Genomic DNA, 144,179 nt, shown 5'->3' with positions numbered 1-144,179 from the left:
TTAGCTGACTAGATACATACTGATAAGCTGGACAAATGAGCAAAACATAGAAAGTGCTAAACAACAAAGTCCACAACAAGTGAACTGCAAAAAGACAAGCAAGGACTTAGCTTTGCTGAAATGGTCAGAGTGACAGGGAAATCCTCAGAGAGCCATGACTCCAAGCTCAACAATTGACAACTGGCATTGAATTAGGGAAAAGGCCAGACTAATATAGCAGAGCCAGAAAGACGATCAGTGAAAACAGCTGCTGATGCTAAATCCAAGAAGCAGCCATACCACTCAAAACCACAGGAGGGAGCCCAAGAGCGGAATTCACAACATAGGGACGATGTGGTGGCAACTCTGAGCAACCCTTTTCAGAGAACACATCCACAAAATCCAGAAGTGACTCCGGAACGCTTGAAGTCACCGCAGCCACACATGTAGCCAGGCAATTCTCCTGGCAGAACTCGCTCCACTGAATTATGTCCTGAATTTTCCAGTCAATTACCGGGTTGTGCATGGACAACCAAGGAAAACCCAAAACCACCTGAGCAGGAAGATTCCTGAGCACCTTACATGTAACCCGCTCGGAATGTAGAACCCCAATGTGGGGTTTCACCTCAGCCACAAATTCAGTAATCTCCCCCTGAGAGAGAGGAGCAGCATTGATGGTGACCACACGGATAGGATGAGACAGTTTTTCAATCCTAAAACCTGCTGTGCGCGCAAACTCCTCATCAATGAGATTTGTGGCTGAACCACTATCCACAAAAACAGTAATTGGCAGCTCACTGCCAGCAATAAAAACCTTAGCAGGGAGCATGCATTGAGAAACCACCATGGAGGATATACATAAGCTCAGATTGGTCTCCTCCACACCATCTGAGCTTAGAAGTTTTCCACCGTTGCATTTTTCTTAGACAGCAGAGGACAGATAAAATGACCAATTTTACCACAGTAAAAACAGGCTCCCTGCTTCCTGATCTCTGGGGCTCGACGCTTTACATGTGACACCCCTGCGATTTGCATAGGCTCCGTGGGCTCACCTGCAGCAACCTCACGTGAACCTAAACCTTCACCCACAGGCGGTGTCTCATGCTCCCCCTGACGCAGACGGTGATCAATGCAGACAACCAGACTCATAGCGGAATCTAGAGAAGCAGGAGTCTCGTACATCAGAAGGGCTTTTTTTACCCTTCCAGAAACCCCATGAATAAACTGACTCCGCAATGCTGGATCATTCCATTGGGTATCGATTGCCCAGCGGCGGAATTCAGAACAGTAATCCTCTGCTACTCGCTCCCCCTGGCGAATGGAGCGTATCTTAGATTCTGCCAGAGCCATTCTGTCAGGTTCATCATAGATTTTCTCAAGAGAAGAAAAAAAACTCTCCACAGAGTCAAATGCAGCAGAATCAGATGGCAAAGAAAACGCCCATGCTTGGGGATCCCCGCTTAACAATGACAACACCAGGCCCACACGCTGAGCCTCATTACCTGAGGAGATCGGGCGCATACGGAAATATAGTTTGCAAGCTTCACGAAAAGAAACAAATTTACTGCGTTCCCCAGCAAATTTTTCAGGCAAAGGAAATTTAGGCTCAGCACATTAGATACTGCTAGTCCCTGTTGCTGTACTGCCCCCCTCAACTCCGTGACCTGTAGGGACAGCGCCTCCAACTGGCGGGTTATGGAAGTCATGGGATCCATGACAAAACACACAAAAAAAAAACCCCTTTTTTTTTTGTTGTTGTTGGGCCGATTATAATGTCACGGGGAGACTAGGTGGGTGAGAGCTAATAACCCGGGCCCCTGCAATTTCCCTCAGACTAGGGAAATGCTGACTGACCCTCTACCTGAAGTTTACACTGATGGTGTGCATGTCCAGGCCTCGAACCTCACCCTGCCTCCTGTTACAGCCCTAAGCTGAACACCTCCGCCCTCCACCCAGTGAATGTAATAAACCAATACCCACAGTTAGCACAGACAAGGATAAAGGAAAATATACACCACGCCGCAGTCACTCAGGAATACACTATAAATGTGCAGGGCAAAATAAACACAAATATAGGAAGGAGTAAATAAGACAAAGGAAAATACACCACCAGCAACGAATCTCCAACAACCAGCTCTCCACTCCAGACCAAGATAACAACGCAAGACAGAAGCTATAATCGGCGACGCCCAATGATCCTGGAGAACTATTTAAAGGCCATGGGCATGGCCCAGCTTCCAATCCGAGGATCAGGTAAATTAACCCTGGAACAGCTGGACAAAACCTAGCTGACGCCAATGAGCAAATAGTGGTCAAAAGCGGAATTACCGCTGTCTGTCGAACGACCTGGTCTGAACTGCGTGCGACATGACATCCCTTTTCCTGCTTCCCATATATCTTTCCTGGACCCCCATATATCCTTCCTGGTCCCTTGTCCTGGCTCCCCCATATATGCAACCTGCCCTCATATATATCAATCCTGGCCCCTCCCCATATAAATCCATCCTGCCCCCCAGCTATACATACTGGCCCTTATATGTCCCTTTTCCTGCCCTCCATATCTTTCCTGGAACCCCCCATATATCCTTCCTGGTCTCTTGTCCTGGCTCCCCCATATATGCAACCTGCCCCCCCATATATATCCATCCTGGCCCCTCCCAATATAAATCCATCCTGCTTCCCCCCATATATTCATCCTGCCCCCCCATATATCCACCCTGGTCCCCATATATATGCTAACACAAGTGGACTTATTAAACCAGTAGTCAAAAGAAGCGAACCATAATATAAACAAAACAAGTTTTTATTATAAATCATAAAATATTCACAACAAAAAATAAAGAAACAGGATTGTCCAATAGGGGGGGCAGGCTCTAAAAAGGCATCAATGGCTATACATATCCAAGATAGTAAATATGTTATATATAGGGCTCTGCATGAGGACAAGCAGAAGTGAGTTAAACAGAAACCCAATTTCTGTTATGCTGTAATGTCTATTGTCTGTACAAGTCCCCTCTATAATTATGGAAAGTGCTGCGGAATATGTTGGCGCTATATAAATAAAATTATTATTATTATTATTATTATATATTCATCCTGACCCCCTATGTGTCTCCATCCTGGTCCTGCCCCATGTGTCTCTATCCTGGTTCCTCTTCCCATGTGTCTCCATCCTGGTCCCCCTCCCCATGTGTCTCCATCCTGGTCCCCCTCCCCATGTGTCTCCATCCTGGTCCCCCCCCCATTATGTGTCTCCATCCTGGTCCCCCCTCCCCATGTGTCTCCATCCATATTTTTTTCTTCTTTCCTTCTCCTCTTCTGCCCCCAGAGACAAGGGCCCACTGGGGATTTCCCCAATACCCCGCCAGGCCAGTCCGATCCTGGCTTCCAGTATGTCCTTCCTTCTTGTTTGTCTGGTGTCCTGCATAGCCTATTGTCTGGGCTCTTACTGTTCCATGTTCCTTCCAATTTGCTGTGCAAATACCTTGGGACTGTGTGACCATTCTGACCTGCAGCTTAATGAATCCACCTCACCAGGTGAGCCTAACAGTTTGGATAATAATAATTTTACTATAGTTCTTAAAGCCCACTACATACCCTACTTGTCTGATTCTAAATGACCCAATTACCAGAGTAGTCTGTCATTTTATGCATTCAACAGTTTATACAATCTAGAAAAGAGCAAATATAAGCCCAATAAATAGGCTCTCCATGCATGTTTTGTGACTGTGACACAGCCGCGACACGTAGCTGCGGCGCCAGACAGCTGATCAGCAGGAGCAATCCAGGAAGCCTTGTTCCCTCTGCAGCTTATTCGGCAAGCATTATAGCTTGCTGAATAATGAGGGACCCAAACATATTCGCTCATCTCTAGTCTTAAGCTCTTCCCGGCGCAGCTCCAGTCTTGAGGCGCCATCTTGTGACCGCAACATCTGATTTACCGAAAGTCAGTGGTAACAGTCACAATCTCTCAATGCAAGTCTATGAGAGCTAGAATGAGGCTCTCATAGATGTGCAATGAAAAGTGGCATCTGGCTCCCTCCAGTAAACACTTGAGCGATCAGGTAGGTCACAAACTGCTGGAGACTGACCAGAGTGGTGCAGATAAAAGATGAAGACAGCAGTTTAAGACTAAGTGCAGGGAGCTTACATTAAAAGTGTCATGATCCAGGCCGAGGTTTGTTTTATGTTATTTTCTCCCCGGTCTGGCCATGTGCGGGTTAACCTTCACTGCCTCTTTTTGGATTCTGTGTGGCTATTTCAGTCTACTGTGGCCTGCAAACCAATGTCAGTGATAGTTCATGCTCCCAGGTGAGAGCTGACCTCTTGATACCGTGTTTTGTCATTTGCCCATTTACTCTGTTCCTGTGACTTCCCTTTCCTGCATGTCTTAGAATTCACTCCCTGTACTTGGACCTCTTTGCATGTGACCTGGCTTGTCCTCTGACCTGTTTTACTGTCTCTCATCTCTGTTATCTGCTCTCATCTGGCTGTGACTTCTGGCTTGTATTTGACCACATGTATTGCTGTGACCTCTGGTGCTTCTTGTCTTGACTGTTTTTACTCAGCCCGACTGACCACTCTTTTGCCACTAGGCTTGTGCTGCTGCTCAGTGGCGTTGCGCTGTGTGTAAAAACTCTCCTCCCTCACCAGCATCCCCTGGTTCAGGTTACGCTATACTGCACTACAGCAGCATTACATTATCACTGACCCATACATTTAAAGGGGATTTTGCATTTTTTATTCTCTGGTCATGGATCCGCTTTTGTAACTTGGCAGATCAGGTGTCCAGTTTGACACAGATGATTTCGGGATTTATTAATGGAACATCGGGCCTTAGCAACGTCCCATACTCAATTACAAAAAGAGTTGACGGAGACTGTTAAAACCATGCAGGGAACAACCCTTCGTGCTGTTAGTTCACCTGGTGATTCTGTAGGTGTCGCTTTGCACTCTCCTGAACCCTTGGTTAGGCTTTTCTGGTGAGAAAGATAAATTTTGTATGTTCAGGGAGAGTTGTAAATCATTGCTTTCTCTTAGACCATTGATCATGAGACTCAGCGGGTGGGGATTATTATCTCCTTAATCTGGGAGGGTCCCCAATCTTGGGCTTTCTCGCTGCCTCTGAATGAATGTTGGTGGATGGTTCTTTGAGGCCCTAGGACTTATCTATGATAAACCAGACAGTGTCAGGGTGGCAGAGGACACTATCATGGGTCTGGTTCAGGGAAAGCGCTCAGCTAAGTGGTATTGCTCAGAGTTCAGGCGATGGTCCCCTGAGGTATCCTGGAATGACTCAGCGCTGTCAGATCATCTGAAGGATGCTCTGGCTCTCCATCCACCACCTAGTTCCTCGGAGGAGGCTATGACTCAGGCCATCCATATGGATCGTAGACTACAGCAGAGGGGTGTTATGCAGTGAGAAGTCCCTCTCCTTCCGAGTAATCCCAACGCCATACCTCATTCCGAGCCCATGGAAGTGGGGGCCACCACCATCAAGGAAAGGGAGAGGAGACGACGACAGGAAGGGAGACTTTGCTTCTACTGTGGCAATCCAGGACACTGAAGAAAGGTCTGTCCTTCCTGGCCTCCTATTCCCAAAGTGCCGGGAAATGCCCAAGTCTGGGTAACTATCGAGGAGGTTGCCGAGACTCTCAGGTACCATTTTCCTCACTACTTAAATTACAATTGGAAGTGGAACATTTGTTGAAAACTGTTGTACTCCCACTTCAGCTTTTGTGGACTGTGGGTTATCGCTGAACTTGATTGACTCTGATTTGGTGGCCAAATATAAGTTAGGGACAGTCAGATTGGAAACTCCCATTAATATCGTGGACATTGATAAAATTCCTCTTGCTAAGAATGTGGTTAAGTTTGCCAATGAGGAGTTTATCCTCAAGGTGCGGTCTTGTCATCAAGAACGTATTACATGTTTTGTTCTGGACAATTTGCCGGCAGTATTGGTGTTGCGGTTCCCCTGGTTAATAGTACATAACCCAGTCATTGACTGGGAAGCTCCATACATTCATACATTGTGAACCGGGGTCCCAATTGTTCTAAGAAATGTCTTGTTTCTGTATGTGTCATCCGTCAGTCTGGAGGGTGTTCCGGAGTACCTGAAGGACTTTGAGGATGTGTTCTCTGAAAAGGAGGCTGAGGTTCTACCACCACATCGCCCATTCAATTTTGCTGTTGATCTTGTTCCTGGTGCCAAATTACCCAAGGTCCATCTGTACAATCTCTCCAGTCCTGAGCGGGCTGCTATGAAAGAGTATATCTCTGATAGACTTCGTAAAGGGCACATTTGGCCATCTGTTTCTCCCGTGGCTGCGGGGTTCTTTTTTGTTAAGTAAAAATATGGTGGTTTACACCCAAGCCTTGATTTTCGAGAATTGAATAAAATCACTGTAAGGAACACTTATCCCCTCCCACTAACACCTGATTTGTACAATGAATTGTTGGAGGCTTTGGTGGTTCGCTAAGTTGGACCTCAGGTGAGCATATAATCTCATCCGTATGCGGGAGGGGGATGAGTGGAAAACCGCATTTCACACCTCTAAGGGTTTGTTTGAAAATTTTGTTATGCCCTTTGGCCTGACTAATGCGCCAGCAGTATTCCAGAATTTCAATAATCATGTTTTCTCAGATTTTATTGGGTGCTTCATGGTAGTTTATCTGGATGATATCCTCATATATTTTTTTGATAAACAGAGTCACATGGGTCACCTCCGTGCGGTTCTCCAGAGACTTATAGAGAACTCATTCTTTGCTAAACTGGAGAAGTATTCATTTTTTGCTCAAGAATTGTCCTTTCTAGGGGTCCTTTTGTTTGCTGAGGGGTTTCGTATGGACCCTAGAAAGGTACAGGCTATTGTGGATTGGGTGCAACCCAGAGATCTCAAGGGTCTTCAGCATTTTCTGGGTTTCGCTAATTACTACAGAATATTCATCAAGGGGTTTTCCCAAGTGGTGAAGCCTCTCACTGATTTAACTCATAAGGGGGTTGATCTCAAAAACTGGTCAGCTCCAGCTTTGGCGACATTTTCTTCTTTAAAAAACTGTTTCATGTCCGCCCCCTTGCTGATTCAACCTGATTTGTCTAAACCATTTATTGTGGAGGTGGACGCCTCGGAGGTGGAGTGGGAGCGGTGTTGTTTCAGGGGCCCACCATGTTAACTAATTTGAGACCCTGTGCCTTCTTTTCGAAAACATTTTCCTCTGCTGAAAGGAATTATGATGTGGGTAATCGGGAGTTATTGGCCATTAAATTGGCGTTTTAAGAATGGAGGTATTTTTTGGAGGGGGCTGTACATCGTATCACTGTAACTACAGATCACAAGAACCTGTCTTACATCGAGTCCGCCAAACGTTAAACCCCGAGACAGGCAAGGTGGTCACATTTTTTTTCTGAATTTCAGTTTTCAATCACTTTCAAGCCGGGGTCCAAGAATGTGAAGGCTGATGCCTTATCTGGCAACCTGGATCCAATATCACCTCCTGAACCTCCTTCTTCAATTCTTGAGTGCGGAGTGGTCATGGCTGCGGTTTCTTCGGCTTTGGAGTGGGAGATTCAGGAGGCCTAATCTCTTGCTCCTCTGTTCGTACCTAATAATAAATTCTTCATGCCTGTCCAGTATCAGTTAAGGGTGCTTTGGGAGTTCATGTCTTGGCTCTGAGTGGGCATCCTGGAATCTCGGCCATGCGTAAACCCATCGCTAGGCTGCTTTGGTGGCCCTCATTGGCTTCTGACGTCACTGGGTTTGTGTCCTCAGGTGAAACTTGTGCCCACGCAAAATCCTTCCATAACCACATTTTGTACCTTTGGCGGGTCTTCCTAATGCTAAGACTGTATTCATTGAGCATGTGGGGTCCAATTGCCTGGTGTGCCTGTCAGTGTGGTGTCTGATAGAGGGGTGCAATTTTAATCGAAATTCTGGGGAGCTTTTTGTAAAAGGCTGGGTATCAGTTTGACCTTTTTGTCGACCTATCATCCCGACACCAATGGGACCAATCAGTCTTTGGAGCAGATATTGCGGTGTCTTGCCACACCTAGACAGGATGATTGGTACTCTGCAGTACCCATGGCAGAATTCGCTTTCAATAATCGTGTCAATCAATCCTCTGGTAAATCCCCGTTCTTTTGCTACTATGGGTTTCACCCCCTCTTTGGTGAGTTTTCCCAGCTGGATTCAGGGTGTCCAGGGGCAGATTCGGCCTTTCAGCAGTTGAAGGAGGTCTGGAGGGAGGTTCAGAGAAACATTAGGGAGGCTCAGGTCAAGTACAAATTTCTTGCAGATAAACGGCATTCGGTGGGCCTGGCTTTCCAGGTGTGAGATAAAGTATGGTTATTCACCAAGAATATAAGGTTGAGGATTCCTTCGGCTAAGTTGGGTCCAAAGTTTATTGGTCCTTATAAAATTTTAGAGGTGGTTAATAGTGATGAGCGAATATACTCGTTACTCGAGATTTCCTAAGCACACTCGGGTGACCTCTGAGTATTTTTTAGTGTTCGGAGATTTAGTTTTCCTCACCTCAGCTGAATGATTTACATCTCTTAGCCAGCTTCATTATATGTGGGGATTCCCTAGCAACCAGGCAACCCCCACATGTACTTATGCTGGCTAACAGATGTAAATCATTCAGCTGCGGCGATGAAAACTAAATCTCTGAGCACTAAAAAATACTCGGAGGTTTCTCGAGCGTGCTCGGGAAATCTCGAGTAACGAGTATATTCGCTCATCACTAGTGGTTAATCCTGTAACTTTTCGCCTGCGCCTGCTTTTGTCATTGTGGATCCCCAGTGAGTTCCATAAGGTGCTTCTGAAGCCGTCAGTGTCTTCCTCATGGGAGTCTTCCCCACACCCGCCACCTGTTGTGGTAGATGGCCAGACCGAGTATGAGGTGGAGCAGGTTGTGGATTCTCGCTTGCTCCGCATGTTTGGTCCATGCAGATCAGTTGGTCCGGGCCTTTTTTATTATCCAGGTAAACCTGGGGGCCCCGTGGCCCCCAATTGAGAGAGAGATACTGTTATGATCCACGCCTGGGTTTGTTTTATGTTATTCTCTCCCCGGTCTGGTCATGTGGGGGTTAACCTTCTCTGCCTCATTTTGAAATCTGCTTGGCTATTTCAGTCTGCTGTGGCCTGCAAACCAATGTCAGTGACAATTCATGCTCCCAGGCTAGAGCAGCTGATCCCTTGATACCGTGTTTTGTCCATTGCCCCTTTACTCTGTTCCTGTGACTGACCTTTCCTGCCACCCTGCTTGTCCTCTGACCTGTTTTACTGTCTCTCATCTCTGTTATCTCTGCTCACATCAGGCTCTGACTTCTGGCTTGTATTTGACTATGTGTATTGCTGTGACCTCTGGTAATTCTTGTCTTGACTGTTTTTGACTCGGCCCGTCTGACCACTCTTTCGCCACCATGTGGCACTTGTGCTGCTGCTCAGTGGTGTTGCGCTGTGTGTGCAACCTCTCTTCCTTCACCAGCATCCCCTGGTGGAGGCTGCGCTATACTGCACTGCAGCAGCATTACAAAAAGCACCACTGCAGCGCTGGAATAAAGAAAAAAATGCTGGGGGGTGCTTTAATTAACAGTATAAGGGCTTGAGACCATAATATGCTGAAAATATTGTCACTTGTGACTATTATAAATTGAATGACCAGTCTATTATAATAAAAGAATTATCTTGACCATGAAATTTAGTTATAATATCCCTTCACTACATAGAATGCACTATTATGCCATACAGTATGTCACTCAGGGTTGTGAACTGTCCAGGAATTTCTGAACAGTCCGTAGAAATAGGGCACTTTTATCTCCTATCTGATACATTCATGATTTTTTTTAAGCCTGAGAAACTGGTACAGATTGTTAGAACTGTAGTTATCATCATTTTATATTTCACAATGAATGCAGCTAATGTTGTCATATCAAAATTATGGACTGAAGACATGTATCACTTATAATCTAATTGATTTATCATGATTTTACAATGCGCCCATAAAAAATATTGACTGTCCATGATTTTTTGATAAGCTGTCTAGCAACCCTGACGTCAATTAATGGTCTTTGATGGAAGCACAGAAATTGAGCTTATATTAATGCTGGCAGATAATTGCAGCTATCAAGTTTATGCAGTGCATTTAAAGCAGGTGAATTGGCAGAACGCACCATTCCCCAAGCTGTTTGCACCTCTCCCTCTCCCCTCCTGCAAGGCAATCACAGGGCACTGATGGGTTGCCATGATATGTCATTACGGTGCTCTGATGAAAAACAAGCCTGTGGCTGGCACTCATAGAAGACTGTGAATGTTATTATATACAGCAACACTATAATCAGTGGCAGACATACCGCATGGTCATCTGGTGCAGCTGCACCAGGGCCCAGAGGTGTAGGGGGGCCCCTGGAGGGGGGCTAATAATGAGGGCGATCTTGGCCATTTCTCTGGCCCCAAGGCTCTGGGAGGCCCCTGGCCACAATGCCCTTATGTGCAGGGAGTGATAGTGATCCTATAGGAGAAAGTGGCAGTGGAGCAGAGCTGCAAGGATCCATCCTGCTTCCTGCCCGCACTTCCTTTCACAGTTGAGCGGCTGGATAATGTCATCATTCAGTGCACGGCTGTGCCAGAGAGGGGAAGCTGCCAACGATGATGATGCTGGGGCTGCAGGAAATGTGCCGACAGGTGAGTGGTGCTGTGTGTGTGTGTGCACTGCGGCTACCGGGGAATGTGCATAGAGGAGTGATGCTCTGACTCTGTGTGTGTGTAAGTGGAGGAGAGGGCAATGATGGGGGTGGTGAGGGAGGAAGCAATGATGCAGATGGTTGAATGGCCAATGATGGGGTGGTCGGGGAGAAAGCAATTATGTAGGTGGTCCAAATGGAAAATGATGGGGTAGTGGGGGAGAACAATGATGGGGTGGAGGACAGCATGATGATGAGAGTGGTGGGGGAGATGTTATGACCCCAATGGCGAGGGTCTCAGAGGAACGTGGAAGTCTGCAGAATACAAAAATCCAGCTCATAGGGCAGTGGTAACTGGGTTGACCATATATCTACTCCTAACGCCAACACTAGAAGTAGCCGGGGATCATTCCTACGTTGATTCTAGATGACACGCGCCAGCCGGAGAATCTAGCTACCCCTAGTAGAGGAAAACAAAGACCTTTCTTGCCTCCAGAGAAGGGGACCCCAAAGCTGGATAGAAGCCCCCCACAAATAATGACGGTGAGGTAAGAGGAAATGACAAACACAGAAATGAACCAGGTTTAGCACAGAGAGGCCCGCTTACTGATAGCAGAATAAAGAAAGGTAACTTATATGGTCAACAAAAACCCTATCAAAATCCACACTGGAAATTCAAGAACCACCGAACCGTCTAACGGTCCGGAGGGAGAACACCAGCCCCCTAGAGCTTCCAGCAAAGGTCAGGATATAGATTTGGAACAAGCTGGACAAAAATACAAAACCAAAACAAATAGCAAAAAGCAAAAGGCAGACTTAGCTGATATAACTGGAACCAGGATCAGTAGACAAGAGCACAGCAGACTAGCTCTGATAACTACGTTGCCAGGCATTGAACTGAAGGTCCAGGGAGCTTATATAGCAACACCCCTAACTAACGACCCAGGTGCGGATAAAAGGAAAGACAGAAAAACCAGAGTCAAAAAACTAGTAACCACTAGAGGGAGCAAAAAGCAAATTCACAACAGTACCCCCCCTTAGTGAGGGGTCACCGAACCCTCACCACGACCACCAGGGCGATCAGGATGAGCGGCATGAAAGGCACGAACTAAATCGGCCGCATGAACATCAGAGGCGACCACCCAGGAATTATCCTCCTGACCATAGCCCTTCCACTTGACCAGGTACTGAAGCCTCCGCCTGGAGAGGCGAGAATCCAAGATCTTCTCCACCACGTACTCCAACTCGCCCTCAACCAACACCGGAGCAGGAGGCTCAGCAGAAGGAACTACAGGCACAATGTACCGCCGCAACAAGGACCTATGAAATACATTGTGAATAGCAAACGACACAGGAAGATCCAGACGAAAAGATACAGGATTAAGGATTTCCAATATCTTGTAAGGCCCAATAAAACGAGGTTTAAATTTGGGAGAGGAGACCTTCATAGGAACAAAGCGGGAAGAAAGCCATACCAAATCCCCAACGCGTAGTTGGGGACCCACACCGCGGCGGCGGTTGGCAAAGCGCTGAGCCTTCTCCTGTGACAACTTCAAGTTGTCCACCACATGATTCCAGATCTGCTGCAACCTATCCACCACAGAATCCACCCCAGGACAGTCAGAAGGCTCCACATGACCCGAAGAAAAGCGAGGATGGAAACCAGAGTTGCAGAAAAAAGGCGAAACCAAGGTGGCGGAACTAGCCCGATTATTAAGGGCAAACTCAGCCAACGGCAAGAATGTCACCCAATCGTCCTGATCAGCAGAGACAAAACACCTCAAATAAGCCTCCAAAGTCTGATTGGTTCGCTCCGTCTGTCCATTAGTCTGAGGATGGAAAGCAGACGAAAACGACAAATCAATGCCCATCCTACTACAAAAGGATCGCCAGAACCTGGAAACGAACTGGGATCCTCTGTCCGACACAATATTCTCAGGGATGCCGTGCAAACGAACCACGTTCTGGAAAAACACAGGAACCAGATCGGAAGAGGAAGGCAGCTTAGGCAAAGGAACCAAATGGACCATCTTGGAGAAGCGATCACATATCACCCAGATAACGGACATGCCCTGAGACAGCGGAAGATCAGAAATGAAATCCATGGAGATATGTGTCCAAGGTCTCTTCGGGACAGGCAAGGGCAAGAGCAAACCGCTGGCACGAGAACAGCAAGGCTTAGCTCGAGCACAAGTCCCACAGGACTGCACAAATGACCGCACATCCCTTGACAAGGAAGGCCACCAAAAGGACCTGGCCACCAGATCTCTGGTGCCAAAAATTCCCGGGTGACCTGCCAACACCGAGGAATGAACCTCGGAAATGACTCTGCTGGTCCACTTATCCGGGACAAACAGTCTGTCAGGTGGACAAGACTCAGGCCTATCAGCCTGAAATCTCTGCAACACACGTCGCAGATCCGGAGAAATAGCTGACAAGATAACTCCATCTTTAAGAATACCAACAGGATCCGCGACTCCAGGAGCATCAGGCACAAAGCTCCTAGAAAGAGCATCGGCCTTCACATTCTTTGAACCTGGTAAATACGAGACAACAAAATCAAAGCGGGAGAAAAACAATGACCAGCGGGCCTGTCTCGGATTAAGGCGTTTAGCAGACTCGAGATACATCAGATTTTTGTGATCAGTCAAGACCACCACACGATGCTTAGCACCCTCGAGCCAATGACGCCACTCCTCAAATGCCCATTTCATGGCCAACAACTCCCGATTGCCCACATCATAATTTCGCTCGGCAGGCGAAAACTTCCTAGAGAAAAAGGCACAAGGTTTCATAACAGAGCAACCAGGGCCTTTCTGCGACAAAACGGCCCCTGCCCCAATCTCCGAAGCATCCACCTCAACCTGAAAGGGAAGTGAGACGTCAGGCTGGCACAAAACAGGCGCCGAAGTAAACCGGCGTTTCAACTCCTGGAAAGCCTCCACGGCAGCAGGAGCCCAGTTAGCTACATCGGAGCCCTTCTTGGTCATATCCGTCAAAGGTTTCACAATGCTAGAAAAATTAGCGATAAAACGACGGTAGAAGTTAGCGAAGCCCAAGAACTTCTGAAGACTCTTAACTGACGAGGGCTGAGTCCAATCAAGAATAGCTCGGACCTTGACTGGGTCCATCTCCACAGCAGAAGGGGAAAAAATGAACCCCAAAAAGGGAACCTTCTGTACACCAAAGAGACACTTTGATCCCTTGACAAACAAAGAATTTTCACGCAAAATCTTAAAGACCAACCTGACCTGCTCCACATGCGAATCCCAATTATCAGAAAAAACCAAAATATCATCCAGATAAACAATCAAAAATTTATCCAGATACTTCCGGAAAATGTCATGCATAAAGGACTGAAAAACTGAAGGCGCATTGGAGAGCCCAAAAGGCATCACCAAGTACTCAAAATGACCTTCGGGCGTATTGAATGCGGTTTTCCATTCATCACCTTGCTTAATGCGCACAAGGTTGTACGCACCACGAAGGTCTATCTTGGTGAACCACTTGGCACCCTTAATCCGGGCAAACAAGTCAGACAACAGCGGTAAAGGATACTGAAATTTGACAGTGATCTTATTTAAAAGCCGATAATCAATACAAGGTCTCAAAGATCCGTCCTTTTTTGCCACAAAAAAGAATCCCGCACCAAGAGGGGAAGAAGACGGACGAATATGTCCTTTCTCCAGAGACTCCTTGATATATGAACGCATAGCGGTATGTTCAGGTACCGACAGATTAAACAGTCTTCCCTTAGGAAATTTACTGCCTGGGATCAAATCTATAGCACAGTCACAGTCCCTATGAGGAGGCAGTGCACTGGACTCAGACTCACTGAAGACATCCTGATAATCAGACAAATACTCCGGAACTTCCGAAGGCGTAGAAGAAGCAATAGACACAGGCAGGGAATCCCCATGAATACCACGACAGCCCCAACTTGAGACTGACATAGCCTTCCAGTCCAGGACTGGATTATGGGTCTGTAACCATGGCAGCCCTAAAACAACCAAATCATGCATCTTATGTAAAACCAGGAAACGTATCACCTCGCGGTGTTCAGGAGTCATGCACATGGTAACCTGTGTCCAATACTGCGGTTTATTTGCTGCCAATGGTGTAGCATCAATACCCCTAAGAGGAATAGGATTTTCTAATGGTTCAAGAGTAAAACCACAGCGCTTAGCAAATGAGAGATCCATGAGACTCAGGGCAGCACCTGAATCTACAAACGCCATGACAGGATAAGATGACAGTGAGCAAATCAAAGTTACAGACAGAATAAATTTAGGTTGCAAATTACCAACGGTGATAGGACTAACAACCTTAGCTATACGTTTAGAGCATGCTGAGATAACATGTGTAGAATCACCACAGTAGTAGCACAAGCCATTCCGGCGTCTATGAATTTTCCGCTCATTTCTAGTCAGGATTCTATCACATTGCATTAAATCAGGTGTCTGTTCAGACAACACCATGAGGGAATTTGCGGTTTTTCTATCACATTGCACCGAATTAGGTGTCTGTTCAGACAACACCATGAGGGAATTTGCGGTTTTGCGCTCCCGCAACCGCCGGTCAATTTGAATAGCCAGTGCCATAGTATCATTCAGACCTGTGGGAATGGGAAAACCCACCATAACATTCTTAATGGCTTCAGAAAGGCCATTTCTAAAATTAGCGGCCAGTGCACACTCGTTCCAATGTGTCAGCACGGACCATTTCCGAAATTTTTGGCAATACACTTCAGCCTCGTCCTGCCCCTGAGACATAGCCAGCAAGGCCTTTTCTGCCTGAATCTCAAGATTGGGTTCCTCATAAAGTAAACCGAGCGCCAGAAAAAACGCATCAAGATCAGCCAATGCCGGATCTCCTGGTGCCAGCGAAAAAGCCCAATCCTGAGGGTCGCCCCGTAAGAACGAAATAACAATTTTTACTTGCTGAGCAGAATCTCCAGATGAACAGGGTCTCAGGGACAAAAACAATTTACAATTATTCACGAAATTCCTAAACTTAAACCTGTCTCCGGAAAACAGTTCAGGAATCGGTATTTTAGGTTCTGACCTAGGATTTCTGATAACATAGTCTTGTATGCCCTGCACACGAGTAGCCAGCTGGTCCACACTTGTAATCAAGGTCTGGACATTCATGTCTGCAGCAAGCATAGCCACTCTGAGGTAAAGGGGAAGAAGAAAAAAAAAAAAAAAAACTCAGAATCTTCTTTCTTATAATCCCTCTTCTGCAATGCATTAAACATTTAATACTGGCCTGGCAAACTGTTATGACCCCAATGGCGAGGGTCTCAGAGGAACGTGGAAGTCTGCAGAATACAAAAATCCAGCTCATAGGGCAGTGGTAACTGGGTTGACCATATATCTACTCCTAACGCCAACACTAGAAGTAGCCGGGGATCATTCCTACGTTGATTCTAGATGACACGCGCCAGCCGGAGAATCTAGCTACCCCTAGTAGAGGAAAACAAAGACCTTTCTTGCCTCCAGAGAAGGGGACCCCAAAGCTGGATAGAAGCCCCCCACAAATAATGACGGTGAGGTAAGAGGAAATGACAAACACAGAAATGAACCAGGTTTAGCACAGAGAGGCCCGCTTACTGATAGCAGAATAAAGAAAGGTAACTTATATGGTCAACAAAAACCCTATCAAAATCCACACTGGAAATTCAAGAACCCCCGAACCGTCTAACGGTCCGGAGGGAGAACACCAGCCCCCTAGAGCTTCCAGCAAAGGTCAGGATATAGATTTGGAACAAGCTGGACAAAAATACAAAACCAAAACAAATAGCAAAAAGCAAAAGGCAGACTTAGCTGATATAACTGGAACCAGGATCAGTAGACAAGAGCACAGCAGACTAGCTCTGATAACTACGTTGCCAGGCATTGAACTGAAGGTCCAGGGAGCTTATATAGCAACACCCCTAACTAACGACCCAGGTGCGGATAAAAGGAAAGACAGAAAAACCAGAGTCAAAAAACTAGTAACCACTAGAGGGAGCAAAAAGCAAATTCACAACAGGGAGAACAATCATTGGGGTGTTGGAGAAGGCAATGTTGAGGTGGTGGGAGAGAACAAGGATTGGGTTGGTAAAGATGAAATGATGGAGGTGGTTGAATGGGCAATGATGGGGTGGTGGGGGAGAAGGCAATGATGGAGGTGGTGGAAAGGACAATGATGGGGTTAGTGGGGGAGAAAAATGATGGGGGTGGGGAAGAGGATGATGATGAGAGTGGCAAGGAGAACAATGACTGGGGTGTTGGAGAGGGCAATGATGTAGGTGGTGGGAGAGAACAATGTTTGGGGTGGTGGGGAGGAAATGATGGAGGTGGTGGAGAGGGCAATGATAAGGGTGGTGGGGGAGAAAGCAATGATGGGGTGGTGGGAGAAAAGGCAATGATGGAGGTGAAAAGGGCAATGATGGAGTGGTGGAAGAGAAGGCAATGATGGAGGTGGTGGAAAGGACAATGTTTGATGTAGTGAGAGAGAACAATGATGGGGTGGGGAGAGGATGATGATGAGAGTGGTGAGGGAAAACAATGATTGGGGTGTTGGAAAGGGCAATGATGGACGTGATGGGAATGAACAATGATTGGGGTGGTGGAGAGAAAATGATGGAAGTGGTGGGGGAGGAGGCAATGATAGAGGTAGTGGGGGAGAAAGCAATGACGGAAGTGGTGGAAATGGAAAATGATGGGGTAGTGGGGGAGAACAATGATGGCGTTGATGAGAGGATGATGATGAGAGTGGTGGGGAAGAACAATGATTGAGGTGTTGGAGAAGGCAATAATGGAGGTGATGGGAGAGAACAATGATTGGGGTGGTGGAGAGGAAATTATGGAGGTGGTGGAGAGGGCAATGATGAGGGTGGTGGGGGAGAAGGCAATGATGGGGTGGTGGGAGAAAAGGCAATGATGGAGGTGGTGGAAAGGACAATGATGGGGGTAGTGGGGGAGAAAAATGATGGGGGTGGTGGAGAGGACGATGATGAGAGTGGCGGGGAGAACAATGATTGGGGTGTTGGAGAGGGCAATGATGGAGGTGGTGGGAGAGAACAATGATTGGGGTGGTGGGGAGGAAATGATGGAGGTGGTGGAGAGGGCAATGATGGAGGTGGTGGGGGAGAAGGCAATGATGGGGGTGGTGGGAGAAAAGGCAATGATGGAGGTGAAAAGGGCAATGGTGGAGTGGTGGAGGAGAAGGCAATGATGGAGGTGGTGGAAAGGACAACGTTGAAGGTAGTGGGAGAGAATAATGATGGGGTGGGGAGAGGATGATGATGAGAGTGGTGGGGGAAAACAATAATTGGGGTGTTGGAGAGGGCAATGATGGACGTGATGGGAGAGAACAATGATTGGGGTGGTGGAGAGGAAATGATGGAAGTGGTGGGAGAGGAGGCAATGATGGAGGTGGTGGGGGAAAAAGCAATTACAGAAGTGGGGGAAATGGAAAATGATGGGGTAGTGGGAGAGGATGATGATGAGAGTGGCAAGGAGAACAATGATTGAGGTGTTGAAGAAGGCAATGATGGAGGTTGTGGGAGAGAACAATGATTGGGGTGGTGGAGAGGAAATGATGGAGATGGTGGAGAGGGCAATGATGAGGGTGGTGGGTGAGAAGGCAATGATGGAGGTGTAAAGAGCAATGATGGGGTGGTGGAGAAGGCAATGATGGAGGTGGTGGAAAAGACTATGATGGGTGTAGTGGGGGAGAACAATGATGGGGTGGGGGAGAGGATGATGATGAGAGTGGTTGGGGAGAACGATGATTGGGGTGTTGGAGAGGGCATTGATGCAGGTGGTGGTGGAAAGGGCATAGATGGAGGTGGTGGGGGAGAAGGCAATGATGGAGGTGGTGGAAAGAGCAATGATGGGGTGGTGGGGAGAAGACAATGATGGAAGTGATGGGGAGGGCAGTGATGGGGTGGTGGAAGGGGAAATGATGGGGGTCATCATAACAGCCTCAAGCTGTTAGTGTCCGCCCCTGAGCATAATATTGACCTTCCCTTCTTTGAACAGTATTCACATTAACTTTTTTGCGGTTCCATAGAGTTTATGAATGTTAATGTATTTGTTTACTGTTATTATACTGTGATGTACTTTACATGTATTGTGTATAGGATTAGGGATAGAATAGAAGGGCAGCAGTAGCATAGGACAGTAGTGGGGCACACTAGAGATAGAGAATGAGACTGTTAGAGTAAGCATAGTTAGGATAAGGGGTTTTCCAGACTGGGAGGAGACAGATGGGTGTAGTGCAGAGCAGTGGGGATATAGCGAAGACTCTTCCTGGTTGGGATTAGAAAGCCCAGGCAGCCATGCCCTGGGCATGGAGAAGTTATGCAGCAGTGAGCGAGGCAGAGATTGCCAGGAGGGGGCAGGGATTGTCCAGCGAGGCAGAGATTGCCAGGATCAGGCAAAGATTGCCAGGAAGAGGCAGAGGTTGCAACAACAAGTTTGAGATTGCCACAACGGGACAGGGATTGTCCAGCAAGGCAGAGATTGCCAAGATCAGGCAGAGATTGACAGGAAGAGGCAGAGGTTGCCAGGACAAGGCAGAGATTGCAGGATGAGGCAGAGATTGAAGAGAGCGACAGAGATTGTCAGGACAGGCAGAGATTGCCAGGAGCGACAGAGATTGTTGGGACAGGCAGAGATTGCCGGGAGTGACAGAGATTGTTGGGACAGGCAGAGATTGCTGTAAGCAACAGAGATTGTCAGGGCAGGCAAAGGTTGCCAGGAGAGACGGGGATTGTCGGAACAGGCAGAGATTGCTGGAGGAGACGGAAGTTGTCAGGGAAGGAAGGGAAAGCTCCAAGAATGTCTTTGCATGAGAACTGTGCTGCATCTGTAATAAGAACCATGTTGCTAAGGAAAGTTAAGCTGTTAAGCTTGGACATAGATTCTGGAGTCGTTTGTGAGAATCTGGAACCAAGATGGCTGAGGCAGAAGGAACCCCAGAAACTAAAGTGAGTGTTCTACTTTATGTTTCCATTGTGAGGCGCCAGGTTGCGGAAATGTAACAGCACCTCACCACAACTACCACCCTGGCCGCCTTACATATATAGGAGGCTATGTGGATCTCACACTGTATATAGGGAGGCAATGTAGAGTTCACAGTGTATATATGGAATCTAAGTGGGGCTCATATTGTATATAAGGAGGCTATGTGGGGCTCACACTGTATATATGGAGGCTATGTGGGGGCTCACACTCTATATCAGAGGCTATGTGGGGCACATGCTTTATATCAGAGCCTATGTGGGGCACATGCTGTATATTGGAAGCTATGTGGGGGCTCATACTATGTATATGAGGCTACGTGGTGGCTTCTATTGTATATAGGAGGCTGTGAGATTCCAGGGCCATCTTACATGCACTGCTATTTTGAGATCTAGCCACAGATTTTAAATGATGTTCAGAGCAGGAGACTATGAGACTCATTGAAAATGTTTAACTAGCTAGCGCTTTTTGAGGTAGTCTATTGTGGATTTTGAAGTGCGTTTAGGATCATTATCCATTTGTGGAAGACTATCATCTTTTCAAGTTCAGCTTTTTTACAGATGGAGCTATGTTTGCATCAAGAATTTATTGAAATTTCATTTAATTCATTCTTTCCTCTACCCGTGAAATGTTACCCATGTCATTGACTGCAACACAACCCCAAAGCATGACTGATCCACCCCTTGCTTAATTGTTGGCGAGATGTTCTTTTTCTGAAATTCTGTGCCCTTTTTACTCCACACATACGTTTGATCATTGTGGCCAAAGAGTTCTATTTTAATCTCATCAATCTACAAAACTTGTTTCCAAAATGCATCAGGCTTGTTTAGATTTTTTTTGCATACTTCTGATGCTGAATTTTATGGTGAGGATGCAGGAGAGGTTTTCTTCTGACTACACTTCCAAGAAGGCCATATTTGTGCAGGTGGCTCTGAATAGTAGAATAATGTACCACAGCTCCAGAGTCTGCTTAATCTTTCTGAAGGTCTTTTGCAGTCAAGTGGGAGTTCTGATTTGCTTCACTAGCATTCCTAGGAACAGCTCTCACTGAAATTTAGCTTGGTCTTCCAGACCTTATCTTGACCTCCACTGTTCCTGTTACCTGCCATTTCTTAATAACATTTCGAACTGAGGAAAGGGCAACTTGAAAATGCTTTGCTATCTTTTTATAGCCTTCTCCTGCTTTGTGGGCCTCCATCATTTTCATTTTCAGAGAGCTAGGCAGCTTCTTACAAGAACCCGTGGCTGCTGTATTTTGGAAGTGGTTAAAGGAGGCTAGGATTTTATAAAGCTGGAAAATGTGCATCACCTGGCCTTCCCTAACGATAGTGAACAAGCCAAAACCCTAACAGGCTAATTAAGGTCTAAAACCTTGATCAAAGCTATCTGGGCACACAAATCTCCAAAGGTTCCCAAACTTTTGAATAGGCTAATTTTCCTTTTTGTAATTTTTAAAATGTAAAAAATTGCTACATATAATATATTTTTTTTTAAATAAAATACAAAGGAAACATGTCATCTTTAATTTTAGACCTTTCAGAGAGGAATTAATCTTCAACTTGCTTAACTGTTCACAGTAAGGTCGGGGTCACACTCAGCGTAGGGAAATACGGTCCGTATTTTACATGCGTAATACGCAGAAATGTTCCCAAAATAGTGATCCGTATGTCATCCGTAGGCAGGGTGTGGCAGCATATTTTGGGCATATAAACCTCCGTATGTAATCCGTATGGCATCCGTACAGCGAGATTTTCTCGCTGGCTTGCAAAACGGACATACAATGGATCCATGGGCTCAAATATTCATAAAAACATATATACAGTCTATATATATATATATATATATATATATATATATCAGTGAGACACATATATATATTTATATTTCATACAGCGCTAGGTAGCTTAAAAGCCGGTAATTCAATTGCCGGCTTTTGCTATCTCCTTCCCAAACCCAACAGGATATGAGACATGGTTTACATACAGTAAACCAATTCATATCCCTTTTTTTGCATATTCCTCACTACTAATGTTAATAGTGTGTGTGTGTGCAAACTTTGGGGGCTCTAGCTGTTAAAATAAAGATACCTACAAACAGGCACCACACATTGATAATATAGAAAAAAACTCTTTATTAAACATTATTAAAACACCAAGTATAATAAAAATAGCCCACAATGGGCAGCAGGTAAGAGACAACAGGTACAGAAAAAGAAGAAGGGTAGACACCTGGCGACAAAATCATGAGCAAATGCTCTAAATTACTGACGTGAAATACTAACTTAAAGGTTCTTTGTATGTAGATAAGGGTACTAAGGTTGTATAATCCTACATAGTTTTTGCAGCATAGTATATTGCTAATACCGCAGTATATTGCTATAATCTATGCAAAATTAATCGCAATGCAGTGTTGCATAACAAAAAGCACATATGCTGCTTATACAAAGGAAGGCTAGTACCTTTTGTACAATAGAAAATGCACAAAGGCTATTTATGACCCAGCACATAAGAAAAACAACATCAGTAAATATTTACCAACCCAAGTAGATAGCCAGGCGTCCACCACACCCGACGCGCGTTTCGCATGGAGTTGCTTCGTCCAGGGGTGGTGAGACGCTGGTGAGGTACCTTTTTAAATGAAATGAAGACACACATAACGACATACAGCTGTGGAAAGAAAACCGGAAGTAACGCCGGATAAACCGGAAGTGACGAAGGAATGATGACGAACCCTGCTCCCATGGCGACGCTTCGCCACAAAAATCAGATCAGTCGCCACAAGCTAAAAACAGCTCCTGGACCTGGAGAATTGTAAGCCTGTCAGCTCTAAGTGCCATGCTCAGTGCAAAGAGCGGAAACAAATCCGCATTAAATTGGCGCTCCAGTCTTTAAGTACTTCCGGGTCACTGGCCGCACAGGGAGAGTGACGTGGGGGTGAATGTGCCAAAAACAGGAAGTGCCGGGAGTGCAGTGTAAGTGCGCCGCGCTGTTTACAAACAGTAACCCAGCAACGGACGCACAGTGTGAGTGAACGAGGGATGGTGATGGGGAAGCCTGTGAGGAGAAATATTATTATACATAAATACATATAGCATGCCAAAGCAGTATTAAAAAACAGTGAGAATTGGACAATAGCCATATTCAAATAAATAAAGAATACATATATATAATATATACATACTTGCAAAACAATAACCCTACAAAATTGATAGTAAGTTAATGAAATGTGAAAATTAGGTGATAACCCTACACACATAAAACCAAACATATATGAAATATATATAAAATATATATATGCAACACTGCAGTACAATCATATGATTACATAGACACAATTTTTATACAACAACCCTATGCACATAGAAAGGCATTCACAATAAATAACACCGTACAATAATAAAATGACGACTAAAACAACCTTTATTGGTGAAACACTCAATAGAACTATAATAGAAACCAAGTGTGAGGCTCCATAAAAATGACAAGGGGAAAACTTTTGATCCACAGTCACAAAAACTCCATATGGCGAGCAGGAAGAAACACATTAATCCACAGCCTGAATATGAGAAAAGAAAAAGACAACAATACATATTAATTCTAAAACCAACGACACACGACAGCTCAAACAACCGTTTATTATAATAAATAACTTGATTAAAAGAGATAAAACAACATAAAAAGATAATAAATACCAAGACTAATGGAGAAAAGAGAAGGGGATACAGTAGCCGAATATCACAAATGGAATATATATAATTAAATGACTATAAGAAAGGTTGGAAGCTATTGTATTCATTTAATCCTAATGGAGAGATGGTATTTAGTTTGAAAATCCATTTTGCTTCTTTCTGTGCCAACAATCGCTTCCAGTTTCCCCCACGTGGGCCTATAAATACCCTATCAATACCTTTGAATTTCAGACCTGAGGGGTCACAATTATGTACCGCCTTGAAATGGCGTGGAATGGGTTTTAATGTTAATATATCTTCCACACTTGCGGCTTCTTCAATGTCCAGGATATGTTCCCGGATACGTCTTCGAAACTCACGTGTTGTCATACCCACATATATCAGGCCACATAAACAGGTGGCATGATATATGACAGCTTTAGTGGTGCAGTTGATATTGTGAGTAATCACATACTTCTTCGTTGAATCTGAGTTGGCAAATTCTTTAGATTTCTCAACATTTTTACATGCAACACACTTACTGCAAGGATAGCACCCCCATGCCGGGCCTTTTGAACCAAAGATAAATTTGGGTGTATCCCCCCTATGGTAGCTATGTACCAGATGATCACGGAGATTGCGGGCTCTTCTATAGGTTACCGAGGGGGCTTCCCCAATAAATTGGGAGAGGGTACTATCCAATGACAAGATTGACCAATGCCTCTGTAAAATCTCAAACACCTCATGGCTGCGAGAATTGTAGTCAAAAATACATCGTACCTTCGTATCAGCTGTTCTAGTTTCCGATGGTTTATTCCGTAACAAGTCATTCCGATTGCTCAGCCGAGCTCGTGTATACGCTTGGCAAATTGGTTTCCTGCCATAGCCTCGTTCGCGGAATCTGCTGCACAGATCTTCAGCCTGTCTTTCAAAGAGACTATTGTTAGAACAAATTCGTCTTGCGCGCAGAAATTGACCTGTTGGAATGTTATTTAATAGATGCCTGGGATGTTGAGAAGTGGCATGGAGTAGCGTGTTGGCTGCTGTCTTTTTCCGAAAGAGATCAGTCTGAATGTCACCTGAATCATCAACTTTGATGAGGACATCCAAGAATTCAATTTCTTGTCTGCTACTCTTGTATGTCAACTTAATGTTTTTATTATTTTTGTTGAGATGATCAAAAAAAGAATGTAGATCTCTTTCGGACCCTTGCCAAACCATAAGCACGTCATCGATGAAGCGCCACCATGCTATAACACCTGAACAAAGGGCATTAGGGTTAGACTGGAAAATGTCCCTCTCCCACAGCCCCAGGAAGAGATTTGCATACGAGGGCGCACAGGACGCCCCCATAGCAGTCCCCTGGAGCTGCAGGAAGAGGGACTCTTTGAAATAGAAAAAATTGTGTGTTAATATAAAGTGCAAAGCATTGATAAGAAAGTCACATAAAGCTGGATCACATCCACTGGTTTCCAGAAAAAATTGAGTGGCTTGTATACCATCCTGGTGCCTGATTGACGTGTAGAGTGACTCCACATCGCACGTCACCAGGTACATATCTTCCTCAAGGTGGATGCCCTCAAGTTTTCTGAGAGCATCGGTGGTATCCTTGAGGTAGGATGGAAGGGTCTCAACCAGGGGTTTCAAGTGAAAATCAATAAATTTACAGAGGGGGTCACAGATACTGTTTATCCCTGATACAATCGGTCTACCAGGGGGAATATTTGGATCCTTGTGTATCTTAGGTAATAAATATATTACCGCCACAGTTGGATGTTCAATCAGAAGTCCCTCCATCTGTTTCCTGGTGATCACTTCTTGTTCCAATGCTTGCATTAATAGTTCCGTTAGTTCAGATCTAAATTTTTGGAGAGGATTAAACGTCAGACGTTTATAACATTTACCATTGTTGAGTTGTTTTAACATTTCCCTTTCATACAGCCCAATTGGCCATAGAACCACATTGCCACCTTTGTCCGAAGGTTTAATTGTTACTGATTTTAGATTCTGTAATTCCTTCAGAGCAACCCTTTCACGTTTAGTGAGGTTGTCCCTGAGGATAGACTCTGGGACGTTGTACATGTCCCTGGTTACTGATCGGACAAAGAGGTCAATTTCCGGGTACATTGTTATCTGTGGAAATTTGGTGGATTTGGGAAGAAGATGGTTTGGAAATTTACCTTTTGGTGGATCCTCCGACTCCTCTGCCAGATCTTCCAATATTCTGACGACTTGTGAGTCGGTAAAAACAGTTGGCGTTGATGTCTCCTCCGACTTAGAAAACATTTTTTTATAGGTCAATCTCCTGGCAAACAGGTGAAGATCTTTGACCGCCGCAAACCTATCAAAACTTGAAGCAGGGGAGAAAGACAAGCCACGACTCAATACAGAAATATGATCAATCGATAGAGGTACTTCTGATAGGTTAATTACCTTAAGAGACGAGTTGGAATTGAAGTTTCCCGGATCCCGGGTCATTTCCTTTTGTTTTCTATTCCTTGGTCTTTGGCCCTGGTCAAAACGTCTTCGGTTGAACCTCAACGGATATCTTCTGCTACCAGTGGAAGATGCGGACGATACTCCAGTTTCGGAGACGTCAGTTGATTCCATCACAGATGCATCAGTTTTAGTAAATTTCTTAGTGTTCCACTTGAAAACCCGATTGGAGTTCTTATCTTCCAAATCTCTCTGGAATTTTTTAGTTTTAGTTCCAGATATCTGATTTTCCCATTCTAGCATATTTTTCTCCATTTCTTTCTTATAAATCTCTATTTCCTCTTTAGAACATTCTAGAATCAACTTCTTCTGTATTTCACCAATCTCCACTTCCAATTCTTCCAGTGTCTTGGAATTTATCTCAATTAAAATTCCCATAAATGTAACTGAGCATGTGTTACATGCGGTCTCCCATCGAGTGCGGAGACCGTCATCATTAACCGGGAAAGAGGGAAATACTTGTACCCTCAACCCACGAGGAGTAAGGCCCTTTTGAATGTAATTTTCGAGTGATACCTTATTCCACCAAGTCCGTGTACGCCGGTTTAGAAGGTGGGATAAGGTTTTCTTCAGGGCCGCCTTCTGAGCTGTATCCTGCATCTGTGGGGTCTCACCTGCAAAAATGTTTTGGGCACGTATAGTCCAGGACGCCTCTCTGCTCCTGAAATCCATGTTGGATAAGGGAAAAAACTAGAAAACAGAACACAACGCCAATAATGAAACCCACGGTGGTTAGCCGTACATGAATTATATATACCTACAAACAGGCACCACACATTGATAATATAGAAAAAAACTCTTTATTAAACATTATTAAAACACCAAGTATAATAAAAATAGCCCACAATGGGCAGCAGGTAAGAGACAACAGGTACAGAAAAAGAAGAAGGGTAGACACCTGGCGACAAAATCATGAGCAAATGCTCTAAATTACTGACGTGAAATACTAACTTAAAGGTTCTTTGTATGTAGATAAGGGTACTAAGGTTGTATAATCCTACATAGTTTTTGCAGCATAGTATATTGCTAATACCGCAGTATATTGCTATAATCTATGCAAAATTAATCGCAATGCAGTGTTGCATAACAAAAAGCACATATGCTGCTTATACAAAGGAAGGCTAGTACCTTTTGTACAATAGAAAATGCACAAAGGCTATTTATGACCCAGCACATAAGAAAAACAACATCAGTAAATATTTACCAACCCAAGTAGATAGCCAGGCGTCCACCACACCCGACGCGCGTTTCGCATGGAGTTGCTTCGTCCAGGGGTGGTGAGACGCTGGTGAGGTACCTTTTTAAATGAAATGAAGACACACATAACGACATACAGCTGTGGAAAGAAAACCGGAAGTAACGCCGGATAAACCGGAAGTGACGAAGGAATGATGACGAACCCTGCTCCCATGGCGACGCTTCGCCACAAAAATCAGATCAGTCGCCACAAGCTAAAAACAGCTCCTGGACCTGGAGAATTGTAAGCCTGTCAGCTCTAAGTGCCATGCTCAGTGCAAAGAGCGGAAACAAATCCGCATTAAATTGGCGCTCCAGTCTTTAAGTACTTCCGGGTCACTGGCCGCACAGGGAGAGTGACGTGGGGGTGAATGTGCCAAAAACAGGAAGTGCCGGGAGTCTATGTGTCTATGTAATCATATGATTGTACTGCAGTGTTGCATATATATATTTTATATATATTTCATATATGTTTGGTTTTATGTGTGTAGGGTTATCACCTAATTTTCACATTTCATTAACTTACTATCAATTTTGTAGGGTTATTGTTTTGCAAGTATGTATATATTATATATATGTATTCTTTATTTATTTGAATATGGCTATTGTCCAATTCTCACTGTTTTTTAATACTGCTTTGGCATGCTATATGTATTTATGTATAATAATATTTCTCCTCACAGGCTTCCCCATCACCATCCCTCGTTCACTCACACTGTGCGTCCGTTGCTGGGTTACTGTTTGTAAACAGCGCGGCGCACTTACACTGCACTCCCGGCACTTCCTGTTTTTGGCACATTCACCCCCACGTCACTCTCCCTGTGCGGCCAGTGACCCGGAAGTACTTAAAGACTGGAGCGCCAATTTAATGCGGATTTGTTTCCGCTCTTTGCACTGAGCATGGCACTTAGAGCTGACAGGCTTACAATTCTCCAGGTCCAGGAGCTGTTTTTAGCTTGTGGCGACTGATCTGATTTTTGTGGCGAAGCGTCGCCATGGGAGCAGGGTTCGTCATCATTCCTTCGTCACTTCCGGTTTATCCGGCGTTACTTCCGGTTTTCTTTCCACAGCTGTATGTCGTTATGTGTGTCTTCATTTCATTTAAAAAGGTACCTCACCAGCGTCTCACCACCCCTTGACGAAGCAACTCCATGCGAAACGCGCGTCGGGTGTGGTGGACGCCTGGCTATCTACTTGGGTTGGTAAATATTTACTGATGTTGTTTTTCTTATGTGCTGGGTCATAAATAGCCTTTGTGCATTTTCTATTGTACAAAAGGTACTAGCCTTCCTTTGTATAAGCAGCATATGTGCTTTTTGTTATGCAACACTGCATTGCGATTAATTTTGCATAGATTATAGCAATATACTGCGGTATTAGCAATATACTATGCTGCAAAAACTATGTAGGATTATACAACCTTAGTACCCTTATCTACATACAAAGAACCTTTAAGTTAGTATTTCACGTCAGTAATTTAGAGCATTTGCTCATGATTTTGTCGCCAGGTGTCTACCCTTCTTCTTTTTCTGTACCTGTTGTCTCTTACCTGCTGCCCATTGTGGGCTATTTTTATTATACTTGGTGTTTTAATAATGTTTAATAAAGAGTTTTTTTCTATATTATCAATGTGTGGTGCCTGTTTGTAGGTATATATAATTCATGTACGGCTAACCACCGTGGGTTTCATTATTGGCGTTGTGTTCTGTTTTCTAGTTTTTTCCCTTATCCAACATGGATTTCAGGAGCAGAGAGGCGTCCTGGACTATACGTGCCCAAAACATTTTTGCAGGTGAGACCCCACAGATGCAGGATACAGCTCAGAAGGCGGCCCTGAAGAAAACCTTATCCCACCTTCTAAACCGGCGTACACGGACTTGGTGGAATAAGGTATCACTCGAAAATTACATTCAAAAGGGCCTTACTCCTCGTGGGTTGAGGGTACAAGTATTTCCCTCTTTCCCGGTTAATGATGACGGTCTCCGCACTCGATGGGAGACCGCATGTAACACATGCTCAGTTACATTTATGGGAATTTTAATTGAGATAAATTCCAAGACACTGGAAGAATTGGAAGTGGAGATTGGTGAAATACAGAAGAAGTTGATTCTAGAATGTTCTAAAGAGGAAATAGAGATTTATAAGAAAGAAATGGAGAAAAATATGCTAGAATGGGAAAATCAGATATCTGGAACTAAAACTAAAAAATTCCAGAGAGATTTGGAAGATAAGAACTCCAATCGGGTTTTCAAGTGGAACACTAAGAAATTTACTAAAACTGATGCATCTGTGATGGAATCAACTGACGTCTCCGAAACTGGAGTATCGTCCGCATCTTCCACTGGTAGCAGAAGATATCCGTTGAGGTTCAACCGAAGACGTTTTGACCAGGGCCAAAGACCAAGGAATAGAAAACAAAAGGAAATGACCCGGGATCCGGGAAACTTCAATTCCAACTCGTCTCTTAAGGTAATTAACCTATCAGAAGTACCTCTATCGATTGATCATATTTCTGTATTGAGTCGTGGCTTGTCTTTCTCCCCTGCTTCAAGTTTTGATAGGTTTGCGGCGGTCAAAGATCTTCACCTGTTTGCCAGGAGATTGACCTATAAAAAAATGTTTTCTAAGTCGGAGGAGACATCAACGCCAACTGTTTTTACCGACTCACAAGTCGTCAGAATATTGGAAGATCTGGCAGAGGAGTCGGAGGATCCACCAAAAGGTAAATTTCCAAACCATCTTCTTCCCAAATCCACCAAATTTCCACAGATAACAATGTACCCGGAAATTGACCTCTTTGTCCGATCAGTAACCAGGGACATGTACAACGTCCCAGAGTCTATCCTCAGGGACAACCTCACTAAACGTGAAAGGGTTGCTCTGAAGGAATTACAGAATCTAAAATCAGTAACAATTAAACCTTCGGACAAAGGTGGCAATGTGGTTCTATGGCCAATTGGGCTGTATGAAAGGGAAATGTTAAAACAACTCAACAATGGTAAATGTTATAAACGTCTGACGTTTAATCCTCTCCAAAAATTTAGATCTGAACTAACGGAACTATTAATGCAAGCATTGGAACAAGAAGTGATCACCAGGAAACAGATGGAGGGACTTCTGATTGAACATCCAACTGTGGCGGTAATATATTTATTACCTAAGATACACAAGGATCCAAATATTCCCCCTGGTAGACCGATTGTATCAGGGATAAACAGTATCTGTGACCCCCTCTGTAAATTTATTGATTTTCACTTGAAACCCCTGGTTGAGACCCTTCCATCCTACCTCAAGGATACCACCGATGCTCTCAGAAAACTTGAGGGCATCCACCTTGAGGAAGATATGTACCTGGTGACGTGCGATGTGGAGTCACTCTACACGTCAATCAGGCACCAGGATGGTATACAAGCCACTCAATTTTTTCTGGAAACCAGTGGATGTGATCCAGCTTTATGTGACTTTCTTATCAATGCTTTGCACTTTATATTAACACACAATTTTTTCTATTTCAAAGAGTCCCTCTTCCTGCAGCTCCAGGGGACTGCTATGGGGGCGTCCTGTGCGCCCTCGTATGCAAATCTCTTCCTGGGGCTGTGGGAGAGGGACATTTTCCAGTCTAACCCTAATGCCCTTTGTTCAGGTGTTATAGCATGGTGGCGCTTCATCGATGACGTGCTTATGGTTTGGCAAGGGTCCGAAAGAGATCTACATTCTTTTTTTGATCATCTCAACAAAAATAATAAAAACATTAAGTTGACATACAAGAGTAGCAGACAAGAAATTGAATTCTTGGATGTCCTCATCAAAGTTGATGATTCAGGTGACATTCAGACTGATCTCTTTCGGAAAAAGACAGCAGCCAACACGCTACTCCATGCCACTTCTCAACATCCCAGGCATCTATTAAATAACATTCCAACAGGTCAATTTCTGCGCGCAAGACGAATTTGTTCTAACAATAGTCTCTTTGAAAGACAGGCTGAAGATCTGTGCAGCAGATTCCGCGAACGAGGCTATGGCAGGAAACCAATTTGCCAAGCGTATACACGAGCTCGGCTGAGCAATCGGAATGACTTGTTACGGAATAAACCATCGGAAACTAGAACAGCTGATACGAAGGTACGATGTATTTTTGACTACAATTCTCGCAGCCATGAGGTGTTTGAGATTTTACAGAGGCATTGGTCAATCTTGTCATTGGATAGTACCCTCTCCCAATTTATTGGGGAAGCCCCCTCGGTAACCTATAGAAGAGCCCGCAATCTCCGTGATCATCTGGTACATAGCTACCATAGGGGGGATACACCCAAATTTATCTTTGGTTCAAAAGGCCCGGCATGGGGGTGCTATCCTTGCAGTAAGTGTGTTGCATGTAAAAATGTTGAGAAATCTAAAGAATTTGCCAACTCAGATTCAACGAAGAAGTATGTGATTACTCACAATATCAACTGCACCACTAAAGCTGTCATATATCATGCCACCTGTTTATGTGGCCTGATATATGTGGGTATGACAACACGTGAGTTTCGAAGACGTATCCGGGAACATATCCTGGACATTGAAGAAGCCGCAAGTGTGGAAGATATATTAACATTAAAACCCATTCCACGCCATTTCAAGGCGGTACATAATTGTGACCCCTCAGGTCTGAAATTCAAAGGTATTGATAGGGTATTTATAGGCCCACGTGGGGGAAACTGGAAGCGATTGTTGGCACAGAAAGAAGCAAAATGGATTTTCAAACTAAATACCATCTCTCCATTAGGATTAAATGAATACAATAGCTTCCAACCTTTCTTATAGTCATTTAATTATATATATTCCATTTGTGATATTCGGCTACTGTATCCCCTTCTCTTTTCTCCATTAGTCTTGGTATTTATTATCTTTTTATGTTGTTTTATCTCTTTTAATCAAGTTATTTATTATAATAAACGGTTGTTTGAGCTGTCGTGTGTCGTTGGTTTTAGAATTAATATGTATTGTTGTCTTTTTCTTTTCTCATATTCAGGCTGTGGATTAATGTGTTTCTTCCTGCTCGCCATATGGAGTTTTTGTGACTGTGGATCAAAAGTTTTCCCCTTGTCATTTTTATGGAGCCTCACACTTGGTTTCTATTATAGTTCTATTGAGTGTTTCACCAATAAAGGTTGTTTTAGTCGTCATTTTATTATTGTACGGTGTTATTTATTGTGAATGCCTTTCTATGTGCATAGGGTTGTTGTATAAAAATTGTGTCTATGTAATCATATGATTGTACTGCAGTGTTGCATATATATATTTTATATATATTTCATATATGTTTGGTTTTATGTGTGTAGGGTTATCACCTAATTTTCACATTTCATTAACTTACTATCAATTTTGTAGGGTTATTGTTTTGCAAGTATGTATATATTATATATATGTATTCTTTATTTATTTGAATATGGCTATTGTCCAATTCTCACTGTTTTTTAATACTGCTTTGGCATGCTATATGTATTTATGTATAATAATATTTCTCCTCACAGGCTTCCCCATCACCATCCCTCGTTCACTCACACTGTGCGTCCGTTGCTGGGTTACTGTTTGTAAACAGCGCGGCGCACTTACACTGCACTCCCGGCACTTCCTGTTTTTGGCACATTCACCCCCACGTCACTCTCCCTGTGCGGCCAGTGACCCGGAAGTACTTAAAGACTGGAGCGCCAATTTAATGCGGATTTGTTTCCGCTCTTTGCACTGAGCATGGCACTTAGAGCTGACAGGCTTACAATTCTCCAGGTCCAGGAGCTGTTTTTAGCTTGTGGCGACTGATCTGATTTTTGTGGCGAAGCGTCGCCATGGGAGCAGGGTTCGTCATCATTCCTTCGTCACTTCCGGTTTATCCGGCGTTACTTCCGGTTTTCTTTCCACAGCTGTATGTCGTTATGTGTGTCTTCATTTCATTTAAAAAGGTACCTCACCAGCGTCTCACCACCCCTGGACGAAGCAACTCCATGCGAAACGCGCGTCGGGTGTGGTGGACGCCTGGCTATCTACTTGGGTTGGTAAATATTTACTGATGTTGTTTTTCTTATGTGCTGGGTCATAAATAGCCTTTGTGCATTTTCTATTGTACAAAAGGTACTAGCCTTCCTTTGTATAAGCAGCATATGTGCTTTTTGTTATGCAACACTGCATTGCGATTAATTTTGCATAGATTATAGCAATATACTGCGGTATTAGCAATATACTATGCTGCAAAAACTATGTAGGATTATACAACCTTAGTACCCTTATCTACATACAAAGAACCTTTAAGTTAGTATTTCACGTCAGTAATTTAGAGCATTTGCTCATGATTTTGTCGCCAGGTGTCTACCCTTCTTCTTTTTCTGTACCTGTTGTCTCTTACCTGCTGCCCATTGTGGGCTATTTTTATTATACTTGGTGTTTTAATAATGTTTAATAAAGAGTTTTTTTCTATATTATCAATGTGTGGTGCCTGTTTGTAGGTATATATAATTCATGTACGGCTAACCACCGTGGGTTTCATTATTGGCGTTGTGTTAAAATAAAGAGTTAAATCGCAGAAAAAACTGGCGTGGGCTCCCGCACAATTTTCTCCACCAGAGTGGGAAAGCCAGTGACTGAGGGCAGATATTAATAGCCTAGAGAGGGACCATGGTTATTGGCCCCTCCCTGGCTAAAAACATCTGTCCCCAGCCACCCCAGAAAAGGCACATCTGTAAGATTGGCCTATTCTGGCACTTAGCCTCTCTCTTCCCACTCCCCTGTAGCGGTGGGATATGGGGTAATAAAGGGTTAATGCCACCTTGCTATTGTAAGGTGACATTAAGCCAGGTTAATAATGGAAAGGTGTCAAAAAGACACCTATCCATTATTAATCCAATAGTAGTAAATGGTTAATAAAACACACACATTAGGATAAAAGTATTTTATTGAAATAAAGACACATGGTGTTTTAATAGTTTATTATACTCTTAATCCAAATGACGACTTGTTTATACCTCTACCCACCGTTGACATGTGGCTTGAAATTGCGGAAAAATTTTGGAGTGTGTGTGATTTCCCCAACTGTTTAGGAGCAGTGGATGGAAAGCACATCCGCATTATCAAACCTGCCAGAACAAGATCGGAGTATTTCAACTATAAAAAATATTTTTCTGTTGTGCTCATGGCAATAGCTCATGCGAACTGTCGCTTCATCGCCGTGGACATTGGAGCTTTTGGCCGTGGCAACGATTCCCAGACTTTCAAGAACTCGGAGATGGGCCGCCGTGTGTATGGCAAAAATTTCAATTTTCCCCCGCAACAACCTCTCCCCAACACTCAAGGTCCACCGATGCCATTTGTTATGGTTGGGGATGAGGCCTTTCAGATGTGTGAAAACCAACTGAAGCCCTATTCCAGTCGGGACTTGAACCACACTAGAAGGATCTTTAACTACAGACTGACCAGGGCCCGAAGAACAGTAGAGTGTTCCTTTGGCATTCTGGTCTCTAAATGGCGCATTCTTGCATCAGCCATAAATCTAAAAGTGGAAACAGTCAATGAGGTGGTCAAAGCCTGTGTGGTTCTGCACAATTATAAAATGGCTAAGGAGCAACCCAACAACCCAATTTCCAGCATCACCCGCTGCGGTCAACTGCAGCAGTTGGTCACATGCGGGACCAATTTGCTGCCTTTTTTGATTCAGATATTGAACGTGTGTCATGGCAGGACAATGTTGGGTAAATGTCCTGTTGTAATTCGATCTGTACCAGTAATTTTCTGCAATGATAATAATATTTATCATTAGTAAACTTTAGTTTTGGTTGTGTTGACCGTGTCTCCTATGTTTTTCCTCTACAAACCAAGGCTGTCCTAAAATTAGCAGTATTTGGTCTGTATTTAATATCAGTATTTGTAATCCCAAACCAGGAGTGGGTGATAAAGGCAGAGGTGCTAGTTATTATGTTAATATCATAATTTACCTCTAATTGTTCCACTCCTTGTTTTGGCTTACAAATACTGATATAAAACACTGGCCACATACTGCTAGTGTTTTGGCAGCCATGTTGCTTTATTGGTAAGCTTGTTGACGTCATTGCGTCCTGATTCTGTTCTGCTGTATCCATTGGACACAGACTGAAGAGACAATGACTGTCACACTAAAGAGATCTATACTCATCAAGTCAGGTGTCAGAAATAATGAATTCATGATGCACATATAACAGCTTCATGAATTCACTATTTCTGACACCTGTGCAGGTGAGCATAGATATGCCGTGTGTGATCACCATCGTCCCTTCAATTTGTGTGTAATAGATTATGTACAGAGAAGAGAAAATGGAGGTTATACAAGGCAGTTCTCTACTCACCAGGCCAGGTGTCCTAACTAATGAGTTTTTTGACACCTGACCTGTTCAGTAGATTTCTGCACTGTATGTCCGCCATTTTCTCTTCTGACTGCAACACTAGTCACAGACAAAGCAGAAAGAAGAGATTATGGAGATAATACAAGTATACATTTTTTGGCCCACCTCATATCTCTATACTAAAGACACACAAAACTGCAGTCTTTTTTTTATAACTACTGGAGACATGATGTGGCCAAAAAATAAAGTGTGTGGCAAAGTTTCTTATTTGGCGCACGGTGTGTGTTGCCGGCGGCGGAAGACAATAAACCAAACATAATTGGGGCAAATCAAGTTTTTTTTTTTTTTAACAACCCAAAAATGTACTTAACTGCGCCGGCTTGGGGTAGAGTGATGTAAACGGGGGGTGTGAAGCACTGAGGCCTGGCTAACCGTGGACGATGCAGAGGTGACAGGAGAAGGGGCAATGAAACTAGTAGGGTCTGGAAGTTCGGGGATGGGGCTTGACACATGAGAGGCTTGAGACTCACTGTAAGGGTGAGACAAACCTGACATTACAGACACATTGCGAGGTGAAGGGGGAGGAATACTAAGAGTTCTCTGGGTTTTTTTTTGTTTTTTTGGGGTTTGCCGGGTTCTGGGAAGCCTTGGTGGGCTCATATGGCGTGGCATAGTGGTGAGTGACCAGTCAGGGTCCGGCTGCACCATGACAGAGTCCATAGTGCTCGTAGAGCATGCAGCCATGCCAGAGTCCAAAGTGCTTATAGAGCGTGCAGCCATGCCAGAGTCCATAGTGCTCATAGAGCATGCAACCATGCCAGAGTCCATAGTGCTCGTAGAGTGTGCAGCCATGCCAGAGTCCATAGTGCTCGTAGAACTTGCAGCCATGCCAAAGTCCATAGTGCTTGTAGAGCGTAAGGCCATGCCAGGGTCCTGCTGCATCGCGGTGGTAGTGGTACGCAAGGCCTGCCAGGGTCCTGCTGCATCGTGGTGGTGATGGTACGGAAGGCCATGCCAGGGTCCTGCTGCATCGTGGTGGTGGCGGTATGGAAGGCCATGCCAGGGTCCTGCTGCATCGTGGTGGTGGCAGTACGGAAGGCCATGCCAGGGTCCTGTTGCATCGTGGTGGTGGTGGTACAGAAGGCCATGCCAGGGTCCTGCTGCATCGTGGTGGTGGCGGTATGGAAACCATGCCAGGGTCCTGCTGCATCGTGGTGGTGGCGGTACGGAAGGCCATGCCAGGGTCCTGCTGCATCGTGGTGTCAGTGGAGGAGGTCCAAGCAGGAGCAGTGGTTGTCATGGTGGTGGCGGTGGGATGTCGAACTGCACTCTGCATGGTGGTGGTGCTGTAGTGGTGTCCGGCAGTGCTAGGAATTGAGGTGGCCGTGTAGTGGTATGCAGCAGAGGTCGGCATTGAGGTTAATCGTGACAGTGAAGGCACAGGTGGATATGCCGACACTGTCTGCTGGAAATACCGACTCTGCTGCATAGCCTGCACGTAAGCAGCATTGCAGGCCTGCATGAGACTCAGCTGGAGATCAGGAGTAAGGTGTTCCAACATGCCCTGCTCAACTTGGTTAAAAAAATGATGTGCTGGCCTCTGCAGGTCGGCTTTCACTTGGTCAAGGCTTTTGGTGACCTCCTGGATACGTGTATTCAAGAGGTTATGTGAAATATCCAGTCGGTCACCCAAAGCCCTGATTGCTTCGAGTAAAACCGAGCTCAAGTGCAAAAACTCGGGCATGAGTGTCCTGTCCGATGCCCTCTGCTGCTGCTGGGAGGAGCCCAAAAAAAAGGGGCAGTGGAAGAGGACTGCGAAAGGGGAAGACCTGATGGACCAGCTCCCTGGTCTCCAGTTAGTGTGGAAGGCCCACTTGCTGCAGCACTGCTGGATGGCTGGGATGGGTCCATGGCTGTCGGATGAAGGACCGCTCCAGAACCTGGGCCAACAGTTGTGCTCCATGTGCTGTGAAAAAAGGAAAAAGAAAATTAATACCAAAAAATAACCAGACGCAAAATCCTGTGGAATAGAAAAATGCAGATTATGGCATTACAATACAACCTAATGCACGTGATTAATACTTACGTTCTCTGGGCAAGGACCGGTCTTAAAAATGCCAGAACTCGATAGTATTTGTATCTTCTGATCCTTGCTCCTGAACCACTGGGAACACGGCTCTCTTGACGCAGGTCCTTGTTGAAGCGGTCCTTCATCGAATGCCAACGTGTTTTGACCTTGGCCACTGTTAAAAAAAAATTTATGGTCAGAAAAAGGACTTTTGGCCGTGCTCACACAACTGAGTGTGATGACAGAAACTCCTGAGAGTTTCTTTCATCACACACAGTCGAGTGAGCACTGCCAAGGTCTCTGCTGCTTCACACTGCAGTGCAATACTTACCAAATGCATTTCGGACCCGAGCCGGGGCATTGTCCCAGCCATCCCACATCTCTTTGGCCACCTCATTCCATAGGCGCCGGATAATGACGTTGTTTGAGTGCAGTGGATCCCGGATGTCCCACAGCGGGACTCGCTCCTGGACCAGGGAGATGAGGAGGTCATTTTCAATTAGGTCATCCTCCCGTTGTGGAACCTAAAAATTAAATAAAGTCATTAAAGTTTAGTGAATTAACATAAGGAAAAAAAAGAAAAAAGATGCTGAGAAATGGCATGAATAGGAAAGTCAACATACAAAAGGATTCCAGAAGAAAAAAGTTAAGAAATAGGAATGGAAAGAAAAGAAGATTCAAGAATATTACACTGAGGATACAGTAAACAGTCAGCCTTGTATAAGTACCCGCTGCCGTCTTTCCACCCGACCTTGAGTGTGCTGCTCCAGCCCAGTCTGTGCCGCAGTTGAAGAAGAGCTCTAAAAAAATGAAAAATTCAAATTGTCACATGTGTAGATGTGACAGTGAATACTTACCAATCTGACGAGGCAAGTACTCACCTCACTGACATGCTCGACTTCCGACGGCCCAGGACGAAACTCCTCATCAGAAGAAGATGACATTCTGATGCATGTAGAAAGAAAGAAATGCAAGAAATTAGGACATGTAGAGACAGAAAATAGAAAATAAAGGCATGGGCTAGGATATACTCACATTGTTCAGTGTCTTGTTTTCCTCCAAGAGGTAGCCTGTGTCTCGTCTGCTTCAGTGTCTGCTGAGAAGTGACCTGCAAATGTCCACTCCCTCCCTTTATCACCTTGTATGTGGGGGGTAGCTTATCAGTGTCTAGACATGTTTTTCTCTTTTGAAACGCATGCGTTCACGAACGCAAGCAGACGCATGTGCTTGTGAACGCATGCGTTCATATAGACAGCAATGCTTTTTTTGCCGCAATCCTTGAGCAATCGACCGCATGCATTTCCAGGTGGCAAATTGACGCCTCTAAAAATTACTACGTGCTGCATTTCCGCACCAAGCCGCAAACGACGAAACGACGCATGCGTCGTCAAACGCGGCAAAACGCGAACAATCAAAAACGCATGCGTCCCTAATGTTAAATATAGGAATACACAACGCATGCGGATATTTGGGAAGAAACGCTGCGGACACAACCACAAATGTGAAACCAGCCTAAAAGAGGGGTTTCCTAGCCCATTTAAAGTACCGTATATACTCGAGTATAAGCCGAGATTTTCAGCCCAAATTTTTGGGTTGAAAGTGCCCCTCTCGGCTTATACTCGAGTCATGATCGGTGGTGGGGTCGGCGGGTGAGCACTGTCATATACTTACCTAGTCCCGGCGATCCTGGCGCTCCCCCTGCCTGTCACACTGTCTTTGGTGCCGCAGCCTCTTCCCCTGAGCGGTCACGTGGGACCGCTCATTAGAGAAATGAATAGGCGGCTCCACCTCCCATAGGGGCGGAGCCGCCTATTCATTTCTCTAATGAAGCGATGCCGGTGACCGCTGATAGAGGAAGAGGCTGCGGCACCGAAGACCAGCTGTCCGGTGGAAGGAGCGGGACGCCGGGAGCAGGTAAGTATGACATATTCACCTGTCCTCGTTCCACACGCCGGGCGCTGTCTCCATCTTCCCGGCGTCTCTCCGCTCTGACTGTTCAGGCAGAGGGCGCGATGACGCATATAGTGTGCGCGCCACCCTCTGCCTGATCAGTCAGTGCGGAGAGACGCCGGGACCGGACGCTGAGGAGCTGCAAGCAAGAGGTGAGTATGTTTTTTTTTTTTTTTTTTTTAATTGCAGCAGCAGCAACAGCTATGGGGCAATAATGGACGGTGCAGAGCACTATATGGCACAGCTATGGGGCAACGGTGCAGAGCACTATATGGCACAGCTATGGGGCAACGGTGCAGAGCACTATATGGCACAGCTATGGGGCAACGGTGCAGAGCACTATATGGCACAGCTATGGGGCAACGGTGCAGAGCACTATATGGCACAGCTATGGGGCAACAGTGCAGAGCATTGTATATATGGCACAGCTTTATGTGGAGTATCTATGGGGCAATGGTGCAGAGCACTATATATATGGCACAGCTATGGGGCAACGGTGCAGAGCACTATATGGCACAGCTATGGGGCAACGGTGCAGAGCACTATATGGCACAGCTATGGGGCAACGGTGCAGAGCACTATATGGCACAGCTATGGGGCAATGGTGCAGAGCACTATATGGCACAGCTATGGGGCAACGGTGCAGAGCACTATATGGCACAGCTATGGGGCAACAGTGCAGAGCATTGTATATATGGCACAGCTTTATGTGGAGTATCTATGGGGCAATGGTGCAGAGCATTGTATATATGGCACAGCTTTATGTGGAGCATCTATGGGGCCATAATGAACGGTGCAGAGCATTATATGTGGCACAGCTTTATGTGGAGCATCTATGGGGCCATAATGAATGGTATGGAGTATCTATTTTTAATTTTGAAATTCACCGGTACCTGCTGCATTTTCCACCCTAGGCTTATACTCGAGTCAATAAGTTTTCCCAGTTTTTTGTGGCAAAATTAGGGGGGTCGGCTTATACTCGGGTCGGCTTATACTCGAGTATATACGGTATATCAATGGTATAAGTATAAATAATGGGAATCTGAAGATGATATTCTGATGGATGTAGAAAGAAAGAAATGCAAGAAATTAGGACATGTAGAGACAGAAAATAGAAAATAAAGGCATTGGCTAGGATATACTCACATTGTTCAGTGTCTTGTTTTCCTCCAAGAGGTAGCCTGTGTCTCGTCTGCTTCAGTGTCTGCTGAGTAGTGACCTGCAAATGTCCACTCCCTCCCTTTATCACCTTGTATGTGGGGGGTAGCTTATCAGTGTCTAGACATGTTTTTCTCTTTTGAAACGCATGCGTTCACGAACGCAAGCAGACGCATGTGCTTGTGAACGCATGCGTTCATATAGACAGCAATGCGTTTTTTTGCCGCAATCCTTGCGCAATCGACCGCATGCGTTTCCAGGCGGCAAATTGACGCCTCTAAAAATTACTACATGTTGCATTTCCGCACCAAGCCGCAAACGACGAAACGACGCATGCGTCGTCAAACGCGGCAACACGCGAACAATCAAAAACGCATGCGTCCCTAATGTTAAATATAGGAATACACAACGCATGCGGATATTTGGGAAGAAACGCTGCGGACACAACCACAAATGTGAAACCAGCCTAAAAGAGGGGTTTCCTAGCCCATTTAAAGTATATCAATGGTATAAGTATAAATAATGGGAATCTTACTGCTGGGACATTCATTGATCCCAAAATTCGAAGAAGGTGGGTGGCTGTCTAGGATTAATTGGATTCCATTTTATAGAACATCGAATTATAGGAAAAGTCATTACAGATTCTCATAGTTGGAACACCCACTGATGTCTAAGGGTATGTGCACACAGCATCGTTATCAGGCGTGAACAGTCTGTAACTGCCACGGGCCCGAAATGTCAATCTTCAGGAAAGGACCAACCCTCTGCAAGCAGGAAGCCAGGAGAGAGAGGAACGATGAGCTCCTGAAGATAGGAACGTGAGACAAATCCTTTAATTTATAGATTAAGCTGCTAAGATTGTAAAAAAGGCAGCAAGCTATGCTATAGTGGTTATCAATAAGAAATCACAACCTGTTTGGCCAGTTTGAACAGATCCTTATTGTGATGGATCGTACAGGGGAAGGGGTGTGTCGACTACACTCACCTCTGGGGAGGGGAGAGAATAAATTAGCTCTCTGGCGCCACAACTTACCCCAGGTCAGTCAGGGAGCTGCACTGAGGGCAAATAATCACCTGAGAGGCTTCCCTTTTGCATTCTTTTATTATAGGTCATTTTCCAGATTCAATATCTCAGAGCCTTGGGCTGGGAACCTGGGATCTGTGGTGCCATAATGTCTGCATGGCAGCCTGAGTCAAACAAAGGAAGCCAGGTGGCTGGTAACTGCACAAGAGTTCACACCCCTGTGATAATTGCTGGGAATACAGGGTTTATGCCGTTTAGCCCCCTCCTGGGAAGAGTTTCAAAGGCCTAGTTGCTTGAGCTAGTTAAAAGAAAACATTGGTCTGGGGGAATGCTAAAGGTGGGGGCTAAGTTTAGAGCAAGTGTTTTGGGGCCAAACTGTATCTGATAGAGAATTCCATCACATGTAAAAATGATATTAATTAGATACCATTGTCCTATATCTCACACTTATATTTATAGATTTAGCATCTTAGGGAATGTTTCCATGGTCAGTAAACGCTGCAGGTTGGAAACTGCTTACATCCGCAGCATCAAACCCGCAGCGTCCAGATTTTGCAGCATAGTGGATGGGATTTCAAGGAATCCCATCTCCACTATGCGCTCAGAGATGCCCCCAGCATCGCTGCGTAAATGGACATTTTCCCATATCTCACACCTCCCCCCCCTTTAGAGGGCCCTACGGGGCATCATATTCTTGTGTTCCTCCGAGCGCACTCCCACAATCTCTCCTTGTTGGGATAGCCCATCAGCGCTGCCATGGTCACGGCCCTTTTTGTGGCAAATGGAGAAGTGATACTGCTGGAGTGCCAGGCTCCAATGCAGCAACACTCAGTCCCGGTCCCGGAGACCGTGTGTAACCAGCTGATGGGGTTGTGGTCCATCTCCACGATGAAGGGAGGCCCGTACAAGTATAGCTGCAGATGCTGCAGGAGGCCCACACAATTGGCAGGTACTCCTTTTCCATCGTGGAGTAGGCCACCTCTCTCAGCAATAGCTTCCTGCTCAGGTACAGGATGGGATGCTCCTGGCCCGCTGTGTTGACCTGGCTGAGCATGACACCAAGGCCATAGTCACTGGCATTGGTCTGTACTACAAACGGCCACGCAAAGTCAGCAGCTTGTAGTACTGGGGAGCTGGAGAGAGCGGTCTTGAGCGCCTGAAAAGCGGTCTCGCGGGCGACTGACCAGTCTACCGTGAGAGGCAGCTTTTTCTTGGTGAGGTCCGTCAGGGGCTTGGCCAGGGTACTATAGTGTGGAACAAACCTATAGTACCCAGCGGTCCCCAGGAAGGACATCACCTGTTTTTTTGTCCTGGGGTGGGCCAGGATGTGATGGCATCCACTTTTCCGGGTTCTGGCTTCAGAATCCCCCCACCTACCCGGTGACCCAGGTAGAGGACCTCGCTCATGCCCAGCTGGCACTTTTCCGGTTTGATGGTCAAACCTGCCCGGTGGATCCACCTAAGAACCTCCATCAGATAATCTAGTTGATCCTCCCATGTGGGACTGAAGTTAGCAATATCATCCAGGTACGCAGCTGCATACCCTTCAAAACCCTGAAGCAGCGTGTTGACCATCCGCTGAAAAGTTGCAGGGGCATTCTTCATGCCAAATGGCATCACAGTGGACTCGTACAGTCCAAACGGGGTGATGAAGGCAGAGCACTCCCGGGCCTCATGGGTCAGAGGAATCTGCCAATATTCCTAGATTAGATCCATGATGGTCAGGTACTTAGCCCTGGCTAACTGATCAAGCAGGTCATCGATGCGTGCCATCGGGAATGTATTGGTGACCGTGACAGCAATGAGCCCCCGGTAGTCCAGGCAGCACTGGGTTGTTCAGTCCTTTTTGGGAACGAGGCCTACGGACTAAGCCCATGCGCTATTGGTTGCCCGGATCACCCCCAGGTACAGCATCTCGTCTATCTCCTGGTACATATCCTGATGCAACTCAAGAGAGACCCGATATGCTGACTGCTGGATCGGGGGGTTATCCCCAGTGTCCACGTGATGGACAGCCAATTCAGTTCTTCTGGGAAGGCTGCTGAACAGCTCCTGGAAGGGGTGTAGAGTAAATGCCAGCTGGGACCGTTGGTCATCAGAGAGCTGGTGGCCAACCTCTTCATCCTCAATGGATCTGCCTGCCTTGGCCTAGGTGAGCAAATGAAGGAGGGTTTCCGCCTCCCCCTCCTTGGGAAGGTTGCACACGGGATGGGCACAGACCTCCTGTTCATGATGCACCTTCATCATGTTCATGTGGAAGGTCTTCCTTTTTCCACGAGCGTGGTCTAGGGTGACCAGGTACGTGACGTCAATGAGCTGCTGGTGAACGAGGTATGGGCCCTCCCAGGCTGCCTGAAGCTTGTCCTGTGGTACAGGGACCAGTACTCACACTTTCTGACCCACCTGGTAGGTCCTTTCACAAGCATTCTGGTTGTACCACCATTTCTGTTGAGCCAGGGCTTGGACCTTATTGTCCTGCACCAGCCACGACAAGGCTGTCATTTTGTCACGGAAGCACATGACATAAACAATGACCAACACTCCAGGGTTGGCCAAGTCTCTTCCCCATGCCTCTTTCACCAGAGCAAAGGGACCTCATACATGCCGCCCATTCAGGAGCTTGAAGGGGGTGAACCCCATTGAGGCCTGCGGAGCCTCCTGGTAGGCAAACAGTAGGTGTAGGAGGTACCGCTCCCAGTCGCTCCCGTGTGTGTCAACGAACATCTTAAGCATCTGCTTGATGGTGCCATTGAACCGATCGCACAGACCATTAGTATGCGGATGGTATGGGCTGGCCACCAGATGTTGCACTTGTATTTGCTTACAAATGGACTCCATCAGCTGTGACATGAACTAAGTCACTGGGTCGGTGAGCATTTCCTGGGGAAATCCCACTCGGAAGAAAATCTCCAGTAAAGCGATGTCCACCTTGTCGGCCCGAATGGACGACAAGGCTACCGCTTCCAGGTACCGGGTGGCATAATCTACTACCTTCAGTTTGAAGTGTTTCCCGGAGCAGCTGGGAACAGACAGCGGTCCGATGAGATCCACAGCCACCCTCCTGAAAAGCTCTTCAATGATGGGCAATGGCACCAGTGGGGCTTTGGGGTGCTGCCCTGCCTTCCCCACTCTCTGACAGGTGTCACATGAACGTTAGTAGGTAGCCACCACATCAGCCCCCATTTTAGGCCAGTAGGAATGCTGGGCTAGCCTGGACTTGGTCTTAGCAATCCCTCTGTATCCGGCCATCGGAACCTCATGTGTGATTCGCAACAACTCCACCCGGAATGGAAAGGGTACCACTAACTGTCGGTCCCTAGGCCACGCCTCCAGTGACTCATGCTGAACCGACACCTGGCACAGCCGACCCTGGTTCCAGACCTCCCGCTTGAAGTCTGAGGCCATGAAAAGCTGTGCCGCCTAATCCTTAAGGGTATGTGTCCACTTTCAGGATGGCCGGCGGTTTGGACGGAGCGGCAAACCCGCTCCGCCCTAAGCCCCACCCCCTTCTGTGACGTGATGATGCCGGATGTGTTCATTGTACACATCCGGCATCATTGCACCCCACACATAGGGCCCTGTGATATACCCTGCGGCGGCGCAGCATCGCGGCAAGGTACACGGACATGCTGCGATCTTAAAAGGTGCGCAGCATCTCTGGAATCGCAGGGCCGCCGGGTGCGTGTTACCACGCATAGTGGAGACAGGATTTGATAAAATCCCCTCCACTATGCTGTAACATCTGGACGCTGCGTGTTTGACGCTGCGGCTCTGCGCAGCATCAAACACGCAGCGTTTCCTGCACGTGGACACATACCCTAAGAGTTTTCAGGCTGTCCTCAGCTTCCAACGCCGCCTGAAACCCCTGACTAAACGTTGCCAGAATGCACTAAACTGCCAATTCTATCAGTTCCCTGGGAGCCGTCTCCAGGTCTCCCTCTGGGTCAGCCACCACTTGGTCTCAAGGGTGAAGGCCGTCAGACCTCCATGAGGCTGCCTGGGCTCCAGCACTCCCACTCCTGGTGACAGCGGCCATGACCGCTGTAACCCTGGGTAGTGCCTGCCTCCCCTCAGCTTCCACACAAGTCGCTGAGTCAAGTGGACCAACCTGGTCCCCTGGCATCCCGGGGGTGGGAACCTACTGCTCTGGGGACTTACCTGGAAGCTCCACCTCTCCTGTGGCAGCCACAACCCCATTGGCACATTCCCCTTCCTGCAGCTGCACAGAACCCCGCAGTCTGGACTCATCTAGGGGCCCTACAATCTCTGCGGCTGCCCCTCCCACCAACTCTGGTTCTGGCCTTGCAACTACCTGCCCCCTAACTCTCCCTCCAGATCATACTGTCTCATCACACCTGGGGGCATTCTCACACCTTCCTGTGTCCTCTGGCTTTGTCTCATCTGCTCCTGGTGTGGCAGGTGTCCTGTCAGCACAGGAGTGACTCTCAGATCCCACCTCCCCCTTAACGCAGGAGGCGCAGGCGACACATTTACAACATTACTAGCAGTAGACAAATCAGGATACAGTGGGGGATCAAAACTTGGGGTCTCAGTAGCCATATACTGTGACACTAGCTGCCCCAAATCTGTCCCAAGTAAAACATTTGTGGGAATATTCACCAACACTCCCACCTCCCTCATTCCCTTCTTGGCACCCCAGTCCAAATAGACCTTGGCGATGGGCAACGCCGGTTCGATGCCTCCAATCCCAGAGACGGTGAGGGTTTTCCTGGGTGTCAAATCATGGGGGGACACCATCTCAGGCCGCACGAGGGTCACCTTGGTGCCGGTGTCATGCAGTCCCATAGCAGTGGCATGGTTTATGGTGATGGGCTGGAAATTGCCACTGGACCTGGTTTTGGGATTGAGGGCGGGGCCTTTGGGCACTGGGGACACATGACCCTGAAGTGTCCTGGTTGGTTGCAGAGGTGACACCTTCTGGGTTCTACCCCAGGCTTGGAGAGGGGGGCAGTGGGGGGTGCCCCTTACATTCTAGGGGCTGGGGAAATGGGCAGGATGAGTCTTGCCTCCTCTCCATGTGCTGTGGGAGGCCAGCTTGGCTTCATGGGCCCAGTTATTGGCATCTGCCAGGGCGGCTGTAGCAGCGGCCCCCTTTGGCTTCCGGTCACGGAGGTACTGCTGGAGGTCCTATAGGCAATTCCACAAGAATTGAACAGTGACAATTGCCTCCTGGATCTCCTGGCTGTTGGTGAGCTCCAGACCCTTGGTACATTTCTCTGCAGTTCGCAGGAGGGCCCGCATGTGGTCGGCCCAGGTGTTCTAGGGGCCTTTTTGCAGGCTCCGGAACTTCCTGCAGGAAGACTCCAGAGTGAGGTTGAACTGCTGGATCAGGGCCTGTTTGATACTCTCAGAGTCCTGCTCTGCCCTGGCAGGTAAGTCCCCCAGGATGCCCCCTCCCCTCAAACAGGGGGTCAGGTACTTGGCCCACTGATCTGATGCCAGTTGGTGCTGTCTGCAGGTCCGTAGAAAGGAGTCCTGGTCTCCATCCTTCTCCGCCAGGGGAAGTCCTCAGCTCGGACCTTTGCAGTCTTGGGCTCCAGAGGTGCTGGGGTGGGTTGTAGGAAACCCTGCTGAGCTAACTCCAGCTGATGCTGTTGCTCTGCAGCTTTATGGCATTCCACCGCCTCGTGCTCCCGCTCTGCTTGTGCCACCTCTCGCTCTGAAGCCGCACGGCATTCTAACGCTCCTCACTCTGCAGCCACAAGGCATTCTGCTGCCTCTCGCTCTGCCTGGCATTCTGCCACCTCCTGATCTGCTTCCCCTCGCCCGCCTCAAGACTGGCCAGGGCCTCCGACCTGAGCTGTCCTGGGAGAAGGGCAGTAGGGGGACGTTCTCCTGCAGCAGGGTAGTGCACTGAGGAGGGGAGAGAATGAGTAAGCAGGGATTGGCTCTCTGGTGCCACCACTTACCACAGGTCAGTCAGGGAACTGCACCGAGGGCAAATATTCACCGGAGAGGCTTCCCTTATAGATACAAGTTATTGTTATATATATATGTAAACCTCCCAGCCATCACTGTCAGAGTTCTTCACAAACACAGTACGACGGTATGCTGCCACCAGTTCTTTGTTAGATATAAGCCCCATCCGACAACAGGCTTATATCAGGTCAGAAACCAACCCGGGTAGCATATAATAACCAGCTGATCATGAGGACATGGGGATTTGTGAATCGAGATAAAAGAGCAGCCCAAGCGCACTAGACAGATACAGGGATATATATATATAGGAACAAATATACAAGAATACAGTCAAGAGTGTAGTACAAGGGTAGGGTACAGATAGATTACAATTACCGTGTAATGTAGTATGTGATCACAGGAAGGCGCTGATGGATCACAGGTATAATTCTTTGTTACATGATTCCCTGGCTGCGTCAGCTAATGAGCCTCCTGCCAGTAGAGAAGCTGAGTCTAAAATGAGTACCTGCCTATTATCACCAAGGCTGCTCCCTCCCACACGCTGCGCCCACCCCTGCGCTGTGCAGCCTCCCTCCTCCCATATCTGAGAGCATGGTTTTCCAGCCAGACTCATGGATGTCCATAACTTTCCTCCTGATGCTCTAAATGGGACGACGGCAGTGCTACCGGGTTCTGCTGGATTTTATCTGTGCAGGGACACAAAATACGTCTACTGCTTTAAATTTCTGATAGTTATGCTTTATAAATCAATAAAACAGAGTTCCTGCTGTGGCTGCATGGTATGGGCTTGTGGGGAATGGAATGCAGATTATGTGCTCGGCTAGGTTCAGAGATATTGCATTCTTTTATTATAGGTTGTTTTCCATATTCAATATCTCAGAGCCTTGTGCAGGGAACCTGAGACCTCTAGTGCCACAATGTCTGCATGGCAGTCTGAGCCAAACAAGGGAAGCCAGTTGGCTGGTAACTGTAAAAGAGTTCACACCCCTGTGATAATTGCTGGGTACACAGGGTCTATGCCTTTTGCCCCCTACCCCCCGGGGAGAGTTTCAAAGGCCTAGTTGCTTGAGCTAATTAAAAGAAAACATTGATCAGCGGAATGCCAAAGGTGGGGGCTGAGTTTGGAGCAAGTATTTTGGGCCAAACTGTAACTGATAGAGAATTCCATCAGATATCAAAATGATATTTATTAGATACCATTTTCCCATATCTCACACTTGACATCCACAGCGTCAAACCTGCAGTGTTCAGATGTTACATCATGCCTCAAAAAGGACAAGAAACAAAAAGCATATGCATAAAAAAGTACAATACAAAAATCTTTTTATTGGAAACCGACTACATACAAATCAATTAAAAACATTTAAAAGTCCCATTTTGGACAGCAATAAATAAGTATGGGTCATACAATAATGAGTAAAATACTCAAAACCCTACATGTCACAGTGTTTCATGCAACAAATGCACTCTGTGTCTTTTGTAATCGCTTAATATATGTTGCGTAACTACCAATGAAAATATAACCTAATACACATAATAGAATATATGCATACTGTTATCATCACAAAAGAATATATGTAACATAATATCTATACAGTCAGTCCAAATAGAAAAAAGTTTTTACACAACATCAGAAAAACCTGGAAGAAACCATCAGGCTAAAGGGAGACACTAGAACAGTTACCTCAGAGGGGCCATGATGCTAGTGAAATAATAACGTCACCCTAACCTGAAATGGCAGTCACCCCCAATAAAACAGGTAATCAGGCTAAGTAGGTGATAGGCCTACGCGTATCGACACATAAGAATGTCTTTCTCAAGGTCAGTGATTAAAGATTTTTGTACTTTATTTCGTAGTGATCCCATTTTTTTGATGCATATGCTTTTTGTTTCTTCTCCTTTTTGTGACTATATGCTTTATATTCAGTAGGTGATCCCAGAGTAATTGTATTAGTTGATGGTTCCCATTTATATATACAGTATTATTCAGATGTTACATCATAGTGGATGGGATTTCAAGAAATCCCATCTCCACTACGCGCTCAGAGACACCCCCAGCATGGCTGCGCAAACGGACATGCGGCGCTTCTTTCCAGACTGCAGCATGTCTATTTACGATGCGGAAACACTCAGTCTCCGCAGCGTAAATTTCCCATTCACTATCATTAGATGCGGTAAAACCGCATTATCTTTATAGTCACATGCGTATTAAGTGCATAAACGCAGCTTACTATGCTTGTGAACTAATTTAAATGTCTGACCTTGTGACTGCAGGGGTTATCTCCAGTCACTTGCCAAGTTCTCATGGTCAGCTGATCGTGAGAACTGCAGTGCAGGTGACCGCTGGAGACCAAGTTATCTCCATGGTCATCTACAAGCTCTGCTGTGTCTGGATGTCAGGCTGGATGATGGCATCGTTCAGCCAAAGGCATCCAGATGAAGCAGAGCTGGACTCGTCGTGGGACATTATATATTATCTTCTCAGTGGAAGGTATGGTATATTGTTCCTTTTTTATTTTACTTTTTTTACAGGAGATCGAGGGCTTTGGGGAATTAGGCGTAACAGTAAGGCTACTTTCAGACATAGCGCATTTTTGAGCGCTATTTTGCGGGCGCTTTTCAAAAATGCGCAATGTCATTTTCGTCTGCCGGCAAAGTGAATGAGAAATTCACTTTGCCGTTCAGACACACCGCAAAAAAACGCAGCGCTTTTGTCTGCAAACACGCCGGCGTAAAAAGAATTGACATGTCAATTCTTTACGCAGCGGCGTGTCTGCGTATCCCCCTAGGGCCCCATATTACCTTCCACACACAGCGCCTTTGTCCTGGGTGTCAGCGTCTTTGTACGGAGGGGTTGACACCCAGGACCGGACGTGACGTCGGACAGGAAGAGGGAAGCCCCCGCCCCCCAGTGAGTGCGTGTGTGTGTCCCCATGCGACGCTAGTGCCACCATTGTGCTAAGTCGCCGTATGGGACTACTACTCCCATCCGGTATTAGGATGGGAGAGTTGTCCCTGTGTCCGGCGACTTAGCACAATTGTAAAGTTACACAAAACACCTACACACAATACACATACATGACACACAGTACAGTACATACAACACATAACATAGAGTATATACTCACCAACAGCACACTTGTAGGCGAAGCCCTCGATCCTCCAGGAAAAAATCCATAAAAAATAAACCAAATTCATACTCCCTGTCCGCAGAATCCATAAAACGAGTGTCCCACGCCGATCCCCTGCTCTCCGGCGATACACTGCCAGGAGCGAAGCTCCTAGCAGTGTATCGCGTACTGTTCCGGAGTTCAATGACTCCGGCGTCTCGGTTAACAGCAGTACAGCTGCGTTGAACTTTCCCACGCAGCACTGCCGTTAAGCGAGAGTGCCGGGGTCAATGACCGCCGGTAAACTCGCTCGCGCATGCGCAGTGACACACCGACAGGAACTATGGCTCCTGTCAGTGTGTTGCTGCAGCCGTGGAGAGCAGACATATCTCTGGATGTGTCTGTTCTCCATGGAAAATCTTGATACGTGGCACTTAAATATGTGGCAATTAAATACGTGACACGTGGCACTTATACGTGATACGTGTCACTTAAATACGTGGCAATTAAATACGTGGCACGTGGCACTGAAATATGTGGCACTTTGATACGTGGCACGTGTCTCTTAAATACGTGGCACGTGGCACTTTGATATGTGGCACGTGGCACTTTGATACGTGGCACGTGGCACTGAAATATGTGGCACGTGGCACGTGGCACTAAAATATGTGGCACGTGGCACTTTGATACGTGGCACTGAAATATGTGGCACGTGGCACTTTGATACGTGGCACGTGGCACTTTGATACGTGGCACTGAAATACGTGATATGTGGCACTTAAATACGTGGCACGTGGCACTTAAATACGTGGCACTGAAATACGTGGCACTGAAATACGTGGCACTGAAATATGTGGCACTGAAATACGTGGCACTGAAATACGTGGCACTGAAATATGTGGCACTGAAATACGTGGCACTGAAATACGTGATACGTGGCAAAGAAATACGTGGCACTTAAATACGTGGCACTTAAATACGTGGCACTTAGGCTATGTTCACATTTGCGTTGTGCGCCGCATGCATCCTTTTTTTGATTGATTTTGGACGCAGCAAAAATGCAACTTGCTGCGTCCTCTGCGGCCGGATGCGTGCGCTGCAGTGACGCATGCGGCGCAAAACGCAAGTGCGACGCATGTCCATGCGCCCCCATGTTAAATATAGGGGCGCATGATGCATGCGGCGCCTGACGCTGCGGCGCAGACCGCAAATGTGAACGTAGACTTAAATAGCTGGATAGAGCTGGATCCGCGGGCTGTGATCTGGCCTACGCTCAGCACTCTGCGGAGCGCTGTCATTCAAAACACGTCCACTCATTTTGGTGTTTAGTCCCAAAATGGAGGATGGAAGAAGAAAAGGGTTGGACAAGGAAATTACATCATTTCTTTTTTTTTTTCCCCCACTGCAGTTAAAGCTTTATTTGTGTCAAACACAGACAATCTGCAGAGAAAACTGCATCAAAAACCGCACTAAAAACCGCATCAAAAACCGCATCAAAAACGCACCAAAAACGCACCTGCGTTTTCTGCCAAGAGCTGCGGTTTTTGTCCTGAAAAAAAAGGATTGAAATCAGGATCGTGTGAACATACCCTTACCGTACAGGGTTACGAGGGGGGGCGTCTGACTGACGCCTGCCCTAATAACCTGGGGTTAGTGACAGTGGGGTTAGTAAACCCCAGCTGATGTCTGTTCCGCTTGCTGAGGCGTCTTTGGCTCAAGGCCATTGCAGCTGGCGGAATCGACATGATGTTAACTCCAGTGTGTATTGTATTCTGAGTCATAAAGACAGGAAATGACCTCAATGACTTTTTTTTTCCCCTTTTTTTTTTTCAAACAAACTTTATTTTCAGTACACAATGCTGAAAAAAACGCAGCTGCAAAAAACGCAGCAAAAAACGCTGTGTGTGAAAGCAGCTGCGTTTTTTGCCTGCGTAAAAAAACGCAGGTAAAGCAGCAGCAAAATACGCGCGCGTAAAAATACGCAGCAAATATGCTGTGTGTGAAAGTAGCCTTAGTATGGTTTAATTTAGAATATTAAAGGAGTCTGTGTCTTTATTTCAATTAAAAGACTTTATTCTGGCTGTGTCTTTATTTACCACATAACTATAGGATTAGTAACGGATAGGTGTCTTATAGATGCCTCTCCATTACTAAACCATGGGCTTGATGTCACCAGACAATACAAAGGTGACATCAGCCCCACAAATATTACCCCGCTTGCCACCACTACAGGGCAAGTGCCACAACTGGCGCATCTATGGAAAGGGAGAAAACACAAAGCACTGAAAAGCAAGAAACAAGGCAATAATACTTTAAAATATGTTCTTTTCATTCTATATTACAAGCTTGTGATCTCACTAGCTTCTTGCTACAAGGTTCAATACTACGATAATTATATTTGTATCTTTATAGTGACTCATGATGAAGGGAGAAGGAACTCTACTACTTCGCATACAGTACTTGCTGTGTACTTTCTATATGGTGAAAAGAAAGCAAAAGTTATTATTTTCAGGTATCATAAACATGCTGTGTTGGGGTGACATATAGCATATTACTCACAGTATGAATCTGAAATAATAATTTGACACAATCGGGCAGTATTATTAGTATGTGAACTGATTGCCCCCTGAGAAAACAAATAAAAGAAATGTTATTCTACGGAGCTGACTCATAAAGCAGTGCGATATTTCAGCTGCTTTGATGATTCAGACTTATATACTATATAGTATCACCAAAAGAAGGCCAAAAAATAATTGAGCTCAACCACAATACCATACTATATAGATATATACATACGGTACATTTTTTTACTTTAAAAAAAGCAAAAGACTAACATGAGATTTAACAGTTATTCATACATCTGCACCTTAAATGTACTTTTCATTCAAACATGAGTGAAAAGACCATTAACACAGAACCTATATTCTTTACTTGTAGAGCTCATGCTATGGCTGTGTTCTGCTTTTTCAATTAAAGCACGGTCTTTTTATATGAATTTATTGTATAACTAGAAAGGAAGGCATGGGGATCACAGGTGCATGCTTTAATATCTCCATGCAGTAGTTCTAGTGTCTCACTTTTTAATTTTGCACCATTTTGCCTCTAAAAACCCCTCTATTAACCCCTTAATCCCATATGGCGTACTATCCCGTCGAGGTAGGGTGGGGCCGTATGACCACCGACGGGACAGTACGTCATATGCGATCGGCCATGCTCACGAGGGGAGCGCGGCTGATCGTGGCCAGGTGTCAGCTGACTACCGGAGCTAACATCCGGTACTATGTGCCAGGAGCGGTCACGGACCACCCCTGGCACAGTAACCCCCGAAACACTGCGATCAAACATAATCGCAGCGTTCCGGCGGTACAGGGAAGCATCGCACAGGGAGGGGGCTCCCTGCGTGCTTCCCTGAGACCCTCGGAACAAGGTGATGTACTCACCTTGTACCGAGCGTCTACTCCCTGCAGGCCCCGGATCCAAAATGCCCGCGGGGCTACATCCGGGTCCTGCAGGGAGGTGGCTTACCAGCGCCTGCTCAGAGCAAGCGCTGGTAAGCCTGCAGCCCTGCTTGTCAGATCGCTGATCTGACACAGTGCTCTGCAAAGTGTCAGATCAGCGATCTGACCCTATAACATGATGCCCCCCCGGCGCAATGTTATAAAGTAAAAAACAAATATTCACGTGTTAAAAAAATAATAATAATTCCTAAATAAAGAAAAAAAAAATATTGTTCCCATAAATACATTTCTTTATCTAAATAATAAAAAATAAATAAAAGTACACATATTTAGTATCGCCGCGTCCGTAACGACCCCACCTATAAAACTGTCCCGCGACAGGTGAAAAACAACGCTTTATTATCATACCGCCAAACAAAAAGTGGAATAACACGCGATCAAAAAGATGGATATAAATAATTATGGTACCTCTGAAAATGTCATCTTGTCCCACAAAAAACGAGATGCCATACAGCATCTTCAGCGAAAAAATTAAAAAGTTATACTCCTCAGAATAAAGCGATGCAAAAATAATTATTTTTTCTATAAAATAGTTTTTATCCTATAAAAGCGCCAAAACATAAAAAAAGATATAAATGAGGTATCACTGTAATCGTACTCACCCGAACAATAAAACTTCTTTATCAATTTTACCAAACGTGGAACGGTATAAATGCCCCCCCAAAAAGAAATTCATACAGCTGGTTTTTGGTCATTTTGCATCACAAAAAACGGAATAAAAAGCGATCAAAAAATGTCACGTGCCCGAAAATGTTACCAATAAAAACGTCAACTCGTCCCGCAAAAAACAAGACCTCACATGACTCTGTGGACCAAAATATGGAAAAATTATAGCTCTCAAAATGTGGAGACGCAAAAACTATTTTTTGCAATAAAAAGCGTCTTTTAGTGTGTGACGGCTGTCAATCATAAAAATCCGCTAAAAAAAGCTATAAATAGTAAATCAAACCTCTCTTCATCACCCCCTTAGTTAGTGAAAAATAATAAAATTAAAAAAATGTATTTATTTCCATTTTTCCATTAGAGTAAGGGCTAGGGTTAGGATTAGGGCTAGGGTTAGGGTTAGGGCTAGGGTTAGGGGTAGGGTTAGGGGTAGGGTTAGGGTTAAGGCTAGGGTTAGGGCTAGGGTTAGGGCTAGGGTTGGGGCTAGGGTTAGGGTTAGGGTTGGGGCTAGGGTAAGGGTTGGGGGCTAGGGTTAGGGTTTCAGTTAGAATTGGGGGTTTCCTCTATTTAGGAACATCAGGGGCTCTCCAAATGTGACACGGCGTCCGATCTCAATTCCAGCCAATTCTGCGTTGAAAAAGTAAAACAGTGCTGCTTCCCTTCCGAGCTCTCCCGTGCGCCCAAACAGGGGTTTACCCCAACATATCGTGTATCAACGTACTCAGGACAAATTGTGCAACAACTTTTAGGGTCTTATATCTCTTGTTACCCTTGAGAAAATAAAAATTTGGGGGGGCTGAAAAAACATTTTTGTGGGAAAAAAAAGATTTTTTATTTTCACGGCTCTGCCGTATAAACTGTAGTGAAACACTTGGGGGTTCAAAGTTCTCACAACCCATCTAGATGAGTTCCTTGGGGGGTCTAGTTTCCAATATGGGGTCACTTGTGGGGGGGTTCCTACTGTTTAGTTACATCAGGGGCTCTGCAAATGCAATGCGACGCCTGCAGACCAATCCATCTAAGTCTGCATTCCAAATGGCGCTTCTTCCCATTCGAGCTCTGCCATGAGCCCAAACGGTGATTTCCCCCCCCCACATATGGGGTATCAGCGTACTCAGGACAAATTGCACAACAACTTTTAGGGTCCAATTTCTTCTCTTACCCTTGAGAAAATAAAAAATTGGGGGCGAAAAGATCATTCTTGTGAAAAAATATGATTTTTTATTTTTATGGCTCTGCATTATAAACTTCTGTGAAGCACTTGGTGGGTCAAAGTGCTCACCACACATCTAGATAAGTTCCTTAGGGGGTCTACTTTCCAAAATGGTGTCACTTGTGGGGGGTTTCAATGTTTAGGCACATCAGGGGCTCTCCAAACGCAACATGGCGTCCCTTCTCAATTCCAGTCAATTTTGCATTGAAAAGTCAAATAGCGCTCCTTCCCTTCCGAGCTCTGCCATGCGCCCAAACATTGGTTTACCCCCACATATGCGGTATCGGCATACTCAGGACAAATTGTACAACAACTTTTGGCATCCATTTTCTCCTGTTACCCTTGGTAAAATAAAGCAAATTGGAGCTGAAATAAATTTTGTATGAAAAAAAGTTAAATGTTCATTTTTATTTAAACATTCCAAAAATTCCTGTGAAACATCTGAAGGGTTAATAAACTTCTTGAATTTGGTTTTGAGCACCTTGAGGGGTGCAGTTTTTAGAATGGTGTCACACTTGGCCATTTTCTATCATATAGATACCTCAAAATGACTTCAAATGAGATGTGGTCCCTAAAAAAAATGGTGTTGTAAAAATAAGAAATTGCTGGTCAACTTTTAACCCTTATAACTCCCTAACAAAAAAAAAATTTGGTTCCAAAATCATGCTGCTGTAAAGTAGACATGTGGGAAATGTTACTTATTAAGTATTTTGTGTGACATATCTCTGTGATTTAAGGGCATAAAAATTCAAAGTTTTCGCCAAATTTCCATTTTTCCACAAATAAACGCAAGTTTTATCGAAGAAATTTTACCACTATCATGAAGTATAATATGTCACGAGAAAATATTGTCAGAATCATCAGGATCCGTTGCAGCGTTCCAGAGTTATAACCTCATAAATGGACAGTGGTCAGAATTGTAAAAATTGGCCGGGTCATTAACGTGCAAACCACCCTTGGGGCTTAAGGGGTTAACCATTGGACTTATAGCTCCTAGACTACAATAATATCTTGACCTACCTTTTTAGAGGTCACAAATTCTTGATATTTTTAGATTTGTTCTTTTTTCAGAGGAGCAAGCAGTTGGGGGTAGTATGAATTATCAGAAAAATTTGACCAGAGTAACTCCAGGAGAGCCTGGTTACTTGCTCTATATCTGTATTGGTACCACGTTAGCAATCCATACAATATAGCCAGTGTATGAGGTTTTGCAGTTTAATAAATTAAGTGGATATACAGTACAGACAAAAAGTTTGGACACACCTTCTCATTTAAAAATTTTTCTGTATTTTCATGACTATGAAAATTGTACATTCACATTGAAGGCATCAAAATTTTGAAATAACACATGTGGAATTATATACTTAGCAAAAAAGTGTGAAACACCTGAAATTATGTCTTATATTCTAGGTTCTTCAAAGTAGCCACCTATTGCTTTGATGACTGCTTTGCACACTCTTGGCATTCTCTTGATGAGCTTCAAGAGGTAGTCACCAGGAATGGTCTTCCAACAATCTTGAAGGAGTTCCCAGAGATGCTTAGCACTTGTTGGCCCTTTTGCCATCACTCTGCGGTCCAGCTCACCCCAAACCATCTCGATTGGGTTCAGGTCTGGTGACTGTGGAGGCCAGGTCATCTGGCGTAGCACCCCATCATTCTCCTTCTTTGTCAAATAACCCTTACACAGCCTGGAGGTGTGTTTGGGCTCATTGTCCTGTTGAAAAATAAATGTTGGTCCAACTAAACGCAAACCGCATGGAATAGCATGCCGCTGCAAGATGCTATGGTAGCCATGCTGGTTCAGTATGCCTTCAATTTTGAATAAATCCCAAACAGTGTCACCAGCAAAGCACCCCCTACACCTTCACACCTCCTCCTCCATGCTTCACGGTGGGAAACGGGCATGTAAAGTCCATCCGACTCGGTGGTTGGAACCAAAGATCTCAAATTTGGACTCATGAGACCAAAGCACAGATTTCCACTGGTCTAATGTCCATTCCCTGTGTTCTTTAGCCCAAACAAGTCTCTTCTGCTTGTTGCCTGTCCTTAGCAGTGGTTTCCTAGCAGCTGTTTTACCATGAAGGCCTGCTGCACAAAGTCTCCTCTTAACAGTTGTTGTAGAGATGTGTCTCCTGCTAGAACTCTGTGTGGCATTGACCTGGTCTCCAATCTGAGCTGCTGTTAACCTGCGATTTCTGAGGCTGATGACTGGGGCGGTCCTCTTGTGAGCCAGTTTCTTTGTAGCGCTTGATGGTTTTTGCCACTGCACTTGGGGACACTTTCAAAGTTTTCCCAATTTTTCAGACTGACTGACTGTTAGGGTTGGCGGAACGCACTGAATATATTTATTAGGTGAGATAGGTGCGTTCGCAACCCGGGATCCACCGTGCAGGAAACAACCTGCTGCTAAGTAAGGCAGTGAAGTAAATTAGTATAAACGAACTCTGTTACTTCACAGAGCCCGTAGTAAAGAGAATGCTGTGCCCTGTTTAGCTCACAGGGGACACAGCTACTGAGTTGAGCTGAGTGTGGCCATGCAGTCCCAACCAAACACACAGCTCCTCTCCAGAGGAGCCGGAATTCTAATGGCTATTAGCCAGCCCTAAATTCACTCATATGAAACTCCTCGCTGGAGGTGCCAGCATTCTAGGGGCTTATTTCAGCCGGGTACCTGACTGCATACAAACAAAACTCCTCGCTGGAGGTGCCAGCATTCTATGGGCTTATTTCAGCTGGGTCCCTGACCACACACACGACCACACTGGCGCTGAGCTCGTACATATTTGATACTAGCGCATGGCCGTGCGGTCATGAAAACCTTTTACAGCTGCAGGGTGGATGGGCGCCCCATTTGGAAGAAGCTACCTGCGAAACGGCGCTTGTTGGGCGCGGGAGGCCCCCACACCACCACGATCTGGGCACACAGACCCCTGTCATCTACAACCCCAGGTAATTTACCCTGCTTATAAATTAGGATCTGCTGCAGTTATACGTCCAACCACTACATATAGTGATATCTTCACTCCCCAAGTGTTTTATAGCACGTTGATGCCAATACACTGGGCATATCTGGCTGGCTTATTATATGCACTCTCCACAACATACCATCACCCTATACATTGCTCTGTGTGCTGTGCACTTTTTTAGTGCCTAAATCTCATAAGCTTTATGCACCTTATACAAATATGATACAAATATAGCCTTGTGATATATTCATCTAGCTTTCTCTGATTGTGCTATAGTGCTGTGGTGTGCCTCCCCTGGTCTTTGGAGGTTTCCGTTCCCCTTTGTCTTTGTTTAATTTTATACTATGTGTTACACACTTTTAGAACAAGTTCTGAATAAATTTATTGATTTTATTGGTACATTCTCTCTCACTTCTTTTTTTCTTGTGGCACCCACCATTTGAAAATGCGTTCATATCTTATGTTGAAGTGACTTTAGCCATGGCTAAATACAGGACTATGGGAGTATATCCCGTTAGATGTCATTCACAAAGTCTTGGAAAATGGCTGGGGCACTACAGAGCCCGAAGGGCATCACCAGATATTCATAGTGCCCATCCCTGGTGTTAAAAGCTGTCTTCTATTCGTCCCCCTCACGGGTGCGAATCAGGTTGTAAGCACCCCGCCGATCTAATTTTGTAAATACCCTTGCTCCCTGTAGCCAATCAAAGAGCTCAGATATCAGGGGTAGTGGGTACTTGTTCTTAATGGTGATGGCGTTAAGACCCCTGTAGTCTATGCATGGACGTAATTCTCCACTCTTCTTCGGCACGAAGAAGAACCCAGCCCCTGCAGGTGACACTGACTTCCTAATGAATCCTCTTGCCAGATTCTCTTGGATGTACTGAGACATTGCCTCCGTCTCTGGGAGAGATAACGGATAGACTCGACCCTGGGGAGGCGCAGCACCAGGCAAGAGGTCGATAGGACAGTCATAGGGTGATAAGGTGGAAGGGTCTCCGCAGCCCTTTTGGAGAACACGTCCGCATAGGGCCAATAGTGCTTGGGGAGAGAGGAAAGATCTGCGGGAATCACTGTTGTAGCAACCTGAACGCACTCCCTCTGACATCTACCCTCACAGGATTTACTCCATCCCAAAATTCTCCCTGAGGACCACTCTATATGAGGAAAATGATAGCGTAGCCATGGTATCCCAAACAGGACCTCATCAACTCTCTCAGGAACAACTAATAGAGAGATAATCTCCTCATGTGAAGGAGACACAGAAAGAGTGAAAGGAATGGTTTGGTGTGTAATCTGTGAGGGTAGTGTCGACCCATTTACCACTCGAATGGTTACTGGTTTGGCGAGCATCACCAGGGGTATTGCGTGTCGCTGGGCGAAAGCTGATGACATAAAATTACCCTCCGCCCCAGAGTCCACGCATAGCTCTACCATAAAAGTGGATGTGCCAATGGTAATTGTCGCCATAAAGGACAACTTAGAGGCAAACGTCGCCGTGTCTAGTGTACCTCCTCCAACCGGCAAACATGACAGACCTTAAGTGCACAAGCAGACCGGGACTTGGACCCCGCTCGTGACCCCTCTATGGCCTCATGTGACTCGGGCGCCTGGACCGGAGATTCCAAAGGTCTGGCGAAGGTGGGAACCAGCCGAAACCTCTGCCTACACTGGGCTCGGTCCAACCTTCGCTCGTGAAAAGAAGGTCTATGCAAGTTGATACAGCTATGAGCTCCTCCAGTGTGGCGGGAATCTCCCTAGTGGTCAAAGCATCCTTCACATGGTCAGCCAGCCACCTCCAAAGTACAGGGATGAGGGTTTTATCTGGCCACTCCAATTCAGACGCTAATGTCCGGAAGTGGACGGCAAAATGGCTGACCATGGTCGAACCCTGAGTCAATGCCAGCAGTTGGAGCGCCGTATCATGGGTGACTTGAGGTCCTACAAAGACCTGTTTCAGAGTGCCCAGAAACCGAGGAACACTCCGCACCACATGATCGTTGCGCTCCCACAGCAGCATAGCCCACTCCAAAGCTCTGTCCGACAGGAGAGAGATTATGAATCCCACCTTTGCCCGCTCTGTGGGAAAACGTGCAGCCAGGAGCTCGAGATGTATACCACACTGGCTCACGAAACCCCTACAGGACTTACTGTCCCCAGAGTGTTTTTCAGGCAACGGGAGGTGAGATAAGGTCGGAACAGAGGTGGCAGTGGGTAAAGCTGCTGCAGCCACACTAGCAGCCTGAACAGCTATTGTGGTAACATCCACCACTGAGGTTGCACGCTCGAGAGACGCCAACCGGCCCTCCAGCAGCTGGATATATCCCTGCAATCACTGTTCATCCGCCATTACTTAGACAGATCCTGGCTCTAGTATGCTGTTAGGGTTGGCGGAACGCACCGAATATATTTATTAGGTGAGATAGGTGCGTTCGCAACCCGGAATCCACCGTGCAGGAAAGAACCTGCTAAGTAAGGCCATGAAGTAAATTAGTATAAACCAACTTTGTTACTTCACAGAGCCCGTAGTAAAGAGAATGCTGTGCCCTGTTTAGCTCACAGGGGACACAGCTACTGAGTTGAGCCGAGAGTGGTCATGCAGTCCTAACCAAACACGCAGCTCCTCTCCAGTGGAGACGGAATTCTAATGGGCCATGGCTATTAGCCAGCCCTGAATTCACTTATAAGAAACTCCTCGCCAGAGGTGCCAGCATTCTAGGGGCTTACTTCAGCCGGGTCCCTGACTGCATACACACAAAACTCCTCGCCGGAGGTGCCAGAATTCTGTGGGCTTATTTCAGCTGGGTCCCTGACCACACACACGACCACACTGGCGCTGAGCTCGTACATATTTGATACTAGCGCATGGCCGTGCGGTCATGAAAACCTTTTATAGCTGCAGCAACTTCAGGACCTTCCCAGAAGGACCAATGGAAGACTGCCACAGAACTTGATCAGGTTCAGGACCTTCCTGGAGGACCAATGGAAGTTGCTGCAGTACCTGAGCATGTGACCCCGATCTCCATTGAGAGATCTTACCCTGGGCATGCTCAGTGTGTGCAAAGCAGGACTTAGTCCCAGAAAAGCCTGCTCGCCACAGACCAGTGCAGGGTACAATAGCAGAGCCTGGAGAGGCAGCAGTAACCCTTTGCACAGTATCAGATTCAGTGAGACGCTGGGACCGACGTCTCCACTGAGCAGGCTCCACTGCAGCTGATGCAGAATGGGAGACCGCAGCAGACATGGTTCGAGATTCCCCCTGTGCAGCGGCGGGAACTCGACTCCTAATACTGACCTTCTTTTCTTAAAGTAATGATGGCCACTCATTTTTCTTTACTTAGTTGTTTTGCCATAATACAAATTCTAACAGTCTATTCAGTAGGACTATCAGCTGTGTATCCACCAGACTTCTGCACAACACAACTGATGGTTCTAACCCCATTTATAAGGCAAGAAATCCCACTCTTCCCGACATGTGACGGTATAGTACGTCACATGTCGGGACCCCCGCTTTAATGTGCGCTCCGGCGGTGAGCTCACATCAAAGCCGGGACATGTCAGCTGTTTTGAACAGCTGACGTGCCCGCAATAGGCGCGAGCAGAATCGCGATCTGCGCGCGCCTATTAACTAGTTAAATGCCGCTGTCAAACGCAGACAGCGGCATTTAACTACCGCATCCGGCCGTGCGGCCGGATATGAGCGCATCGCCGACCCCCGTCACATGATCGGGGGTCGGCGATGCTCCTCCATTGTAACCATAGAGGTCCTTGAGACCTCTATGGTTACTGATTGCCGGTGGCTGTGAGCGCCCCCCTGTGGTCGGCGCTCACAGCACACCTGCAAATCTGCTGTGTAGCAGCGATCTTATGATCACTGCTGCATAGCAGAGCCGATCGGGTTGTGCCTGCTTCTAGCCTCCCATGGAGGCTATAGAAGTATGGCAAAAGTAAAAAAAAAAAGTTTTTAAAAATGTGAAAAAAATAAAAAAAATATAAAAGTTTAAATCACCCCCCTTTCGCCCCAATCAAAATAAATCAATTAAAAAAAACCCCAACCTACACATATTTGGTATCGCCGCGTTCAGAATCGCCCGATCTATCAATAAAAAAAAAAGCATTAACCTAATCGCTAAATGGCGTAATGAGAAAAAAATTAGAAACGCCAGATTTACGTTTTTTTGGTCGCCACGACATTGCATTAAAATGCAATAACGGGCGATCAAAAGAACGTATCTGCACCAAAATGCTATCATTAAAAATGCCAGCTCGGCACGCAAAAAATAAGCCCTCACCTGACCCCAGATCACGAAAAATGGAGACGCTACGAGTATCGGAAAATGGCGCAATTTTGTTTTGTTTTGTTTTTTGCAAAGTTTGGAATTTTTTTTCACCACTTAGGTGAAAAATAACCTAGTCATGTTAGGTGTCTATGAACTCGTAGTGACCTGGAGAATCATAATGGCAGGTCAGTTTTAGCATTTAGTGAACCTAGCAAAATAGGCAAGCAAAAAACAAGTGTGGGATTGCACTTTTTTTGCAATTTCACTGCACTTGGAATTTTTTTCCCGTTTTCTAGTACACGACATGCTAAAACCAATGATGTCGTTCAAAAGTACAACTCGTCCCGCAAAAAATAAGCCCTCACATGGCCAAATTTACGGAAAAATAAAAAAGTTATGGCTCTGGGAAGGAGGGGAGCGAAAAACGAAAACGGAAAAACGGAAAAAGCTCCGGGGGTGAAGGGGTTAAACCTGACAGGGCACACCTGTGAAGTGAAAACCATTCCCGGTGACTACCTCTTGAATCTCATCAAGAGAATGCCAAGAGTGTGCAAAGCCGTCATCAAAGCAAAAGGTGGCTACTTTGAAGAACCTAGAATATAAGACATAATTTCAGTTGTTTCACACTTTTTTGTTAAGTATATAATTCCATATGTGCTAATTCATAGTTTTGATGCCTTCAGTGTGAATATACACCCCTATGGGAGGTGGAGCCACATATTCATGACTCTAATCGGCGGCCCCACGTGACCGCATACAGTAGAAGGCGCGGCCAGCACAGGAAGCATCGACAGCCAACGAGGGAGGCGGGTGAGTATTTTCAGAACAGCGGGGGGGGGGCGCACAGGGGGTGGGAGGGCGGCGGACAGATAGATCTTTCTTTTAAACACTATTATTCATATCTTCTATGCAGCAAACGCTGCTGCAGAGAAGATATGAATCGCGGCTTCAGCACCATGTGGGGGGGACAGCGCTTACTGTAGCGCTGTCTCCTGCATGCCACACGGACTGCACACGGAGAAGGTCCGTGTGTGGTCCGTGTTTTACACGGACCCATTGACTTTAATGGGTCCGTGTAATACGTGCGCTCCCACGAACACTGACATGTCTCCGTGTTTGGCACACGGAGACACGGTCCGCAAAAAATCAATGACATCTGCACAGATGCATTGATTTTAAAGGGTCTACGTGTGTCAGTGTCTCCGGTACGTGAGGAAACTGTCACCTCACGTACCGGAGCCACTGATGTGTGAAACCGGCCTAACATGGTGGGTTCACATTTCAATTTTTTTTTTTTTTTTTTGTGCGTGGAAATGGTTAGGTGCATCGGGTGTATTTGTTTTTGGGTTTGGGTGTTCGCCTGCATGAACATTGCTCACATCATTTTAGCAGGGTGGTTATTGTTAAACATTACCTAGCTCGGGGGTGGTCTAACTATAAATTCATTATACCTACAGATCCACCAGGTACCAAAGCCATCACACAGGGACCACCCAGACCCACCCAGACGTGCACACATCTTGAATTGTTCCTTAAGTAAGTTTTGAAGACCCTAAGTGTATGTGTCCACGTTCAGGTTTGCTTCAGGCTTTGGTCAGGATTTTATGCAGGTAAAATCCTGACCAAAAATGCACCTGAGGTCACTGGCAGGTCACCTGCGGTGTTCCTGCGTGTTTTGCTCATTGTAGCAACATGCTGCGTTCTGAAAAAACGCGCCGCATGTGCGTTATTGCGGGAAAAAGGCATGCGTTTTTAATGCACAGTGGAGACGGGATTTCATTAAATCCCCTCCACTATGCTGTAACATCTGGACGCTGCGTTTTTTACGCTGCGGCTCAGCGCTGCGTCAAAAACGCAGCATTTCCTGAACGTGGACACATACCCTAAATCTGCAAATTCAACGTGTATGGCAGATTGCAAGTGTCTTTTTACTTACAGAGCCACCAGGGACCACAGCCACCTCTGCCATCCCACAGGGACCACCCAGAGATCACAGCCACCTCTGCAACACCCAGACGAGCACACAGCAGGAACTGTTCCTTAAGTAAGTTTTGAAGAACCTAAATCTGCCAATTCAATGTGTATGGCAGATTGCAAGTGTCTTTGTACTTACAGAGCCACCAGGGACCACAGCCACCTCTGCCATCCCACAGGGACCACCCAGACACCACAGCCACCTCTGCAACACCCAGACATGCACACAGAAGGAACTGTTCCTTAAGTAAGTTTTGAAGACCCTAAATCTGCCAATTCAATGTGTATAGCAGATTGCAAGTGTCTTTTACTTACAGAGCCACCAGGAACCACCACCAGGGACCACAGCCACAATGTCCTCTTCTGATAGCCCTCCTCCAGAGCAACAGCGTGTATCGGTAAGTTAACAAAAAATTTAAAATGGTTTTGTTTTCATACTTTACATTTTTGTTAATCACTACATGCATTAATTATGTTTAAACAGGAAGCTGAATCAGATGAGGAGCTATCAGAAGGGGACGAGACGGGTGGAGAGATGCAAGTAGCGGAGGGACCGAGTGTAAATTGTGGCGAAACAGTTGCTTCACGCATCACACTGCACCAAACACAAAACAGATCTTCATACATAACTGAACACATAAAACATATGCCTACATTAAAGATAATTATTATCGTTTTTTTCAGTCTCCTGCTGCTGCACATTCTCAACACCGTGAAGGTTCTCCCAGCCGCTCCCAGAGTCGGCGTAATCGTCGCCGCGGTCGGCCATCAGTGAGTTGAAATTTTTTTTTCTTCTCTTGGTAGTTTTTTGTTTCAGTGTACTAATTTTTTTTTTTTCTTTATTTCCACAGTCTTCACAGCGTGCTCCCGACGCAGATATTGATGACATCATTGATGTGGACCACCTCATAGAGGAGGTTCGTGAGCGGGAGCCGCTGTGGAACATGGCTGACCGCAGGCATGCTGATACCCATGTGACCCGTCGGCTCTGGGAGGAAGTATGCCAGAATGTATTGCCGAGGTGGGAGGACCTTCAACCAAGGCAGCAGAGTAAAGAATGTAAGTATTCACTTTTCATTGATGTTTTGAGCTGAATGTAATGTATTGTAATTAACAATTTTTTTTTCTTTTCATTCTTGTCTTCGCAGGTGTAAAGGTTAGGAAGCGGTGGCGGTCACTGAGGGATCGCTTCAAGAGGGAGTTTAACCTGGAGATGCAGGCCCCGAGTGGCTCAGCAGGAAGGAGAAGGACAAAATACAAATATGGCATGGCCCTGTCTTTCCTCAGGGAAACTATGCTGAGTAGAACGTAAGTATTCAACAACCCATTGATCACCATGTTTACCTGTCTAACTTTTTTGGTTCCAGTCAGGGCTTTTTCCTATCAATATATTCATTGTTTTATTTCCTATTTCACAGCACCGTCTGCAGCCATCGGGCGCCTGCATCCACCTCGGCGCCCTCCGGAGCGATCTCTCAGGAGTCCGCCACCGAGGGCTACGTCGGTTGGCCCCACACCTCTGACCCCTTGTCTGACCCCTCTGTCCCATCCACTTCCGCCGCCCCAAGCACTGGAGCATCATTGCAGCCTTCCTTACTTGAATCTGATGCTCAACAGTTAGCGTTCCCTTTACCCCACCCCTCTGATCCTGCCACCTCTAGACCACCATTAGGTTCGTGGCGGCAGCGACAGAGGGGTCAGGAAAGGAGCTATGCTCCTGAGTTCTTACATCTGAATGCAGCGTTCCAAAGCTCTTTCAAAATTTTGGGAGATCAAGTGACTGCTGGTTTCAGCATGGTGCAAGCACGCATCAGTGAAACCAGCCGTGAAACCAGCAGTCGTTTGGATAGGGTGCATTCAGATGTAAGTCAATCTCCAGCCAACCTTTTTTTTCAATCCATGCTCAGGAGCATGGAAAAGCTTTCTTTTGAGCAGCAGATGCGGGTAATGAATAGCTGCCATGATGCTCTACTAAAGGTCCTGTCAGAACCCCAAACTACCCCCACACCTCCCCACACAGCCACTACAACGTTTCCACCCCAGGCCCCATTTCCACACCAGGCCCCATCCCAGGCCCCATTTCCACACCAGGCCCCCCATTACCAAACCCAGTCCCAATACCCACGCCATTCCCAATACCCAAGCCAGTCCCAATACCCAAGCCAGTCCGAATACCCAAGCCAGTCCCAATACCCAAGCCACTCCCAATTCCCAACCCAGTCCCAATACTCAACCCAGTCCCAATTCCCATCCTGGCCCCCAAACCAAATGTCTTCCCCACTGTTTTCTTCCTTGCCCAGCTTTCCTTCCCCATTAAGTATGCCACCTACCCCAGCACCACCCCCCTCTGGTCAACTTCCTGCTTTAACCCCCCCTTCCACTGCACCCCAACCCAGTAGGCTTTCCCCACCTATCGACGTGGTCCAACCTTCCAGCCCCTCCGCTAGTATCTCCACCCCACGCTTTGAAGACCTATAACACAACAATGTGTTGTTTTGTTCTAATGTTAATGTTTTTAACGAGTTTACCAAAAAAAAAAGTTATAAAGAAATGATTATTTGAAAAAAAAAAAAAAATTTTTTTACAAAAAGCATAATGCTTTGAAAAAAATAGAGAATTCAAATAAAATTCATTTTGATTTAAACTCTACTCTTTGTGTCTGTGCCTTCATTTAGGTAATATGGTAACTAAAAAAAAAGTAAAAAAAATATAAACACCACACGTTTAAAGGTATAACATATTGGGTTTATTACCAAGAAAACCACACTTTTGGAAACCGTTTTTTTGGGGGGAAACACAATTTGTACATACAAACATAAATCAATGAAACCTGAAATAAAGATGTCACACAATGTTGTCTTGCCATGGAACCCACCCTACAGGTGACACAAAATACTCCGCAAACTGGTCCCTCATTCTGGTAACAGAACCTGCGGAGCGAACAGAGCTGCTGCAGTAATCCCACAAGGTTGTCTCCGATTTTTCATCATCAACGGAAACAGGCTCCTTGGAAAGTACAAAGTTATGGAGCACCACACAGGCCTTAACAACCTCGTCTACTGTTTGGGGGTGCAGTCTTATTGCAGTCAGCAGAACTCTCCACTTTGCCGTCAATATTCCAAAAGCACACTCGACTACTCGTCTGGCTCGAGTAAGGCGGTAATTAAATACCCGTTTTGTTCTGTTTAAGTCTTGCCTACCATATGGTTTAAGTAGGTGCTGCGATAACTGAAAAGCCTCATCACCAACACATACATATGGCATGGGTGGTCCACTTGTTCCCGGGATTGGTCTGGCTGGCGGGAAATCATATGTATCTCCATACAAGCAACGGCCCATCGGAGAGTTTTTAAATACTTGGGAGTCGTTGGACCGGCTATAGGCTCCTATGTCCACAGCCAGGAATTTGCAGTTGGCGTCTGCTATAGCCATGAGTACAATAGAAAAGTATTTCTTATAGTTGTAGTACTCAGAGCCTGTTCCTGCCGGTTTAGCAATCCTGATGTGTTTCCCATCGATGGCACCAACACAATTTGGGAAATGGCACACTTCCTCAAACAGTTCTGCACTTGTCAGCCAGATGTCCATTGTCGGTTGCGGTATGTACTCCTGCTGCAAAGTATCCCAGATAGCCTGACAGGTATCTTTCAGTATTCCGGAAATTGTAGAAATTCCAAGCCGGAATTGATAATGGAGTGAAGTCAGGGATTCACCCGTAGCAAGGAAGCTGTGAAAAAAAAAAAATATGTTTGAAAAAATTGCACAGACCAACAACATTTTAAATTTTTTTTTTTTCATGGTAAAGTTTCAATAAATGGCACTGTGGAAATTTTTGTTCTGACTGGACGCACAATAAAAACTGCATGAAACAGGTGTAAGACAGTGTGATTGCCTCAAACAATAAAAAAAATTACATGCTGCAGAAAATGCAACGCAATGTTTCAGCGCAGTATTTTCTGCAGTATGTTATATGACATTAAATATGAGCAATGCCCTAAAAAAAAAAAAGAGGCAGTGGAATGGCAGTGGAATGGCCACAAACAATAAAAAATATTACATGCTGCAGAAAATGCAACGCAATGTTTCAGCGCATTATTTTATGCAGCATGTTACATGACATTAAATATGAGCAATGACATAAAAAAAGAGGCTTACCGCAGTGTAACCATCAGCCGCTCCGCCGGTGTGATGGCAAGCCTCATCCGTGTGTTCTGCCTTTGGATGACATCCCCAAGTTTTTCCAGCAAATAATCAAAATGCTCCTGCCTCATCCGTACATAATTGAAAAATTTGTCTGGGTTCTGCCGCAACTCCAGGTAGAGAGTGGACTGGACACCCCTGGTCATCCGCAGTTCATTTATAGGATGTATCCATAGTCATCTCCGTCGACGTTGCTGCAGAAGCATCCTCCATCTTTCTGCTGCCGCCTCCTTCTCCAGCACTATAATATCCAGCCGATTTGTCTCAAATATCACACCAGTTACCACACTCGCAATCCTACAAAGTACTCCTTCCATCTCTGCCACTAACCTAAACCCTTTCAAAGATGGGCTGTAAAAACAGTCAGTATATAATTTTCCATATTTTCCAGTAGCCAATCAAATTTGGGAGACTCCCATTTTAAAAACGGATCCGTCGTAAAAACGGATGCAACGGATGGTAAAAACGGATGCAACGGATGCAATGCAAACAGTATTTCGACGGAACCGTCTAGCGGATTTGCGACAGATCCGTCGAAATGCTGTATGCGTTGCATCCATTTTTCACTATTTTTGACGCATCCGTTTTTTCCTCAAAACGACGCATTTCGACGTTTGCAGAAAAACGCTAGTGTGAAAGTAGCCTAAGGCTGATATGTTAGATTCCAGACTACAGCAGTGGAATCTCATTTCCAAAAATAAGGGCTATAAATCATAAGCTCATCCACAAAACAGTCACCATTGAACCAAAGAAAAAAAGTGGGCTTTAGAGCAATTCTTAAATATATATTTATATATATATATATATATATATATATATATATATATATATATATATATATGATTTATTTGAAATTCTGACAATACTTTAATCATAAAAACAGGTAAATACAAAAAAAGACAGGGTATAGTGACGTCATGGTGCCACATCCGCAACACAATTGGTAGAATTGCAGTCAAAAGAATGGTAATACAGATATGCACGTATAGTTCTAAAAAAATCTAAAAAAAGCAACATACTGATTACACTGAAAAAACATATAGTAATGCCCGTTGAATATTCCTATACATAGGTTGATACAAAGACCTTGGGTATAAAATATAACTGCATACTGCAGGTGAACACCTAGGCCAGGATAATAATACACAGGAAATAATAATGGAAACCAACATACACGTATTCAAGCTAAATAGATAAGATGTGTGCCAAAAGAACTATACTGAAGCAAGAGTCCATAAATGACATGCAATAAATAACATCAGAGATATTGAGGGGAAAGAAATGCCCATAGTAAACCAACCTGGATGCAGGACGTGGGAAAACGGACCCCAACGCACGTTGCTTCCTCGGGGGGGGGAGAGTGATGTCACACTTGGAAGCAATGGAGGATTCCTTTTGACAGGTAATTAGCACATACAACACCGTTCTGACTCCAGGCCAGAAGGGGGAGCTCTGCACCCGACTTCAGGAGAGCTGCTCTCTGGTCGGGAGGAGAAGTTAGTTGCTAGGCAGTTAGGAAGATTTAGACAGCGAAGGAGCACAGAAGGACTTAGGAGCTAGAGGAGGACTGCTACTGGGCCTCTCTAAGCTGAGCGCAGAAACTGGGCACCGGGAGCCCGAGGTCGTGAGGAACTACAGGTCCCACGGCAAAACCGGAGGGCAGGAAACTAAAAGGGACTTGCCCACATAATACCTGAGGTACAGCAGCAATCAGAGTCTGGAGTCACTGTGGACAAAGACCCCAAAGAGATAGCTCAAGTTGCCTACCATGCAGGGCCTTGTTAGAGAGCTACAGGCAGCAAGGGACAACAGACCAGCGCATAGTGGAAGGCTCCCAAACTGACCTGTCAAGGGGATTTCCACCTGTCTTCGGGCTGCCTGGATTCCATCTTTACCTGTTGCTGGTATCCTGGACTGAGGCTGTTTAACCCCTTACTGACCTCGGACAGGATAGTACGTCCGAGGTCAGCTCCCCTGCTTTGATGCAGGGCTCCGCGGTGAGCCTGCATCAAAGCCGGGACATGTCAGCTGTTTTGAACAGCTGACATGTGCCCGCAATAGCGGCGGGTGAAATCGCGATTCACCCACCGCTATTAACTAGTTAAATGCCGCTGTCAAACGCAGTCAGCGGCATTTAACTACCGTATCCGGCCGGGCGGCCAGATATGAGCGCATCGCCGACCCCTGTCACATGATCGGGGGTCGGCGATGCTTCAGTATTGTAACCATAGAGGTCCTTGAGACCTCTATGGTTACTGATCGCCGGTAGCTGTGAGCGCCACCCTGTTGTCGGCGCTCACAGCACACCTGATTTTCTGCTACATAGCAGCGAACATCAGATCGCTGCTATGTAGCAGAGGCGATCGTGCTGTGCCTGCTTCTAGCCTCCCAGAGGCTATTGAAGCATGGCAAAAGTAAAAAAAAAAGTAAAAAAAAATGTGAAAAAAATAAAAAAAATATAAAAGTTTAAATCACCCCCCTTTCGCCCCAATCAAAATAAATCAATAAAAAAAAATCAAACCTACACATATTTGGTATCGCCGCGTTCAGAATCGCCCGATCTATCAATAAAAAAAACCATTAACCTGATCGCTAAACGTCGTAATGCGAAAAAAAATCGAAACGCCAGAATTATGTTTTTTTGGTCGCTGCGACATTGCATTAAAATGCAATAACGGGCGATCAAAAGAACGTGCACCGAATTAGAATCATTAAAAACGCCAGCTCGGCACGCAAAAAATAAGCCCTCAACCGACCCCAGATCATGAAAAATGGAGACGCTATGAGTATCGGAAAATGGCGCAATTTATTTATTTTTTTTAGCAAAGTTTGGAATTTTTTTTCAACACTTAGGTAAAAAATAACCTAGTTATGTTAGGTGTCTATGAACTCGTAGTGACCTGGAGAATCATAATGGCAGGTCACTTTTAGCATTTAGTGAACCTAGCAAAAAAGCCAAGCAAAAAACTAGTGTGGGATTGCACTTTTTTTGCAATTTCACTGCACTTGGAATTTTTTTCCTGTTTTCTAGTACATGACATGGTAAAACCAATGATGTCGTTCAAAAGTACAACTCGTCCCACAAAAAATAAGCCCTCACATGGCCAAATTGATGGAAAAATAAAAAACTTATGGCTCTGGGAAGGAGGGGAGTGAAAAACGAACACGGAAAAACGAAAAATCCCAAGGTCATGAAGGGGTTAACACTAGTAAACCAGGTAAAGACTGCAACCCTGTGTCCTCCATTTATTTACTGGCATTCACCATCCCTGCCAAGCGCACCGGGAGCCCTGGGGACACTTTACCTGTGGGAAGCGACACCATCTTTGCTGCTGCACCATCGCCCCCAGAGCACCCCTTTAAGCAGCGTCGGTCACCTTTGACCAAGAACCACAGGTGGCGTCACAAACTTTCATTATTTGTACAACCCCTTTAAAGACCGTCCCTTTTAATTGGGCACCCAGGGCCACGGACTGGGTCGCTGCCACCATGACCACCCCTTTAATTGCGACCGGACCCGGTACCGAGTACCCCACTGCCCCAATGGGCGACTCATAGACACAGGCACAGTTTTCGCTTAAATCTTCTGCTGATTTATTAACTCCATTACCCCCGAACGTGGTTTGCATGTTAGTGACCAGGCCAATTTTTACAATTCTTATCACTGTCACTTTATGTGGTTATAACTCTAGAATGCTTAAATAGATTCTGGTGATTCTGAGAATATTTATTCGTGACATATTGTACTTCATGATAGAAGTAACATTTCTTTGATATAACTTGCATTTATTTGTGAAAAAAACAAAATTTTGTGAAAATTTCACAATTTTCCAACTTTTAATTTTCATGTTAAAAAGTTAATGAGTAACATTTCACTACACTTTTGGAACAAATTTTTTTTTTATTAGTAAGTTTTAAGGGTTAAAAATTGATGAGAAATTTCTCATTTTTACAACAAAGATTACAAAACCACATTTTTAGGGACCACATCACATTTGAAGTCACTTTGAGGGGCCTATATGACAGAAGATACCCAAAAGTCACACTGTTCTAAAAACTGCACCTCTCAAGGTGCTCAAAACTACATTCTTCACAGGAATTTTTGCAATTTGGAAAAAAATGAACATTTAAATTTTTTTTCACAAAAAATTTACCTCAGATCCAATTTTTTTTATTTTCACAATGGTGGCAGTAAAAAATGGACCCCAAAATTTGTTGTGTGATTTCTCCTGAGCATGCCAGTACCCCATAGCTCTGTAGGGAAGGAGCTCCATTTGACTTTTTGAATGTAAAATTTGCTGCAACAATTGGCGGATGCCATGTCACGTTTGGAGAGCCCCGGATGTGCCTAAACAGTGGAAAATTGCACCGTGCAATTTGTTGTGCAATTGTTCTTGAGTACGCTGATACCAATATGTAAGGGAATATTACTTTTGAAGCACACTGCAAAGCTCAGAAGGCAAGGAGTGCCAGATTTTACTGTTATGGTTTGCAGTTGCCATGACCTACTGGGAGAGCACATGAGGTGCCAGAACAGCAGATCACCACATTTTGAGAGCTATAATTTTTCCATATTTTGGCCCACAGAGTCATGTGAGGGCTTGTTTTTTGCGGGTTAATATTTTTATTGGTACCATTTTTGGGCACATGACATTTTTTATCGCTTTCTATTCCAATTTTTGGGAGGCAGAATGAAGAAAAACCAGCAATAAAGGAATTTTTGGGGGGTAGGGGTTTGTGCCGTTCTGTGTGTGGTAAAACTGATAAGGCAGTTTTATTCTTCAGGTCAGTACGATTACAGCGATACCTCATTTATATAGTTTTTTTTATGTTTTGTGCTTTTACACAATAAAAACTATTTTATAGAAAAAAATAATTATTTTTGCATCGCTTTATTCTGAGAGCTATAACTTTTATTTTTTGCTGATATAGCTGTATTGTGGCTTGTTTTTTGCGAGACAAGATGATGTTTTCAGCGGTACCATGTTTATTTATATCCTTCCTTTTGATCACGTTTTATTCTACTTTTTGTTCTGCAGTATGTTGATAAAGCATTGTTTTTTTGCCTTGTTTTTTTATTTATTTTTTTATGGTGTTTACTAAAGAGGTTAACCAGTGGTACAGTTTTATAGGTCGGGTTGTTGCGGACACGTTAATACCAAATATATGCGATTTGCCATGCAGTAATAATACGTCCCTGGTCAGATAGGCCCAGGGCACAGGGATGTATTATTATGACAAATGTCAGAAAGGGGTTAAAGTACAGCATAAACCAATGTATAGATCATCAAAATAAACAAGGCTTTTCTGACATAACAGGAAAACAAAGGATAACGTATAGCACAGTCCATGTGTTTGCAAGTATCTGCCCACTCAGGAATAACAACGGACTTCAGCTTAGTATAGCAAAAACAAAGCCCTGGAGCCCTCATCTCCAGGCACGCCAAACACTCAATGACTCAGAAGTCTATTTACCTCCTAAACCACACCCTGGGGTGGAGATATGGTGAACAGCATCCCACCCACTCTTCATCTGTTCACAAACAAATTTAGCCCTTAAAATGGCCGATTAACCTCTCTCAGCACTTAGTGTGCTGGAGCATTTTCCCTAGGTTCATATCACTGAAGTTAACCACCTCAGTGATACATATCTCCCATCTAGTAATTTAAAAATGGCTTTGTCACAATGGATATAGCTGGGTCTCACCAGTTCTGGCTGGTCAAATAAGGAGTATTTGTGAATAATCTGCACTGCTGTTATCCTGTATAACAGATCCAAGTCCAGATAGAAAGAGTATGCATTTTTTCTTTATTAAGTCATTAATGCGTCATTGTGGAGAAAAAACGCATCCTGCAAAGTTGCCCGCAGGATGCGTTTTTCTCCATAGACTTTTATTAGCGATGCATTTCGACGCAGTGCCACACGTCGCAACCGTCGTGCGACGGTTGCATCGTGTTTTTGCGGACCGCCGCCACAAAAAAAGTTACATGTAACGTTTGTTTGTGCGTCGAGTCTGCAATTTTCGACCGCGCATGTGTGGCTGAAACTCCGCCCCCTCCTCCCCGCACCTTGCAATGGGGCAGCGGAAGCATCGTAAGACTGCTTCCGCTGCCCACGTCGGGCATTTTTTTCACAGTATGCATTGGTACGTCGGGCCGACGCAACGTGACAGCCCCGTACCGACGCTAGTGTGAAAGCAGCCTAAATCAGGTTAGCATTACCTTATTTAACAACCTGAAGACCTCCTTTGGTAAAACCCTATTGCTCTGTATTTTTCCTCCTACTTTTTTCCAGTTTGGTTGCTGTCAACTCTGAGCTGATGGCACTTCTGGACATCTTCCAATATCAAAGGTGTTTTTTGTTAATTATTTTAATTTACTGATATAATGACTTTTGGGTTTTCATTGGCTGTAAGCCATAATCATAAACATTAACAGAAATAAACACTTGATATAGATCATTCTGTTTGTAATGACTCTATATAATATATGAGTTTCACTTTTTGTATGGAAGAACTGAAATAAATAAACTTTTTGATGATATTCTAATTTTGCGAGAAACACTTGTATATACACATTGTTCTCTCCACTTTGTCCCTGCATAGACATCACTAGGAACCATGCTTCCTAGCGATGACTATGCAGTTAGGAAGTGGGCAGAGCACCTTATCATCACGCACGCCAGAGGTCGCAGGAGCGGAAGTCGCAGTGACTTGCCTGCGCAGAAGATCCCTGAGTAAACTGTGTCTAGAAGGGAGGAAAAGGTATGGATTGTGAACAGAGTGCAGAGAGCAGGTGCGGGATTCCGGCGCCACGACTGCACATCACAGGGCAGTGGGACGTGCATGGGAGGGAAGTGATATTATAATGAAGAGAGGAGGCAGGGATTTCTTACTGGCACCGAAATAAAATGTTTTCTCAACAACAAGACCACTAACATGAGGCATATACTGTAGGTAGGACTAGTTTAACATTTCTTTCACCCGTATGCCCATATTAATAGGTTATAAACATCCCAAGGGGTCACAAATTGACTTTAAGTCTTATTGCTGTGCTCAGTTTTACCGCAGTGTGTGACCTGTGATATGAAACTGCCTTTTGTAGCCTTGCCTTTGTAGTACAGTTTGGCTGTTCCTCACCCAGTTTTAAGCCTCCTACTCAGATGTTTCTGCTTCAGTTAATGACTGTTTCAACCTACATATGGAAATGACGATTATTATCAACTGTTTGGCATAATTGCTTACTCATACTCCTGACTATAATTCTTCAAAATCCTTATAAGTTACCTAGAAGAAATGATGATATTTAGAGGAAAAGTTTAATTTAGATTTATCTTTTATTCAATCACTTTGGATTTTCTTACTTGATAAAAATAAACTATTGTTTCTATTTTTTAATAAATACTTGCATTGCTGCATCTTTTCCTCACCTGCCTAAAACCTTTGCACAATACTGTATATTTCAAGGTGATCCCTTATTCTGCAACACGAATATTGACTTCATAGCATTTCTTTATCAAACTTGTGTGACATTTGGTTTAAAGTTTATTAATAAGTAGAAAACCAAGACAGAGGCTTTGGGGAAACATTATGAACAGTTTGTAAAAGTTTGGTAAAGATATTACCTTAGTGCTGTGACTGTTACATGAAAGACATTCTATGAACATAAACAGGGATAGCGCAGTCTTTTTCTTTAGAAGGAAAAAGGCAAAGCAGCCATTTTTCAACATGATATTTAGTATACCCTTAGAACATCAAACGAGCTCTGTTTAACTGAGGTCAGAAGATCTCTACGCTACTATAAAGAAAGCGAGCAATGAAATGAAGGCAGAAGATTTCTTAGACAGCTATAGATTTAACTTTCATCTATGTCTTTTTGTGCCTCTTCTGTCTACGCCGGCTTTTCCCATTTGGACACTGTCAGGAGAGCATCTGTTCTGATCGAGTTTTTTATTTTATGCTTCAGACTAAATATGTTGAAGTGTAGAGGGAATCCAGAAACTGTTATAAAGAATAAAATACTTCAATCAGCTTTCAATAATTCAGATCTATCAGATGAAGCTATAAAATGAAAAACGAGACAATGGTTTTACCAGGATATCCTTATTTATATAAGTTATAGAATTATGATCCTTGTTGATAGATAAAATAATATTCCTCATGTCTGTCAGAAGATAAAAGATGAGTTGATATACTGCATGCATGGTCCATTTCTTAAAGACAGACGTTCTGATGCATTTGCTAAAGTGAATAATAAGCCTTGAAAATGTACCGTATATTATCGATAAGCTTCTGAGGGAACATGCTCTTTCAATGACTATGGAGAAAGGAATTTTCATGTCTTTTAGCTTGGTTCTACTTCGAGATGCAAAAAAAACAAAATATTAGGTTTTGAAGGATTTTTTTGTTAATATGATAAAGCTGAGTAACTGATGTGTATAAAAAGAAAAATGCTTATGTGTATTCCTCCAATCAGCTAAAATAAGTTATCATATATCAAGGTAAGCCATTACCCTGATTACCAATGCACTAGGGCAACCGGGAAGAGCCAAAGTGAAGCGCCAGAATTGGAGCGTCTCGTGTGATGCGCCACTTCTTGGGCATCTGCAGGGTGGTATTTTTAGGCTGTGAAGGACCCAGTAACCATGGACCTTCCCAGCCTAATAATATCAGCCCTTAGCTATCTGCTTTACCTTTGCTGGTTGCCAAAAATCAGTTGGAATCCACGTCATTATTTTCATTTTTACATTTACAGGAAGCTACACACTCAAGCCACAAGTTATATATTGTATATCACAGATATCTATCTATCTAATCTTTGCACATCTTTAACACATAAAAATCTGTAATTTTTATTCTGCATTCTGTTCTGGTACATGTGACAGCACACAAATGTCATTGACATGCGTGTGTGCACAACGTATTGTTATCTGTGCTGTTGGAAAAAATGGATATACACGGTCCGTGTGAAAACACAGACATGAGCGCAGCCCCATGAATTATTATGGGTGTGCGTGTGTACGTGGTCTCTGGTACATGTAAAAAGGGACACCGCATGTACCAAAAAAACAAATGTGTGAAGAGTGCCTAACAGAAAAGAAACCTGACTATCCAATTATAAGCTAATGTGATCTCTTGAAATATGAATGTCTTGTCCATCATGAATCCATATAGAAACATCATGAAGCCAGTCTTGAGTTCCACCAGAAAATGTCTCTTTAATTTGTAAACTAAATAGTAGTCTCACCTTAATGCACTTTTAAGGGAAATGTAATACATCCACATGTTATGGTTAGCAATATTACCGTAACACCCAGACCCACACAGTTCTACCAAACTAATCTTTAATCACCACATAATCATTGAAGATCACTTCATAAAACTACATTAAGTTCAGGTGTTGCAATGACAAAATCAACTGTAAAATGCCGCTGTATTATTCAGGATATGAGCAGACCATTAATTTCAATAAGAATTTTGGAATATGCTATTTAACTATAGGAAATTGAACATATGCTGCTTTATTCCCTCAAAAATTGTGGATAGTCTTTGAAGATTCCAAAGGTGTTTAGTTATAAAACCATACATTATAATGGTCCTTAAAATTTGGAAAGTGGTAATGTGCGCAGATTATTTTGGACTAACAAATGGAATTTATTCTAAGGGCTAAGCCATGAACTATAAGGATGCTTTCACAATTCATTAATGTCAGGGCTTACATCCAAACTCCTGCAAAACAGCATTCGGATGTATGCGCCGACAGGGCCATAGACTATAGACTATAATGGTGCTGACAGACCAAATGTGCACTCTGCCGTGCATCATTTTCAGACGTGTACGCCTACTAGAGGTGAACACTCAGACGTAGTATCTGGGTGTCCGCCTCCAGTAACCGTATGAGCCCAAAAATGATGCACGGCAGAGCGCACGTCCTTATCCTGTTTTGCGGGGATTCAAACATAAGTCCAGACCTGAGCCACTGAACAGGTGCCTAAAATCTATGTGAAAGCACCCTAAAGAATAAGTGTAGGTCAGGAGCAATCATTGCTTTGGAATTTTACATAACTTCCAAATGATCAAAAAAGCAATATCATAAAACTCTGCAGAAAGTAACATTCTCTACTCTGCATTTCATTAACTCTATTGTTGCTTTGTATCAGTATTATAGCAGGAGATGAGATCACCACAGGATCTTGTGATCTACTGCAAGTGCAATACCGACACACGCAATATCTGAGTTCTATTTCTACAAATTAATTATATTCATCTACCGTAATTACATGTGAGGGCCAAATGAAACAACCAGGTACACTTACCAAAATAGTGCCAGCATTTGAGAAGAAAACCAAAAAGGTTTAAATGAATACAATAAATAAAAGTGGCTATAATGTCTCTGTAGGGTAGACTGAAGTGATGATGCCGAACTATTCCTCCGTGTATTTTTCTCATGTATTTACAAACCTGGAAAGCTACGTGCAGACACATCTCTAGAGTCAGATCAAAGGACCTTCAAGGGGTTATGCACTTTGAAATGTGCTAAGTAGAAAAGCAGCTGAACTTCAATGTATAAAAAGGCAATGTGATTCTGCACTTTTAGCAGCTTATAGATGACCCATACTGTGTCAATACTTAACCCATGGTTTACATCTCCCTATAAGATATAAAACACTCTCCCAATATGATGTTCCCATTGTTATGGCAAACATATATTCTTTTGTTTTATGTTTGTGATTGATATCACCTAAACAAATACCCTGTAATAGATTGCATGCATATATCCAAATTAGAAATCAAATTAAATTACATGTTTAATCCATCTAGAAATATCATTGGTACCCTTAGCTTAAATATGTATATTGTTTGCACAATTATTGGGCAATTTGTATTTTTGATGATTAATTTTATAATTGAACAACTACGGTGCTGTTGGTCAATCCAAAAGCTTAATAAACCTGAAACCTGAATATTTAAGAAACCAAAAGCAAGGTTTTGTCTTTCTTAGGAGAATATCCATGTGTACATAATTATAGGGCAATTATTAGTGTGCAGAATTATTATGCAACAAAATGAAAAACATATATTTTCCAATATAATTTGTTTATTTTTATCTGTTAAAGTGAGAATAATAACCAAACAGCTCAAAATGTACAAAAATACATTTCTAACATTTCAAAACAAATTCAGTGAACATTATAGCCACTCTTGTTTTCAATAACAGTCATAAATCTTTCATCTATAGAGTTTCTTAATCTGTTGATGATCAACTTTTTTGGGTAGCACCAACCACAGTCTCCAAGACTGTGTTCTGAGATGTGTAACTGTTTTCCTTCACCATAAATCTGCCGTTTAAGAAGAGCCAATAAGTAGAGATGGGTGAACACGAACAGTAAAGTTCGGGGTCCGGACCAAACACCTGCAGGAAATCTGTATTACTCTTCGGCACCCTGAACAATGGGTGTTTACCACACTGTCATCTGCATGAGAGCATGAGAAACACCGAAGCTCTGATCGATGGCAAGATCATTACCACTGGTCAGAGAGCTGCGGTTCTCACGCTGTCACATGACAGGATGAGCAAGCAGCTGTGACCAGTGATAAAAAGGTTACTGCCAGTCTCAGGTGTCTGATGATAAGAGAGTACTACTCTCATAAGCCTATGCCTGCTGTCACTGATAACAGCAACAACAGGCTGGCTGATGGGAGTATTCATCAGCCGGTGCCTGTAGGCTATAAATAAATACATTTTTGTAAAAGACATGGTGTATCTTCTATTTTTGATAACCAGCACAGACAAAACTGACAGCTGCGGGCTACATCCCTCATGGCTGGTTATCAAAAGAACAGAGGGTTCGAACTCCATTTTTTCATTTAGATATTAATTTGAAAAAATGGCATGGGGTCCCCCCCATTTTTGACAACCAGCCAAGCTAAAGCAAAGCTGATTAACCCCGTTGACCTCACATAGGGCATTGCTCACTACATGAGAAAATTCTGATGCAGCAAGCAGTGTCGTAAGTTAGGTCAACAAGGTTCATCAGCTTTGATCTCCAGTGAACTTTCTCATGGCAGCTCGGCGCTACACACTGCAGGAGCGATTACGTTTCTGTGTCAGTGTCAGAGAGCTGGCGTGGATAGCGGCCACATGGATATCTAAGTAGATAAACTTCGGCACTCAAAAAATATGTTTCATAAACAACATTTTTAATAAGAAGAAAAACAGAAACATGGGATACAGTTCATCCAAAAGAAAAAAAACAGAATATTAATTCGACATTTTGGCCTTGCAGAGCCTTTTTCAAGAAATATCTTTGTATATGATAAATAAAAAAAATAGTCACTCGTTGCTATAATAGAGCATATAAATACATGAAGTACATGACCATAAAACAGTGCAAGCCTTTTTGAAGGTATCTAGTGCTAGGAGAAGCAAAAAAGAATAGCACTCTTCTAAGTATGCGATAATGATGCGTATCAATGTAGGTCAGTATATAAGGTAATACTCCTGTTCAGTCAGAGAGCTCCAAGTGTGAGGCACACACTACACGGATGTCAAATTCAGGTATAGATGAAATCATAGATATAAGAGTGAGGTCCAGAGCAATTAAAAAAGGACTTCCTAAAAATTAACAACAGAAAAGTGGAGTTGACTAACATGTAATGGTATAAAGACAGGGTCTCCATAAATAAGGAAGGAAGATTTCCATATAAGTTAAAACTGCCATATTAAGTGGTGGAAAAAATGAAAAAAGAAGAAAAAAGACAGAAAAAATGGAAAAAATATTTAATAAAATGGTAAATTACACTGGTCTACAAAAAAAAAATATTTCTGGCATGGACTTTAAGAACAGTTTTAGACTAATTTGAGGGTGCTGAATTCAAATCTGATCTTATAATTTCTCTATCACATCATGTTTTTGCGCTACAGGTATATAGCCCATTTTCAAGAACTCCATGATAAATAAAAGCAGTGTATGAAAAGTGCCGGTTTATACGGTTCACTAAGGTAAATTTAGTTTTCATTAAGTCTCCCAACAAATGTGAGAATATCTTTGTTTTCTTTGAACATGCATAATTCCCATTTGTTATGATAACACCCCTGTTTTCTGTGCTACTGGGACAGTAGAGCTACAGCAGAGCATTGGGTGAAAACTGAATTGCCTCAGCGACAGAGTTTGGCATCTGGCGATAAGAATGTCATCCATGATCCTCTAGTGGATAGGAAGAACATTGTCTTTCCTCCCCTACACATAAAACTTGGATTGATGAAGCAGTTCGTCAAAGCTCTCAATCACAGTGGAGAATGCTTTAACTATATATGTTCAACTATTCCTGGTCTTAGTGAAGAGAAGAAAAAGGCTAGAATATTTGATGGACCTCAAATAAGAACACTTTTGAGAGACCCAAATTTTATCATATCAATGAATGAGACAGAAGAAAGAGCTTGGAATGCATTTTGTAATGTGGTGCAGAATTTTCTAGGGAATAAGAAAGCAGACAACTAAGAAGAGATTGTGGAAGAGCTACTAATGAGTCTGTGAAATCTTGGATGTAGAATGAGTATCAAGATTCACTATTTACACAGCCATTTGGACTTTTCTCCAGAGAACCTTGGGGATGTGAACGAGGAACAAGGGAAGCGTTTTCATCAGGACATTAAAACAATGGAAGAACGGTATCAAGCCCGATGGGACTCACATATGATGGCTGACTATTGCTGGAGCTTGATGAGAGACAACCCAGAATCTGTACATCAGAGATCAGCCAAGAAAAGAAAGTTAAAATAACTGCCATTTGTCATTCATCTGTGTGCCATATATATGTGTTTTTATATTTCGTAGTTTAATTCTGTAAGTATATTTGATTTGCTGTACATAGACTTTGTAATCTTTGTTATTCCTTGATTAAAAATATACAATGTAGTATCGAAAATCATGCGTTTTATCATAAAACATTAGATAGGAGTAATTTTCATCAAAAATTGAAAATATCTCGAAATCCTGATGTGATGGCCAAAAACGGAGTTCATATTCATAATCAGCAGCCAAAATTGGCTTAAAATATGTTTTAAAACCTTTTGTCAGAAAAATTGAGTTGACCAGTGTTATGAAATATAAAAGTAATAAAAATAAATGTAAAAAGTAAATTAAAAAAGTGATGATACAAAATGGAAATAAAGTGGCAAACAAATAAAAAATACAAATTGAAAAAAGGGAAAATACAAAATGAAATAGTAAAAAAAATTACAAAAAGACAAAAAAGGGAATTAGTAACTAAAAAATGAGCAGAAAAAGAAAAAAGGATAATAAGAATATAAAATATTAAAAATAAAAAAATAAAGATTAATAAATAAAATTAGAAAACAGAAGGACAAAACACAAAACCAGAAATGGATCAGAAAAGGGAAATAAAAATTGGGAAAACAAAGAGGGAAAAGAATAGGGGTACATTGATGGAATAAAAAGGATATACGGAATGCAGCCAAGGGAGAGAAAGGAGGGAAGGAAGAATAAAATGGTTGAAATATCAATTGTGGGTGTCTCCATAGAAAATTTAAAGTAGTGAAACATGCAAGTAAAACTCATAAGTAAATGTAAGTAAAGTGCAGGAATAAGTAGCACAAACACACAGAAAGGCAATAAAAAGACCAGTTGATTACCTGTGGGAAGGTCTGAGTCCGAATGTAGGATTATCATGTATGCATGGTACCAGGGGCTGGCTGGCAAATTTTAGCCTGGGGGGCAACCACACAGCAGTGGCCCATGAGTCGCGGCCCATCCTTAAAGGGGTTGTCGGATCTTAAGCTACATGTCTACAGTCACTGTGTGTGAATCCCCATATCGTGCGCACTGTGAGGATTCTCTGGTGCCGGCGCCGGGAACAGGTGGTCTTGTGACTGCAAGCATGCGAATAAATATATATTATATATATATATATTTATATTTATTATATATATATATATAACACACACAGTCCTACTGTATACAGTGACAGTCACACACACAACCCCACCGTATAATGACAGGCACAGCCCCACTGTATAATGACAGGCACAACCCCACTGTATGACGACAGGCACAGCCCCACTGTATAATGACAAGCACAGCCTCACTGTATAATGACACACACACGCACAACCCTACTGTATAATTAATGACACACACACAGCCCCACTGTATAGTGACACACACACGCACGCACAGCCCCACTGTATAATGACAGGCACAGCCCCACTATATAATGACACGCACAGCCCCACTGTATAATGACAGGCACAGCCCCACTGTATAATGACAGGCACAGCCCCGCTGTATAATGACAGGCACAGCCCCACTATATAATGACACGCACAGCCCCACTGTATAATGACACGCACAGCCCCACTGTATAATGACACGCACAGCCCCACTGTATAATGACAGGCACAGCCCCACTGTATAATGACAGGCACAGCCCCACTATATAATGACACGCACAGCCCCACTATATAATGACATGCACAGCCCCAATGTATAATGACACGCACAGCCCCACTGTATAATCTCACACACAGCCTCACTGTATAATCTCACGCACACACACTGTATAATCACACACACAGGGCCGGACTGGGACAAAAAAAAACAGCCCTGCCACACAAACCCCACCAGCCTACATACTATAACACTCCCCATCCCGATCAGTGAATTTTGGTATACTTTGTCCTGCCCTTCAACGCTCCTCTTATAGGCGTTATTTGAAGAGCCACATGTGAATGGCGCCGCAGTGCGCATGATTGTACACAGGTCCATTTACATGGTGCTCTTTACACCGCAGGCAGGCATCAGGGACACCCTGGGGATGAGGAGAGCCCAGAGGATGGCAGAGGACTGAGGAGGACAGCGCCCAGTGACCGCTCGGCAGAGGACTCACAGCAGAGGTGCCATCTCCCTCACAGGGGACCAGCGCTCCTTCTGCCTCCCAGCAGTCTCTGCTCCGGAGCCAGGCGCCTCCTCCTCTCCTTCAATAGTGCCCCTGGCGCCTGCGTTGTAAGTTGGAAGGGCAGCGCAAGCTGCGCATGCCCGAAAAAAACCTTACAGCGCAGGCGCTGGGGACGCTAATGAAGGAAGAGGAGGTGGCGCCAGGCACACAGAGTACTGAGGGAGGCGTTTGTGTCAGGGGGGAAAAGACATGCCCCCCTGACAAACTACAGGTATGACAGGCAAATTCTAAAAACGATTACTTCAGCATTGGAAGGGACCAGAACTAAGAGAGTCAGCTTCACAGAATGCATCATTAGAGCTGCACAAGGTGGCTTTTTTAGTTAAAAACGCCAGGGGGGGTGACAGGTTCCCTATAATACAAGTGCTCATTAGGGTGGAATAACACTAGCATATGGCATCGGATGTGATCTGCCAATGATACTTGGCTCTTGCTCTGCTGTGAGCATGATCCGAGTGTCCGTGCTCCAATGCTCTCGCAGCACAAGTGTGGAGGAGACGGAGAAATTAATTTTTCCATCTTCTCAATGGTCTGATTTGCCGTGTATCAGACTGCAACACCTGCTGAGAAAAAAAAAAAACGACTGCACACGGACAGCAAGTGAGAAGAGAATCGTACCACTTTTGTGGAAGAAAATGGAACCGATTTTTTTTTTTATACTCTATATTAGTCCATGTGGCAACATTTCACTTCCATATCAGAGAAATGTGCAGTTATGGATCCGAAACGTTGCCACATGGGCCAATAAGGAGTACGCTACTTTTCTCACAATTAATCAGAGTGATAGATAGACAGATACACACACATACATAATAAGAATAGATACTGAGAATTACACCATTTATGCAGGACAGTTGAAGTATACACAGCTCCACAATATACCATATATACTTGAGTATAAGTCGACCCAAGTATATGCCGAGGCACCTAATTTTGCCAGAAAAAAACTGGGAAAGCTTATTGAGTCGAGTATAAGCCAGGTATGCATTGTCCCCACATCCCCGTCCTTGTATGCATGGCTCCTTATCCCCGTCCTTGTATGCATAGCTCCTCATCCCCGTCCTTGTATGCATGGTCCCCCCATCCCAGTCCTTGTATGCATGGCTCCTTATCCCCATCCTTGTCTGCATGGCTCCCCCATCCCTGTCCTTGTATGCATTGCTCCTTATCCCAGTCCTTGTATGCATAGCTCCTCATCCCCATCCTTGTCTACATGGCTCGCCCGTCCCCATCCGCATGGCTCCTCATCCCCGTCTTTGTATGCATGGCTCCTTATCCCCATCCTTGTCTGCATGAGCTCCTTATCCCACTCCTTGTATGCATGGCTCCTTATCCCCGTCCTTGTATGCATGGCTCCTCATCCCCATCTTTGTATGCATGGCTCCTTATCCCCATCCTTGTCTGTATGGGCTCCTTAGCTCCTTATCCCCATCCTTGTATGCATGACTCCTTATCCCCGTCCTTGTATGCATGGGCCTCTTATTCCCATTTTTGTATGCATGGCTCCTTATCCTCGCCCTTGTATGCATGGCTCCTTATCCCCGTCCTTGTATGCATGGCTCCTTTAAAAAAAAACAAAAAACATCCTACTTACCTTCCCTGCATGCCCTCGCAGCATCTCGTTTTGGTGCCAGCAGCTCCTGTGGCCGGGTGATCACGTGTCCCCAACTGTTGTGAATTTGGATTCTGGGCTCCCCCGGTGGCCGCTTGTGGAATTGGACTTGTCATCCTCTTTCCTGTTTCACCTGGTTCCATCAGTAGTGGGTGTCGCTATTTAAGCTCATTTCTCTGGTGGTTTCTTGCCGGTCATCAATGTTATCTGATGCCTCTCAGTGCTTGTTCCTGCTTCTAGACAACTACTAGATAAGTTGGACTTTTGTCCATGTTTTGTTTTGCCTATTTGTTCCAGTTCACAGCTGAAGTTTTGTTACTGTGTCTGGAAAGCTCTCGTTGATCAGGGATTGCTACTCTGGCGTTATGAGTTAGTGCCAGAGTTTAAGGTAATCTCTGGATGGTGTTTTGTTAGTGTTTTTCTGCTGACCATGAAAGTATACTATCTGTCTTCTGCTATCTAGTAAGCGGACCTCAAATTTGCTAAGACTATTTTCCTGCTGCGTTTGTTGTTTCATCTGAACTCACCGTCATTATATGTGGGGGGCTACTGTCTTCTTTGGAATATTTCTCTAGAGGTGAGCCAGGTCTTATATTTCCCTCTGCTAGCTATTTAGGTCTTAGGCCAGAGCTGGGCATCTAGCGATAAATAGGAAATGCTACCTGGCTATTTCTAGTTGCGCGGCAGGCTTAGTTCATGGTCAGTATAGTTCCATCTTCCGAGAGCTTGTCCCTCTATAGGCTTGCTATGATCTCTGCCTGCAGAGATCGGGACAGTTTGACCGGCCACTAAAGTGTTAAAGACCCAGGTTGAGAAAGGAGAGTTATAAGAAGTCTGCTGGAATTTTTTTTTTTTTTTTTTTCCTCCAGTCTGCCTTGCTGCAGTCTTTTTTCTCTCTCTCCTCCTAATCTCTGTATGGCTCTGTGTGCACCTGACAATAATGGATCTCCAGAGTGTAACTGCGGGTTTGAATAATCTCATCACGAAAGTACAAAATTTACAAGATTTTGTGGTACATGCTCCGGTATCTGAGCCGAGAATTCCTTTGCCGGAGTTCTTCACAGGGAATAGAGCTAGCTTCCAGAATTTCCGAAATAATTGTAAGCTTTATTTGTCCCTGAAGTCTCGTTCAGCTGGAGACCCTGCTCAGCAGGTTAGGATTGTGATTTCCTTGCTCAGGGGTGACCCTCAAGATTGGGCCTTCTCATTGCCAGCAGGGGATCCTGCGTTACGCGATGTGGATGCGTTTTTTCTGGCCTTGGGCTTGCTTTATGAGGAACCTCATTTGGAACTTCAGGCAGAAAAAACTTTGATGGCACTGTCTCAGGGGCAAGACGAAGCTGAAGTTTTCTGCCAAAAATTCCGTAAATGGTCTGTGCTTACTCAGTGGAATGAGTGCGCCTTGGCGGCAACTTTCAGAGAAGGTCTCTCTGATGCCGTTAAGGATGTTATGGTGGGGTTCCCTGTGCCTGCAGGTCTGAATGAGTCCATGACAATGGCTATTCAGATTGATAGGCGTCTGCGGGAGCGCAAACCGGTGCACCATCTGGCGGTGTCTATGGAAAAGACGCCAGAAAGTATGCAGTGTGATAGAATTCTGTCCAGGAGCGAGCGACAGAATTTTAGACGGAAGAATGGATTGTGTTTCTATTGTGGGGATTCTACTCATGTTATATCAGCATGCTCTAGGCGTACAAAGAAGCTTGATAAGTCTGTTTCCATTGGCACCATTCAGTCTAAGTTTATTTTGTCTGTAACCCTGATTTGCTCTTTGTCATCCATTGCCACGGACGCCTATGTTGACTCTGGCGCCGCTCTGAGTCTTATGGATTGGTCCTTTGCCAATCGTTGTGGTTTTGATTTAGAGCCTTTGGAGACTCTTATTCCTCTGAAGGGGATTGACTCCACCCCATTGGCTAATAATAAACCACAATACTGGACACAAGTAACCATGCGTATCAATCCGGATCACCAGGAGATTATTCGTTTCCTGGTGCTGTATAATTTACATGACGATTTGGTACTGGGATTGCCATGGTTGCAGTCTCACAACCCAGTCTTGGACTGGAGAGCAATGTCTGTGTTGAGCTGGGGATGTAAGGGTATTCATGGGGACTTACCTTTGGTTTCTATTTCGTCGTCCATTCCCTCTGAAGTCCCTGAGTTCCTCTCTGATTATCAAGACGTCTTTGACGAACCCAAGCTTGGGTCGTTACCTCCGCACCGTGAGTGCGATTGTGCCATAGATTTGATACCGGGTTGTAAATATCCAAAGGGTCGTTTGTTTAATCTGTCTGTGCCGGAACATGCTGCTATGCGGGAATATATAAAGGAGTCTTTGGAAAAGGGACATATTCGTCCATCTTCTTCTCCCTTGGGAGCTGGGTTTTTCTTTGTCTCAAAAAAAGACGGCTCTTTGAGACCATGTATTGATTATCGGCTTCTGAATAAGATCACTGTTAAGTATCAATACCCATTGCCATTGCTTACTGATTTGTTTGCTCGTATAGAGGGTGCTAAGTGGTTCTCTAAAATTGATCTTCGTGGGGCGTATAATTTGGTGCGGATCAGGCAGGGGGATGAGTGGAAGACCGCATTTAATACGCCCGAGGGCCACTTTGAGTATTTGGTCATGCCTTTTGGTCTTTCTAATGCCCCTTCAGTTTTCCAGTCTTTTATGCATGATATTTTCCGCGATTTTCTGGATAAATTTATGATAATATATCTGGATGATATTCTGATTTTTTCTGATGACTGGGACTCTCATGTCCAGCAGGTCAGGAGAGTTTTTCAGGTTCTGCGGTCTAATTCTTTATGTGTGAAGGGGTCTAAGTGCGTTTTTGGGGTCCAGAAAATTTCCTTTTTGGGGTATATTTTTTCTCCCTCTTCCATTGAGATGGATCCCGTCAAGGTGCAAGCTATTTGTGACTGGACTCAGCCCTCCTCTCTTAAGGGTCTTCAGAGATTTTTGGGCTTTGCCAACTTTTACCGCCGATTTATTGCTGGTTTTTCGGATGTCGTTAAACCACTGACTGATTTGACCAGACAAGGCGCTGATGTTGCTAATTGGTCCCCTCATGCTGTAGAGGCCTTTCAGGAGCTTAAGCGCCGTTTTGCCTCTGCCCCTGTGTTGCGTCAGCCTGATGTGAATCTGCCTTTTCAGGTTGAGGTTGACGCTTCGGAGATCGGAGCTGGGGCAGTGTTGTCGCAGAAAGGTTCCGACTGCTCCGTCATTAGGCCTTGTGCCTTCTTTTCTCGCAAATTTTCGCCCGCAGAGCGGAATTATGATGTTGGGAATCGGGAGCTTTTGGCCATGAAGTGGGCGTTTGAGGAGTGGCGCCATTGGCTCGAGGGGGCTAGGCATCAGGTGGTGGTATTGACTGACCACAAAAATTTGATTTATCTTGAGACTGCCAGACGCCTGAATCCTAGACAGGCGCGCTGGTCTTTATTTTTTTCTCGCTTTAATTTTGTGGTGTCATACCTACCGGGTTCTAAGAATGTTAAGGCAGATGCCCTTTCTAGGAGTTTTGACCCGGACTCTCCTGGTAATTCTGAACCCACAGGTATCCTTAGGGAGGGAGTAATTTTGTCGGCCGTTTCTCCTGATCTGCGGCGGTCCTTGCAAGAGTTTCAGGCGGATAGACCGGATCGTTGTCCGCCTGATAGACTGTTTGTTCCGGATGATTGGACCAGCAGAGTCATCTCTGAGGTACATTCTTCTGCATTGGCAGGTCATCCCGGAATTTTTGGTACCAGGGATTTGGTGGCAAGATCCTTCTGGTGGCCTTCCCTGTCACGAGATGTGCGAGTCTTTGTGCAGTCATGTGACGTTTGTGCTCGGGCCAAGTCTTGTAGTTCTCGGGCTAGCGGACTGCTGTTGCCCTTGCCTATTCCTAAGAGGCCTTGGACACACATCTCGATGGATTTTATTTCAGATCTGCCTGTTTCCCAGAAGATGTCTGTCATCTGGGTGGTCTGTGACCGTTTCTCTAAAATGGTCCATTTGGTTCCTCTGCCCAAGTTGCCTTCTTCTTCTGAGTTGGTTCCTCTGTTTTTTCAGAATGTTGTCCGATTGCACGGTATTCCTGAGAATATTGTTTCTGACAGAGGTACCCAATTTGTGTCTAGATTTTGGCGGGCATTCTGTGCTAGGATGGGCATAGATTTGTCTTTTTCATCTGCTTTTCACCCTCAGACTAATGGCCAGACCGAGCGGACTAATCAGACCCTGGAGACATATCTGAGGTGTTTTGTCTCTGCTGACCAGGATGATTGGGTTGCTTTTTTGCCATTGGCAGAGTTCGCCCTCAATAATCGGGCCAGCTCTTCCACCTTGGTGTCCCCGTTTTTCTGTAATTCGGGGTTTCACCCTCGATTTTCCTCCGGTCAGGTGGAATCCTCGGATTGTCCTGGAGTGGATGCGGTGGTGGAGAGATTGCATCACATCTGGGGGCAGGTTATGGACAATTTGAAGTTGTCCCAGGAGAAGACTCAGCGTTTTGCCAACCGTCATCGTCGTGTTGGTTCTCGGCTTTGTGTTGGAGATTTGGTCTGGTTGTCTTCTCGTTTTGTCCCTATGAGGGTCTCTTCTCCTAAGTTTAAACCTCGGTTCATCGGCCCTTATAGAATATTGGAGATTCTTAATCCTGTTTCTTTCCGTTTGGACCTCCCTGCGTCCTTTTCCATTCATAACGTTTTTCATCGGTCGTTATTGCGCAGGTATGAGGTACCTGTTGTACCTTCGGTTGAGCCTCCTGCTCCGGTGTTGGTTGAGGGTGAGTTGGAGTACGTTGTGGAGAAAATTTTGGACTCTCGTGTTTCCAGACGGAGACTCCAGTATCTGGTCAACTGGAAGGGTTACGGCCAGGAGGATAATTCTTGGGTCAATGCATCTGATGTTCATGCTTCTGATCTTGTTCGTGCCTTCCATAGGGCTCATCCTGGTCGCCCTGGTGGATCTGGTGAGGGTTCGGTGCCCCCTCCTTGAGGGGGGGGTACTGTTGTGAATTTGGATTCTGGGCTCCCCCGGTGGCCGCTTGTGGAATTGGACTTGTCATCCTCTTTCCTGTTTCACCTGGTTCCATCAGTAGTGGGTGTCGCTATTTAAGCTCATTTCTCTGGTGGTTTCTTGCCGGTCATCAATGTTATCTGATGCCTCTCAGTGCTTGTTCCTGCTTCTAGACAACTACTAGATAAGTTGGACTTTTGTCCATGTTTTGTTTTGCCTATTTGTTCCAGTTCACAGCTGAAGTTTTGTTACTGTGTCTGGAAAGCTCTCGTTGATCAGGGATTGCTACTCTGGCGTTATGAGTTAGTGCCAGAGTTTAAGGTAATCTCTGGATGGTGTTTTGTTAGTGTTTTTCTGCTGACCATGAAAGTATACTATCTGTCTTCTGCTATCTAGTAAGCGGACCTCAAATTTGCTAAGACTATTTTCCTGCTGCGTTTGTTGTTTCATCTGAACTCACCGTCATTATATGTGGGGGGCTACTGTCTTCTTTGGAATATTTCTCTAGAGGTGAGCCAGGTCTTATATTTCCCTCTGCTAGCTATTTAGGTCTTAGGCCAGAGCTGGGCATCTAGCGATAAATAGGAAATGCTACCTGGCTATTTCTAGTTGCGCGGCAGGCTTAGTTCATGGTCAGTATAGTTCCATCTTCCGAGAGCTTGTCCCTCTATAGGCTTGCTATGATCTCTGCCTGCAGAGATCAGGACACCCAACTCATTAAGGTAATGAATATTTACCCACGCCTATGGGAGTGGAGAGGGGTGAATACTCATTACCTTAATGAGAGGAAGACACATGATCGCTCGGCCTGAAGAGCTGCTGGCGCCGGAACAAGATGCAGCGAGGGAGCGCAGGGAAGGTAAGTAGGATGTGTGCTGGAAGCCGACGGCTGTGGCTGTGAACGCTATAAGAGAAATGAATATTCACGGCACTGGAATATTCTGTGACTCGCTGCTCCCCCTTTTCTGGGACAATGACTCGTGTATAATCCGAGGGGGGTGTTTTCAGGACAAAAAAAAATATGCTGAAAAACTCAGCTTATACACGAGTTTATACAGTATACTACAATCTATTATATACACAGAGGCATATTATATACCGAAGGAATATAGAGCGGTGTATATATCATACTAGATGGTGGCCCGATTCTAACGCATCGGGTATTCTAGAATATGCATGTCCACGTAGTATATTGCCCAGCCACGTAGTATATTGCCCAACCACGTAGTATATTGGCCAGCCACGTAGTATACAGCACAGAGCCACGTAGTATATTGCCCAGCCACGTAGTATATTGCCCTGCCACGTAGTATATTGCCCAGCCACGTAGTATATTGCCCAGTGACATAGTATATTGCCCAGTGACATAGTATATAGCACAGAGCCACGTAGTATATTGCACAGCGACGTAGTATACAGCACAGAGCCACGTAGTATATTGCCCAGCCACGTAGTATATTGCCCAGCCACGTAGTATATTGCCCAGTGACGTAGTATATTGCCCAGTGACGTAGTATATTGCCCAGTGACGTAGTATATTTCCCAGTGACGTAGTATATTGCCCAGTGACGTAGTATACAGCACAGAGCCACGTAGTATATTGCACAGCGACGTAGTATACAGCACAGAGCCATGTAGTATATTGCCCAGCCACGTAGTATACTGCCCAGCCACGTATGTCACAGGTTAAAATATAAAAAATAAACATATACTCACCTTCCGAGGGGTCCCTTGTAGTTCTGTCGCCTGTGTGCCGTGCAGGCGGCAGCTTCCGGTCCCAGGGTGTGATGACGTCGCAGTCACTTGACCGTGACGTCATCGCAGGTCCTTCTCGCGCAGGCGCACAGGACCCGTGATGACGTCGTGGTCACATGACCGTGACGTCACGGCAGGTCCTTCTCGCAGACCATCCTTGCCAACGGAACCTGACGCTTGCATGGACCGGTCACCGGAGCGTCGCGAGGAGTGGGAAAGGCGGCGGAAGGTGAGTATATAATGATTTTTTATTTTTTTTTAATTATTTTTAACATTAGATGTTTTTACTATTGACGCTGCATAGGCAGCGTCAATAGTAAAAACTTGGTCACACAGGGTTAATAGCGGCGGTAGCAGAGTGAGTTACGCGCGGTGTTGTGAAATTGGATTTTGGGCTCCCCCGGTGGCCACTGGTGGAATTGAACTGGTGTGCATCCTCCTCTCTGTTCACCTGTTTCCATCAGGATGTGGGAGTCGCTATTTAGCCTTGCTCCTCTGTCACTTCCATGCCGGTCAACATTGTAATCAGAAGCCTTTCTGTGCATGTTCCTGCTGCTAGACAACTCCCAGCTAAGTTGGACTTTAGTCCTTGTTTGTTTTTGCATTTTGTTCCAGTTCACAGCTGTAGTTTCGTTTCTGTGTCTGGAAAGCTCTTGTGATCTGAAATTGCCACTCTGATGTTATGAGTTAATACTAGAGTCTTAAAGTAATTTCAGGATGGCGTTTTGATAGTGTTTTCAGCTGACCATGAAAGTGCCCTTTCTGTCTTCCTGCTATCTAGTAAGCGGACCTCAATTTTGCTAAACCTATTTTCATACTACGTTTGTCATTTCATCTAAAATCACCGCCAATATTTGTGGGGGCCTCTGTCTGCCTTTCGGGGAAATTTCTCTAGAGGTGAGCCAGGACTATATTTTCCTCTGCCAGGATTAGTTAGTCCTCCGGCCGGCGCTGGGCGTCTAGGGATAAAACGCAGGCTACGCTACCCGGCTACTGTTAGTTGTGCGGCAGGTTTAGTTCATGGTCAGTTTAGTTTCCATCCTTCCAAGAGCTAGTTCTTATGTTTGCTGGGCTATGTTCTCTTGCCATTGAGAACCATAACAGTTTGACCGGCCCCAAAGGGTTAAATTAATTGACAGAGAAAGGAGAGAAAAGAGAAGTCTGCTGAAGATTTTTTTTTTTTCCTTCAGTTCTGAGTGTGCTTGTAATTGAATCTCTTGCAAGTCTGCCTATATTGCAGCCTTTCTCTCTCTCTCTCTCCTTCTAATCCTGGAATGGCTCTGTGTTCACCTGTTTAAAATGGATATTCAGAGTTTAGCTGCAGGTTTGAATAATCTCACCACGAAAGTTCAAAATTTACAAGATTTTGTTGTTCATGTTCCTATATCTGAACCTAGAATTCCTTTGCCTGAATTTTTCTCGGGGAATAGATCTTGCTTTCAAAATTTCAAAAATAATTGCAAGTTGTTTTTGTCCCTGAAATCTCGCTCTGCTGGAGATCCTGCTCAGCAGGTCAGGATTGTGATTTCCTTGCTCCGGGGCGACCCTCAGGATTGGGCTTTTGCATTGGCTCCAGGGGATCCTGCGTTGCTCAATGTGGATGCGTTTTTTCTGGCCTTGGGGTTGCTTTATGAGGAACCTCAGTTAGAACTTCAGGCGGAAAAGGCCTTGATGTCCCTATCTCAGGGGCAAGACGAAGCTGAAATATACTGCCAGAAATTCCGTAAATGGGCTGTGCTTACTCAGTGGAATGAGTGCGCCCTGGCGGCGAATTTCAGAGAGGGTCTCTCTGATGCCATTAAGGATGTTATGGTGGGGTTCCCTGTGCCTGCGGGTCTGAATGAGTCCATGACAATGGCTATCCAGATCGATAGGCATCTGCGGGAGCGCAAACCTGTGCACCATTTGGCGGTGTCTACTGAGAAGACGCCAGAGAATATGCAATGTGATAGAATTCTGTCCAGAAGTGAACGGCAGAATTTTAGACGAAAAAATGGGTTGTGCTTCTATTGCGGTGATTCAACTCATGTTATATCAGCATGCTCTAAGCGTACTAAGAAGCTTGATAAGTCTGTTTCAATTGGCACTTTACAGTCTAAGTTTATTCTATCTGTGACCCTGATTTGTTCTTTATCATCTATTACCGCGGATGCCTATGTCGACTCTGGCGCCGCTTTGAGTCTTATGGATTGGTCCTTTGCCAAACGCTGTGGGTATGATTTGGAGCCTCTTGAAACTCCTATACCCCTGAAGGGGATTGACTCCACCCCATTGGCTAGCAATAAACCACAATACTGGACACAAGTAACTATGCGGATTAATCCGGATCACCAGGAGATTATTCGCTTTCTTGTGCTGTATAACCTACATGATGTGTTGGTGCTTGGATTGCCATGGCTGCAATCTCATAACCCAGTCCTTGACTGGAAAGCTATGTCTGTGTTAAGCTGGGGATGTAAGGGGACGCATGGGGACGTACCTGTGGTTTCCATTTCATCATCTATTCCCTCTGAGATTCCTGAATTCTTGACTGAATATCGTGACGTTTTTGAAGAAACTAAGCTTGGTTCATTACCTCCGCACCGGGAGTGCGATTGTGCCATAGATTTGATTCCGGGTAGTAAATACCCTAAGGGTCGTTTATTTAATCTGTCTGTGCCTGAACATGCTGCTATGCGAGAATATATAAAGGAGTCCTTGGAAAAGGGACATATTCGTCCTTCGTCATCTCCCTTAGGAGCCGGTTTTTTCTTTGTGGCTAAGAAAGATGGCTCTTTGAGGCCGTGCATTGATTATCGGCTTTTGAATAAGATCACGGTTAAATATCAATATCCGTTGCCACTGCTGACTGATTTGTTTGCTCGCATAAAGGGGGCCAAGTGGTTCTCTAAGATAGATCTCCGTGGGGCGTATAATTTGGTGCGAATTAAGCAGGGGGATGAGTGGAAAACCGCATTTAATACGACCGAGGGCCACTTTGAGTATTTGGTGATGCCTTTTGGTCTTTCAAATGCCCCTTCAGTCTTTCTGTCCTTTATGCATGACATTTTCCGTGATTATTTGGATAAATTTATGATTGTGTATCTGGATGATATTTTGATTTTTTCGGATGACTGGGACTCTCATGTCCAGCAGGTCAGGAGGGTTTTTCAGGTTTTGCGGTCTAATTCCTTGTGTGTGAAGGGTTCTAAGTGCGTTTTTGGTGTTCAAAAGATTTCCTTTTTGGGATATATTTTTTCCCCCTCTTCCATCGAGATGGATCCTGTCAAGGTTCAGGCTATTTGTGATTGGACGCAACCCTCTTCTCTTAAGAGTCTTCAGAAATTTTTGGGCTTTGCTAACTTTTATCGTCGATTTATTGCTGGTTTTTCTGATGTTGTTAAACCATTGACTGATTTGACTAAGAAGGGTGCTGATGTTGCTGATTGGTCCCCTGCTGCTGTGGAGGCCTTTCGGGAGCTTAAGCGCCGCTTTTCTTCCGCCCCTGTGCTGCGTCAGCCTGATGTTGCTCTTCCTTTTCAGGTTGAGGTCGACGCTTCTGAAATCGGAGCTGGGGCGGTTTTGTCGCAGAGAAGTTCCGTTTGCTCCGTGATGAGACCTTGTGCTTTTTTCTCACGTAAATTTTCGCCCGCCGAGCGGAATTATGATGTTGGGAATCGGGAGCTTTTGGCCATGAAGTGGGCTTTTGAGGAGTGGCGTCATTGGCTTGAGGGGGCTAGACATCAGGTGGTGGTATTGACTGACCACAAAAATCTAATTTATCTTGAGTCCGCCAGACGCCTGAATCCTAGACAGGCGCGCTGGTCGTTGTTCTTCTCTCGGTTTAATTTTGTGGTGTCCTACCTGCCGGGTTCTAAGAATGTTAAGGCGGATGCCCTTTCTAGGAGTTTTGAGCCTGACTCCCCTGGTAATTCTGAACCTACAGGTATCCTTAAGGATGGAGTGATATTGTCTGCCGTTTCTCCAGACCTGCGGTGGGCCTTGCAGGAGTTTCAGGCGGATAGACCTGATCGTTGCCCACCTGGTAGACTGTTTGTTCCTGATGATTGGACCAGTAAAGTCATTTCTGAGGTTCATTCTTCTGCGTTGGCAGGTCATCCTGGAATCTTTGGTACCAGGGATTTGGTGGCAAGGTCCTTCTGGTGGCCTTCCCTGTCTCGAGATGTGCGAGGCTTCGTGCAGTCTTGTGACGTTTGTGCTCGGGCCAAGCCTTGTTGTTCTCGGGCTAGTGGATTGTTGTTGCCCTTGCCTATCCCGAAGAGGCCCTGGACGCACATCTCGATGGATTTTATTTCGGATCTTCCTGTTTCTCAGAAGATGTCTGTCATCTGGGTGGTGTGTGATCGTTTCTCTAAGATGGTCCATTTGGTTCCCCTGCCTAAGTTGCCTTCTTCTTCCGAGTTGGTTCCTCTGTTTTTTCAAAATGTGGTCCGTTTGCATGGTATTCCGGAGAATATCGTTTCTGACAGAGGTACCCAATTCGTGTCTAGATTTTGGCGAGCATTCTGTGCTAGGATGGGCATAGATTTGTCTTTCTCGTCTGCTTTCCATCCTCAGACTAATGGCCAGACCGAGCGGACGAATCAGACCTTGGAGACATATTTGAGGTGTTTTGTGTCTGCAGATCAGGATGATTGGGTTGCTTTTTTGCCTTTAGCGGAGTTTGCCCTCAATAATCGGGCCAGCTCTGCCACCTTGGTGTCTCCCTTTTTCTGTAATTTGGGGTTTCATCCTCGATTTTCTTCTGGTCAGGTGGAATCTTCGGATTGTCCTGGAGTGGATGCTGTGGTGGAGAGGTTGCATCAGATTTGGGGGCAGGTAGTGGACAATTTGAAGTTGTCCCAGGAGAGGACTCAGCTTTTTGCCAACCGCCGGCGTCGGGTTGGTCCTCGGCTTTGTGTTGGGGACTTGGTGTGGTTGTCTTCTCGTTTTGTCCCTATGAGGGTTTCTTCTCCCAAGTTTAAGCCTCGGTTCATCGGCCCGTACAAGATATTGGAGATTCTTAACCCTGTGTCCTTCCGTTTGGACCTCCCTGCATCTTTTTCTATTCATAATGTTTTTCATCGGTCATTATTGCGCAGGTATGAGGTACCGGTTGTGCCTTCCGTTGAGCCTCCTGCTCCGGTGTTGGTTGAGGGCGAGTTGGAGTACGTTGTGGAAAAAATCTTGGACTCCCGTGTTTCCAGACGGAAACTCCAGTATCTGGTCAAATGGAAGGGATACGGTCAGGAGGATAATTCTTGGGTGACTGCCTCTGATGTTCATGCCTCCGATTTGGTCCGTGCCTTTCATGGGGCTCATCCTGATCGCCCTGGTGGTTCTGGTGAGGGTTCGGTGCCCCCTCCTTGAGGGGGGGGGTACTGTTGTGAAATTGGATTTTGGGCTCCCCCGGTGGCCACTGGTGGAATTGAACTGGTGTGCATCCTCCTCTCTGTTCACCTGTTTCCATCAGGATGTGGGAGTCGCTATTTAGCCTTGCTCCTCTGTCACTTCCATGCCGGTCAACATTGTAATCAGAAGCCTTTCTGTGCATGTTCCTGCTGCTAGACAACTCCCAGCTAAGTTGGACTTTAGTCCTTGTTTGTTTTTGCATTTTGTTCCAGTTCACAGCTGTAGTTTCGTTTCTGTGTCTGGAAAGCTCTTGTGATCTGAAATTGCCACTCTGATGTTATGAGTTAATACTAGAGTCTTAAAGTAATTTCAGGATGGCGTTTTGATAGTGTTTTCAGCTGACCATGAAAGTGCCCTTTCTGTCTTCCTGCTATCTAGTAAGCGGACCTCAATTTTGCTAAACCTATTTTCATACTACGTTTGTCATTTCATCTAAAATCACCGCCAATATTTGTGGGGGCCTCTGTCTGCCTTTCGGGGAAATTTCTCTAGAGGTGAGCCAGGACTATATTTTCCTCTGCCAGGATTAGTTAGTCCTCCGGCCGGCGCTGGGCGTCTAGGGATAAAACGCAGGCTACGCTACCCGGCTACTGTTAGTTGTGCGGCAGGTTTAGTTCATGGTCAGTTTAGTTTCCATCCTTCCAAGAGCTAGTTCTTATGTTTGCTGGGCTATGTTCTCTTGCCATTGAGAACCATAACAGTTTGACCGGCCCCAAAGGGTTAAATTAATTGACAGAGAAAGGAGAGAAAAGAGAAGTCTGCTGAAGATTTTTTTTTTTTCCTTCAGTTCTGAGTGTGCTTGTAATTGAATCTCTTGCAAGTCTGCCTATATTGCAGCCTTTCTCTCTCTCTCTCTCCTTCTAATCCTGGAATGGCTCTGTGTTCACCTGTTTAAAATGGATATTCAGAGTTTAGCTGCAGGTTTGAATAATCTCACCACGAAAGTTCAAAATTTACAAGATTTTGTTGTTCATGTTCCTATATCTGAACCTAGAATTCCTTTGCCTGAATTTTTCTCGGGGAATAGATCTTGCTTTCAAAATTTCAAAAATAATTGCAAGTTGTTTTTGTCCCTGAAATCTCGCTCTGCTGGAGATCCTGCTCAGCAGGTCAGGATTGTGATTTCCTTGCTCCGGGGCGACCCTCAGGATTGGGCTTTTGCATTGGCTCCAGGGGATCCTGCATTGCTCAATGTGGATGCGTTTTTTCTGGCCTTGGGGTTGCTTTATGAGGAACCTCAGTTAGAACTTCAGGCGGAAAAGGCCTTGATGTCCCTATCTCAGGGGCAAGACGAAGCTGAAATATACTGCCAGAAATTCCGTAAATGGGCTGTGCTTACTCAGTGGAATGAGTGCGCCCTGGCGGCGAATTTCAGAGAGGGTCTCTCTGATGCCATTAAGGATGTTATGGTGGGGTTCCCTGTGCCTGCGGGTCTGAATGAGTCCATGACAATGGCTATCCAGATCGATAGGCATCTGCGGGAGCGCAAACCTGTGCACCATTTGGCGGTGTCTACTGAGAAGACGCCAGAGAATATGCAATGTGATAGAATTCTGTCCAGAAGTGAACGGCAGAATTTTAGACGAAAAAATGGGTTGTGCTTCTATTGCGGTGATTCAACTCATGTTATATCAGCATGCTCTAAGCGTACTAAGAAGCTTGATAAGTCTGTTTCAATTGGCACTTTACAGTCTAAGTTTATTCTATCTGTGACCCTGATTTGTTCTTTATCATCTATTACCGCGGATGCCTATGTCGACTCTGGCGCCGCTTTGAGTCTTATGGATTGGTCCTTTGCCAAACGCTGTGGGTATGATTTGGAGCCTCTTGAAACTCCTATACCCCTGAAGGGGATTGACTCCACCCCATTGGCTAGCAATAAACCACAATACTGGACACAAGTAACTATGCGGATTAATCCGGATCACCAGGAGATTATTCGCTTTCTTGTGCTGTATAACCTACATGATGTGTTGGTGCTTGGATTGCCATGGCTGCAATCTCATAACCCAGTCCTTGACTGGAAAGCTATGTCTGTGTTAAGCTGGGGATGTAAGGGGACGCATGGGGACGTACCTGTGGTTTCCATTTCATCATCTATTCCCTCTGAGATTCCTGAATTCTTGACTGAATATCGTGACGTTTTTGAAGAAACTAAGCTTGGTTCATTACCTCCGCACCGGGAGTGCGATTGTGCCATAGATTTGATTCCGGGTAGTAAATACCCTAAGGGTCGTTTATTTAATCTGTCTGTGCCTGAACATGCTGCTATGCGAGAATATATAAAGGAGTCCTTGGAAAAGGGACATATTCGTCCTTCGTCATCTCCCTTAGGAGCCGGTTTTTTCTTTGTGGCTAAGAAAGATGGCTCTTTGAGGCCGTGCATTGATTATCGGCTTTTGAATAAGATCACGGTTAAATATCAATATCCGTTGCCACTGCTGACTGATTTGTTTGCTCGCATAAAGGGGGCCAAGTGGTTCTCTAAGATAGATCTCCGTGGGGCGTATAATTTGGTGCGAATTAAGCAGGGGGATGAGTGGAAAACCGCATTTAATACGACCGAGGGCCACTTTGAGTATTTGGTGATGCCTTTTGGTCTTTCAAATGCCCCTTCAGTCTTTCTGTCCTTTATGCATGACATTTTCCGTGATTATTTGGATAAATTTATGATTGTGTATCTGGATGATATTTTGATTTTTTCGGATGACTGGGACTCTCATGTCCAGCAGGTCAGGAGGGTTTTTCAGGTTTTGCGGTCTAATTCCTTGTGTGTGAAGGGTTCTAAGTGCGTTTTTGGTGTTCAAAAGATTTCCTTTTTGGGATATATTTTTTCCCCCTCTTCCATCGAGATGGATCCTGTCAAGGTTCAGGCTATTTGTGATTGGACGCAACCCTCTTCTCTTAAGAGTCTTCAGAAATTTTTGGGCTTTGCTAACTTTTATCGTCGATTTATTGCTGGTTTTTCTGATGTTGTTAAACCATTGACTGATTTGACTAAGAAGGGTGCTGATGTTGCTGATTGGTCCCCTGCTGCTGTGGAGGCCTTTCGGGAGCTTAAGCGCCGCTTTTCTTCCGCCCCTGTGCTGCGTCAGCCTGATGTTGCTCTTCCTTTTCAGGTTGAGGTCGACGCTTCTGAAATCGGAGCTGGGGCGGTTTTGTCGCAGAGAAGTTCCGTTTGCTCCGTGATGAGACCTTGTGCTTTTTTCTCACGTAAATTTTCGCCCGCCGAGCGGAATTATGATGTTGGGAATCGGGAGCTTTTGGCCATGAAGTGGGCTTTTGAGGAGTGGCGTCATTGGCTTGAGGGGGCTAGACATCAGGTGGTGGTATTGACTGACCACAAAAATCTAATTTATCTTGAGTCCGCCAGACGCCTGAATCCTAGACAGGCGCGCTGGTCGTTGTTCTTCTCTCGGTTTAATTTTGTGGTGTCCTACCTGCCGGGTTCTAAGAATGTTAAGGCGGATGCCCTTTCTAGGAGTTTTGAGCCTGACTCCCCTGGTAATTCTGAACCTACAGGTATCCTTAAGGATGGAGTGATATTGTCTGCCGTTTCTCCAGACCTGCGGTGGGCCTTGCAGGAGTTTCAGGCGGATAGACCTGATCGTTGCCCACCTGGTAGACTGTTTGTTCCTGATGATTGGACCAGTAAAGTCATTTCTGAGGTTCATTCTTCTGCGTTGGCAGGTCATCCTGGAATCTTTGGTACCAGGGATTTGGTGGCAAGGTCCTTCTGGTGGCCTTCCCTGTCTCGAGATGTGCGAGGCTTCGTGCAGTCTTGTGACGTTTGTGCTCGGGCCAAGCCTTGTTGTTCTCGGGCTAGTGGATTGTTGTTGCCCTTGCCTATCCCGAAGAGGCCCTGGACGCACATCTCGATGGATTTTATTTCGGATCTTCCTGTTTCTCAGAAGATGTCTGTCATCTGGGTGGTGTGTGATCGTTTCTCTAAGATGGTCCATTTGGTTCCCCTGCCTAAGTTGCCTTCTTCTTCCGAGTTGGTTCCTCTGTTTTTTCAAAATGTGGTCCGTTTGCATGGTATTCCGGAGAATATCGTTTCTGACAGAGGTACCCAATTCGTGTCTAGATTTTGGCGAGCATTCTGTGCTAGGATGGGCATAGATTTGTCTTTCTCGTCTGCTTTCCATCCTCAGACTAATGGCCAGACCGAGCGGACGAATCAGACCTTGGAGACATATTTGAGGTGTTTTGTGTCTGCAGATCAGGATGATTGGGTTGCTTTTTTGCCTTTAGCGGAGTTTGCCCTCAATAATCGGGCCAGCTCTGCCACCTTGGTGTCTCCCTTTTTCTGTAATTCGGGGTTTCATCCTCGATTTTCTTCTGGTCAGGTGGAATCTTCGGATTGTCCTGGAGTGGATGCTGTGGTGGAGAGGTTGCATCAGATTTGGGGGCAGGTAGTGGACAATTTGAAGTTGTCCCAGGAGAGGACTCAGCTTTTTGCCAACCGCCGGCGTCGGGTTGGTCCTCGGCTTTGTGTTGGGGACTTGGTGTGGTTGTCTTCTCGTTTTGTCCCTATGAGGGTTTCTTCTCCCAAGTTTAAGCCTCGGTTCATCGGCCCGTACAAGATATTGGAGATTCTTAACCCTGTGTCCTTCCGTTTGGACCTCCCTGCATCTTTTTCTATTCATAATGTTTTTCATCGGTCATTATTGCGCAGGTATGAGGTACCGGTTGTGCCTTCCGTTGAGCCTCCTGCTCCGGTGTTGGTTGAGGGCGAGTTGGAGTACGTTGTGGAAAAAATCTTGGACTCCCGTGTTTCCAGACGGAAACTCCAGTATCTGGTCAAATGGAAGGGATACGGTCAGGAGGATAATTCTTGGGTGACTGCCTCTGATGTTCATGCCTCCGATTTGGTCCGTGCCTTTCATGGGGCTCATCCTGATCGCCCTGGTGGTTCTGGTGAGGGTTCGGTGCCCCCTCCTTGAGGGGGGGGGTACTGTTGTGAAATTGGATTTTGGGCTCCCCCGGTGGCCACTGGTGGAATTGAACTGGTGTGCATCATCCTCTCTGTTCACCTGTTTCCATCAGGATGTGGGAGTCGCTATTTAGCCTTGCTCCTCTGTCACTTCCATGCCGGTCAACATTGTAATCAGAAGCCTTTCTGTGCATGTTCCTGCTGCTAGACAACTCCCAGCTAAGTTGGACTTTAGTCCTTGTTTGTTTTTGCATTTTGTTCCAGTTCACAGCTGTAGTTTCGTTTCTGTGTCTGGAAAGCTCTTGTGATCTGAAATTGCCACTCTGATGTTATGAGTTAATACTAGAGTCTTAAAGTAATTTCAGGATGGCGTTTTGATAGTGTTTTCAGCTGACCATGAAAGTGCCCTTTCTGTCTTCCTGCTATCTAGTAAGCGGACCTCAATTTTGCTAAACCTATTTTCATACTACGTTTGTCATTTCATCTAAAATCACCGCCAATATTTGTGGGGGCCTCTGTCTGCCTTTCGGGGAAATTTCTCTAGAGGTGAGCCAGGACTATATTTTCCTCTGCCAGGATTAGTTAGTCCTCCGGCCGGCGCTGGGCGTCTAGGGATAAAACGCAGGCTACGCTACCCGGCTACTGTTAGTTGTGCGGCATGTTTAGTTCATGGTCAGTTTAGTTTCCATCCTTCCAAGAGCTAGTTCTTATGTTTGCTGGGCTATGTTCTCTTGCCATTGAGAACCATAACAGCGCGGCATAACGAGGTCCGTTACCGCTGGCAATAACCCTGTGTGCGGTGACTGCGGGGAATATGGAGCGGGGGCCGGGCACTGACTGCAGGGGAGTAGGGAGGGACTAATCAGACTGTGGCCGTCGCTGATTGGTCGCGGCAGCCATGACAGGTAGCTGGCGAAACCAATCAGCGACTTGGATTCCATGACAGACAGAGGCCGCGACCAATGAATATCCGTGACAGACAGACAGACAGAAGGACAGACAGACGGAAGTGACCCTTAGACAATTATATAGTAGATAGTGTAGAGATGTGGCAGCAGTGTATATATAGTGTGAATTCCACACTATATACATAGCGCCATACTATATAAACATCTCTACACTCTCTCTCTCTCTCTCTCTCTCTCTCTATATATATATATATATATATATATATATATATTCAAAAAATATATACACACACACACATCTCTACAAAATACGGTAATTAGGACAGCATAATACTATGTTATGATGTATACATCACGTAGGAGAAACCGAGGCTGATGTACATAGGAGACATCGCGACTGCTGAATATATATCACATTGAAGCTACTGTATATACAATATATAGTTGACACTGCGACTGATGTGTATAGTTGTAGTATCACCTATATATTGTATGTGATACTGTGACTGGTGTACACACATTATATAGATGAAACTGAAAAAATAAAATTATATATATATATATATATATATATATATATATATATATATATATATATTAGACACAGATAGATAGTGCTGCTATACACAGCAGTATCACCTATACAACGTATATGCAGTAGTCTATACATTATACAGGTGATACTGCAAATGTTGGATACACGATATATAGGCGATACTGCTACTGCTGTATATAATGATAGTATCACCTATATATCATGTATACAGCAGTCTATTTACATTATATAGGCAATACTGCTACTGATGTGTATACTGTATATGTTATATATAGGTGATACTGTTGTGTGTACAATATACAGTGCCTACAAGTAGTATTCAACCCCTGCAGATTTAGCAGGTTTACACATTTGGAATTAACTTGGCATTGTGACATTTGGACTGTAGATCAGCCTGGAAGTGTGAAATGCACTGCAGCAAAAAAGAATGTTATTTCTTTGTTTATTTTATTTTTTTTAAATTGTGAAAAGTTTTTTCAGAGGGTCATTTATTATTCAACCCCTCAACCCCCCAGAATTCTGTTTGGTTCCCCTAAAGTGTTAAGAAGTAGTTCAGGCACAAAGAACAATGAGCTTCACATGTTTGGATTAATTATCTCTTTTTCCAGCCTTTTCTGACTATTTAAGACCCTCCCCAAACTTGTGAACAGCACTCAAACATGGTCAACATGGGAAAGACAAAGGAGCATTCCAAGGCCATCAGAGACAAGACCGTGGAGGGTCACAAGGCTGGCAAGGGGTACAAAACCCTTTCCAAGGAGTTGGGCCTACCTGTCTCCACTGTTGGGAGCATCATCCGGAAGTGGAAGGCTTATGGAACTACTGTTAGCCTTCCACGGCCTGGACAGCCTTTGAAAGTTTCCTCCCGTGCCGAGGCCAGGCTTGTCCGAAGAGTCAAGGCTAACCCAAGGACAACAAGGAAGGAGCTCCGGGAAGATCTCATGGCAGTGGGGACATTGGTTTCAGTCAATACCATAAGTAACGTACTCCACCGCAATGGTCTCCGTTCCAGACGAGCCCGTAAGGTACCTTTACTTTCAAAGCGTCATGTCAAGGCTCGTCTACAGTTTGCTCATGATCACTTGGAGGACTCTGAGACTGACTGGTTCAAGGTTCTCTGGTCTGATGAGACCAAGATCGAGATCTTTGGTGCCAACCACACACGTGACGTTTGGAGACTGGATGGCACTGCATATGACCCCAAGAATACCATCCCTACAGTCAAGCATGGTTGTGGCAGTATCATGCTGTGGGGCTGTTTCTCAGCCAAGGGGCCTGACCATCTGGTCCGCATCCATGGGAAGATGGATAGCACGGCCTACCTGGAGATTTTGGCTAAGAACCTCTGCTCCTCCATCAAGGATCTTAAGATGGGTCGTCATTTCATCTTCCAACAAGACAACGACCCAAAGCACACAGCCAAGAAAACCAAGGCCTGGTTCAAGAGGCAAAAAATCAAGGTGTTGCAGTGGCCTAGTCAGTCTCCTGACCTTAACACAATTGAAAACTTGTGGAAGGAGCTCAAGATTAAAGTCCACATGAGACACCCAAAGAACCTAGATAACTTGGAGAAGATCTGCATGGAGGAGTGGGCCAAGATAACTCCAGAGACCTGTGCCGGCCTGATCAGGTCTTAGAAAAGACGATTATTAGCTGTAATTGCAAACAAAGGTTATTCCAAAAAATATTAAACCTAGGGGTTAAATAATAATTGACCCACACTTTTATGTTTAAAATTTATAAAAATTTAACTGAGCAACAAATCTTTTTGGTTTGTAAGATTTATGCATCTGTTAATAAATCCTGCTCTTGTTTGAAGTTTGAAGGCTCTAACTTATTTGCATCCTATTAAACCTGCTAAATCTGCAGGGGGTTGAATACTACTTTTAGGCACTGTATATGTACGTATGTGTGTGTGTATACACACACACACACACACACACACACACACCAGTATCGCCTATATAACGACATATATACACAGCAGTATCACCTATATACACATCAGTAGCGGTATTGCCTATATAATGTGTATAGACTACTAAATATACATTATATGGGTGATACTGATGTATATAATCACTAAACTACCTATATAATGTATGTATAGCAGTCTACATCTTATATAGGTAACACTGCTACTGATGTGTATATACGTTATATAGGTGATACTGCTGTGTATACATGTACATATATGAGTATTCATACATGCGTGTGTACAGTATACTGTATATACAGTATGTATACACACACACTGCAGTGTCACCTATATAAGGTATATACGCATCAGTAGCAGTGTCACCTATATAAGATATAGACTGCTATACATACATTTTAGTGGTATAGTGATTATATACAGCAGTATCACCTATATAACGTTTATATAGCAGTCTATACACATTATATAGGTGCAACTGCTGTAAATACATTAAAAAATCATCTTGGGACTCACCCAGGTCCCTGAGATTGGGGGGGAGGTCGGGAGGATGAAGGGCTGAGGTGGGTCGGGTCCTCTCCAGCGTCAGCGGTGAAGAGGATCCCAGGCATTGGTGAGCAGTCTTCTCTGATGCTGGTACAGGCCGGCCAGCGTCAGACACAGTCAGGTGGAGGCGTCCTATGTGCGCGCCGGCCTTTCCAAATAACACATGTGCGCACGTGGTCTCCTGCTTGCCCGCGCTGACACAGGCAGCAGACGAGCACGCGCAGTAACTACGACCGCGGCCGTGCTCGTGCACTAGCGTGGGCCGCCGCGGCACTTATCAGCGCGGGCAACGCGCGCACACAGGACCTGGCTTAGTTTTAAAGGGCCGGCTGGAGGGATGCGGCGCGCTATGTATTAAAATCACTGCCGGTCCTCCAGCGGCCCTGTGCAGCTGCTCAGGCACCGGCCCGGGGGGCATATGCATTCCTGCCACCCGGCCCAGTTCGCCCCTGCATGGTACCACGGTGAATCCGGAAGGTGGAGTGGCAGTCTTTTAACACCTTTCCGACATTGGGGGTAAACATGCGCTTCTGCAGACCTCTATGGTCATCACTGCCAAATTGCTATGAGCACCGCCCGGTGGTTGGCAATCATAGTAAGGCAGCAATTCTGTTACATACAGGCAATCTGATGATCGCCTGTAGGTAGCAGAGCTAATTGGACAAGTGCAGCTTCTAGTCTCCCATGGAAACTATTGAAGCATGCAAAAAGTAAAAAAAAATGTTTTAAAAATATAAAAAATATATAAAAGTTCAAATCATCCCCCTTTCTCCCCATTCAAAATAAAACAATAAAGAAAAAAAAAAATCGAACATACACATATTTGGTATAGTCGCGTTAATCGCCCAATCTATTAAAATAAAAAAGAATTAACCAGATCAATAAACAGTGTAACGAGAAAAAAAATTAAAAACGCCAGTATTACGTTTTTTTGGTCGACGCAACATTGCATTAAAATGTAATAACGGGCGATCAAAAGATCGTATTTGCACCAAAATGGTATAATTAAAAACATCAGCTCGGCATAAAAAAGTAAGCCCTTACCCAACCCGAGATCACAAAAAGTGGTGGCACTATGGGTATCGGAAAATGGCGTCCTTTTTTTTTAACAAACTTTGGAATTTTTTTTCACCTCTTAAATAAAAATTAACCTAGAAATGTTTGGTGTCCATGAACTCGTAATGACATGGAAAATCATTATGTCAGGTTAGTTTTAGCATTTAGTGAACATGGTGAAAAGCGAAAAAAAAACAACTGTGGGATTTCTCTTTTTTTGAAATTTCACCGCACTTGGAATTTTATTTCACCGTTTTCGAGTACACCACATGGTAAAACCAATGGTGTTGTTCAAAAGTACAGCTCAACCCACAAAAAACAAGCCTTCACATGACCATTTTAACAAAAAAAAGTTATGGCTCTGGGAAGAAGGGGAGCAAAAAATGAAAATGCTAAACCTAAAATGCCTGGGGTCATTAAGGGGTTAAGGTATAGGGGTGGGAATAGGGGACCTTTCCTGTGACGAGAGTGCCGGACATTTGCAGTGGAACTGTGCATGCGCAGGGCCGAACCCGAACAAAAAAAGCCAAAGGCGCGTTGGTATAGGACGCGGTCTCCTGGGAATAATGAAAAGCGCATGCATGGGTGTCGTGTGGGATATATCATTTACGACTCACACAAAATGAGGGCAGCAAATCAGGGCTACTATGTAGTGATTACTGGTATATTTATTAAGAGGGAGGAAGGGAAAAGGAGCAAAAGAAAAGTACAGCTCTGGCAAAAATTAAGAGACTACCGCATCAAAACCCTGTCATGGGCAGCCCAATCTCCAGATCTGAACCCCATTGAAAACCTCTGGAATGTAATCAAGAAGATGATGGATAGTCACAAGCCATCAAACAAAGAAAAACTGCTTACATTTTTGGGCCAGAAGCAGTGTGAAAGACTGGTGGAAAGCATGTCAAGACGCATGTAAGCTGTGATTAAAAATCATGGATATTCCACAAAATATTGATTTCTGAACTCTTCCTGAGTTAAAACATTAGTATTGTTGTTTCTAAATTATTATGAACTTGATTTCTTTGCATTATTTGAGGTCTGAACGCACTGGGTTTTTTTTTTAATTTTGACCATTTTTCTTTGTCAGAAAAAAATATCAAATATATTGTTAGAAATTCGGAGACATGTTGTCAGAAGTTTATAGAATAAAAGAACAATTTACATTTTACTCAAAAATATACCTACAAAGAGAAAAATCAGACAAACGGAACATTTTGCAGTGGTCTCTTAATTTTTGCCAGAGCTGTATATTGTCTAAGAAAGAAGGGAGTAAAGGGACTAATAATAAAGAGATAGAAGGAAACTTGGAGAGATTAAAGTAAAAGACAGGGAAAGCAGCTATATGTATGTGTATATATATATATATATATATATATATATATATATATATATAAGCTCAAAAAAAGAGGCAGCACTCCATTTCTTCTGTGAAAATGTGGAAGATTTAATCAACCCACTTCTCTGGGCGACGTTTCGGCTCCATCTGAGCCTTTATCTGCCTCTTTTTTTGAGCTTTTATTAACTTGGTGCAATCGTTGGACTGGTTGCCTGGGGCCTTGCACCCGAAGATAAGTATATATAGAAGTGTTGTGCTGTTCCCTTTTTTTGCTATATATATATATATATATATATATATATATATATATATATATATACAGTTAGGTCCATATATATTTGGACAGAGACAACATTTTTCTAATTTTGGTTATAGACATTACCACAATGAATTTTAACCAAAACAATTCAGATGCAGTTGAAGTTCAGACTTTCAGCTTTCATTTGAGGGTATCCACATTAAAATTGGATGAAGGGTTAAGGAGTTTCAGCTACTTAACATGTGCCACCCTGTTTTTAAAGGGACCAAAAGTAATTGGACAGATTCAATAATTTTAAATGAAATGTTCATTTTTAATACTTGGTTGAAAACCCTTTGTTGGCAATGACTGCCTGAAGTCTTGAACTCATGGACATCACCAGACGCTGTGTTTCACCTTTTTGATGCTCTGCCAGGCCTTCACTGCGGTGGTTTTCAGTTGCTGTTTGTTTGTGGGCCTTTCTGTCTGAAGTTTAGTCTTTAACAAGTGAAATGCATGCTCAATTGGGTTGAGATCAGGTGACTGACTTGGCCATTCAAGAATATTCCACTTCTTTGCTTTAATAACCTCCTGGGTTGCTTTGGCTTTATGTTTTGGGTCATTGTCCATCTGTAGTATGAAACGACGACCAATCAGTTTTGCTGCATTTGGCTGGATCTGAGCACACAGTATGGCGGCTCTGAATACCTCAGAATTCATTCGGCTGCTTCTGTCCTGTGTCACATCATCAATAAACACTAGTGACCCAGTGTCACTGGCAGCCATGCATGCCCAAGCCATCACACTGCCTCCGCCGTGTTTTACAGATGATGTGGTATGCTTTGGATCATGAGCTGTACCACGCCTTCGCCATACATTTCTCTTTCCATCATTCTGGTAGAGGTTGATCATGGTTTCATCTGTCCAAAGAATGTTCTTCCAGAACTGTGCTGGCTTTTTTAGATGTTTTATAGCAAAGTCCAGTCTAGCCTTTTTATTCTTGATGCTTATGAGTGGCTTGCACCGTGCAGTGAACCCTCTATATTTACTTTCATGCAGTCTTCTCTTTATGGTAGATTTGGATATTGATACGCCTACCTCCTGGAGAGTGTTGTTCACTTGGTTGGCTGTTGTGAAGGGGTTTCTCTTCACCATGGAGATTATTCTTCTATCCTCCACCACTGTTTTCTTCCGTGGGCGCCCAGGTCTTTTTGCATTGTTGAGTTCACCAGTGCTTTCTTTCTTTCTCAGGATGTACCAAACTGTAGATTTTGCCACTCCTAATATTGTAGCAATTTCTCGGATGGGTTTTTTCTGTTTTCGCAGCTTAAGGATGGTTTGGTTCACCTGCATGGAGAGCTCCTTTGACCGCATGTTTACTTCACAGCAAAACCTTCCAAATGCAAGCACCACACCTCAAATCAGCTCCAGGCCTTTTATCTGCTTAGTTAAGAATGACATAACGAAGGGATTGCCCACACCTGTCCATGAAATAGCCTTGGAGTCAATTGTCCAATTACTTTTGGTCCCTTTAAAAACAGGGTGGCACATGTTAAGTAGCTGAAACTCCTTAACCCTTCATCCAATTTTAATGTGGATATCCTCAAATGAAAGCTGAAAGTCTGAACTTCAACTGCACCTGAATTGTTTTGTTTAAAATTCATTGTGGTAATGTCCATAACCAAAATTAGAAAAATGTTGTCTCTGTCCAAATATATATGGACCTAACTGTATATCATAACAACCAACCATCAGGAATAATTAATGCAAGTAAAAGAAGAAATAAGGATAAATATGAAGAAAAAGTAAAAAGGAAGTAAATAAAAATGTAAATGGAAAAATGTAAATAATGTAAATAAAGGTTGTCAAACTCAAAAAAGGAAAAAAAGGAGAGTACAGAATAAAAAATTTAAAAAATAAGGAGGATTTAAATGGTTAGAGAGGACAAACCTCACCACATAGTCACCTAAGTCTGGAAAGATTTTTAGGAAATCTGTGAAGAAAAATGAAAAGTTAGTATAAAAGTGCATATAGCAGATATTATATATGGTATGTATTGTTAATTTAGTACTTTGTACTCTCTATTCAGACCTAATTGGAATAGGGTCTGTAGGATATGGATCCAATAGAATTCTTGTTCTTTTAATTTTCTTACTCTGTCGCCTCCTCTCCTTGCTGGGGGAACGTGCTCGATAATTTGATATTTTAGTTGGGAAATAGTGTGCCCCATATAGATGAAATGGTCAGGTATTGGTAATAATGTACGCCCACAACGTATAGTGGATTTAAATTACGACATGCAACCTCAGATATGCTGGGTGGTTTCCCCAACATATTTGAGTCCACACGGGCACTTGATTAGGTATACTGCAAAGGATAACTCACATGAGAAATGTCCCTTAATGGGGTAAGGCTTGCCTGAGCAGGGATGGGTAAATGAGTCACTTTGTTAATGTTGGAGCACTGTAAACAACTTAAAAAAGGGAAGGCGCCCCTGCGTGGAGTGGCGAGAGTGCGTTGTACAATCCAGCTGATTTAGGACCGACATCTGGTCTGACCAAATGGTTTTGGATGTTTTGAGGTTGTTTATATATAAAAGTGGTTTATTGTAAATTCTGGAATGTTAGGGTATGATTTTTACAGCAATTCCCAATGCTTCAAAATACATTGATTAATCTTTGCAATATTATACGTCCGTATAATTATACGTATAGTACGTATATTATACGTACTGACGATGCCCATTCTATTAGAGTTGTTGATAGGAGGGTTCTGTGAGTGTTGGGACCTCAGTATATCGAAATCCGAAAAAACTTGGCACTCTAGATGAATAATTATCATATGCAAAAGGTTTATTGATGTGCATCCATAAAGGCAAGTCGAACATTTTCGGTCCACATCCGGACCTTCATCAGAACAAATATACTAGCAAAAAAACAAAATATACACAAAGATATAAATGAATACACTTCATAGTAAATGGATCTTTTTACGTAATAGAATAACAATCATGCACATGTAAATCAAATGAGACAAAATTAAAGAGAAGAACAAACACACGATGTATGTCTTGTGATTGTGCTAAATTCAAGAGTCCTGAAAAAGAAGAAAAAGTCCAGAGGTAGCCGTGAAGCAACAGTACATAGTGTGCTGGAGGAAGGCTCTATATTGAAATTAAGGAACAAAAACCGTGGTGATAGACTGTCTGACGAAAATATTAGTGCTTGGGTGCAAAAAGGATACCGGTATAGCAATATACAAGGTGAGGGTCTCACAGAGATATGGTGCAGGGAGAAATGTTAATCCTAACATAGTAACATAGTTATTAAGGTTGAAGGAAGACTTTAAGTCCATCTAGTTCAACCCATAGCCTAACATGCCCTAACATGTTGATCCAGGGGAAGGCAAAAAAAACCCATGTGGTAAGAGTAAGCTCCACCATGGGGAAAAAAATTCCTTCCCGACCCCTGTCTCTATAAATTCCAATATTGGTAGGGTAGCCTGGGGAAAAAAAGGTTACCTGTCAAGAAAATCATAAGTAGTGAATCTGTTCATCAAAAACAGATGTAGCACAAGGTATCATATGATAACAGTGGTTATAGACCTTGTCCCAGTGTGATACTGTCAGGGAAATATAGCATATGATAGCATATGGTAGTACATGTTATGGACTCAAGTTAGTGCTGCTGAAAGAAAATGGTTTACTGTGACCCACTGCACTCATGATAATACTGGACACTATTCAAGTCTACTGCAAAGATGGTACTAGAAGTCCAGGATGGAAATGATACAACCTAATATAAGGAACCCACTTACTAACCAGTAACCAGTACAGACAGTATCCGGCAAGGAGGTAGTTAATCGCTGGTACAGCTGGTTAGATTACCTGGATGCAGCAAGAAGTCCTGTCCACATAGGCGCACGTGTGATACGACCGGAGTCACTGGGTAAATGGCGCTGCAGGAGGCGGCATCCAGTTCCGGTTATATAGGGGCCGGCTTCAGAGTATGTCACGTGACCGGGCCGCGGTCACGTGACCGGCCTGGGCTCTCCTTGTGTGTATAACACAGCGGGGAAGGGGCCAGGCGTGCTCAGTGAGTACTAGAGTACTGGTGGATACTTAGTATAAGGTGACCAGGGCTACTTCTTGCGATGCAAAGCTGCAGAGTCCCGTAGGGCTTGCATGCACATATATGCTCCTTAATATATTAAAAAGGATCCCGCAGTCAACTACCACTCCTAATACTACACGATATGTAACAAAAGACCCTGTGAAACTAGAAGGGTCTTTATGATTTCTTATTAGTAGTGATTCTATCGAACGGTGATGATATACTATACCAGTGTGAGCAGAGAGGTGGGTATAGTGAAGTGAAGTTCAACGGTTCTAGGAGGAAAGAAAGAGATAAAATCATTGACAATAAAATTTTGAAGACATAATTCCTGTCAATCAATAATCCATAGGAGCGGGCATGGACACATGCAGCAATGAAAATAAACGAATTATAAGAAGAAGTATAATTGTCGTTAGCCCATAGTTAGCGAGCATATCTTCGAAGAGTCACTTTTACAAAAAACTTGAGGTGTCGTAGTCCCTGTTTAGTCCTTTGCATTCTAGTGTCTGCAGCGTAAAGATCCAGTAGGCCTCCCATTTTTTCAGCATCTTAACCCGGTTCTGACCCCTTCTGCCTGGGTCAATTTGTTCCAATACCTGGTATCTAAGTTGTGCCACATTGTGCCCCATCTTCTTAAAGTGATACGGAAGGGGAATGTGAACTCTTCCGCATCTAATGTTCGATTTATGCTGGGACACTCTGTCCCTAATAGTTTGAGTAGTCTCCCCCACATATACAAGTCCACAGGGACATTTTATGGCATATACCACATATGTGGATTCACACGTGTAGTGGTAACCCTTGATAGGAATATTCTGTCCTGTGTGGGGGTGGGAGATGAACTGACCCTTCTGAATGCTGTTACACTGTAGGCAACTCAGACACAGGAATGTTCCCCACCTTTGGGTCTGTAGAAATGTCTGTCTGGGAACCAGTATGTTAGATCACATGTCCGCCCTGATCAACTTATCCCTCAGGTGTGCGGGGCGACGATAAGATGGTAAAAATGGCTTTTGAAATTCCGGTACATTCGTGTAGCTGCGACTGAGTATGTTCCAATGCTTTCTAATAATAGTATGTACCCTGCTTGAGTATGATCATTAGTGTGTCCATTAACTGATCAATATTTCTGCATTGATGTCAATTTATTTTCTTAACCTAAACCACATTTTGGAGGGTTTCAGCTTTCAAAAGAATAATTTATACAACCAATGGATGAATTTAACGTCAGGTTATACACTTTGTGCAGAATTATTAGGCAAGTTGTATTTTAGAGGATTATTTTTATTATTGATCAACAACTATGTTGTCAATCAACCCAAAAGACTCATAAATATCAATGCTTAATATTTTTGGAAGCTGCAGTGGGATTTTTTTTTAGATTTGGCTATCTTAGGAGGATATCTGTTTGTGCAGGTAACTATTACTGTGCAGAATTATTAGGCAACTTAATAAAAACCAAATATATTCCCATCTCACTTGTTTATTTTTACCTGGTAAACCAATATAACTGCACAAAATTTAGAAATAAACATTTCTGACATGCAAAAACAAAACCCCAAAAAATTAATGAACAATATAGCCACCTTTCTTTATGATGACACTCAGCAGCCTTCCATCGATAGATTCTGTCAGTTGCTTGATCTGTTTACGACCAACATTGGGTGCAGCAGCCACCACAGCCTCCCAGAAACTGTTCCGAGGTGTACTGTTTTCCCTCCCTGTAGATCTCACATTTTATGAGGGACCACAGCTTCTCTATTGGGGTTCAGATCAGGTGAACAAGGGGGCCATGTCATTATTTTTTCTTCTTTGAGACCTTTACTGGCCAGCCACGCTGTGGAGTAGTTGGAGGCATGTGATGGAGCATTGTCCTGCATGAAAATCATGTTTTTCTTGAACGATACAGACTTCTTCCTGTACCACTTGAATAAGTTGTCTTCCAGAAACTGGCAGTAGGTCTGGGAGTTGAGCTTCACTCCATCCTCAACCCGAAAAGGTCCCACAAGTTCATCTTTGATGATACCAGCCCACACCAGTACTCCACCTCCACCTTGCTGGCATCTGAGTCGGAGTGGAGCTCTCTGCCCTTTACTGATCCAGCCTCTGGCCCATCCATCTGGCCCATCAAGAGTCACTCTCATTTCATCAGTCCATAAAACCTTTGAAAACTCAGTCTTAAGATACTGTATTTCTTGGCACAGTCTTGACGTTTTATCCTATGTTTCGTGTTCAAAGGTGGTCATTTTTCATCCTTCCTTACCTTGGCCATGTCCCTGAGTATTGCACACCTTGAGCTTTTTGTTACTCCAGTAACGTTGCAGCTCTGAAATATGGCAAAACTGGTGGCAAATGGCATCTGGGCAGTTATTTTGCACCTTTTTTGCCCAACACGCTTCTTGCAACCCTGTTCGCGTGATTGTTCGGTGATCACGCTTCAAAAGTTTGGCAATTTTAAGACTGCTGCATCCCTCTGCAAGACATCTCACAATTTTGGACTTTTCAGAGCCCATCAAATCTCTCTTCTGACCCATTTTGCCAAAGGAAAGGAAGTTGCCTAATAATTAAGCACACCTTATATAGGGTTTTGATGTCATTAGACAACACCCCTCCTCATTACAGAGATGCACATCACCTGATTTACTTAATTGGTAGTTGGCTCTCAAGCCTGAACAGCTTGGAGTAGGACAACATGTATAAAAAGTATCATGTGATCAAAATACAACTTGCCTAATAATTCTGCACACAGTGTAAGATTTTATTTACATAACATGGATATGCGACATGACGTCTATCAGGGAGTGTACTCCCTTCAGAGGAGAGCACAAACAGGCTCTAACCAGAGTAGAAAGAGACGTGGGAGGCCCCTCTGCACAACTGAGCAACAAGACAAGTGCATTAGACTCTGTAGTTTGAGAAATCGATGCCTCAATAGGTCCTCAACTGGCAGCTTCATTAAATAGTACATGCAAAACGCCAGAGTCAACGTCTACAGTGAAGAGGCGACTTCCGGATGCTGGCCTTCAGGGCAGAGTGGCAAAGAAAATGCCATATCTGAGACTGGCTAATAAAAGGAAAAGATTAACATGGGCAAAAGAACACAGACATTGGACAGAGGAAGAGTGGAAAAAAGTGTTATGGACAAACGAATCTAAATTTGAGGTGTTTGGATCACACAGAAGAACATTTGTGAAACGCAGAACAGCTGAAAAGATGCTGGAAGAGTGCCTGACACCATCTGTCAAGCATGGTGGAGGTAATGTGATGGTCTGGGGTTGCTTTTGTGCTGGTAAAGTGGGAGATTTGTACAAGGTAAAAGGGATTTTGAATAAGGAAGGCTATCACTCCATTTTGCAACCCCATACCATACCCTGTGGACAGCGCTTGATTGGAGCCAATTTCATCCTACAACAGGACAATGACCCAAGGCACACCTCCAAATTATGCAAGAACCATTTAGGAAAGAAGCAGGCAGCTGGTATTCTATCTGTAATGGAGTGGCCAGCGCAGTCACCAGATCTCAACTCCATTGAGCTGTTGTGGGAGCAGCTTGACCATATGGTACGCAAAAAGTGCCCATCAAGCCAAACCAACTTGTGGGAGAGATTCTAAAAGCATGGGGTGAACTTTCTCCAGATTACTTCAGCAAATTAACTGCAAGAATGCCAAAGGTCTGCAATGCTATAATTGCTGCAACTGAAGCACCCCCCTCCTTGTTTCCACTCATCTGTTGGTAAGCACTGCATTTCTTGCCATGCACTATTGCACCTTAGATGTTAGATAGACGGCTGTAACTTTATTCCCGATCATCTGGTTCATGCATGCTGCTTCCCTGACGTCCATGTTTGGACGCACTATCTTTTCCCTGGACCTTTATTTATTTATTTTTCCAGGGACTGAAGTGTATATGTGGGGTGGGGATAGGTGTGGGTGTGGTTCATAACAGTCTGCATTGTTTTTTGGTGTTCTATATATTGTTGTGACATTTTACCTTTTCTATGATATAATAAAATGATATGATATCTTTTAGATATAATCAGTTTGCTCTTTTTGTCCTCCTGCTGTTATCTGATACTGTTTGGAGCTGATTTTTGATTTGGGTTTGCAGACAGATATTCTCTGCCACCCTGGTCTCTAAGTATGTACATGGGATTTTGGTTGCTGTCAAATAGGATTACCATTATCATCTGACAGAGTGGCAACCGCAGCTCTCTCACCAGAGGTAATGATTTTATTGCCAATCAGAGCCTGTGTTTGCTGCACTGTCATGCAGATGACAGTGTGGCAAACAATTGATGTTTGGGCCCCCCATTCATCTGAATGGGGTACGGGCTTGGGTTTGGCTACCGTTCTGGTAACCAAACCAAACTCTTATTAAATATTTGGCCGAACCTGCAAAACCCTAACATACACGGGTTCGCCCATCACTACCCAAAAGTTCTCAATAGGATTTAGGTCAGGTAAGGAAGGAGACTATGTCATTATTCTTTCTTCTTCTCTGGCTAGCCAAGAAATGGGAACTTCAATGTATTCAGTGGAGCAATGTCCTGCATAAAAATCATGATTTTCTTGAAAGATACAGACTTTTTCCTGTATCACTTCATGAACAAAGAGTATTCTAAAAACTGACAGTAGGTTTGGAAGTTTATTGTAAGTTCATCTTAAATACAAAAATATCGACCTAGCTCATATTTAATAATGTTAGCCCATATTAGTTCCCCATCTCCTCCTTGCTGGCATCTGAGTTGAATTGGAGATCTGTTACTGTTCCATCCACAGGCCCCTCTATCTGGCCATTAAGAGTCACTCTCATCTCATCGGAATCATAAAGAATAAAAATAAGAAATATTGATATACTCACCTCTCCGACGCAGCCTGGACCTTACCGATATAACCGGCAGCTTCCGTTCCTAAGAATGAGCGCTTGAAAGACCTTAGATGACGTCGCGGCTTGTGATTGGTCGCGTGTCGTTCACGTGACCGCTCACGCAACCAATCACAAGCCGCGATGTCATCTAAGGTCTTTCAAGCGCTTGAAAGACCTTAGATGACGTCACGGCTTGTGATTGGTTGTGTCGTTCACGTGACCGCTCACGCGACCAATCACAAGCCACGACGTCATCTAAGGTCTTTCAAGCGCTCATTCTTAGGAACGGAAGCTGCCGGTTACATCGGTAAGGTCCAGGCTGCGTCGGAGAGGTGAGTATATCAATATTTTTTATTTTTATTCTTTATTTTACACATTAATATCGATCCCGATACCGATTCCCGATATCACAAAAGTATCGGATCTCGGTATCGGATATCCAATACCGCAAATATCGGCCGATACCCGATACTTGCGGTATCGGAATGCTCAACACTAGTCATGTATCTAAGCACTGAACATCTTGAACTTCTAGGCACTCCAGGGAGGTTGCAGTTCTGGAATATGACAGCACTGGAGGATAATGGGTTCCTGGTCACTTTGTTGAAGTTTACAATATCTATGGGGATAAAATATTTTCATGCAAATAAAATGATTATCACATCACATTAAAGACAACCTGTCAGCTGACTCATGCTGCCTGAACCACTAGCAGCATACAGAGACAGGCCCCTGGATCATAAACATCTACACTATTTCAGAGAAAAACATAGATGAAAGTTCAGCAAAAGACGAGGTGATTAGTACAAGAAGCATGTCCCGGCCAGCTTCCCCAACTGCCTCGACTAAAATGACAGGTGTCTCCCTATACATATAGTATCAGTAAAAAGTCAGGAGACCCCTGTTCATGCAATTGATTTCTTTGTTGTTATTGAAATCTGCATATTGCAGACTCAGACTGAAGGTAGCAGAAATACAACAAAACATACAGTATGTGAAAACAAGCAGTAAAGAAACACATATGAAATAAATCAGAATATGTGTTCTACTTAAGATTTCTCAAAGTTCCTCCTTTTACTCTGATTACAGTGTTACACACTCATGGCATTTTCTTAACCCCTTAGTGACAGAGCCAATTTGGTACTTAATAACCAAGCCAATTTTTGCAATTCTGACCACTGTCACTTTATGAAGTTATAGCTCTAGAAGGCATCAACGTACCACACTGATTCTGATATTGTTTTTTTCATGACTCCATGTTAGTAGAAAAATTTCTTTGATATAACTTGCGTTTATTTATGAAAAAAACGGAAATCTGGCAAAAATTTAGAAAATTTAGAAATTTTCAAACTTTTAATTTTTGAACCCTTAAATCAGAGAGTGGTGTCATACAAAATAGTTAATAAATAACATTTCCCACATGTCAACTTTACATCAACACAATTTTGGAAACATATTTTTTTTCTGTTAGGATGTTATAAGGGTTAAAATTTAACCAGAGATTTCTCATTTTTCCAACAAAATTTACAAAGCCATTTTTTTAGGGATCACCTCACATTTGAAGAGAGTTTGGGGTGTCAATATAGCAGAAAACACCCCAAAGTTACACCATTCTAAAAACTGCACTCATCAAGGTAATCAAAACCACATTCAAGAAGTTTATTAACCCTTCAAGGGCTTCACGAGAACTAAAGCAATGTGGAAGGAAAAAATGAACATTTTACTTTTTTCACAAAAAAATTACTTTTGAACCATTTTTTTTACTTTCACAAAGGTATCAGGACAAAATGGACCAAAGAAATTGTTGTGCAATTTCTCTTGAGCACGCCGATACCTAATATGTGGGGGAAAGCCACTATTTGGGTGCATGGCAGGGCTCAGAAGGGAGGGGGCACCATTTGACTTTTTGAACGCAAAATTGGCTGGAATCAATGGTGGCTCCATGTTGCGTTTCGAGACTCCCTGATGTATCTAAACAGTGGAACCTGCAATTCTAACTCCAGCCCTAATCGCAACATACCCTTAACCCTAATCCCAACCATAACCATAATCCTAATCACAAAACTAACCCTAACATACATTTTTACCCAACTAAGGGAGTGATAAAGGGGGTTTGATTATTTTTTTTATTTTGAACACTGAGATAGGGTCTATCACAGTGATCAAAATGAACCATTAGGAAACATTTCCTATTGTTGCCGGGTGCCGGCCATTAGATCTTGGAGGGCGCACTGCACATGCGCCTGCCATTTTCTTCCCTGAAGAAGATGTCGGCAGCCTGGGGGACTTCACAGGGGGGTTGCAGTTACTCTGGAGGTACCGGTGCGATCACATCAGAGGAGAGAGACATTAAATGGGAAATTGGACATTTTTTTGCGGTCACCGTTATTCCGTTAATAATGGCATCCGCAACACTGAGATTGGTAAAAACCGACTGAATCATGTTCTCTGGGGTCTCAGCTACCCCCGGTAAATGAGACCCTGGAGTAATTCCAAGCCTGAGGGGCACTGTACGCTTATTAGCGTCGTTAAAAAGCGGCGCTGAGGCATAAGTACCCTTAACTGCCACCATTAAAAGGTGTATTGGCGGTCATTAAGGGGTTAAGCTGATTTATCAGGTAGTCAGACTGGCTTTCAATTAACAGGTATGCATCGTCAATAGTTCAGATGTGGAATCACAGGTCTAAAAACATGCCGTGTTTTGGAGAAGCAGGGTTGGGACAAAGTTCAATATAGTGCTGAGCCCTATTCCACCACTATGCCAGAACAGTTGTGTTAGGCTAACTCTTCAACAGGAAAAGTACATAATGATGGTTTGTGCAGTCAACAAGTTTCCCTTAAGCTGAGTTTACAAAATGAAGGAAAATGCATGGATCACATTCTGAGAGGTGGCAGTATTTTTCCTGCTACTGTCACCTTTCTGAAAAAATTATACAAAACAAAATTTCTTACCAGAGTGTGGGAGCTTCGGAATTGGAGACCTCCTGTAATCTTCACATGTGCAATGCAGAGTTGTGAAAATACTAGTGAGAGAAATTGCCAGATTTTTATTTCTACCTCAGAAAAGTTGCTAACTGGTACCAAGGGCATTATTGTTACACCAGAAACACATCAGTCTGTTAGGGGTCTGGATTTTCCCGCTGCACAGGATAGATCCCAAGCCTCATCTGCCTCTGTGGTCTCCCATTTGGACTCAGCCGCTGCAGGTGCTGCTCAGCATAGATGTCAGTCCCAGCGTCTTGCTAAGTCTCACAGTGTTCTTTTTGTTACTGCAGGCCCTCCAGCCAATCAGTGATAGGCAGCTCAATCCTGACGCTCTGGAGCCTACGTCCAGAAATCACCTTACTGAGCATATCCGTGATGTGCTGTCTTCCTATTGGTGGTCAGACACCTCGTGCTCTGGTGATGTGGCAGCTCCTGATTGACCCATGGGCAAAGTCTTGGCCGACTGGGCGTGAGTGTTTGGGGTGGAGGCTTTTGTATAAAAGACCACGAATGGCACCTGCGGGCGTGCTACTATCATTTGTGTGTGGCTATGTGAGTGAAGATTCTACCACTCTGTCTGCATGTGTTGTGTGTCTGTCTAGCTTTGGGACTTTACACGTAGGCAGGCAGCTAGTGTCAATGGAGGCAATTAGCCATTTGGCTTAGCATCTGTTGCCTACTTGTGTGCGGTTAGCACAGTAGAGTTTCAGCCATGCTCAACCCTTGTCAGGGTATTTTGCTCAGAGAATCTGTTTCGATTCTGTGTGCGAGTGACACAGCTCAGTTGCAGATCATCAGTTTCATTTCTGTGTGCGAGTGACACAGCTCAGTTGCAGATCATCAGTTTCATTTCTGTGTGCGAGTGACACAGCTCAGCTTTATTGCATCAGATTTGTTTCTGTGCACGAGTGACACAATTTAGTAGGAGAGCATCTGTTTAGTTTCTGTATGCGAGTGACACAGCTCAGCTGAAGAGCATCTGCTTCGTTTCTGTGTGCGAGTTCAGTTCTCGTGCTTGGCCTGTGCCTTTTAATAGGACAAAGCACTTTGTACTTGTTGCACTGTTCCTTCCTGTGGAGTAACAGAGTTTGGAACTCAGCGTCCCAGTGTGTACAGGTAATCGCTCGCCATGTGTCCCGTCATTGTACACTAGCAGCAGTTTTCCATCTCTGCACAGTGAACCCTGGGTTGCGATTGCGCTTCATTTTTTATTATATTTAGCGCAATCCGTCAACCCTAACACAGTCTTTCATGCTTTTCATGTGAACCTCTTCCATTGCAAATATTTTTCTACCTATTTTTGCTATGCAATAAAGAAGATTTTGTTATTTTATTCCTTGGACTTAAGTCTCCTTTTCTCTGTATCCATTCACTGATAGTTAATTGGTAAACAAACGTTATAGCATTTTTGGTGGCTCTTAATAATATTAATATGTTATAATAATACAATATTAATAATATTTTGATAGAAAGTCGGACTTACTGTAGCAATTATATTTACAATTAGAAAGCATTTGACTTCAATATAAAGGATATGCTTCACATGACATACATGTGTCATATACTCTGTAGGAAGGAGGAAAACACTGCGATTGGCATGAACCTTTGGTCCGCATTGAAAACCTTGTACAACTCCACACTCTGCAGAACGGAAGTGACTTAGCATGATTTCTAAGAAGATTTACCATTATGGAGCTGACCAAGTAAAGTAAAATTGTAACAAAATATGTTGCCTAATAATGTAATGTTTTTATAATACTTCTTGAGAAGATTAATGAAGCTATTGGATGTACATATATTCACTGTAAGATTTATTCTGAAGCTATTGCATATACATACAATTTTATTGATCGAAATGAAATGAGGGAGGGACAAAAACAAGGAACGAAGCAGGGAGAAAGTAATGAACCCAGGAATGGTAAAAGGAAAAAATATAGGAAGAATGAAAAAGAGAAAAAAAACAAAGTACCATAATAATATATTTAGCAAAAGAGGAAAGGAGGAAGAATTTAGGAAGCTAGAAAGAATACACTGAGTGAATGAAAGACGGAATAAAGAGGGGTGGAGGAAGAACATTGAGTGAGGGAGGATTAGAGGAAAGAAGACTTTTTTCATGAAGGAAGGACAGTTGAGAGGGAGGGTTAATAAAAGAATGAAAAAAGGAAGAGAGAAAAAAAGAATGACATAGGCCAAATTTAAGCTATTTGTAAAAATTATTTTTCGGGTTTCAGAGATACTTGCAAGTTTCTAGTTATAATGTGCTGAAAGCTGCAATGATTAATTGTAGAATTTGAATATCATTGACTAGTTCATCATCTGTAATCATCAGACACTGTTTCACTAACTAAAAGTGCAGCAATGTTTCCACTGTGCTTAACCTATAAATTGTTCTGCAATAAAGAATGTGGCAGACATATTATCATGTTTAACTGCTCAGTGTGAGCTAATAAGAATAACTCAAACAGCCGAAATGCACAAAACAAAGCTCGGTATCAAGCTCAGAATTGAAATTGACAAAATAAATTCTTAACAATGTATAGAAACAAATGAATAGACTGTAACTCAGCTTCTGCTGTCTCCCTCCTTTGCATGCTATAAAAATAAATACTAATTAAATTATCTTGATGGAATGGTATCATCTATTTACTGCTTTCATTTCATGCTTAATATTTTATATTTATGTGTGAATGATCACTAAAAACAATTGATACAGGAAAGATAAATATCTTCTAAAAACATATTTTAAATAAATATTTTCTAAAAACAATTGAAGCACTTGAGACTGGAATTGGGTGCCAGGAATGATATCCATATTGTGAAAGGAGAATTTATTTGATTAACAATAGTTCTTAAATGAATAGTTCTTAAACCTGCCAAGCTACAAAGTCTGTAAAGTACAATTTCTCTTTCTCTAAAACCCATGTAATTCTTTTCAGTGTGCCACAATACGGTGCTTTTCCTTACAGATAATACAAATTTAATTTAAATCTAGACTCATCTTCATGAACACATTACTCATACCAAAATTTGTAAGTCTGCTTTTCTCTATGTGCCATTGTTAGTTCCAGCCATACTTGTTACTAAGTATTAACAGATCACCAGCTATTATATACACGTATAATCATAAAGCACAAGTATATCCTGTAATTGAGGGTAAATATCCCTCCCTAGACACTCCAAGGGTGTCAAGTCAACTGAATAGCTCCAAGAGCATAGAACCACCGAAAAACGGAGCAAAGATATTCCAAATACCATAATTAAAATAAGATACAACATTTATTTAAATAATACAAAATAACAATACAACTATCAATTATGCGTATATCTGCTGTGAGCAGTATTTACAGTTGTGGCCAAAAGTATTGACACCCCTGCAATTCTGTCAGATAATACTCAGTTTCTTCCTGAAAATGATTGCAATCACAAATTATTTGGAATTATTATCTTCATTTAATTTGTCTTAAATGAAAAAACACAAAAGAGAATGAAGCAAAAAGCAAAACATTGATCATTTCACACAAAACTCCAAAAATGGGCCAGACAAAAGTATTGGCACCCTCAGCCTAATACTTGGTTGCACAATCTTTAGCCAAAATAACTGCGACCAACCGCTTCCGGTAACCATCAATGAGTTTCTTACAATGCTCTGCTGGAATTTTAGACCATTCTTCTTTGGCAAACTGCTCCAGGTCCCTGATATTTGAAGGGTGCCTTCTCCAAACTGCCATTTTTAGATCTCTCCACAGGTGTTCTATGGGATTCAGGTCTGGACTCATTGCTGGCCACCTTAGAAGTCTCCAGTGCTTTCTCTCAAACCATTTTCTAGTGCTTTTTGAAGTGTGTTTTGGGTCATTGTCCTGCTGGAAGACCCATGACCTCTGAGACCCAGCTTTCTCACACTGGGCCCTACATTATGCTGCAAAATTTGTTGGTAGTCTTCAGACTTCATAATGCCATGCACACGGTCAAGCAGTCCAGTGCCAGAGGCAGCAAAGCAACCCCAAAACATCAGGGATCCTCCGCCATGTTTGACTGTAAGGATTGTGTTCTTTTCTTTGAATGCCTCTTTTTTTCTCCTGTAAACTCTATGTTGATGCCTTTGCCCAAAAAGCTCTACTTTTGTCTCATCTGACCAGAGAACATTCTTCCAAAATGTTTTAGGCTTTTTCAGGTAAGTTTTGGCAAACTCCAGCCTGGCTTTTTTATGTCTCGGGGTAAGAAGTGGGGTCTTCCTGGGTCTCCTACCATACAGTCCCTTTTCATTCAGACGCCGATGGATAGTACGGGTTGACACTGTTGTACCCTCGGACTGCAGGGCAGCTTGAACTTGTTTGAATGTTAGTCGAGGTTCTTTATCCAACATCCGCACAATCTTGCGTTGAAATCTCTTGTCAATTTTTCTTTTCCGTCCACATCTAGGGAGGTTAGCCACAGTGCCATGGGCTTTAAACTTCTTGATGACACTGCGCACGGTAGACACAAGAACATTCAGGTCTTTGGAGATGGACTTGTAGCCTTGAGATTGCTCATGCTTCCTCACAATTTGGTTTCTCAAGTCCTCAGACAGTTCTTTTGTCTTCTTTCTTTTCTCCATGCTCAATGTGGTACACACAAGGACACAGGACAGAGGTTGAGTCAACTTTAATCCATGTCAACTGGCTGCAAGTGTGATTTAGTTATTGCCAACACCTGTTAGGTGCCACAGGTAAGTTACAGGTGCTGTTAATTACACAAATTAGAGAAGCATCACATGATTTTTCGAACAGTGCCAATACTTTTGTCCAACCCTTTTTTTATGTTTGGTGTGGAATTATATCCAATTTTGCTTTAGGACAATTATTTTTGTGTTTTTTCATTTAAGACAAATTAACTGAAGATAATAATAACAAACAATTTGTGTTTGCAATCATTTTCAGGAAGAAACTGAGTATTATCTGACAGAATTGCAGGGGTGTCAATACTTTTGCCCCAACTGTAATAACACAGAGGTATCGCAGGGGAAACATAGCGGTACACCGGATTACATGTGAGTGACACAATTCATCCCTGGGGTAAGGAACAAGTGCATACATATATATATATATATATATATATATATATATATATATATATATATACAAAGCAGCAAATTGATGGGCCGTATAAAGATTTATTAGTCACGGTATCCCCATGTGGATACGTATAATTGCTAGTTGTATTGTTATTTTGTATTATTTAAATACATTTTGTATCTTATTTTAATTATGGTATTTGGAATATCTTTGCTCCGTTTTTCGGTGGTTCACCCAGCTATTATGTAGCCCATGGGCTATGGGTTGGGCTTTGAACAAAGTGGTCCTGTCCCGGACTAACAGTACATCCCCACTGGCCCATAGCTGTCTGAATCACACACTCATACACTCAAAATGCTTCACTCAGAACCTGTTTTTCTTCTCACAGTCTAAAAAATCAGTCAGTCTGGCAAATAAGCAGAGCTGAGAAAGTTGACTGATTTATGGACCTCAATGCCATGATTACAACAATATGGTCCGCTTTCATTTTCTTCATTGTTTACAGAATGTCTAATGCTAGGTTGCGTGCGGTTGGGTTGCACATGGTTACAGGTGGGTGGGTTACCATTATTACCAACTGTTCTTCTATATAGAACATATAGCAAACCAAAGACATGAGCCAGAGCGTAGCTTGCTATTATTATTATTATTTATTATTATAGCGCCATTTATTTCATGGTGCTTTACATGGGAGGAGGGGTATACATAATAAAAACAGGTACAATAATCTTGAACAATACAAGTCACAGCTGGTACATGAGGAGAGAGGACCCTGCCCGAGAGGGCTCACAATCTACAAGGGATGGGTGAGTATACAGTAGGTGAGGATAGAGCTGGTCGTGCAGTGGTTTGGTCGATTGGTGGTTACTGCAGGCTGTAAGCTTGTCGGAAGAGGTGGGTCTTCAGGTTCTTTTTGAAGGTTTCGATGGTAGGTGAGAGTCTGATATGTTGTGGTAGAGAGTAGGGGTGATGCGCAAGAGAAATCTTGTATGCGATTGCTATAAAAGCAATGTATAAAAGCATGTTCACACTGTGGCTATTTAAGAGACAAAACTTAAGAAGCAAGATGAGCATATACTGTGCTGTACGGAAGGAAGTAAATAGTAATAGTATATATAAATAACATTGGGTACTTAGTAAACATTGTTTTGGATCAAAAAAAGTAACATAAATCCTACCGCGACATGGTGTTCTGTCTGTTAAATAGCCACAGTGTGAACATGCTCTTATATGTTGCATGTATGTATACCATGTTTTTTTACTTTAGCTTTTGAACTAAGCATTTAATTTATATAGCTTCTCATGGCTAGGTGTATGTACAGTCAGACCCAGATTTTGCTCGGCCCCCATCTACATTGAGGTTGTCTGACACAAGGTAAGGTTTTGATACTAAAGGATAGGATTATCGCAAGGTGTTGGGGGACACCTTGTCATGGTGGGAGGGCATTTACGCTTTTTTGATCAAAAATAGTGTGTACTAAGTACCCTGTGTTATTTCTATGTACTAATACTATTTGGTCAGAGTGCATGTATACTAACCATACTCAGCCTTCAATATTGGAATAAGACAACCTTTAAAGGGAACCTGTCACCAGAAATAACACTGTTAACCTACAGAAACGCTGTTAATCTAGAGGTTAGCAGCGTTATGATGCTGCCCGCGGCAGCACATAGCTGAATGCAGTGGGGAGAAACTGATCTTTATTCTCCCAGCCAGCATTTTGTGTTCAGTCACGGGGGGGCAGCGCTGGTTCAGTCACCGCTCTAAGTATACAGAGCAGCTGCTATAACTGTGCCACCGGTCCTGACTGGCAGCTGGTCACAATATTCAGCCAGTGTAAGTCAGGGCCAGGGACCCAGTTACAGTGGTCGCTCTGTATACTCAGAGCTGTGACTGAACCGACACCGCCCCTATGACTCAATACCGAATGCTGGCAGGGAGAATAAAAATCATTTTCTCCCTGCTGCGTGCAGGCTTCAGACAGCATCATAACGCTGTTAACCTGCAGATTAATTCCATATCTGCAGGTTAATAGCGGTATTTCTGGTGACAAGTTCCCTTTAAGCTGCAAGTGGAAGGATACACACCCCTGTTTATGGTGTCTTCAATTGGTGAACCACACAAATGTAGAATAAATTCACTGTGCTACAAGGTTGGATAAAATACCCCTGAACTGCTCAAATGGAAACTAAATAAGAGCAACTTACTTGAAATATATATATATATATATATATACAGGAAAGTGATACTGACTTACATATGTGGTGATATAAGTGTACAATATGCTGCTATCTATGGTTAACAGACTGAGCAAACACAACTAATTAAGTCAATATCACTTTTCTGTATACTATATATAGTTTTCAAGTTACCACGTTAGTTTTTAGTTCCATTTGAGCAGTTAAGGGGTATTATATCCAACGTTATAGCGCAGTGGATTTATTCTATGTACTGTATGTGTGGTTTACTATTACTGTTTACTTACAGCAGGGTATATGCTCATTTTGTTTCTATCCTAGGTTTTGTATATAAAACATGTGTATTAGAAAAGGAGAGTGTTAGGAGTCGAGTTCCCGCCGCTGCTTAGGGGGAATCTCGATCCATGTCTGCTGCAGTCTCCCATTCTACATCAGCCACAGTGGAGCCTGCTCAGCAGAGACATCGGTCCAAGCATCTCACTCAGTCTGATACTGTGCAAAGAGTTACTGCTGCCTTTTCAGGCTCTGCTATTGTACCCTGCACTGATCTGCGGCGATCTGGGACTAAGTCCTGCTTTGCACACACTGAGCATGCCCACGGGAGGACCTCTCATTGGAGGTCAGGGGTCACATGCTCAAGTACTGCTGCAGCTCCCATTAGTTCCCTAGGAAGGTCCTGAAGCTGCTGCAGCTATAAAAGGTTTGCATGGCCGAGCGGCCATGCGCTAGTATCACCTCATGTCATGAGCTTGTTATTTGTGGTCGCGCCTGTATGTATGTATTCAGGGATCTGGCTGAAATAAGCCCCTAGAATACCGGCACCTCCGGTGAGGAGTTTTGAATGTATGTATTCAGGGATCCAGCTGAAATAAGCCCCTAGAATACCAGCACCTCCGGTGAGGAGTGTTTGTGCGCTTTTCTGGTGTGTGACCACTGACTGCCATCAGCTCAGCAGTTAGCTGTGTTCCCCTGTGACGCTAACAGGGCACATTATCTTGTTTCTAGCATATCTGTGGAGTTAACAGAGTTTGCTTATACCGCCATATAGCGCCGCCATTTGCCAGCAGCAGGTTCCTCTCCTGCACGGTGGACCCCGGGTTGCGAAAGCACCTATTTATGGTTCCGCCAACCCTAACAGAGAGTAAGCTAGAAGATATTTTATTGTACATTATGTATTGTCTACATAACTGGATGGCATTCTACTATCAGTCGCCATGATATGATATACTGTATTACAGTATATATTTTCCTGCCTTGTGTGCATGGCAAAGGTTATTTGTATATGACTAATGTTTTTTTTCTAATTTCTGATAATAGGAATATAAAAATAGTATTATTACCATTAACATTGCCAAAATGTGTCTTATGCACTGATAGTTAGAGGTCATATATTTCTTCTGGTAACATAAAGGTTTATTCCACGCATCACAACAGTTCTTAGATTGTCACTATTTCTATACAATATGTTTACTTTCAAAGAAAGTTAACTTCAATGAATCCTCCTGCAGCCCGAGGGAATCTGATGAATTCCTTTCAGGAATCAGTGGTGTATTCAGTGAAATATAAGCTGGGGAAGAAGAAAATGAACGATAGGTATGGTATAAATGTCAGCAGCTGGGAGACTGTAAATAGATATTACTCTGCTACACAAACATGCCCTTTTTATACTGTGACTCAATTCCTATTTGAATATGATTCGCTTGTTATAGCTTTCGGGGTGAAAAAAAATAAGTCAGGCACATCTGAAATTGAAATGAAAATTGAAACGGAGAACAAGGGGAGAGAGACAATGGAAAGGAAGAGGTGACGGGAGGGGGAGATGGGAGACAAGGATCATACATATTACTAGATCCCAGATGGATACTTATGTTTCCGGAGGAACATTCTAAAGCAATGGAAATGTCTTTCAAGAGATGCTCTATGTAGAAATAAACTGAGGCAAAGTGGTTTTAACCTTTATTTCAAGGTGGGTCTTCATCACATAAGTACATCACATAAAGTCCATGTTACCTTTTCATATTTTCTTATTGAAACTGAGAAGAGATCCCCAAGCTGCCGTATGCATGCTAACTTTTAATCATTTGGTGATGCTTCCATTACTACACATATCCTTCTACGTGCAAGCTTTGTAGCAGGTTTACTCAGTGGGATTTGGGTTAGTGGGAGCTTTATATGTTAGCTATAATAAGATGCAGTAATTAACTTTTATAGATCAAGCGTGATATGAAGATTTTTGTCTCTCAGTCATAACGTTGTATTGGATTTCATTAAAGAATTTGTAAACTAGTGTAACACGACTGACATACATTGCATTTAAGTAGAACCATGGTGGGTCTAAGTTTTAAGGCTGCAATATGGACGCAAAACAATACACCATGTGATTTGTCCGAGGCATATGCATGGAAGCAAAAAAGTGTTCCAGGCTGTGGTCTCCAAGATGTAAAAACCTGCTTTATAGACCTGCTGGCAAATGCTGTGCTCATTATCATTAACCTTTTTCTAACAAACCTAAAAAGCCCCTTTACGGTTTTGTCTTCTGTATCGGTGGTATATTTATTTTATCTGTCTCTACTGAGGAATTTCTCAACAAAGCTTTCTATTTAGCGTGAAGCAAACCAAATCTTCTTTATTGTTGTTTGTTTGCAAACAAGTCAATCAAGGTTTTCCATTAGTCACTGTGAAGACACTCGATTGAATCTTGTTACGTTCATTAAGATAAATAACAAAATAACCAAAATCTTGCTGTAACTTTGTAAACATCGAACCTATTAACAACCATGTAAAAACACTCAGCAAATATCACACTCTAATTCTTAATTTAATCCTGGCTGTAACATTACATAAAACATTCCAAACTTAGATGATATTTTAAATCAACTTCTTGTAATCTGTGACGTACTTGGGAGCTCACTATTTGATTTTTTATTATTTCAAATAGCAAAGTTACAATACGAAGAAAATGTAGAAATATATAATTACATTTTTCTACCCATTATCTTAAATGCCTTACATCTCATTCCTTCTACCTTCTAAACCACCCAGCCAGATTGGCAGGTGAGAATAAACCCTAATAAATAAAAAACAGGAGTATCAGAGTATTTCCTTCAATGTGTTGGAATGCTAAATATGTTCTCTAATTCTGTTAGATTATTGAGTGATGGATCATAATCTGTACTAGTCTTAAGTGTACTGAAACTCAGATATTTGTACTAAAGAGAATTATTAAGTGTCCCTAATTAAAGTGAATGGAAAAGTGATTTGGGAGACATCCAAAAACAAATAATGATTTTTTTAGGCACAATCAGCTTTTATTATCAGTTTATTTCATTGTAAAGTACAAGTACATTGTAAATGATATACCTGTCCCAAAATGCAATAAGCAGAGTTCAACTATTAGGATATGTGCACACGTCAGGATTTCTTGTAGAAATTTTCCTGACAAAATCCGGACATTTCTGCGTTTTTTACGCGTTTTTTGTGCGGGTTTTTTTGCGGATTTTTTGCGGAAATTTTGCGTTTTTTTCCTGACACTCCAATTTCATGGGAAATCCGCAAAAAATCTGCAAAAATAATGAACATGTTGCTTCTTTTTCCGGAATGCGTTTTTTCTGCGGAAAAAAACCGAACATTTGCACAAAAAATGCGGAATGCATTCTAAATGATAGGATGCATAATGTATGCGTTTTTTATGCGGTATTATAGCGTTTTTATTGGGGAAATCCGCAAAAAAAACGCAAAAAATCCTGAAGAAATCCTGACGTGTGCACATACCCTTAGAGTGAAATTACTTCTTTATTTTAGCTAAGCTTGATAAGAGCTAACATTTCTAAATATTTGCGTTGTATATCTAGTATTTATTTAGTTCTCAAGTTAAAATAGCAATTGTAATAAAGTACAAGAGCTAAATAGATCGAAAGTCAAGGATAATGTATTCATAGACAAACTTATCTAAAAACAAAAACCCCACCATACAGGAAACTAAATGATGGATCCTACTTATATAGAGGATGACAGGGAAAACATTGCTTTTTATACTAAGTTTATGGTGCTGTAAAGTCACCCAATCAGTAGCTTGTAAAGTCGTTGTGGGAACAAATAGACATTTCTCTCAGAAAGATTCCCATAGCAGTAATTAAGGAACATCATTGTCCAATAATTGCACTCATGAAACTGTATTCTGGGTGGCAATGTCAACTTTGTGAATTACAACATAGATGAATTACACACATACAGGATACATTTTAAACAAACTTATTTACATGTTGTGTATATAATTGTGTACATGTCACACAGATATGCACATTATTACACATTAATATATACATTATACACATATATACACATTAATACAACCATCAACTCAGACTAAGTAAACATAAAGGCTGAGTGCTGAAGAGATCCATGAAAATAATATTTATTGAAACAAAAATATAAAAACCTTAAAAAAGCAAAATGTCCAACAGGGGACTCTAGCGTAGCCAAAACAAAAAGGACTTAGTATATATAATTCAAATAGTAGACCATGTGCAGAAATAGGGAAGGGGTAGTTAGAGAAATTTTAAGTAGCGTGACCCCCTTACCTAAAAAACTAGAAAAACACATTATAAACAAAGGGTATTAATGTATACATAAACCTGGGTACCTAACGTGAGATGACAATATGGCTTTAAGATGATGAAACATGAGTCAACAACAGAGAGGTAAATGGCTACGCCATCCCCAAACTTTGATCTTTTGATGAAGTCATTATTTTGTTGATGTTGAGGTATGCTTAGTAGAGTTGTCAAACTGAAATTCCTCATCATCTTCAGCTTTTTAGCAGAGGCCTGGATGTTTTGTTGCAAAATTGTCTCTTATTTTGTACTGTTCATAATTTCCTCCACCTTGAGTAAAGCACCAATTTCAACTCCTGGAAAATAGTCAAAAAGTATAATGCTGCCTCCACCATGCATTATTGTGTGAATCATGTTCTTTTGGTGATGCCCAGTGTTGGCATTGAGCCAAACATAATTTTGGAATTATATCTAACACCTTCAACCTTGGTCTATTCAGACCATAGCACGTTTTCTTATATGCTTTTGACAGCCTTGATGCAGGTTTTGGGAAAACGTAGCCAGGGTTGGCCTACACCACAGGCCAGACATGTGAAAAATGTGGAAGATTATTGTTACCTACAAATTACCAGAACTTGCCAGAAATTCCTGTAATTCATTTAATTTTGCTGAAAATCTCTTGGCAGCCTCCTGGAGTAATTTTCATCTTGTCTCTTCATCAATTTTTGAAGCACATCCAATCCTAAACATAGCAGAAAAAGGCAGGGACAGTGGGTGCCTGCCTGACCTCTCAAACTAGGGGGCGCCCTAGTCTATCCCTGTCCCCTGGATTACCACGGAAGGTAGAGACAGGTGGGTCTCATACCTTGCTATGCTCCTTTCCTAAATCTTATCTGTTCCCTTCCCCCCACCCAGGGAGGTGTGAGACTGAAGTGAATAGGATTATACTAACCAGACAGACAATGGAAGACAGACAAGGATGAAAGAAAACTACAATCATACAAATATACTCACAAAACAACAGAGTGGAACACGGGTGAGGAAAAGGTAGGAGAAACCAAATAGGAGAGGTTGAGGATAAGCATGCAAACCAACTCCATGAGGAAATCTCTTGAACAATTCTCCAACCTCCTACTTCAAACACTCCAAAACCTAACCAGGAACTAAGAACTATCACTGGCAATTCCCAAGTTCCAGTGGTGAGCATATATACCAGAGGGCAGTGGCCAGTAAAGAACAGAGACATTTCAGGATGGAGAGCTCCAGGAGGTCAACTGAACTGATTAACCCTTGCAATGACAGAGCAAGGAAAACCTGTACTGTTGAATAGGATGGTGAAGAAGTTCTAATCAGTGCAGGATTTTGTGTCATCTTCTGGCCCCTTCTATGTCGCTGCATCCCCGTGACAGGTATTTACCTGCCATGGTCACATAAATTAATGCACAGACAGGATTGGTGCCTGTCCCTCTGTGATACACTTATTGAGTGCTGGGCAGCCTGCCTGATCTAATGGTATGGGCATGAAATAGGCTGTTAGCTGGGTACCGTGTGTTAAAATCTGTATGGCCTTCACCCTATTGCAAGCTATGTCTCTGTGCAATTCTAATGAAAGACCATCTCTCCCTCCATGAAGTGGTAGGTTGTGAGTGGTTGCTTCATCAGTATTTTGCAACTGTGTTGTATCCACCTTTACTAAAGGGAATCTGTCAGGTCATTTTTGCATACCATACTAAAAGTATCCTGAAATAGGGCCTGGGCAGGCCTTTTAGATTTTGTAAGTTTTATTGCTGTGTGTTGCCCTGATGTGTTGCTGCAAGCCCAAGAAATTGTATAGTCGCGCATGTAAATATGCAAGCATATGTAAATGTGAAATGAACATTCACTCCTTTCCAACCCCATTATCCCGCCCACACCTCTTCACGAGCATTAGTGTTTCAGTCAGGCTGCCATATTAATTACCCGAGGATTACATCGCAATCCTCGGACTGTCTGCCTGCCTTCCTAACCAGAGCGTGACAGCATATATTTCTATGCAGCTGCCACATTCAGGTCAGCAGAGCAGACGACCAGTCCGAGGATTGCAATGCGATCCTTTACATATGTGCACATTATCGCTCTAGTCAATTATTACAAATGATACATTTGCTCTATTCTATGATGTAAATGTCAGTTGCAACTGCAAATTTTTGTACTTATTGACAAGCCTGGGCCACCTTCATTTCTCCAGAATGTTACATCAGCATGAGTTTAATGTAAGACTCCAACAAGGCTCACAACTGAATGCCTGCCACAGTACCCTGAAACAACCAGTTATACATATTTCTTTCTGCACATACAACACAACTTTTCATGAACACGGCAGCATATATATTCAATCATAAAGTCAGTGGATGTGATCAGCATAATCCTGACTCCATGAGACTTCTCAACAACTTTTCCATGGTTTTTTTGTTGGCTTGCACGTATCATATAATATATGCAATCTTATCAGCCATGCCAGCCTGCCAAACTAAATAACTGCAACGGGTATATAGTCAAATCTTTTCAGAAAAGCCTTGAGTTAACAGTATTGCTTTGATACTTCCATTCTCATGCCCACAATTTCTAGCATGAGAAGTGAATTATCAGAAATACATAATGTCATCAGTGATGCGTTACCAACCAGATGGCATTATCCATAAGACTGTTAAGAAAACATTTAAATTTTAAGCAGCTCATTTTAGATGGGGCAAAGGAACTACAATGGCAACTCTTGTAGATTGTACAATGGATGTGCTCAAATATGTAATAACAGGTAATTACAGTAAATTCAAGAGAAGAAATTGAAGAGGAAAGATACAAAGAATGTGATGAGAAAATAAAAGGTTTTCTTCCATGCTAAAATATGCTCAGTAGCAAGTAATCTGTTGCAAAAATTGATAACTGAATACAGCACTGATATATCCAGTTACCAGTAAAAGCTCTTTATCTCACAGCTCATTTTCAAGCAATTTGTTAAAACACTATGATTTATCTCTTAAATATGTGGGTAGTTATTTGATATGCTTTGGCAGAAAGGAAAGAAAATATGCTAAAGATTTTGTCAATGAAGCAGTGGCATAAGCTAAGCATCTGGATTTACGTCTTTGCAGATCTTCTGTAATGCGTAAGTCATAGGGTTTTCCATTTCAAAACTCAAGCTCAGATTCAATGCACGAGACAGCAAGAGATCAATAAATAACACAGATTACAAATCGTAAAATAGGGCCACATAATAAAGCTTGATAACAAATTCATCCCTAAGAAGACTAGGAATCGGATTAGTATAATTCTTTTGAGCTATTTAACATAATTTTTAAAGGTTTTCCAGCTCAGCAAGCTTTCATTTGCCAAAAAAAATCTACAGCATTTAAATATGAGCAAAAAGGTTGTCTTTGCCCATTTATCATAAGATGACTTAGGTTATGACTAACTGAGTGTAAAATTAAAAAAAAGTTTTATTTATTCAGGTTTTTATTATGGGAATCTGTAACCAGGTTTTTGCTACCTCATCTGATAGCTCCATGACATAGGAGCATAGATCATGATTCCAGTGACTTACTGGGCTGCTTGCTGCAGCTTTGATAAAATCACTGTTTTATATGCGACAGATCTAGCAGTTCTCTAATGCTGAGATCTGTATAACCCCGCCCCAACCACTAATTGACAGATTTCTCTGTACTCTGCGCTTAGGCACCACCAATCAGTGGTGGTGGTGGGGCTATACAGAGCTTATGTATATGATGGTCTACAACGTTTGCTAGTCCTCTAGTGATAATCTGATGATAAAACATGGATTTTATCAAAACTACAGAAAGCAGCCCAGTAAGTGACACTCTGCAGGGTCTGTTTCTCTATGCAATGCTGATTTGGTGGCAAATACATGGTGACAGATTGCCTTTAAAATTTCTTGAAGTGTTATTCCTAATATTTTATTGAGCGAAAAGTCAGTCTTTGCTGATGACACCAAATTATGTAGGATATTAAAAAACATTTCACTATGTAATGCTATATATGGTTATATGGACTTTATTATTATGTTCACATTGGTCATATGACCACATTATGGAAGTTTAACACCTTAACGACCGCCGATACACCATTTAACGGCGGCAGTTAAGGGTACTTACACCACAGCGCCGTAATTAATGGCGCTGAGGTTTAAGAGTATAGCGCCTCCCAGCATCGGAATCTCTCCAAGGTCTCAGCTACCAGGTGAGCACACATCAGAGAGAAAAATGGGATCCCACGATCCCCCCCCCCCAATACCTCCATTGTCCTCGGATCCTTCAGCATCCCCCCTGTGATGTCCTCCTGGCCACCGGCGTCTTCTTCTGGGAGGAAATGGCGGGCGCATGCACAGTGCGCTCTCCAAGATCTGCAGGCCGGCAGCCGGCAATAATAGGAAATGATCAAAATAACAAAATAGTAAATAAAAACCCCTTTTATCACCCCCTTAGTTAATGAAAAATAATAAAAAATATATATTTATTTCCATTTTTCCATTAGGGTAAGAGTTGGGCTAAAGTGAGTTGGGCTAAAGTTAAGTTGGGGTAAAGTTAGGGTTAGGGTTGGGCTAAAGTTAGGGTTACGGTTAGAGTTAGAGCTAGGGTTGGGTTAGGGCTAGGGTTAGGGTAAGGGCTAGGGTTAGTGTTAGGGCTGCGGTTAGGGTTAGTGTTAGGGCTAGGGTTAGGTTTAGGGCTAGGGTTGGGGTTGGGATTATGGTTAGGTTTTTGGGTTAGGGCTAGGGGTGTGTTGGGGTTAGGTTTGTGGTTAAGGTTATGGTTAGGGTCGGGATTAGGGTTAAGTGTGCGTTGGGGTTAGGGTTGCGGTTAGGGTTATGGTTTGGGATTAGGGTTAGGGGTGTGATGGGGTTAGGGTTAGAGTTAGAATTAGGGGGTTTCCACTGTTTAGGTGCATCAGGGGGTCTCCAAATGCGACATCGCACCACCATTGATTCTAGCCAATTTTGAGTTCAAAAAGTCAAATGGTGCTCCCTCTCTTCTGAGCCCTGCCATGCACCCAAACAGGGGCTTTTCCCCATGTATGAGGTATCGTGTACTCAGGAGAAATTGCACAAAATTTTGTGGTCCATTTTCTCCTGATACCCATGTGAAAATTAAAAGAATTGTTTCCAAAGTACATTTTTTGTGAAAAAAGTAAAATGTTCATTTTTCCTTCCACATTGCTTTAGTTCTTGTGAAGCACCTGAAGGGTTAATAAACTTCTTGAATGTGGTTTTGTGTACCTTGAGGTGTGCAGTTTTTAGAATGGTGTCAGTTTTGAGTATTTTCTGCTATATTGACCCCCCAAAGTCATTTCAAATGTGAGGTGGTTCCTAAAAAAATGTTTTGTAAATTTTGTTGGAAAAATGAGAGATCACTGGTCAACTTTTAACCCTTATAACTTCCTAACCAAAAAATTATGTTTCCAAAATTGTGCTGATGTAAATAAGACGTGGGAAATGTTATTTTTTAACTATTTTGTGTGACACCACTCTCTTTAAGGGCATAAAAATTAAAAGTTTGAAAATTGCACAATTTCCAAAATTTTTGCCATATTTCTGTTTTTTTTCACAAATAAACGCAAGCCATATCGAAGAAATTTTACAACTAACATGAAGTACAAAATGTCACAAAAAAAAAAATCTCAGAATCAGTGAGATCTGTTGAAGCGTTCCAGGGCTGTAACCACATAAAATGACAGTGGTCAGAATTGTAAAAATTGGCTTGGTCATTAAGCAGTAAATTGGCTCTGTCACTAAGGGGTTAATGCCATCTATTGATTATACCCACTCCCTATACGTTTTCCTGAATTTTTAGATCATAGTGGCCTAGAAGAGTTTATAGCTGATGTCTCTGCTGGTTGAAGAAGACAAATGGTGTAACAGTAATATCTATGGAGCCCTAGATTTGCGACGGGTTAACAATTATTATTCTTGTAGAGCTGAATGCTTGACAGGGTAACATCTAATTTTTCTGGTGGGTTAGTATGTTGTAATTAGTAATAGCAGATTCTAAACTAGGCAGTAAATAAAGTGTCCACATAATTTTCATTATATCGTAAGCTTCATTCTCATTTCATTCAAAATTCTGTACTTGTAATTTTTATGGATTTAAAAGTTTTCGCTCTCTTTTTTATAGTATTCCACATATTTCTTATTTCTTTCACAATGATTGAGGACTACAGTGAACATATGACAGTCCTAAACTTCAATGTACTGGAGTAAGAAGCACTAAATTTATGTTATAAAAAATGCATGTCTCTTAATTATTTTCTTGCATTTTTGCTTGTCTTTGCACCAGAAAATTAAACAAAAATGTCAGTTGAAGTAGATTTTCCAGCTCCAGGAGTAAACAATAGGAAATCTGTTAGCTGTGGGAAACTATGCCCCTCTTGGAACTCTTTGTCACTTTTTGTGACATTTGATATTTTTTTACATTAATAAAGAATGGAACAGACCTTGACAAATTTTCCCCTTACAGTTAGTATGACACTTTCTGACTAAAGGTACCTTCACATTAAACGACTTTGCAGCGATAACGATAGCGATCCGTGACGTTGCAGCATCCTGGATAGCGATATCGTTGTGTTTGACACGCAGCAGCGATCAGGATCCTGCTGTGATATCGCTGGTCGTTGCTGAAAGTTCAGAACTTTATTTGGTCGTCAGATCGGCGTGTATCGTCGTGTTTGACAGCAAAAGCAACGATGCCAGCGATGTTTTACAATGGTAACCAGGGTAAATATCGGGTTACTAAGTGCAGTACATACTCACCTTCTGATGTCTGTCACGTCCCCCGGCGTCCGCTTCCCGCACTGGCTGAGCGCCGGCCATAAAGTAAAAGCAGAACACAGCGGTGACGTCACCGCTGTGCTCTGTACTGCCGGCGCTCACACAGTGCAGGGAAGCGGACGCCGGGGGACGCGAATGTAAGTATGTACTGTTTGTTTTTTTACATTTACACTGGTAACCAGGGTAAACATCGGGTTACTAAGCGCGGCCCTGCGCTTAGAAACCTGATGTTTACCCTGGTTACCCGGGGACTTTGGCATCGTTGGTCGCTGGAGAGCTGTCTGTGTGACAGCTCCCCAGCGACCACACAGCGACGCTGCAGCGATCGGCATCGTTGTCGATATCGCTGCAGCGTCGCTTAATGTGAAGGTACCTTTACTGAAACCACCACTAGGGCTGTCACACTGCCTACAGATTTATACAGGCCCTGTTTAATTTGGGATCAGCTAAATAAATCAATGTAAATCGCCGCTTCTAGTGATGACTATGGTGCTTCTAGACACAATTGCAACTTCTATATCTGCTACAAGTGTATATACTGTATATATATATATATATATCTATCTAGCTATCTATATACATATATATATATATATATATATATATATATATATATATATATATATAGTATATACAGTGCCTTGCGAAAGTATTCGGCCCCCTGGAACTTTTCAACCATTTCCCACATATCAGGCTTCAATCATAAAGATACAAAATGTAAATTTTTGGTGAAGAATCAACAACAAGTGGAACACAATTGTGAAGTTGAACAAAATTTATTGGTTATTTTAAATTTTTGTGGAAATTCAAAAACTGAAAAGTGGGGCGTGTAATAATATTCGGCCCCTTTTGGACGTGTCCGTGTGTTTGTGCACAATGAGTCATCCACAGTTGGGCGTAACCATGGATGAAGCACATGATTCATGGCCCATGTGGCGAAGATCGACCTGGTGCTATATGCATGACAGATGGTCAATGCGCAAAAAAATTCCCAAAGGAATATAATAAAGAGACAAACCCCACTGTTGATGGTTACCCACAGTACCGGCGACACAATACTGGGAAAACCAGACAAGGAACGCGAGAAATCGACAATAGATGGGAAGTTCCATACATCTCCTATTTATTGGTCAAGTACAATTGCCATATCAATGTTGAGATATGTGCTTCAATAAAAAGTGTTAAATATCTTTTCAGATATGTATACAAAGGACATGACTGTGCCAATATCAAGTTTGATACATTAAACTGGAATGAACCAGCCATGTACCTAGATTCTCGGTATATAAGTGCCCCTGAGGACATGTGGAGAATCAGCACAAATAAAATGCATGATTCTTCACATACCATTAAAATGCTTGCTGTTCACCTTGAAAACATGCAGCAAGTGTTTTTCAAAGATGGTAATGTGGATATGGTTATTTCAGACTCAAAGCCTTTGCTCTGCAGGCTAACTTTGAGCTTAACAGAGTTGACGCTTCCGCCCGTCAGTATTTGTACAGTCCCAAGGATAAACAGTCGCACTCAAAGTTCTTTCAAAGTTTAGCCAAGCAAGTGGCTTTTTATTTTCAAAACACCAAAATAAACAATTCACCGCAGTGGCGTAAGGTAATGTTTCGACCCGCTGGGTCTTTATCAAACCCTACTCATAATAAAGATACAGGTGAAGGACAAGTTCCAAGAGAATTACTGGAGGCCCGTTAGGGGCTGCTTGTGTGCTGCACCTGGTGTCTGCGGTGGTATTTGTACAGTGAAATCCCTGAACACTATGTCTGGGATAGAAAAGCTGTACTAGAAGGATGGAAAAAACGACAGGCTCAATTTGGGAAAACAATTGCCCGAATGTATACAGTCTCTTTAACAGATGGTGAGCTGTATTACCTAAGACTCCTTTTACTTCAAGTAAGTGGAGCAACGTCTTCTGCTGACTTAAGGACTGTCAATGGAGTCGTTCATGACACGTATAAAAATGCGTGCATTGATCTTCATCTTTTGGAAGACGATTCCCAATGGGAAGACGTATAACGGATGCAATTGTTTTCCAAATGCCCTACCAACTTCGTGAATTATTTGCTATAATTTGTGTATATGGGGAACCAGCTAAACCATTGGCATTATGGCAAAAATATAAAACTGAATTTATGGAGTATTACAACAGGCAGTATACTCCAGAAATTGCTGAGCAACTGGCTCTTCGTGATATTAATGAAGTGCTCTTAAGCAATAAAAAGTCTTGTGCTGACTACGGATTGTCAACTCCAGTAAATGTTCCAGATGAAATACTGGACCAATTGAATTATGCTGTAATAAAGCAGGAGGCTGAGCAATTGAAAGCTATGCTTAATGAAGCTCAGAAATCAGCTTTCGATGCAATTATGCAAGCAGTCAATGCTGCATCACAGCCAGACAACACTAGCTCACACTGTTTTTTTTTGGATGGCCCAGGAGGCAGTGGGAAGACATTTTTGTACAACTGCTTGCACAAGACACTACAAGCAGAAAATAAGTCTATTTGTTCAGTAGACTCCACTGGATTGGTGGCTAGAATACTACAAAACGGTAGCACCTACCATTCCAAGTTTGGCCTTGGAATTACAACAAATGAGACCACAGAGTCAAAAATTATGCCAACCTCACTTCAAGCAATGGAGCTTAGGGAGTCATCTGTCGTTATTTGGGATGAAGTAACAATGACTCCCTGTTTTAATATGAACGCTGTGGATAATTTGTTCCAAGACATATGTGGGAAAAAAAGACCATTTGGTGGAAAAGTATTCATAAACGGTGGTGACTTTCATCAAACCCTGCCAAGCCCAAAGCCCAAATTGTACAGTCCACCATTAAATACT

The sequence above is a fragment of the Ranitomeya variabilis genome, chromosome 5 (assembly GCF_051348905.1).
Source record: "Ranitomeya variabilis isolate aRanVar5 chromosome 5, aRanVar5.hap1, whole genome shotgun sequence".
In the NCBI taxonomy this organism is placed as follows: domain Eukaryota; kingdom Metazoa; phylum Chordata; class Amphibia; order Anura; family Dendrobatidae; genus Ranitomeya; species Ranitomeya variabilis.
The sequence above is the reverse complement of the archived record's forward strand: the minus strand, read 5'-3'. Positions refer to the sequence as shown.